The 135,762-nt window shown below is 59.1% G+C and overlaps 7 protein-coding genes across 41 annotated transcripts; 3 read left to right on the top strand and 4 right to left on the bottom strand.

Annotated features, from left to right (window-relative positions):
• The first annotated feature begins 20,132 nt into the window (after positions 1 to 20,132).
• On the top strand, positions 20,133 to 48,712 carry C1H1orf159 (chromosome 1 C1orf159 homolog). Of its 27 annotated transcripts, none has more exons than XM_059940579.1 (16): positions 38,875 to 38,965; positions 39,215 to 39,388; positions 39,534 to 39,737; positions 39,918 to 40,422; positions 40,524 to 40,599; positions 40,775 to 40,875; positions 41,812 to 41,876; positions 42,095 to 42,146; positions 42,230 to 42,547; positions 43,189 to 43,275; positions 43,625 to 43,690; positions 45,513 to 45,598; positions 46,214 to 46,239; positions 46,354 to 46,384; positions 46,603 to 46,791; positions 47,513 to 48,712. In XM_059940579.1, the coding sequence occupies exons 2-16, from the start codon at positions 39,292 to 39,294 to the stop codon at positions 47,608 to 47,610; spliced, it is 2,001 nt and encodes a 666-aa protein (XP_059796562.1). In that variant the 5' UTR covers positions 38,875 to 38,965; positions 39,215 to 39,291; the 3' UTR covers positions 47,611 to 48,712. The 27 variants fall into 27 exon arrangements, 26 of the variants coding, with proteins under 26 accessions (XP_059797841.1, XP_059798108.1, XP_059797972.1 ...); XM_059940739.1 differs by having other exon boundaries at positions 38,876 to 38,965; positions 39,181 to 39,388; positions 39,534 to 39,606; positions 39,940 to 40,422; XM_059940514.1 differs by having other exon boundaries at positions 38,876 to 38,965; positions 39,181 to 39,388.
• Positions 48,713 to 52,355: 3,643 nt separating this feature from the next.
• Positions 52,356 to 55,671, top strand: RNF223 (ring finger protein 223). Of its 2 annotated transcripts, XM_059940384.1 has the most exons (3): positions 52,885 to 52,973; positions 53,883 to 54,138; positions 54,443 to 55,671. In XM_059940384.1, exon 3 carries the CDS (start codon positions 54,452 to 54,454, stop codon positions 55,208 to 55,210), a length of 759 nt encoding a protein of 252 aa, XP_059796367.1. In that variant the 5' UTR covers positions 52,885 to 52,973; positions 53,883 to 54,138; positions 54,443 to 54,451; the 3' UTR covers positions 55,211 to 55,671. The 2 variants fall into 2 exon arrangements, with proteins under 2 accessions (XP_059796272.1, XP_059796367.1); XM_059940289.1 differs by lacking the exon at positions 53,883 to 54,138 and having other exon boundaries at positions 52,356 to 52,973.
• Positions 55,672 to 56,507: 836 nt separating this feature from the next.
• Positions 56,508 to 69,047, bottom strand: LOC132375090 (tyrosine-protein phosphatase non-receptor type 11-like). 4 transcript variants are annotated; one of them, XR_009505931.1, is made up of 15 exons: positions 69,004 to 69,047; positions 63,023 to 63,145; positions 61,837 to 62,034; positions 60,969 to 61,155; positions 60,773 to 60,892; positions 60,462 to 60,575; positions 60,209 to 60,305; positions 59,887 to 59,966; positions 59,384 to 59,539; positions 59,041 to 59,172; positions 58,155 to 58,309; positions 57,982 to 58,049; positions 57,681 to 57,792; positions 57,474 to 57,571; positions 56,508 to 57,331 (listed from the first exon to the last, which is right to left on the bottom strand). XR_009505931.1 is itself a non-coding variant. In XM_059939973.1 (15 exons), the coding sequence occupies exons 1-15, from the start codon at positions 69,015 to 69,017 to the stop codon at positions 57,277 to 57,279; spliced, it is 1,746 nt and encodes a 581-aa protein (XP_059795956.1). In that variant the 5' UTR covers positions 69,018 to 69,047; the 3' UTR covers positions 56,508 to 57,276. The 4 variants fall into 4 exon arrangements, 2 of the variants coding, with proteins under 2 accessions (XP_059795956.1, XP_059796054.1); XR_009505934.1 differs by having other exon boundaries at positions 57,705 to 57,792; XM_059939973.1 differs by having other exon boundaries at positions 57,644 to 57,792.
• Positions 69,048 to 70,740: 1,693 nt separating this feature from the next.
• On the bottom strand, positions 70,741 to 103,711 carry AGRN (agrin). 3 transcript variants are annotated; one of them, XM_059939434.1, is made up of 36 exons: positions 103,418 to 103,711; positions 100,964 to 101,225; positions 89,165 to 89,212; positions 85,496 to 85,711; positions 85,038 to 85,262; positions 84,725 to 84,949; positions 84,330 to 84,536; positions 83,027 to 83,245; positions 82,758 to 82,952; positions 82,466 to 82,666; positions 82,235 to 82,383; positions 82,042 to 82,147; positions 81,117 to 81,233; positions 80,870 to 81,034; positions 80,571 to 80,714; positions 80,349 to 80,473; positions 80,168 to 80,273; positions 79,743 to 80,075; positions 79,526 to 79,663; positions 78,947 to 79,074; positions 78,675 to 78,789; positions 78,476 to 78,595; positions 78,011 to 78,358; positions 77,593 to 77,785; positions 77,265 to 77,480; positions 76,566 to 76,795; positions 76,339 to 76,473; positions 76,144 to 76,240; positions 75,874 to 76,038; positions 75,647 to 75,758; positions 75,073 to 75,189; positions 74,751 to 74,943; positions 74,582 to 74,669; positions 73,104 to 73,328; positions 72,521 to 72,624; positions 70,741 to 72,164 (listed from the first exon to the last, which is right to left on the bottom strand). In XM_059939434.1, the coding sequence occupies exons 1-36, from the start codon at positions 103,622 to 103,624 to the stop codon at positions 72,007 to 72,009; spliced, it is 6,132 nt and encodes a 2,043-aa protein (XP_059795417.1). In that variant the 5' UTR covers positions 103,625 to 103,711; the 3' UTR covers positions 70,741 to 72,006. The 3 variants fall into 3 exon arrangements, with proteins under 3 accessions (XP_059795417.1, XP_059795504.1, XP_059795593.1); XM_059939521.1 differs by lacking the exon at positions 81,117 to 81,233; XM_059939610.1 differs by lacking the exons at positions 100,964 to 101,225; positions 103,418 to 103,711 and adding an exon at positions 89,827 to 90,066.
• LOC132375025 (basic proline-rich protein-like) lies at positions 90,203 to 95,773 on the bottom strand. 2 transcript variants are annotated; one of them, XM_059939750.1, is made up of 3 exons: positions 93,152 to 95,773; positions 92,828 to 92,953; positions 90,203 to 91,182 (listed from the first exon to the last, which is right to left on the bottom strand). In XM_059939750.1, exons 2-3 carry the CDS (start codon positions 92,854 to 92,856, stop codon positions 90,273 to 90,275), a joined length of 939 nt encoding a protein of 312 aa, XP_059795733.1. In that variant the 5' UTR covers positions 92,857 to 92,953; positions 93,152 to 95,773; the 3' UTR covers positions 90,203 to 90,272. The 2 variants fall into 2 exon arrangements, with proteins under 2 accessions (XP_059795733.1, XP_059795814.1); XM_059939831.1 differs by lacking the exon at positions 93,152 to 95,773 and having other exon boundaries at positions 92,828 to 92,969.
• A 1,915-nt stretch (positions 103,712 to 105,626) lies between the features above and the next one.
• Positions 105,627 to 106,974, bottom strand: ISG15 (ISG15 ubiquitin like modifier). The gene is made up of 2 exons (XM_059894156.1): positions 106,871 to 106,974; positions 105,627 to 106,387 (listed from the first exon to the last, which is right to left on the bottom strand). Exons 1-2 carry the CDS (start codon positions 106,871 to 106,873, stop codon positions 105,788 to 105,790), a joined length of 603 nt encoding a protein of 200 aa, XP_059750139.1. The 5' UTR covers positions 106,874 to 106,974; the 3' UTR covers positions 105,627 to 105,787.
• A 10,693-nt stretch (positions 106,975 to 117,667) lies between these two features.
• On the top strand, positions 117,668 to 122,227 carry HES4 (hes family bHLH transcription factor 4). 2 transcript variants are annotated; one of them, XM_059939316.1, is made up of 4 exons: positions 117,670 to 117,897; positions 117,985 to 118,080; positions 118,169 to 118,256; positions 118,345 to 122,227. In XM_059939316.1, exons 1-4 carry the CDS (start codon positions 117,790 to 117,792, stop codon positions 118,728 to 118,730), a joined length of 678 nt encoding a protein of 225 aa, XP_059795299.1. In that variant the 5' UTR covers positions 117,670 to 117,789; the 3' UTR covers positions 118,731 to 122,227. The 2 variants fall into 2 exon arrangements, with proteins under 2 accessions (XP_059795206.1, XP_059795299.1); XM_059939223.1 differs by having other exon boundaries at positions 117,668 to 118,080.
• The last annotated feature ends 13,535 nt before the right edge of the window (positions 122,228 to 135,762 follow it).

Here is a 135,762-nt window from a genome sequence, read left to right as displayed (position 1 = left end):
AGAAATAAACCCAGCTTCCCTGGGGTGAATTCAATAGACAATACCTAAATCTGAAACCCCAAGAAGTTGTCATTCAATCATGCTGTTGTATAGATGCTGGTAAAGAGTGCAGGAATTATCTGGGAGACAGAAACGGTGGCCCCTGTGGCCGGCGTGGCTGGGTGGCGGGGACTGCATTTGTCTGAATCTTGCAGAAATGCTTGACTCTTTTTTTTTTTTTAATTATTATTAATTAATTAATTTATTTATTTATGGCTGTGTTGGGTCTTCGTTTCTGTGCGAGGGCTCTCTCTAGTTGCGGCAAGCGGGGGCCACTCTTCATCGCGGTGCGCGGGCCTCTCACTATCGCGGCCTCTCTTGTTGCGGAGCACAGGCTCCAGACGCGCAGGCTCAGTAGTTGTGGCTCACGGGCCCAGCCGCTCCGTTGGCATGTGGGATCTTCCCAGACCAGGGCTCGAACCCGTGTGTCCTGCATTGGCAGGCAGATTCTCAACCACTGCGCCACCAGGGAAGCCCAGAAATGCTTGACTCTTAAACCAAGTATAACTTTGACAAAAATGAAATTAAAACTCATCTGGTGCCCTACCCCCGCTCTGCGGCCCGGGAACTGTTTCCATAATGCTGGAAGGACCTGTAATCAGACTTGGCTGTGGACCTGTTTGCTTTCACTGTGTTTTCTGGGTTGTGTCTCTAATCACCTTGCCCAATTCTTCTGCATCCCCGACCTTGCCATGTTCCCCGCCTCTTCTCTGACAGTTGATATTCTGCTGGGACAGAGCCCGTTTCTCTGGGTTTTCCCATCATGAGGCCACGTGGGGTCCAGCACCTCCACCCCGAGTCCACCTTCCCAGTCAGGTGTTGTTGCCTCCGCCGCATCCTGCCCACCTTGCCAGGAGACCCCCGGGGCGAGCGCTGTGGTGGAGCGGTCCCGGGTCTTAGGCCCACGTCTTATTTCTTTTGTGCCCTCTTGTTACCGCGACACCCGGGGTAGGACTGAATTTCAGCTTTGATGAAGGAAGCTGGTCCTGCTCTAGCCAATTCCGAATTCCACACCTCTGGGGTAATTCACAGACACACGCGTCTTGTTAAGTGGAATAAATTTGGTTCCCTTACAAGAGTCTTCTGGCCACTGTCATGTAAATTCAGGTGTCTGAGACCTGCCCCCTTCCTACTGGGCCCTGGATTCTGGGCTGTTCTCAGAGGTGGCTGGTCAAAGGCAGGCCCCATGAACAGTTTCAGGCCTTAACAGTCACCTTTGCCCACTGGAAGCTCAAAAACACCCACAAACGTCACCGAGGTCCCCAACTTCTCCTGGGGGAGCCCAGGGATCTCCTCAAGTGGGGCGGAACGTCCCCCGTCGCCCGCTGGGGAGCTCCAGCCTGCCCAGCTATTTCCACCTCCCCCAAATGTGTGCCGAGGGCACGATCCCCACCCCATTGCCCAACAAACAGCAGAGACAGACGGCTCTCTGGAAAACCCCTCCAGCCGAAAAAAGCTCTCCCAGAGACCCCCACTTTCCCCACAGGCGCCCCCGGCCCAGGGCATGGCCCCTGCGCTCACCGCTGGGACGTCCCCAGTGGCCCCACCGGGACGCCCCAGAGACCGAGGGCTGGACGGCCGCTCAGAAAGAAAAGCTTTAGAGTTGGGGGGAAGGGATGTTTCCAGCCAGCTGTGCTCAGAAGCCACGGGGGAAACGCAGACCCCACGAGACAAGCTCCCCCCAGCGCTTGCCTGGGAGCCGCAGTCCTACCTGGTCCCCATGAGGGCGGCGGGCGGTGTCGCCGAGGCGCGGCTCCCGGGCTGCCTTATCGCGGCCCGGCCGGGGGATGCGGTGGAAGCCTTTGCCTGGTACAACCGGCCCCTGCGGCACAGCCCAGGAATTCTGCCTTGAATAATTTTTAACTTCTGCCTGGGAGAAAACCAAGGTTGTGTGCAGTGTCTGTCTACACAGAATGCCAGGGGGCTTTCGCTCAGGAGCAAAGCCCTCAATAGTAACAGGGAAACCTGCCTTGGCTAAAAAAGAGAAAGGAGAAGAGAAGAAGTGGTTACAGGGCTCGGGGAGCCGGCTGGCCATCAGGCGAGCAGCAAGCCGGTCTCGTCTCGCTCTCTGGACGTGAAACCGCCTCGGCGACTGCTCTCCCACCCGCAGCACCCACCTCCCTGGCCTCTAACCCCACACCCGTTCTGCGATTTCTTCCAACAGCCTCATATTTCAAACTGCTGGAGCCGAGCCGGTGCCACCCCTGCACCCTGCACGCCCGCTTCCAGCCTGCGGTTAGCTCTGTGCGCGTCCAAGATTGGACCCGTGACCCTGCAGCAGCACGTGGCAGGGGCCGCTCGAGCTCCTGTGGGCCCTGTGGCCACGACGGGGGAGGGGCAGTCTGGCCGCCCCCCTGCCCCCCAGAATGGCCTTCACACAGTGAGCTGGGAAACCAGGGCTTTCCTTGAAAAAGACCTCGATTTTCTCCAGCTCTGGGACAGGAGTGACTGACGCTCAAGGTGGCCCAGGCAAGGCCCACTGACCCCGTGAGGGAGGGCACTGGACTCCCCAGGACACGGGATCACCACCACCAGAGGACGGGGGTCCAGGCGGCCCAGCTCTGTGCCGCCACGGGGGCGCTGGACTCAGAGCCCCAGGACCCGCCCGAGGGAGCCCTGCGCGTTGGAGGCTGAGCTGGCGCGGGGCTGGGGGTGGGGCTCCTGTGCAGCAGCCAGAGGTGAGGCTGAGCAGGGAGGCCAGACACGAGGGGCCTGGGCAGGTGGGGCAGGAGAGCGGCCCCGCCACCCCGCCCGACCGGGGTCCCCACGTTCCTGCGGTAGCGTGTGGCCCCTGCACACCCCAGGCTGTACTCAGGCACAGCGGGCGATCGGCGACCCCCGCACACCCCATGCTCTACTCAGGCACAGCGGGCGATCGGCGACCCCCGCACACCCCAGGCTCTACTCAGGCACAGCGGGCGATCAGGAGGGTGGATTGGGCAGCCACAGGCCCGTGCTGGGAATAAACCCCAGGGACACACATGCCGGGGAGGCCCTTCAGGGCCTGCCCGCTGGCATGGTGGTCACCCAAGGGGCAGTGAGGAAAGAGGGCACCTGGGCAAGGCTGCACGGCCAGGACCCCTGACCTCTGGTGCAGCCGGCCGGGTGCGCATGGCTGGGGCTTCTCGGACAAGAGGGCTTCGGTCCTTCTGACCTCCGAGGAGGGTTGCCGGTCCCGCCCCCCCCGCCCCATCCTGCTCCCTACAGGCTGCACTGGTTGTTTTCGGTGCCGGCACTGCTGACCCCACGTTCCTCCCATCCCCCCATTCACTCAGCATCGGATTTCAGGAGGCATCTGTGTAGCCCTGAGCTTCCAGGCCCTGTGAGTTGCCCTCCTCAGGCTGCCCACCCACACATGCCTGCCACCCCCATGCAGCTCTTTGGGGATGCCCTCACCCAGCTGGCCACGTCCCCAGCTGGGCTGCGCCATCCACACCTGCCCACCCTGTCTACACTCACCTACGGGTCCCATGCCCGCACACATTCCAATGCTCCATGTCAGACAGTCTGATGGTGGGACGGCCCCTCCTTGTGACTCACGTGTGTTTCTCTAACTGCTAACGGGCTTGAAGGTGTCCCCACACGAGGTCTTCTGAAACATGATCATTTTCTCACTTTTTTGGTAGGATTCCTCTCCTTTCCTGTTAAACTGCGGAGTTCCTTGTATGTCCTAGATAACAGTCCCTACGGATGGGCACATTCAGTCATCTTCTCCAGCTCTGCCTATCCATTGATCAGAAATCCTGATTTGTATAATCAAATGCATCCTTTGTTTGCCCGAGGGTTCGTGCGTTTGGGGCTGTGCCTAAGGCCTCCTTCCCCGTCTCTCCCAGGCCACCGGGTGTCACCGATGGGTTCTCCCTGGACCACCTGTCTTGCACGTGCTCTATACCGTGAGCCTGCGTCCCATCCCCATCCCGGTTACTCCATCTGGCCCTGTCATCGTACACTAAACACACATGACTGTCAGGTCTGTGCCTGCAAACCATCCCGTCCCTCTGCCTACATGTCGTTTCTGCCTGGTTTGTGTAACTGTCACCTTGCCATGCGCCCCAACATCTGGAAGAGCTAGCTCCCCTCTTCCCTCTTTTTTTAAATGTTTACCTCATTATTCATGACTTTTTCTCTCATAAATTTTAGAGTAAATTTGTCTAGTCCCTGTGAAACTCCAACTGTAATTTTGACTAGGATTGCATGGACCTTACAGATTAATTAGGAAGAGGCAATGTCTGTGTAACATTCTTTTTGTGCCCAAGAAGGCAGAAGACCTCTCCACTAACCCAGATCAGCACCCACAGCCTTTATCTCAGTTTACAGTTCTCTCCATTCAGGTTGTGTATATTCTTGCCTGAGTTGATTCCTAGATACTTTATTTTCTTCCTTGCTATTGTGAATTCTTTTTTTCCTAATGGGTTATTGCTGGTATAGAGCAATATTATTGATTTTTTCATTTAAAAAAATTGAGGTGCAATTTACATAACATAAAATTAACCATTTTAAAGTGTACGTTCCAGTGGCAGTTAGTACATTCACAATGTTGTGCAACTACACCCCCTCTATATGCAGTTGCTTAACATTGTCACCACCGCACGGGAACCCTGTACCCATTACACAGTGACTCCCTGCTCTCCTTGGCAACCACCAGTCTGCTTTCTGTTTCTATGGATTTGCCTATTTTGGATATTTCATAGAAATGAACTCACACAGTATGCGACTTTTGCGACTTGTCTGGCTTCATTCTTATACTATTGTTTTTTTATTTTGATAAAATACACCTGACATAAAATTTACTATTTAAACATTTTTAAGTGCACAGCTCAGGGATATTAAGCACATTCGCGTTGTTATGCAATCATCACCACCATCCACGTCCAGAACCTTTTCATCTTCCCAAATTGAAACTCTGTCCCCACTAAAAACTCACTTCCCACTCCCTCCCCCAGCCCTTGGTACCCACCCTCCTACTTCCAGTCTTCGAGTTTCACTCCTCCAGGGACCTCATATGAGTGGAATCATAATTGTTTGTCCTTTTGTGACTGGTTTATCTCACTCAGCCTAATGTTCTAATCAATACTATTGATTTTTGTAGATTGGTCGTTTATTCAGCAATCTTATTGGGCTCTTATTCTAAAGTTTTCCCATCTATTCTACTGGTTTTTCTAGATAGATGATTGTATCTTCTGCAAATAATATTGATTTTTTATCTCTTCTCTTATAATCATATGCCTCATTTATTTTTCTTTCCTTATCATGTTGGCCATGATCGCCAGTCCTATGTTACGCAGTAGCCATGATATGGGGGCACCCTTGACCTCATCCAGATCTTAAAGAGAATGCATTGGAAGTTTCTCCAGTTAGTGTAAAGTTTGCTACGAGGTTTTGATGTGTGAACTTTATTGTGTTAGTGAACTTCACTTTATTTATTCATTTATTTATTTTTAAATTTATTTGGCTCCGCCGGGTCTTAGTTGCAGCGCATGCAATCTATTTCCCTGACCAGGGATCAAACCCGGGCCTCCTGCATTGGGAGCATGGTGTCTTAACCACTGGACCACCAGGGAAGTCCTGAACTTCACTTTTTTTTTTTTTTTTTAATTTTTATTTATTTATTTATTTATTTTTGGCTGCGTTGGGTCTTCGTTTCTGTGCGAGGGCTTTCTCTAGTTGCGGCAAGCGGGGGCCACTCTTCATTGCGGTGCGCGGGCCTCTTCACTATTGCGGCCTCTCTTGTTGCGGAGCACAGGCTCCAGACGCGCAGGCTCAGTAGTTGTGGCTCACGGGCCTAGCTGCTCCGCGGCATGTGGGATCCTCCCAGACCAGGGCTCGAACCTGTGTCCCTTGCATTGGCAGGCAGATTCTCAACAACTGCGCCACCAGGGAAGCCCCTGAACTTCACTTTTAACGCAAGTTTTTTAAAAGGTATTTTAAAAGTCACAATTAGGTTTTGAAATTTATTTAAAGCTTTTTCTGAATCAAATAAGGTAACCACATTTTCTCCTTTAATCTATTGAATTCCTGTTACAAGCCCATTTGATCATGATGTACTATTTTTAATACACTGTTGCATTTCATTAGTTACAGAGAGGATCTTGATGTTAAGAGGCAAACCCTACATGCCCTTTCACTGCAAGTCCGCACAGCAGGGCACACCTTCCCACAGTGCTGCTTGACCTTCCTCAGCCCTGACCTCCCTTAGCCTTTGCTCATCTATGGGAAGGTGTGCAATGCACAGGAGTCAGGGGTGGCCCAAGACACAGCACACTGAGCACCAAGCTTCCAAACACGAGGAAGACTGCCTGCTGTCCACATTCTCTGTGCTGGGCGCTGGGGTCCAGCAGTGGACGCAGTGGGCAGGTCCCTTCCCTCACATCCGGCTGCATCATGAGGCCCCTTTGGAACTAGAGGGACCATTGGTGGAGTCCTCACAGGGACTCAGGTGTTAGCTCGTTGTAGGATGTGAATTCTACTGGCATTTAAGATGCTCATGCAGTTCTCAGACAGAGAATCCAGGCAAGGGGAGTAGAGACAGCATATCAGAAAACAAATCATCATATGCAGGGAACAAGGAACATGTCTCATCATTTCCAATGGAAAACATGACAGGAAAAGAGCTTACTGTCCCGACATATAAGATATTTGAGGGAATTCCCTGGCGGTCCAGCGTTTAGGGCTCCTTGCTCCCACTGCAGGGGGCATGGGTTCAATCCCTGGTCGGGGAACTAAGATCCCACAAGACACGTGGTTCGGCCAAAAAGAAAAAAAAAAAGAGATTTGAAGAACTGACACATTAGAATCCTCTGGCCTCAAGGTAACATCTTTTCACAAGGGAGTCACCTCCAGGAAGCTGTGCTTAGGCAAGTATCCAGCACCAAGAATCAGAGAAACATGAGAAAAAGCATCGAGAGGTGAATTTTGTTCAGACTCGTAACATTGCTGGGGGAGCCAGGGCACCACCAGGGAAACAGGTGAAGAGCACCAACCCAAGGGGTGCGGCTGCAGGATCTCGGGGTGTGTGCTGGCTCTTCTCACCCAGTTTGGGGGAGATTTACGTCCGGGGGAGCAGGAACCGGAGGGACCGTTGGTGGAGCGTGCGGGATCGGATCTGTGGAGAAACCACGCGTGTACGGGAGTTGGCGAAGGATGAGATGCCCTCGCCCGGGAAGGAGTGACAAGTAGGGGCAGCAGACAGAGACCAGGAGGGGCCCCGCTGCCCGGGGGCAGGTCTGAGGATGGGGATGACCAGCAGGTCCAGGCCAGGGAGGGTGGGAGGGAGGCCACAGTGCTGGAACCATGACCACGACCCCCAACAGCGGGGGTCAGTGGTGTCCCTGGAGCAAAGCACTGGGTCAGGGCAAGGGTCTGACCCCAGACAGGGGAGCCCGGGCCTGCCCTGCGCCAGGGCTGGTGTCAGAGCTGGCCCCCCATCAGCCTCCGCGTGGTGACAGCCTCCCCACGTCCAGCTTTCTGTCCTGTGCCTCTGGGGCAATCACCTCTGCTTGCAGGGACAGCTCAGATGCCCGGAGTAGAAAAGGGCAGCGCCGACCGTGAGGCTCTTTCAGCCCTTGGGGGCACCGGGAGACGGCTTCCCGTGTCCACCAGTGTGTGTGGTGGCAGGGCACTGACGGGCGGCTGGCAGGACCTCCTCGGAGCGTGTGCACGCGTGTGCGTGTGCCCGTGCCACCCCACTCACCACCGGGAAGTGACTGAGGACCAGGTCCAGCCCGCTGTGTGGCTGCTGAGGGCACAGCCTGGCCCTCGGCTGGGAAGGTGTGCCTGCAGAGGCGTGTCCAGGTCCAGGCTGTCAGAAGTTCAGGGGGGCTGGGGTCGGCCCAGGGTCAGAACCCTTAGAATCCAACGTCTGGGGAGCTCCCAGGCCCATGCCAGCCAGTGGGGCGCCCCTTCCCCCAGGCACCAGCCCGCCTCGAGCCCCGGGGTCCAGGCAGGGGCCTGCAAGGCCGGAGCAGCAGCCGAGGGCTGTGGTGATGGAGAAGCCGTTCCCACGAGGCCCCGTGAGCTGCGTTTCTGCAACTTCGCAAGGCCAACCGCCAGGCTTTCTCCCCGGGGTGAGAGGGCTGCAGTGATGTAGCATCAGCTCCGCAGAGCTTCCTCCTGGGGTGAAATGTGGACTCGAGAAGCCTGTGGGCTGGAACCTGCGACCACCCCCAGCTCCCTCTGAAGAACGGTGAGGCGCCGGGCCCTCCAGCCCGCGCAGGCGCTGGGCAGTGCAGCAGCCGGAGGCCAGGCCTTGGGACTGCAAGACAGAGTCGAGGCCGTGGGAGATGAGAAGAGAGCCATCCGTGTCCAGCACTTCGCTGCCGCCAGAAACACTCGACAAGTGCTGTTCTCCGTGGCTCCCGCTGCACGGCCCGCCCCAGGGTGGGGGGCTCGGTGGGCCCCTGGGTGGGAGGCACCAGCTCTTAAAAGTGGTCGGGGGGCTTCCCTGGTGGCGCAGTGGTTGAGACTCTGCCTGCCAGTGCAGGGGACACGGGTTCGAGCCCTGGTCTGGGAGGATCCCACATGCCGCGGAGCAGCTGGGCCCGTGAGCCACAACTACTGAGCCTGCGCGTCTGGAACCCATGCTCCGCAACAAGAGAGGCCGCGATAGTGAGAGGCCCGCGCACCGCGATGAAGAGTGGTCCCCACTTGCCGCAACTATAGAAAGCCCTCGCACAGAAACGAAGACCCAACTCAGCCAAAAATAAATAAATAAATAAAATAAATTCATTCAAAAAAAAAAAAAAAGTGGTTGGCAATTCCTGTGTTTAACCAAGGGACCCTTGGCAGTGAGCCGGGCAGCGGGAGGCAACTGTGGGGTACCCACGGGCACCACTCACGCAGAAAGCGCCGGGGAGCCGCGCCGCGGGCAGGAGATCGCTGGCACACGGCAGGGTTTTCCCTGGCCATGAAGCCAGTACTCACGGCGGAAGATGCGCTGGACTGTGGGAAGGAGCCACCAGCAGCGCCACCCCACACGGAAGGCGCTGGCATCTCCGTGCACTTCCTTACAAACGTTTTCCTGTGCACTGATGTAAGTAAATCTAAGTAAATAAATACTGCGTTAAAAACCCAATTACGCTCGTGCCATCCAAGGCCATGTTGTATCTTCTCACTTTGTTGTTATGACACCTCCCTGATGGGGCGTGGTAGCCGCACAACCTAATGCAGGCCCACTGCGGTGTTCATTGCATTTCACGGATACTGTGTGTTTCACAAATTGAAGGTGTGTGGCAACCCTGCATTGTCAGATGACAGCATTTTTTAGCAATAAAGTATTTTTAAATTAAGGTGTGCACGTTGGTTCTCTTAGACATAATGCTATTGCACACTTAATAAACTACAGTACAGTGTAAATATAGCTTATATGCTCTGGGAAAGCAAATGCGTGATTCACTTTATTGTGACATTCGCTGTGTTGGGTGGTCTGGAACGGAACCCGCAGAGGTCGGCCTGTATTATCTGTGCATAACAAGTTGGTTTCTGGGGCATTGGGTGAGCGCCCTGCTGCCTGTTTCTGATCAGAATTCCAGGGACGAGCTCAGAGAGCCAGTGGCCTGGTAGGTGACTGCCCCACTGGTGTCCCCGGCTCACGTCCACTCTACAGATGAGCCACAGGGAGGCCTCCTGGCTCCTCCCAGGTCCAGTCAGAAGTAGGCGGAGAGGGCTTCCCTGGTGGCGCAGTGGTTGAAAATCTGCCTGCTAATGTAGGGGACACGGGTTCGAGCCCTGGTCTGGGAAGATCCCACATGCCGCGGAGCAACTAGGCCCGTGAGCCACAACTACTGAGCCTGCGCGTCTGGAGCCTGTGCTCCGCAACAAGAGAGGCCGCGATAGTGAGAGGCCCGTGCACCGCGATGAAGAGTGGCCCCCCCTTGCCGCAACTAAAGCCCTCGCACAGAAACAAAGACCCAACACAGCCAAAAGTAAATATAAAAATAAATAAATAAATAAATAAAATATTTTAAAAAAAAAAAAAAAAAAAAAAAAAAGAAGTAGGCGGAGAACCGGCCCCCAGGCCCTGCAGGCTGGCCGCGTCCTAGGCCACACGGAAGGCCGGGCACCGTGGTCCCTTTGGTGCCGCTCCCTGGGGACACTGGGACCACCCCACAGGCCAACACTCCAGGGTGGCCGGAGAGGGGGGCTGCCCCCAGTCAGAACTGTGGGGCCTCCCCCGCCCCCCTGGCCTGTGCCCCCTCCTCCCCTCCCACCGCCCCCCTTGCTGTCCATCCTCACCAGCTGCACGTGTGTGCTCATGCCCCCGGGGGCTGAGGGGTCCTGCCAGGATCTGCGACGGCGATGCTTCACTTTTCTGCCTGGGACCCTGGGGCTCTCTTTCAGCTGGTGGCCAGCCCTTGACTGGGACGAGGCCCATCACTCCCTGGATGGCTCAGCTCTAAGTGGGTCGGGCTCTGTGGTGTGTGGCCCCTCCATGCACCTGACCGCAGGCCCAGCGCCCAGAGAGCAGAGGGGAACAGGGTCTGCCTGGGTGGCACCTGCCCCTGCCCAGGAGATTCCTGGGGGTCGGCGAGGGGACCGAGGCTAGACCGAGGACACAACCCCCACCCAGCTTCTCCTTCCAGGGCACCGTGAGGGCCTGGGCAGGAGGTGTCCTGGCTGGAATCCAGGCGGAAGCCAGCTCTGGGCCCATCCCTGCCCAGCCCTGCCCACACTGCCGCTGTGGTCAGGAGAGACAGGCCACAGCCCCCTTCCTGGCCTTTGAGCCTGCCCAGCTGAGGCCCCTGCAGGACATGCCATACACACCACGGCCCCTCCACGGTGAGCAAGGGCTAGGGGTGGTGCCGTCAGGAGCGGCCTGCAGCAGTCCCACTGCTGTACCCGAGCTCCGGGGCAAGGGCACCGTTCCGCCCCCAGGCTGGGAGCTCTGCCACCCTCGGGCGTGTCTCCAGGCCTCGGCCCCCGCAGGGTACCAGCGCTTCCGGTCCAGCTATCGGGGCATCAGTACGCTGCGGCCGGGCACTGGGACACATCCGGTGCGGGCTGCCCACGCCCCCTGCACTGGGGATGGATGTCCAAAGCCCCTCAAGCGTGGCCTCCTGCTGGGTGGGACGTTGTTGTGGAGCAGCCCGAAATCCCCAAGGTGCAGCCAGCTCCCCTCCCACGGCCCAGGGCCCCCACGCCGATGACCCCTCCCCACTCCCCGCCAGTCGGCCACTGCGGTTTACTCCTGTGCCTCTGCGGCTGTGAGAACCTTCCGTGGCCTTCGTCCTGGTGAGCCCTTAATTGCCAAATAAATATTTGCCCAGGGTGGGGCTTGGTGCTCAGGGTTAAGTATTACATGGGCTGAAAGTCGGAGGACCCCATGGCCGCCCTGGAGGGCCCGGGGGGCGTGGGGATGCTGGCCCGGCCGCGTCCCCAGCCACCCTGCCCAGATGGGAAGGCAGAGCTGACCCCGGCCCGGGGCAAAGGCCAGCCCAGGGACCGAGGAGGACAGAGGCAGGGGAAATCCTGGAAATGCGAGGTGCAAGGGAAGGCTCTGTCCACCCAGAGGTCAGCCAGGACGTGGCTGGTCCTGAGCAACGGGGGACGAGGCAGGAAAAGACACTTCCAGACCAACCCCGTGTCAGTCAGGTGCTGCTGCGTAACAGGTGGCCCCAGCACGGTGCCTGGAAACAGCAGTGTCTCTGTCTTTCTGTGGCTGGGAAGCCAGAGCGGCTGATGTGGCACAAGGCTCCGCGGGGAGGGTCCCGCAGCTGCCTGCGAGGGTGGCCACAGCCGCCTGATGACCAGCCCTGGATGTGCCGCCTCCCTCTTCCTCACACTGTGTCCACTGAGAAGTGAGTCGGGAGTCGGAGGGGAGGGCTGCTTGGGGCGGTGGGATCCCGGGGCACTGGTCAGGATCAGTGCATTTGGTTTGTGTCCTGGAAGCCACTCGTCCCTTGGTGGGCGTTTCTTTGTTTTTGCTGATGGACTGGCAGTTGGTCGGTTAAGACTATAAAGTGGGAGGAGTTTTGAAAAGATACACATTTGGAGTCAACCTAACTCCTAGGAACGCCAGGCCACGCGCAGCCGGCCCTGCGGCGGTTCCTGCTGTCTGGGGAATCGTGGGGACACGTGTCCTCCACCAGGCTTTCCAAGCATTCAATCTGTTTTTCACGGGCACATGTGTGCACTCATCCTATGCGTTTGTCACTCTTTGCAGCAGCTCTGACGCCGTCCCAAGTCCCCACAGCAAGCCAGGGTCTGGGCTGATTTTGTGTCAGCTTGGCTGGGCCACGGGGAGCCCAGGTATGTGGCCAGACCTCGTCCCAGGCATTTTTCCGTGAGATTAACACAAATCGGTGGTCAGAGGAAAGCAGATGTCCCTCCTGTGAGGGTGGGCCTCGTCCGATATGTCAAGGGCCTGAATGGAACAAGGAGGCCGGTCCTCCCCACTAAGGGGATGCCTCCAGCCTCTGGCCCAGAGCGACCCTGCGCTCTCGGGGCCTCCAGCTGGCCAACTGCACACCCAGGGGCTCTCGGCCTCCATGACTGCCAAGTCCTCATAATGAATCTCTGTCTGTCCATGTGCGTCCTGCTGGTCTCTTTCTGGAGACCCTGACTCGCGTGTCTGGGTGAATGGGTGGCTGTGGCCACGCGGGCCTCGGTGGGTGGGGGTGGCCTGGGCGTGGGTCAGGGAGGTGGGCCACTGGGGGTCCCAGCGACCAGGCCCAGGAACCGACCAGGACCCTCCCGTGACGAGGGTGAGGGGCTGTGTGATCGGATGGAAGGGGGGTCTGAGGTCTGAGATGAGGTACAGGAACACGACTGCAGGGGAAGGAACAGCCCCTCCGAGTCCCAGGGATGACACAGAAAATGAGGGCGGGGCCCTGTGTGCTGGGCAGGCCTGACAGCCCGAGTTTGCTGGGGCTGCTCCCAGTTTTGGGGACCCCAGGCAGCCATGGTGGGGGGTTTTCGGGTTCCTGGAACAGGGAGGCACTGGGTGTTGCTGGTCGAGGCGGGGTCCCCTTCTCCTCCCCCAGGGAAGGGGGCCTCAGTGCCAGCCCAGGAGCACCCACACACACATTTCTGCGCCTCCAGGAAAGGGTCCAGGCCCAGGCCTGCTCCCTCTGCAGTCCGAGGGCCTGGGGCAGCTGAGGCGCTGGCCGCCACCTGCTGCACGAGGGCGCCACCTGCGGGCTGGCTTGGGAACGCGCCATCCCCAGGGCCCCAGCCAGGGATGGTTGAGCCCCAGAGGCAGCCAGACCCAGGTCATCCCAGCCCAGCCCAGAGGTTTGCTAATGACAAGCAGGGGACTGGCCTCCCTGCTGGGCTGGGCCCCTGGAGCTCTGAGGAGTTTCCAGCAAAGGTTAAACGTGCTCTTGGTCTTTCAGCCGTGAGCGGGGTGCACGTGGGGCCCAGAGGTCCGCCTGGCAGGCACGGCGTCCCGGAGGTCGGCACTCCCAAGGCGCTGCCCCCACCCAGCCCTTCACCCGGTGACCGGTGACTACACAGTCCCCACGCGGTGAGGACCCTGAAACGTAAGCTCCGGGTGGAGTGTCTGGGCACCCGGCACGGCTTCCTGCTGGTCTTCAGATGACAGCCCCACCCATCGGTCTGCACGACATTTGCAGGCAGCCCACAGCCCAGGGAAACAGGCCAGGTTGGGAAGGGCCGGGTGGGGGTTAGGGTCGTAAAGAGCAATGAAGGCCGCCTTCTAATTGCGGGCAATGAATTAGCGGATGATCCGCCTCCCCCAGCGTAAGGCGCTGCTTGGGGAGAGCCAAGGACCTTCACCTGCTCCCCCCGGGCTGTGCAGATGCCCGGCGGGGGCGGGGAGTGGGGCACAGGCCCGAGGGGCTCCGTGGGGCTGGGGGTCCTGAGCCTGCCCATGCCCGCCCAGGTCACATCACCTTCTGAGTACCTGCACAGAACACTCTCTTACTGTGGGGGTCGGGGGAGGGTAGCCCCCAGGGAACCCAGTGCAGAGCGGATAACTGCCTGCCCCCCCCTTCCAGGAGCGGGAAGCAGTGGGAGGCAAGCCTGGGCACGCCTGCTCCCTGGGCGCCCAGGGTACCTCCTTCCTGGGTTGACGCAACAGAAATGCCCACAGGCGCTCTGGGAGCCCTGGGTTGGGGGTGCGGGCTGTTTGTGCCTCAGGCTCCTCTGGGTGACCCTGGCCCAGCCAGAGTGTCCCCCCTTTCTGCAGCAGCAGGATGTGGAGGGGCTGGGAACCCTTTGTCTGAGCAGCCATCTTACAGGAAAAGCTGAGCATGAGAAGGGCCACTGGGTTTCAGGAGACGGGACAGAAACAAAGACCCTGAGACGGTCAAGTCCAGATGGGGACAGAGAAGCTACCCCGTTTCCCCGACGGGAACATCTCCCCAAAACCGTGGCATTGCTCGCTGTGTGCTTAGTTGTCATCTGGTTCCACGTGTGATCCCGGGAACACCCCGCAGTCAGGTGCAGAGTGGCCCCCGCAAGGAGCCTTCCAGCTGCCCCCACCCACTGTCATCTGTTCTCCACCTCCATAACTCTGCCATTTCAGGAATAAGGGTGCTTTTGAGACTGGCTTTTTTTCACCCAGCCAATGCCCGCAGTCCCCCTGGTGCAGGTGCCCCACAGCTGGCTGACCTGCTCTGCCACCTGGGACACCTGGGTGGTTGCCAGGTTTGGGTTTTACAAACAAAGCCGCTGTGAACATCAGTTTTTTGTGTGGACACCAGTTTTCGTCTCTCTGGAATAAATGCCCAGGAGTGCCACTGCCAGCTTACGCGGTAGGTGATGCTCGGTTTATGAGAAACTGTCAGACAGCCTTCCGGGGCCTGTTCCCCTTTCACACCCACCAGCAATGCAGGAGCGATCCGGGTCCCCTGCAGCCTCGACAGCATTCGGTGCTGTCACTATTTTTAATTTTAGCCACTCTGATGGGTGAGTGGTGGTACGTCACGTGGTTTTAACTTGCGTTTCCCTGATGGCAAATGATGCTGAGCATCTTTACATCCGCTTATCTGCCACCTGTAGACCTTGTTCAATGAAATGTCCCTTCATGTCTCTTGCCCACCTTCTAATATTTTAAACTATTTACAAATGTAATACATTCTATTTCTTTTTCTTTTTCCTTTTTTTTTTGGCCTCGCCACTCGGCTTGTGGGATCTTAGTTCCCCGACCAGGTACTGAACCTGGGCCCCGGCAGTGAAAATGCTGAGTCCTAACCGCTGGACCGCTGGGGAATTCCCGACATTCTATTTCCTTTTAAACTTTATCTGAATTAACAAAATCCTCCCAATTAAATAACTGACAGATACCTATTTTAATTAAACTTATATGTAGGTTAGTCCAAAAATTCTCTTAAATTTTCAACACTTACTTACATAAGTTTAGTAGGATTTCATCCTAAAGCAACAACTGTAAATAAAGTCCTCCCTTGAACGATGATTTGGTGGCAAAGCTCACCATCTCAACAGGAGATGCACGACAAACACAAAACATGTACTGATTCCACTTCAACACAAACAAGTATCAGTGCCTGGCGTCTTGTTTCTCCTATTAGCCCTCCCCGCAGTGAACTGAAACCCCCGGTGGGGAGGCGCCCACTCACGGACAGTCTGCGCACAGGCCCGGGCGGAAACCTCGATCGCAGGGATTTCTGCGGGGTGCCGGCTAGATCCAGTCGCTGACCCTGGCGGGTTTTGCTGGCAGCCGGCCCGCATCCCACATTGCTCCCTGTGGCCTTCAGGGCGCCTCCCCCCACGTGACTGCTCTAAGGGATTTGGCATTTCTGTGGTCCTTAAGACAGTAAAAATATTTTCCATTTCAGCCTGGAAGTTATTCTTCAGCCGGCCGGGCTCCTAAGAGACGTCCTCATATTCCCCAGCAACCTGATGGAACTGGGACTGTGCAGCTCACGGGGACCCTCAGAAGGTCCCAGAACATCTCTCTCAGCCTCGTCTGGACCCTACGAGGCCACCGCCCAGCAGCCACTCACCTGGCACAGACTCTTCCTCACGTCCATGACGTGTCCCGCCCCCCACTGCTCCCCAGGCCTCGCCAGGCCTCTCCCTGCCCTTGGAGGGGGCCAGGTAACCCCCTGCCCGCCTTACAGAGCAGGGGCTGGCACTCAGGGAGCTGGCTGAGCCCTGACACTCCACACCCCTGAAGACATGGCCCTGGATGCCACTGCCCGGAGACAGGCCTGTGCGGGGGGCCGCTGGGGGCGAGTCCAGCACGGCGCTGCCCAGAGCAAGCGCCTGGCAGCTGACACTGGAAGCTGACCCGGAAAGCCAGCGTAACTTTCACGCGTATTGTTGGGGAGGCGGGAACCACAACACACACGCACAGACGTTTTCTCTGAGGAGCAGGAACTGGGAGTTTGGAAGGAAAGGGTGGAGCTGGAGATAAAAACAAAAACAGAAACAGACTTCTGCTCCTAGCGAGATGGCGTCACAGGGGTCAGTCGCCCCCTCCCCCAACCAGCTAAAGCCCAGGCAAGATCCAGGAGACGACCGCCCTCAAGGCACTGGACATCAGGTGACCAAGGACAGTGACCCCCAAGATGCGGGGCCCAGGGCCCCCCGAATCAGGAGACGGAGCTGATGGTCCAGAGGGCCCAGTGTGGCTGGAGTGCCCAGGATGGAGCCGCAGGCGGGCGGGCAGGGTGGGCAGGCAGAGGCGAGCACACGTGCACACTCGGAGCCGCGGGGGCTGGGAGGGCACTCAGATGGGCCGGCCTCAGGAGTGAGGAGCAGTGAGTGCGGCCCAGAGGCCCCTCACAAAGCTCGGAAGATCCAAAAGGGTCAAACTGTTTCCAAGTAACTTTTGTGCATCCTAGAACAAAGCTCAAATACTGATGGAATACAAAACTGTCCAACACCAAGGTCAATTCACATCTGGCAACCAACCAAAGATCGCCAAAGCTTGCTCAGACCTAAGTAGATAACTTCACTAAAGAAATTGAAATTATGGTTAAAAACCTTCTCACAAAGAGAATTCCAGGCCCAGATGGCTTCACTGGTAAAAAGTCTACCACACATTTAAGGAAGAGTCAAGACCAATTCTCTGCTACTTGGTCGGGAATATTGAAGAGGAGGCCAACCCCGACCCTTTTATGAGGCCGACACGACCCTGATGACAGACAAAGGCCTTACAGGAAAACCAGAGGCCGATGTCCCTCGCAACACAGATACAAAAACTCTTAGCAAATTAATTCTTAACTTGGAGAACCTTAGCAAGCTGACACAGCAATATATAGAAAGGGGAACACATCACGACCAGGTGGCCCGCAGGGCCGGCTGAACGTCAGAGAATCGATGTCATGCACCACATGAACAGACTTCTCATAGATTTTTTAAAAAGCTTTTAACAAAACCCAACATCCATTCCCGGTTAAAACCAAAACCAAAACCAAACAAACAGAAAAACCGAGCAGAAGTAGAAGAAACTTCCTCAGCTTAGTGAGATGGGGGCTCCCCGTGGGCCCACGGATGTGAAGGATGGAGGAGACTTCCAAGCAGAGGTGTCGAGGGGACAGCGGGTTACATGAGCCTTCAAGAAACTCCTACAAGGAGAGATAAAAGTTGCAGATAATTTTATTGTTCATCTCAGAAACTTCATGGGAAAACAAATGTAAACACGAGGTTCTCAATAGATCCCGCGAAAAGACTCCTCAGATCCCTTGCCTTGCTGCGTCCCCCGGCCTGGGGACCCTTACCCCATCTGAACCAAGCCTCCTCCCCACTGAACGCCCACCTTGACCCAGACTCCAGCCACCCGATGGGGACTCTGCAGAGAGTCAGTCGAGAATACACTTGCTTCGCCTGTCTGCAGGCTTCTTTGGCAGCATTTCCAGGAAACCCACATTTGACAGGACTGAGAATCGCTGGAGTGAGAAGATCACCCCTTGATATTAAATGATCTGTTATTAATGAATGGCCTGACCTTAGGGGCACGTGGGGTTGAAGCAGGCGGCGAAGAACACTGTTTCCCCTGCCTTCAGAAGACAACCAAGAAAGTGGAAGTGGACTAAGTCCAAAGGAGCAATGATTCTGCAACAGGCACGGCGGGCGGGTGCGGGGCCCCCAGGAGGCAGAGATGCTGCTCTGCTGCCCAAGGATGTTTCTCAAACATCCCAGTGCAGGAACCGTGCAGGTTCCTCCCGACTGCACGGGCCCACGAGAGCTGTCACATTCCCAGGCACAATTTCGCCCTTGAGAGACTTTACCATCGCCATCAAGAGTCACACCATTGGGCTTCCCTGGTGGCGCAGTGGTTAAGAATCCGCCTGCCAATGCATGGGACACGGGTTCGAGCCCTGGTCCAGGAAGATCCCACATGCCAGGGAGGAACTAAGCCGGTGCGCCACAACTACTGAGCCTGCGCTCTAGAGCCCGTGAGCCACAACTACTGAAGTCCGCACGCCTAGAGCCCGTGCTCCACAACAAGAAGCCACCGCGATGAGAAGCCCGCGCACCGCAACGAAGAGTAGCCCTCGCCTGCCACAACTAGAGAAACCCTGCGCGCAGCACCGAAGACCTAATGCAGCCAAAAATAAATAAATTAAAAAAAAGAAGAGTCACACCATCCTGAAAACCTGTCGTCAGTGACCCCCCCCCCCCCCATCGCCAACTAAGGAAACTCAGCTACCGCTGTCCTTGGGAAGAGAAGACACAAATGCGACTTGTCCTCTGCCCCAGTACTCTTACTTGGAGAGTAGCCTCACAGCGCAAGATGCTTTATTTCTGTTGAAAATTGTGGACATTCAAACTTGGGATGAACGTCCTGAGGCAGCTCCCAAGGGGAAGAGAACCCGTGGAATTCGGGCCGGATGGCCAGCTGGTGCAGAAGCCAACTGGGAGTCCAGGGGCCAGGCGTAGGCTGGTGCCAGCTGTCCTACAGCACTCCGTACACCTGTAGACCCTGACCCTAACCTGCACCCGACTCTCACTCCGATGCCCCCACCGACGCCGACAGGGTCCCGGCCCTTTTATCGCACACATGCGACCCCATGTGCTGAGAAGTGAGCAGCGTGCAGGACACAGAGCAGAGGGAGAGCCTGAGACCACAAGGCGGACATCCTCCGGTGTCATCCTGTCGGGACAAACCAGCCTGGGATGCCAACAGTCCCGTCACCTAGACCCCATGGTCTTTGGGACCGGCTGTGGGGAGCATTCCCAGCGCCTGGGAGGCACCACAAGGCCACGGGGTGGGAGCTTTCCTGGAAAGAACCACCAGTCCGACCAGCTTCACCAGTTCAAAGAAACCTGAGACCACGCGTCTTTCCCACCCACCCCTCTTCATACTGAATGAGGAAGTTCGGGAGAGACGCGAAAAGCCCGTGTTATAGGTGTCCATGCGGACCGCAGTCTTCGGCGTGGGCGCCCGTCCCGGTCCAGGCCTCTCTGCTCAGACCCACCGGCCCAGACACTGCTCTCCGAGTAGCCGCCCTTGAGGAAGGTCGGCCCCCGCCCAACGGCACAGAAAGCACGACAAGGGCGGTGGTCGGTCTTACTCTCTTTTCTCCAAGCTCCTCGTCACAGCCTTCCCCAGAGGCAGCCTTGGTGCGGACCAGACCCTGGGGATCCCACGTACCCCGACCCCACCCCGTGAGCAGGGCTCCGCCTGAGGTCCCGAAAGTGGCAGAGCTGGGCGAGGGGCAGCCCAGGAACAGCGTCCTTCCTGGGGAACCGCGCACAGAGGATGCAAACCCCACAGAGGCCTTTTCCCGGCCCCTCCGTCCACGGCGCCGGGAGCTGCCCCCAGGCCGATTCCAGAGGCGCAGCGGGAACCCTGTTCGCAGCGCGGCGCCGCCCTCCGGGACGCGGCTGTGTAACCCCGTGCTGTCTCCGGAATCGCTGCCCCGCCGGACACCGACGGGCAGCCTAGCCGAGCGTCCGCGAACAGCTGGCCTCCCGCGGTCTGGTCTGTGTGGCCAGCACAGACCTCCCGTCGCTTCCGCTGCCCTATTCAGGGCCCTAGACTACACTCCCAGGCCGCTCCGCGCGCGCTTGCAGATGTCGCGAGAACACTGACCTGGCACCTACATGGCGGGGGCGGGCTGTAGCGTGGACCGCCGGGAGGTGTAGTTTTGGGCTGGGAGCCACGCTCCCTGGCACCCAGGCTCGGGCTGCGGAGAGACTACAAGTCCCAGGGGGCGCAGCGCGACCGCCTGGAGGGCGGGGGGTACGAAAGAGGAACCCGAAGGGCGCGGGGGTGAGTGAGGGGCCGGAGGCGGGCGCGCGGGGGGAGGGCGGGGGTGGCCCTCAGGGTGCGGACCCCGGGCCGGGCGGTAGCGGCGGGGCGGGGCAGAGGGCGCGGGGTCCGGCCGCCCTGCTCCTCCGCGCCCCCCGCCGCCCCGGAGGGCCCGCGGGTGGATATATCGCCCCCACAGTGTCCAGTCTGGTCTAGCAGAGTCTGTGTGCGTCGTCACCAGGACGATTTAATTGACGCTTTAGTTTCGGTTTAATTGAGACCGGGGTTCGGACGCGCATATCACAGCGTTTCAAGGAGCAGCGTTGGAGCCAACGCAGCTCCTCGGTGCCCGAGCGCCAGGGTGGCCCTTTTGTCCTGTTCCCCGGGCCCCTGCGGGGCCGAGGGCAGAGCTGGGCCCCGTGCTTCTCTGCTCCTCCCCGCGCCCCCGCAGCAGCCTGTGTTAGCCAGAGTCTGAACGGCCACGGTGATCTCAGGAGCTCCTAGAAGGAAATCAAACCTGGGTTTTCCGGAAAGTTTCCCTTGCTGGCACACGCTCACCCCACCTGGCCCTGGGCGCTCCTCCCAAAGGCGGAGCAGCCGCGGCTCGAGGGCGCTCACCCCCCGCACCCCGGGGGCGCCGCCCGCCCCTCCCTGCATCGCCCTGTGCCGCGAGGTAAGCTGTGATTTGTCGCGTAATTCACTTGAAGAACGACCTCTGGTCACCACAGCACTGGGAATCCCGCGTCCCCAAGGCCAGGGACCCCCCAGGTGGGCTCTAAGGGTCCGCCCGGCAGCTCCGTCTCGGGGCTGCTGAGGCCCCCGAGCCGTAAGTGTCAGCAGCCGGGAGTGTGTCCTTTACGTCGGTCAGATCGTTCACTGCGCTGATGTTCCTTGAGCGTGGGGAGATTTTCAGAATGGGAAGCAGGAGAATGACGAGGTCCGCCGTTCTCATATTGCCCGTTGGCGCCCTTTGCTCGCTGAGAGGCTGACTGGAGGTACCCGCACGGAGGCGCTGGAGATGCAGCGGGCCCTCCTGCGTTGTGCTCGACGGTGGGAGAAGGAAAGGTCAGCACACGTGAACTGTGAAGTTGGTGACCACCTGCCCCTATCCCCTCTCCAGCCACAGCTGCCCACAGGGCTGGAAGATCGCATCCGCCCCCTGCCGTGGTCACCCGGGCAGGGCCTCCTGTTGGAGAGCTGTTATGTGGTTTTCTGGCCCAGCACCCGACAGCTACTGATGGACCAGAATAATTCCGCCCCCCCCCCCACCGTTAACTGACGTGTTACTTGTTCAGAATCACAGTGACTTCTTCCTTGAAACCAATGCTTCTAAGGAAAAATGAGAGTCATGAAAGAACACATGGTACAATTTAAATTCTCACCAAACTTTTCATTACCTTGTAGAAATTTTTGGACCCAATTCCTTAGATCTTTGGCTCCAATAAGATTTTCAAAATAGAAAATGAATTGCATTTATTCAGCTCGTGATTACACATAATCCACATAAGTGAAGTGCATAGGTTCGGTTTGCCCAGTTTTGACAGATGTATACAGCTGTGTAACTTGCACGCTGTCACGATAGAGCACATTTCTGTCATCCCTAAAGGCTCCCTCATGTTGTGTCCCCCGAATCCTTGTGTCGAAGCCCTGACCCCCAGCGTGATGTTGTCTGCAGGTGGGGCCTCGGGGAGGTGATCAGGGTGAGGGGAGCCCATGAGGGGATCGGTGCCCTGATAACAAGAGGAAGACAGAGACCCCCCTCCTTGCTCACACACCAAGGCAAGGCCAGGAGGACCACGAGAAGGTGGCCGTCTGCAGGTCGGGAAGGGCCCTCACCAGAGGCCGGATCTGCCGGCACCTGGACCTTGGGCCTCCCAGCCCCGGTTCTGTGAGTAACAATGTGTGTCTAAGTTGCCCTGGGCTGACTGAGACCTCATAAGCCTTCCCAGCCCTGCCCCCCAGAAGCTGGCATGGTTCTGATTTCTGCCACATTCCTTCATGGTGCTGTGTTAGACTCCATGGTCTGTGGAGTGCCCTGGCTGTCCACAGCGCAATGCCCGACCTGGGACGGCACTTGGGTGGGTTCCTGGCATTGTCTTGGGTGATGGGGTTATGCACATTCTTGCACTTGTGTTCTGTGGGCGTGAGACTGCCGTGTGGGGCCTGGTGGGCAGGGCGGTGTTCACTAGTGTCTTCCATCTGCGTCTCCTTGAGCAGTGATGCTGGGCATGCATCCGTCTGCGACACCCGCTCGAAGCATCTGATCAAGATTTTTGCCTTTTTAAATTTAAAAAATTTTTTTAATATTTTTTTTTAAATTTATTTTTGGCTGTGTCTCAGTTGCGGCACATGGGATCTTCCTTGCAGCATGCGGCATCCTCTGCTGCGGTGCGTGGGCTTCTCTCTAGCTGTGGCGCGCAGGCTCCACGGCACATGGGCTCTGTAGTTGCAGCACGCGGACTCTCTAGTTGCAGCACGCGGACTCTCTAGTTGTGGCCCATGTGCTCAGTAGTTGCCTCGCAGCATGTGGGATCTTAGTTTCCCGACCAGGGATCAAACCCTTGTCCCATGCATTGGAAGGTGGATTCTTAACCACTGGACCACCAGGAAAGTCCCCTGCCTTTTTAAAAAATTATCAAGTTGTAGAGACTTACCTGGTGGCACAGTGGTAAAGAACCCACCTGCCAATGCAGGGGACACAGGTTCGATCCCTGGTCTGGGAAGATCCCACATGCCGCGGAGCAACTAAGCCCATGTGCCACAACTACTGAGCCCGTGTGCTATAACTACTGAAGCCCACGAGCCTAGAGCCCGTGCTCCGCAAGAGAAGCCACCACAATGAGAAGCCTGCACACCGCAATGAAGAGTAGCCCCCGCTCGCCGCAGCTAGAGGAAGCCCTCGCACAGCAACGAAGACCCAATGCAGCCAAAAATAAATAAATAAAACAATTATAAAAATTATCAAGTTGTAATTTCCTCTAGGTCTTCTGGATACAAGCCATGTCAGATATATATATGTATATATAAAGAGAGTGTTACCTCCCATTGTTTGACTTGCCTATTTGCATTATTAATAGCGTCTTTTTAAAATTAAACTCTTTTGGAGTGGTTTTAGGATTACAGAAAGGTGCAGACCCAGGCGCATGTGTGGAAACTGAGGCGCGACGGCGCTCCGTTGCTGTTCCCCGCGCCCCAGGCTGCAGGTCACGCGCTGCCTCAGGGCCCTCTTTCTGCCCGGGATCCCATCCGGGAGCCGACTTTTTCGTGACCTTGACGGTTTTGAGGAGGACCGCTCAGGTGTTTTGTAGCATGTCCCTGACTTGGGGTTTGTCTGCTGTGTGTTCTCCTGGTTAGACAGGGGTTGTGGTTTTTGGAAAGAAGAGCCCAGAGGTGAGGTGGCGCTCGCGTCACATCACATCAGGGCACCTGACGTCCGCGCGACGTCACGGGGGCTGTCGGCCTGGTCACCTGGCTCGGGGGGTGTCTGCCGTGGGGAGTCGCTCCTCGTCCTGTCCTCCCGTCTCTTTGGCAGCCGCTCGGGGGCAGCCCACCCTCCCGGGGGTGGGAGCGAAGCTCAGGGGAGGACCCGCCTTGTGGCCTGGAGTCCCGTGAGGAGGGCGGCCTCGTGGGCGGCGTCTGCGCTGTGGCGGGGGCGCAGCTCGCGCTGCTGGTCTGGCCGCCCACCTCGTGCCAGCCTTGGCCGCCCGGACCTTGTCGCTGTTCTCCCCTCCCACGCCCCGCCCCTCGTGAGCGCTTCCTTGTTCCTTGCAATGCCAGCCGCTCCAGCTTCGCTTCATCTTGTTGTGTTGCTGCCTCAGCCCTAGAATCAGCCAGTTCTCCGGGGAGCGCTGGTTCGTTTCCCGGGAGAGTGGGGTTTAGACGCCGGGCCCCGGCAGCGGGTGTGGGCGTTGCTGCTGGGGCGTCACTGCCTGTAGTCCTCTTAGCAGATAGGTAGCTGTGTATCTGTTCAGCTGTGTGTCTGTAACAAAAGTGCTCATGTGTAACCTTCTCACTGCCATCGCCATCGTTTTCTTATTTGTCCCACCCCAGTGTACATAGAAAGCAGTTTCAGAATTGTTCACCCATGTACCTCCCCACTCTGAGAAACAAATTTATCACCTTGAGTACCATGTTTATATTTGGTTTCTTCTTATCGTTGGTCTTACAGTTCCCAGTCAAAACGCTGTCTTCCTGTCCCCTTCAGTGTGTTTGTGTCACACGTTGTGATACAGTTAGATTCAGTGGTCACAGTCTGCCTTCCATCCTGACATCCCTGACATTCTGGTGGGTGTTGTTGATTTTTTTGCGTGTATTAAAGTCTACTCTCTGTGATATATCATTCTATGGATTTTGGTAAATGCATAGAGTTTATATCCACCATAATGGTGTATTTTCATGAGCAGAAGTTTTTAATATTGATGAAGTTTAGTTTATCAATTGTTTTTCTTTTTTGGTTCATGCTTTCTGTGTCCTATTTAAAAGTCTTTGCCTAACCAAAAGCCACAAAGATAGTCTCCTGTAGTTTGTTGTTGAAGGTTTATAGATTCAGTTTTGTGTTTAGCTCCGTGAGCCATCTCTAATTAATTTTTCATGTGATGTGAGTCTAGTAGTTTCACTTTTTATTCCATGTAAGAAACCAGCTGTCCCAGCACCATTTCTTTTTTTTTTTTAAGTGAAAGCTATTTGCTTTTTTTTTTTAATAGTAGTCTTTTATTTATTTATTTATTTTTATATTTATTTTTGGCTGTGTTGGGTCTTCGTTTCTGTGCGAGGGTTTTCTCTAGTTGCGGCAAGCGGGGACCACTCTTCATCGTGGTGCGCAGGCCTCTCACTATCGCGGCCTCTCTTGTTGCGGAGCACAGGCTCCAGATGCGCAGACTCAGTAGTTGTGGCTCATGGGCCCAGTTGCTCCGCGGCATGTGGGATCTTCCCAGACCAGGGCTCGAACCCGTGTCCCCCGCATTAGCAGGCAGATTCTCAACCACTGCACCACCAGGGAAACCCCCAGCACCATTTCTTGAAAAAAACTTTCTTTTCTCCATTGAATTGCTTTGGCATCTTATCAAAAATCATTTGACTGTGTTTGTGAGGATCTATTTCTGGGTTCTCTATTCTGTTACATTGGTCTATCTGTTCATCAATCCACACTGTCTTGTGACTTTATAAAGTCTTCAGGTAAGTCAGTGTAAGTCCTCCATGCTTGTGCTTTTTTTTTTTTTTTAATTTTTATTTTTTTTACTTTTTGGCCGCACCCCGTGGCATGTGGGATCTTAGTGCCCCGACCAGGGATCGAACCTGCACCCCCTGCATTGGAAGCTTGGAGTCTTAACCACTGGACCACCAGGGAAGTCCCACTTGTTCTTCTTTTTAAAAATTGCTGTGGCTATTCTAGGTTCTTTTTATTTTCATATACATTTCAGAATCAGGTTGTCAATTCCTCAAAAAAAAAAAAAAAGGCTGCTGTAATTTTGATTGTGATTGTATTAAATGTTGGGTCAATTTGGGGAGAAATTAATCTTAGTAATATTGAGTCCTCTAATCCATTCACATGGATGAATGGAGATACACACATATACGTGTGTGTGTTCATGTTGATATATATACACCATTATCGTATGTCTTCCATTATTTGGATCTTGAACAGCGCTCAGCAGTTTTATCTTTTCCTGTGTACAGGTCTTACACATCCTTTATTAAGTTTATCCCCACAAACAGACTGTTTTGAATGCCGTTGTAAATGATATTTATTTAAGTTTCATTTTCTAATTACTTGTTGCTAGTATATAGAAATGACAGCTGGTTTTGCATATTGACTTTATATTCTTGCAACATTGCTGAATTCACCTACAAATTACAGTAGGTTTTTAAGATTTCCTAGGATTTTCCATGTGAGCAGCCATGCCGTGTGCACAGAGGCACGATCACTCCTCTTTCTAACCTTGTGGCTTTTGCTTTGTTTTCTGTCGTCACTGCACCGGCTTGAGCCACAGAGCGGTGTTGACTAGACCTGCGAAGGCTGGGTGGCCTTGGCCTCTTCACTGTTACTATGGCATCGGCTGTGGGGTTTTTGGAGATGCCCTGCCTCACGCTGAGGGGTCTCCTGTTTTCAGTTTGCAGAGAGTTATCATGAATGGGCCTGAAATTTTGTCAAATGCTTGTTTTGCATCTGCTGAAATGGTTACATGGTTTTTTTCCTCTTTAATCTATTAAAGTGGTTGATTGCATTGACTGGTTTTTGTATGTTAGGTCAATCTTTTTTTTTTCCCCGAAGTTACAAAGACTTTTTAAAAAATGTTTATTTATTTATTTTTAAATTTTATTTTTGGCTGCGTTGGGTCTTAGTTGCCCCGCGGCATGTGGGATCTTAGTTCCCCAACCAGGGATTGAATCCGTGTCCCCTGCGTTGGAAGGCAGATTCTTCACCACTGGACCACCAGGGAAGTCCTACGTTAAGTCAATCTTATGTTCCTGGAAGAAACTCATTTGGTCGTGTCCTGTCACCTTTCTGTGTTTTACTGAATGCAGTTTGCTAATGTTTTGTTAGGGTTTGGGGTCTGTATTCATGAGGGATGTTAGTCTGCATTTTTTCCCTCGTAATGTCCTTGTCTGGATTTCTGTCGGGGTTATGCTGGCCTATGTTTGAGTCTTGCTTGCTGGCCTTATAAACGAGCTAGGACAGGTTCCCTTCCCCTTTGTTTTCTGAAGGACTTTGTTTAGTATTGGTATTAGTTCTTCCTTAGTTTTTTGGTAGACTTCACTAGTGAAGCTGTCTGGGTTCACTGTTTTCTTTGTGGGAAGTTTTACAAATATTAATTCAATTTCTTTCCTTTCATCTTAATTCAGATTATTTCCTTTCATCTGCCTAATACGGTTGAATTCACTCTTGTTTTTCTGTCTTCTTAAGACGGAAGCACAGGTCAGTGATTTCACACTTGTCTTCATCTCTTATACAGCCATTAAAAACTATAAATTTCTTTCTAAGCGCTGCTTTAGTTTCCTACACAAAATCTGATAGGTCACACTTTATCTTTCTGTTAAAAATATTTTAAAATTTCCTATGTTTGTTCCATGAGTTATTTAGAAGTCTGTTGTTTAATTTACAAGTATTTGGTGATTTTCTAAATATCTTGTGTTACTGATTTCTAACATAATTCCATTTAGTCAGAGAATATACTCTGTATGATTTTCACCCTTTGAATTTGTTGATACTTGTTTTATGGTCAAACATACGGTCTGTTAGTGAATATTTTGTTTGCACTTAAGAAGAGTGTGTATTACACTTTTTTTGAGTGTCGTATTCTGTAATTGTCAGTTGAGTCAAATATTGCCCAAATCTTTTATATCCTTACTCTTTTTTTTTTTGTCTACTTGTTCAATCAATTATTGAAAGAGGGATATTAAAGTTTCCAATCACAGTTGTGGATTTGTCTTTTTCCTTTTAGTTCTCTCAACTTCATGTATTTGCAAGGTTTTATTCAGTGCATACAAATCAATACAAGACGATTGATTTATCTTCTTGATGAATTTACTCTGTTGTTGTTGTGAAAGATCGAAGTCTACTTTGTCTGATATCAGTATATCTGCATGAGTGTTTTTATACTCAGTAATTGCATAGACTATCTTTTCCATCCTGTGCTTTCAGTGTTCTGTGTCTTTATGTATAAAGTTTGTCTGTTATAAAGTGCATATCATTTGGTCTTGCTTTTTATCCAATCTGACAATCTCTACTTTTCAAAAAAATAACTATAATAACTAGCATTTATTGAGGCACTTTATATGCATTATGTAATTTCATTTTTTCCAGATTTTTTTTTTATTGTAGTAAAATATACATAACATGAAATTTACATTTTAACCATTTTAAAGTATATACCCTGTAGCATTAAGTGTATTTATGATGTTGTACAACACTTACCACCGTCCGCCTCTGGAACTTTCTCATCTTCCCAAACTGAAACTCTGTCCCCATTAAACACTAACTCCCATCCCCTTCCCCAGCCCTGGCACCCACCCTCCTACTTTTTGCCTCTATGGATTTGACGACCCTAGGGACCTCATATAAGTGGAATCATACATTATTTGTCCTCTTGTGACTGGCTTATTTCACTTAGTGTAATGTCACCCATGTTATAGCAGGTGTCAAAATTTCCTCCTTTTTAAGGCTGAATAACATTCCATTGTATGGATGGACCACATTTTGTTTATTCACTCGTTGGTCAATGGATATTTGGGTTGCTTCCACTTTTTTTTTTTCTTGGCTGTTGTGAATAATGCTGCTGTGGACACTGGTGTACAAATATCTCTTAAAGACCCTGTTTTTGGTTCTTTTGAGTATGTAATCAGAAGTGGAATTGCTGAATCATATGGTAATGCTGCACCGCTTTACATTTCCACCAGCAGCAGACAAGGGTTCAAATTTCTCCACATTCATTGTTTCTGTTTTTTTTTTTTTTAATATTTATTTATTTATTTGGCTGTGCCGGGTCTTAGTTGTGGCATGTGGGATCTAGTTCCCTGACCAGGGATCGAACCCAGTTCCCCTGCATTGGGAGCACGGAGTCTTAGCTCCTGGACCACTAGCGAAGTCCCAGTTGTTTCTGTTTTTTTGATAGTAGCCATCCTCATGGGTGTGGAGTAGTATATTTGCTGCATTTCCCTAATGATTAGTGATGTTAATCTCTACTTTTTGATGGAGTATTTAGTCTGTTTACATTTAGTGCGGTTATTAGAGTGTTTGGGTTTAAATCTACCATCTTGATGTTTGATTTCTATTTTTCCATCTGTTTCTCTGTTTCTCCTTTCCTCCCTTTTTTTTTTTTTTTTTTTTTGGTGAATCAAGTTTTTAAAATTCTGTTTTATGTCCTTTATTGACTTCTTAGTTCTGCCCTTTTGTGTTATTTTATAGTGGTTGCTATAGAGATTAAATATGTGTGTTTAATTTATCATGGTCTACCTTAAAAGTTAATCCTGTACTTCACAAGAAATACAGAGGGTCCCAGTGACCACCTTCTACTTCTAGTGCTCTTGGCCGCATATATTTTACTTCTTGTGCTAGAAAATTCTACAACACAGTTTTTATCTTTACTTCAGCTAATAGTATTTAAAAATAGTTAGAGGTGTATTACATTTAATTGTTAAAGTCTTGGATGCCTTTGTTTACTAAATTGAGAATTTCTGGGTCCAGTGGTTAGGACTCTGTGCTCTCACTGCCGAGGGCCCGGGTTCAATTCCTGGTCGGGGAACTAAAATCCCACAGGCCTCCCAGTGCAGCCAAAAAAAAAAAAAGAAAGACAGAATTTCTGTAGAACTGCACCGTACTTGGCTAGACATGCTAAATGTATTAGTTGAACGTTGTAAAACAAGCAGTACCCACCGGCTCCTGTAGAAAACCCTCAGACCCCAGGTCAGTGTGGGGGGTAAGTAGAGGCTCTGGAGCCAGGGGCCTGGCCAGTCCTCACCCTGCTGTGTACTCGCTGTGCCGTGTACTTGCTGTGTGATCTTGTGCAAGCCTGTTTTCTCCTCTTAAAAGGGGTCGAGGGACTTCCCTGGTGGTGCAGTGGTTAAGAAAAAATCCGCCTGCCAATGCAGGGGACACGGGTTCGAGCCCTGGTCCGGGAAGATCCCACATGCTGCGGAGCAACTGAGCCCATGCGCCACAACTACTGACCCTGCGCTCTAGAGCCTGTGAGCCACAACTACTGAGCCTGTGTGCCACAACTACTGAAGCCCGCATCCCTAGCCTGTGCTCCACAATAAGAGAAGCCACCGCAATGAGAAGCCCGCACACCGCAACAAAGAGTAACCTCTGCTCGCTGCAACTAGAGAAAGCCCACGCGCAGCAACGAAGACCCAACTCAGCCAAAAATAAATAATAAAATAAAATAAATTAATTAAAAAAAAGGGGGTCGATAATAGGCATTGTTGGGAGGGTAAAATGAGTTAATATGAGTGAATAACTCAGAGTGGTGCTTGGCACACAGCAAGTGCTATGTAATTGCTGTTCTTGCTGTTGTTACACAGTGAGCAGGTTCACATCCCTTGGAGATCCAGGATCTGCAGCAAAAAGAGACTTTTTCATCCTTCGCAAACCAACATGGGCGTGAAAGTCCAGCCATAGCTGTGTATGTGACAGACCTCTAAGGTGTGAAATTACTTTTCATAGGAGAATAAACCTCAGATTATTAATTTGATCATTCTTTGGGGAATGTTTTAGAGATGAACGGGGCTACTAAAATAATGTTAAGTGTAACTTATTATCTCAAATTTACCTTTTTGCAACTGGATTCACGTTAACCAAGAAGAGCGTTTTAGCATCCATCCCCGTTTGCTTCCCTGAGGCCGACTCCTGCCCAGTGGAGACGAGGCTCCGGTGGCACTGCAGTTCTCTCCGAGTGCCCTGTTGCTGACCTCTGTGCCTACCATTGGGTTTCTGAATAGAAAAGCCATGCAGTGGAGTCATTTCCAGCATAGAAGATTCAGCTCCAACAAATGACTCTCCCGTAGATGGCAATTATCAGCCCTGGACAAGATACAAAAAGCAGCTACCTGAGGACTCTGGAGAGGGGACAGCAGGCAGATCCTGAGGGCAGCTTAGACTTAGAGGAATGGCCGGCACACAGTGTGTCTCTTGTTTGCACGTCTTTCCTCTGAGGGCAGCACAGTCACTGCAGGGGTGGTGTGGTGGCTAAAACTCTGGTGGAAAGACCGCGCGCTTCCTCGTTAGACTAAGGGGAGGAGCTGGTATCCACAGCTGCTGGGGAGAAATCCTGGAACGAGGAATTCTGCAAATAAACTCTGCTCAGATTTCTGGCCAAGCCTTGAACCGTGCACACACACAGGGCAGGGGGAGAAGCCGCCTGGAGTGAGAGCGAGGCCACCGCTTACCACAAAATCGACAGCAGCACAGTTTGCAGTTTGACTCTAATGAGATTAATCGCCTGCTAAAGCAAAACCATAAACTCTCTTCAGGGGAATATAATGGAATTCAAAGTCTCTACAACATAACATTTGCAATATACATGTTACAATCTGAAATTACTCAACATACAAAGAGCCAGGGAGATGTGAACCATCCTCAGGGAAAAGACAGTCAACAGACACCAATCGTGTTATGACCCAGGTGTTGGATAATCAAACAAGCACTTCACAGCTGGCTTAGCAACTGTGTTCAGTGAGGTAAAGGAAAATACACTCATAATGAACAAAAACGTAGGAAATCTCGGTAGAGGAGTAGAAAATATTTTTCAAAACAAGCCAGTTGCTGGACTTCCCTGGTGGCACAGTGGTTAAGAATCCACCTGCCAATGCAGGGGACATGGGTTCAAGCCCTGGTCTGGGAAGGTCCCACATGCCACGGAGTAACTAAGCGTGTGCGCCACAACTACTGAGCCTGTGCTCTAGAGCCTGCGAGCCACAACTACTGAGCCCGCGTGCCACAACTACTGAAGCCCGTGTGCCTAGAGCCCGTGCTCCACAACAAGAGAATCCATGACAATGAGAAGTCCACTCACTGCAACGAAGAGTAGCCCCCACTCACTGCAACTAGAGAAAGCCTGCACGCAGCAACGAAGACCCAAACGCAGCCAAAAATAAATAAAATAAACAAATTAAAAAAAAAAAAGCCAGTTGGAAATTTTAGAACTGGAAAATATAACACCTGAAATAAAAAAATTCACTGAATGGGCATAATAGAATGGAAATGACAGGAAGTAGTCAGACTTCAAAGACAAATCAGTAGAAATCATCTGGTCTGAAGAAAAACTAGGGAAATGATTGGGGGAAAAGCATGAAGAGCCTTAGGGACTCATGGGGCAGTGTGAAGTGTCTCACGCAGGGTAACTATGGAGCCCAGAGGGGAGGCGAGAGACACGGTGGGGCAGGAGAAGTACTTGAAGAACAATGATCAGACTCTTTCCAAATATGGTGAAAAACGCAAATTTATAGATTTAAGAAGCTCAGTGAGTCCCAAACAGGATGAATATGACTAAAACCATACCTAGGCACATCATTTTCAAATTACTGAAAACTTTAAGATTAACTTTAAAAATCTTGACAGCAGCCAGAGAAAAACAAGACTACATACACACAGCATTGCAAAGACTAGGAACTTACCATCAGAAGGCAAGTGGAGCTGCATCTATAAAGTTCTGGAAGAAAGATAGTCAACCCTCCAGGAGTGTGTTAAATACAAATATTTTCAGAAGAGGGAAAACTGCTAGAATTTGTTGCCATCATCTGTGTACTGCCAGACATGCTAAAGAAAGTCTTTCCAGGCTGAAGGAAAATGACACCAGAGTGAAACTCAGGTCTTTATGAGTGAGTGATGAGCATTAAAAAAGGTAAATATCTGGGGGGGAATGTTTTCTTTAAAATACGTATTTAAAGAAAAAATCAGAACATGTCTTGGGTTTGTAATGCATGCAGATGAAATACGTATGATAACTGTAGCATAAGGAACAGTGAAGGGGATCTGTGGACCTGCAGGTTCTGCCTTTACATGAAGTGCTGCAGTATTAATTCTAAGTAGGCTGTGAAACAGTGGGGATGTGTGTTGCAGTCCTAGAGCAATAACCATAAAAATAATGCAGAGAATCATAACTAAAGAACCAAAAGATAAATTGAAAGGGGATTTTAAAAAATATTCAAATAATATAAAACAGGAAAGAGAGAAGAGAGAAATAAAACACCAGAGAGACAGCAGAAAACAAATAATAAAACGGTAGCCTTAATCCAACCATAGCGTCATTATACATTTGCCAATGCCCAACATCAAGAGTGATCCTAATGTAAATATGGACTTGAGGCAACAGTGATGTGTCAGTGTAGGTTCATCAGAGTACCTATCTGGGGCAGGATGTTGACAGTGGGGGAGGCTCTGCTTGTGTGGGGGCAGGGGGTGTATGGGAACTCTCTTACTTCCTACTCAGTTTAGCTGTGAACCCAAAACTGCTCTAAAAAAAATTAAGTCTTTTATGTATTAAAACCAAGGAACAAGTAGAAAAATAATAAAATGGTAGACCTAAGTCTAACCACAGTGATAATTACATTAAACGTTAATGGACTAAACTCTCCACTTAAAAGGTAGAGATGATCAGAATGGGTAAATAAGCAAGACCCTACTACATGCTGTCTATGGGAGATTCACTTTAAATATCAAAAACACAGGTTGAAAATAAGTGAATGCAAAATGTGTGTGTATACAAACAGCGTAAGAAGGCTGGAGTGGCTATATTAATACCAGATAAAGTAGATTCACAATATGGAGTATTACTAAAGAGAACGAGGAAATTCTAATGAGAAAGAGGTGGTTTCATCAGGAAAACATCAATTATGAATGCACCCAATAAAGGGAGTAATAAGCAATCATAGTAGGCAATTGTAGCATCTTTCTCTCACCAGTTATTAGAACAAAAGACCTAAAGAAATCAGTAAAGACATAGAGGATCTGAACAGTGCTCCCAGGCATCTTGACCTGATTGATATTTGTGGAAAGCCACACCCATCAGAAGCAGAACACAAATTCCTTCTAAGTGCATATTCTCTAACAAAGACCAACTGCTGTGCCCTAAAACAAGTTTCTAAGAAAAGTAAAGTACAGCTGTATTTATTTGCATAGGACATGATTATTTATATAGAAGACACTAAGAAATCTGTGAAAAACTGCTAGAACTATTAAGTGAATTTAGCAAAATCTCAGAACTCAAGGTTAATATGCAAATTTTACTTGTATTTTTGTATACTAACAGCAAACTGTTACGAAATGCAATTAGAGGCCACCGTAGCCCCTGGGAGCCTGGAAAAGGGGAACTGCGAGCTGCGAGCGAGTGAACGGCTCAGTCCCCGGGCGGCGGTGGCCGGTGGGGGTGGGGTGCTGCTGCTGCGAGGGGCTGGCGGTGGTCCGCACCAGCCACGCTGAATAAAAGCAGGAAGGAGAAGGGACCACCAGAAGCGGAACAAATGGACAAAGTTCAAGAGAAGGACAAGACATAGTAGAATCAGACTGCTGCTGTCTGAGAGCTGGGGCTACAGAGCTTGAAATTACCCCGGAAAACCTCTGAAATGTTGGGCCCTTCACCGCTTCCTCCTAAGGACTCCAGAGGCAACACACCACATTGAGCATGCCAGTTGGCAGATCACTGTGTATATTTTGCAGGAGCACAGACTGAGGTGCTTCTGTCCCTCTGGCCTCGAGTTAACCGTTGCTTTCCATCGTGGTCTCTTTCCCCTCAGTGTTCCTCTCCGTTCTTCACTTCTGTCCCACTGCCTTACCAAGTGTGATCGACTCACGCAGGTGAATTAGACCATTTTTTCGCACGCTCTTTTCCTCCCGTCTGCCAGTATTACTCTGAACTTGACTGTTTTAACCTGAACCGTTCACATGGGTTTGCAGTTCCCACGCTGCTTTTCAAACTTTCTGATGTCACGTCACCATGACAGTCAGCACTGGCTCAGGTTACCCTGTGGACATACCTCTGTTAGGACAGTTAGCACATCTGGGGCTGCCCAGCTCAAGAGGTGCAGAGCAGGTGCTCGTCCGGGGCAGAGAAGTAATTCCAACAGAGGAAACGTTAAAGAGCTTGGCCTGCGGTTGACTTAATACACCACTTCAAGCGTGGGGAAGGTCCTTATACAGAAGTCCTGGCTGGTGATAATCTGGCCTCAAGGAAAACAAAGGAGCAGGTGGCTTACATTGCAGACTGCTTCGTGGTTAGAACAGGGGGACATTTTTTGATGTCATGGGTTTTTAGCAAGGGGATGAAGTCCTGCAGTAAAGGATAGAGTGCTTCAGCCAGGGGCTAGTGAATAAAATGCTGACTCCTGATGGCCATAAACGATGGCACCTAACATCTGTGGCCCTGCTCCTCATCTCTAAAACGACTTGGTGAGTTTCAGATTTGGCCATTTTTAAGTTTATGGGATGGATTAGGCATGACCCCTCTTGAAAGTTTCCCTGCAAGATATATGGCAGGGTATGTCTTTCAGTGTAACAAAATACTATTGAAAGTTGTAACTGCTGCTGTGCAACTTTTGCCTTTTAGTAGAAACTTCTGTTCTTTGAACGAGGTGTACTGGTGCATCTTTCTTCGCTTTTTTTCTCTTTCAAATAGAATGTTTAATATTTGACTTGCTTATCCGTATGTCTCCTGGGAATCGGTTTCTGCCCGATACTTCCTGCTGGTTTATTTCATAGGACACTTTTAAGGAGTGAGGTTGCAAATGGGTTCACAGGTAACTTGACCTTGGAAAACTGTGGAGATTGACAGAGGGAACTCATCTTTGAGCACCTGTTCTCAGAGCAACATTCAAATCTGTAGAAACATACCTAGGCTCATTGGATGAACATTTAGAATTCTAGTAAATTGCTCAGAGATTCCTAAAGTCCAGTTTAGAGGATCACACCATGCGACTGTGTTATTATTTTAATTTGTGTAGTGTCCAAAGTTACTTTTTAAAAAAATTAATTTATTTTTGGCTGTGTTGGATCTTCATTGCTGCGCGTGGGCTTTCTCTAGTTGCGGCGAGCAGGGGCTACTCTTTGTTGTGATGCGTGGGCTTCTCATTGCGGTGGCTTCTCTTGTTGTGGAGCACGGGCTCTAGGCTTGTGGGCTTCAGTAGTTGCAGCACGCGGGCTCAGCAGTTGCGGCTCATGGGCTTAGTTGCTCCGCGGCGTGTGGGATCTTCCCAGACCAGGGCTCAAACCCGTGTCCCCTGCATTGGCAGGCGAATTCTTAACTACTGCACCACCAGGGAAGTCCCCAAAGTTATGTTTTAAAAAGTGTTCATGCTTTTTGTAAAGTGATTTGTTCTAAGCACATTAAAGGTCATTCAAGTGTTGTTCAAAAAAAAAGAAATTAGAGAGTTAATTATATTTACAATAATACCCAAAGACAAAATATTTAGTAATAAGTTTAACAAAAGATGTGTAAGAGCGCCTCTTCACTGAAAGCCACAGAACATTGCTGAGAGAAATTAAAGACAACTTGAAGGGGCTTCCCTGTTAGTCCAGTGGCTAAGACTCTGCGCTCCCAATGCAGGGGGCCCGGGTTCAATTCCTGGTCAGGGAACTAGTCCCACATGCCGCAACTAAAAAAAGATCCCGCGTGCCGCAACTAAGACCCGGTGCAGCCTAAATAAATAAATATTTTAAAAAATAAACAAAGACAACTTGAAGAAATGGAGAGAGAGCATGTTTGTAGATTAGAAGACTCAATATTGTTAAAATGTCAATTATCCCAGTCAAGATTCCAGAAGGCTTTTTGTAGTAATTGACAAGATGATTCTAAAACATGGAAATGCAGGTGACCTGGAATTGCCAAAGCAGTTACACAAAGCAGGGCTTCACTCTACCTGACTTCAGACTTTCTGTAAAGCTTCAGTAGTTGAGACTGTGTGGCACTGGTGACACACAGATGAATGGAACAGAATAGAAAGTCCAGAAGTAGACCCACACACAGACAACTGATTTTCAACAAAGATGTCAAGATAATTTAATATGAAAAGGAAAGTCTTTTTAACACATGGTGCTACAACAACTGGATATACATAGGGAAGAAAAATGAACTTGATCTTTACTTCACACCATGACACAAAAGTAACTCAAAGAAAACACAGGAAATCCTTATGACCCTGAGATCAAGGCAGAGATTTCTTAGGACGCAAAAAGCAAGAACCATAAAAGAAAAAATGGATGCATTCGACTTTATCAAAATGAAAACATTTGTTCTTCTAAAGATACCCATTAGAAAATGAAAACACAAGTCACAAAATGGGAGAAAATATTTACGGTACATATATCTGACAAAATACATGAAGAGTTAGCACATAATAATAGGCAGATGACCCAGCCGAACAATGTGGCCCCAAGATGTGAATAGACACGTCATGAGAGATGTAAGATGTGTGAATGGCTGACAAGCAGGACAGAGGTGCTGACTATCGCTGGTTACCAGGGAAACGCAGGTTGGAACAGCAGGAGAACCGCTGCCCGCCCACTGGTGCGAGGCCACTAGCTGGCAGGGCCAGAGCAGGTGAGCCGCCCAGGGCAGCTGGGGCTGCACACGGAGCCGCTGCCCGAGAACAGCAGGGCAGCTTCCCAGCGAGTTCCCTTGACCCGGTGCTTCCAAGTATTTACCCAAGAGGAAGGAAAGCAAGCGACCGTGCAGGAACGGGCCCACGACGTTCGTCCCCAGCAGCGTTAGCCACCAAAATGTGGAAGCAGCCACATGGCCATCAGCAGGCAGTGGGCAGGGGAGTGTCCTCGCAGTGGATGCCACTCAGCCCCGAGAGGGCAAAGTACGGAGGAATCTGAAGATCGCTGTGGCCGTGCTGAAGGGCAGGAGCCCGACCCAAGGTGCGCGGACAGTGTGGTCCGTTCTCCTGAAATTCCAGAAGACACAGTCCACGTGCAGCGGCAGGGCTTGGCCGGGCGGGCGGGGGCCGTGGAGGGGCCGCACGGTGTGGACACTACTCAGTCGTGTCCACTGAGTAGCAGACAGAGGTGTCCACTGAGACCTGATTCCTGAATCAAAGGTGTCAGTGCGGCTGTGACATGTGACACCAGTAGTTGCCAACTGAGGGGATTTCACCGTCTAGAAAGGGGATGGTGCCGCAGGGAAGAGCAGGTGTTTTTAATGGGGGGACGTGGCGTGGGGTGGGGAGGGGCGGCGTCCGCTCCATCAGCCTGGACTGAAGCCAGCACAGAGCGAATGGCAGGACAGACCCCAGCCCGGGACCCCCAGGCCCTGGGCCAGTGGGCAGAGGGGCTTCTCGTCCCCCAGCCCCAAGTGCGCCCTCTCTGGAACCTGAACCAGTCCCCCTGACGCGCAGCTCCACCTTGCAGCTGTTTCTGTTAAGAAAAAAGTCTTTTTAGAGGTGACTTTTATGTGTTTGGGACAGATTATAATTGTGGTTCCCACCTTTCAGAATAAAAACCCGACTAACAATTTACTTCCGGGGTTGTGCAGGCTGGTGTGTTTCCCCGGTTACGTTAGAAACGTGGCACCGTGAGCACTGAATCACGTGGGCTGTCGCGTTTCATGTGGTTTTAGCGTTAGGAAGTTTACTTGCAGTCTGTGGTCGTATTTTGTCTGTTTGCTCTCTGGATCCATCACCCCGCCAGAAGCATCTGTACCCAGTACTGCCTGTGTCACGGCTTTTATTGCCCCAGCTGGATGTTTTTCACACACCCTTCCATGATGACAACAGGGCAAACGGCACAAAACTGTAAGACCGAGGGCCCCTGACCAGCCTGGCCGCCCCAGAGGCACCCTTGCCATTCCGTCTGTGGATGAAAATACTGGAAATCGAATTCGGGTCTTATGAGGACAGGATGAGATGGCGGGTGGGAGGGCCGTCCGAGCTCTGGGGCAGGACTGGCTCACCCAGACCCCCTCTGCTCAGTCCTCCTTCCGGGAAGCAGCAGCGAACGGTGGAAAACTGGCGGAGGAGGGAGTGCGTCCGTCAGCTCCTGATCCGGGTGGGCTGAGCCGTGGGGGTTCCTGATGAAAAGTCCAGTTGGACCCCGAGCCCCAGGCGTGGTTTGGCTGCGCTTGACCAGCAGCACGGCCTCACCTGTCCACCTCGATTTGCAGGCCCCGGACCGAGGGTCTGCCGGGCTCCAGGAGGGCCAGGTAAGCATCCTACGCCCTGGCCCCGGCCCAGTGCCCTGCCCTGCCAGGCGTCGCCTGTGGCCACACAGCACCCCTCTCTCTCGCAGACCCTGAGCTCCGGGACATGGCGCTCCAGCGCGCCGTCCTCCTGGCCAGCCTCCTGGTGGAAGTTGCCAGTAGATCCTCAGGAAGTGCGGTGAGCACCCGTCACGTGGCTCGTGGGCTCTTCTCCCAGGGGCTCTCCCTTCCACCTTTAGGTGCCACCCTCGTCCCGGCCCCCGAGATGCTGACCGTGCCCACTGTCAGGGTCAGAGGGGCCTGTGCCTCTGGGCGGGCAGCAGACGCACAGCCCCACCCCCGGCACCGGCTCCACTCTGCCTGCTAGAACCTCCTTTCCCTCTGCCCAACTAGACCTCTTTCTGGAGCTGAAATAGGGTCTCCACAGAGCTGCCCCCACTGGCACTGGCCACAGCTAGTGGGGCGGACAGAGACGCCCACTTCAGGCTCAGACTCGGCCAGGTCATGGCTCTCCCAAGCCGGCGACACAGGTGTGCCAGGCTGTGGTTTCTGGAGGTGCCGGCCATGTCTGCACACACCCAGCTGCTCGTCCTGCAGGATGGTGAGCCGTCCAGCCGCTCGGCCCCTGCCGGGTTGGGTGGGGCGGGGCGCCCAGGCATCCCTCTCGGGCTTGGCCTCGGCCCGCTGGTGTCCGGGAGGCGCCCACCATTCCTCAGTCGCCCTGAGGTGCCCCTTGCAAATCACAGTGTGCCAGTCCTGGGAAGCCAGCTCGGCCGGGATGAACGCACGGAGCAGAGCTGCCCCGGACGCCGCCGTCTGGTGTGTGAATGCGGCGCCCACACCGCCCACTCCTGCACGTGGGCCTGGCCGGCGTGTTTGCCTCCTCCCCACCCTGCTGCTCTGGGCCAGACCTTTCCTCTGTGGGGGCCAAGCTGGAAACCCCGATGCAGGTGTCTGTAGAATTGCAGAAGCATCACAGGAGCGTCCAGGAATGTGGGCTGTTTGGTCGGGAGCACGGGCAGACACACTGTGAGGGCCGCACAGGCTCTCACTAGGGAGGCCAAGGGGGCCTGGATTTATCTTCCTGTTTCACCACTGCCCAGAAACACATGTGCTTCCTTTCTTAGCAGCTTCATCTTTTGATTTTCAAAGCCACCAGCTGCAAGTGGCGACTAATATAAATAACTTCACGGTTGAAATGCCTGCCCTGTGCCCACCTGTGGCCCACAAGGCGAAGATGGCAGCTCTTCCCGTGACCCAGGAGACCCCCGTGAGAAAAGAAAGGGCTGCAGGGAGGCCCCAAGGGGAGGGTGGGTGGGCAGTGGAGGAGAGGACCACCCCCTGCCCACCAGGCCGCTCTAGCCCACCCCCAACAGAATCTCTGGGTGGGCCCCGAGGGATCCCCCGAGCGGGTCTCCTTCCTGCCTTTGGGAGTCCAGGTGCCACGGAATGTGCCCTGGCAGGTGCCAGCCCAACACTTCGGTTGTTGGCTCAGTCACCAAACGCTCGCCGGACGCCAGGTGCTGTCCCGGGGAGCGTCCGTGCGGTGTGGCCGTGCGTCCTCACCTTGCTCTGGGTCAGCGGGGCACAGTCACCGGACGCTGACTACAAGAGGCCAGAGCCCCAGGTGTTGGGGTGAGCTTGCTGGGAGCCCCTCTGCAGATACCGCCCTGGGCCTGGCCCACACAAGCTGCCCGGCCGCAGGGTCTGGAAACTCACCACTATCTCCCCTCTAGGGCCAGCAGCCCAAGTGTTGTGTGGACGTGGTGGACACCAACGCCACCTGCCCAGGCACTAGCCTGTGTGGCCCAGGTGAGCTTTGGCATGAGCCAGCCTAGATGGCCTCGGGAAGGAGGGGCCAGAGGGGTGGGCAGAGGCAGCGAGGGTGATGGGGCCTCGTCCTGGAGGTGGGGGCAGGACCCCAGGAGGACACGGTGGCTCCAGGCCTGCGGGGTGGGGGCAGGTAGGACTGCCTCTTCCCTCGCAGGGAGTTTCAGCTGGCCTGAGACAAGCTGACACAAGACAGGAGCAGCAAAGTCCAGAAATGTGTACAAGTTTTACGGGACACGGGAGGAAATGGAGTCCCAAGTAAGTGGCAGAATCTCAGCGCTTACACATCAGGTTGAACAAGGAGGCGATTGTGGGCAAGTGGCTGAAACACTGGGGCAGCTGAAGGAGGCCGGGGATGATTGTAACATGGTCGCCCGACTCCCGTCTTCTCCTGGTTGGGGGGCGGGGGGCAGCTCCCATATGGGGTTTGTCTCCTCCTCACTTGAAACTTTACCTTCGGAAAGTTTCACATATTAAAAGCCAAGTTGGTAGCTGTGGAGAGATTTGGGTTAGAAGTTGTGGGATAGGAGGTCAGCAAAGGGGAGAGGAAATGGATGGAGCAAGCAGAAAAGAACCAGATAAGCAGCAGCTCCCGTGTCTCACTGGCCCTCAGTCCTGGGACAGGCCGCCCCGTCAGACTCAGTTCAGGAAGAGGATTGTGGGTGGGCCCCCACCAGTGAGGCCTCTGCGTGTGGGCAGTAGGTGGGGAGGGGACAGCGTGGAGACCCTCGACGCAGGAACTTTCCCAGTGGCCCGCCGTTGCCACGACCTGTCGAGGTGACGGCCTGAAGTTCACATCAGTTTGCAGGGCTTTGGGAAACGGCAGTTTTGGTTCTTGTGATTCGAAGTCAGAAGGGTGGGAGAGAAGCGGAAACGTTAGTGTGGAGAGTCAGAGCCCGACAGCGGGGGAGGCGGGGAGGTTTCAGTGTCCGGTCCGGTTCACAGGCGGCTGGGCCTCGAGGACGGTGGGCAGGACTGGAATCTGCTCCGACGGACGGATCGCAGTTTCCTACTGAACGGTCGCTTCTCTCCACCGCCGGCCCCTTTCTACCAGACAGAGTCACATTGACACTCGTTGTCTTAAGAATAAGTCCAGCCTCCCCAAACTTGGCCTGATTGTTTAAGGGAATTTAGCCACAACAGTGACTGACCACAGAGGCTCTTCTTAAGTCTGCTTTGCTGGCCTTTTCACAGGGCCTCTCGAGTCCAGGAAGCCAAGCCAAGGACTCAGCACCAGACTCTGCCTGCAGTACCTCTAGGTTTGGGTGAATTCCTCTTTTCTTGAGGTCCCCACATGCTGAGGTTCCTGGCCCTGCCAGGCGGTGACCTTCCTTACTCACTGGGTAAGGCAGGGAACCCAGTGAGCCAGGCCCTGGGCTGTTTTTCAAGGGGCTTTAAGGCTCAGCAAGGTCAACCTTCGCTCCTTAAATCTGGTCGCTGGTCCTGGCCCCCAGCTGTGCTTTGTCCCTGCACACAGCGCAGGGCCTCCTTGTGGCCAGCAGCCCTGGCAGCTTTACCAAGGAGCCCAGGTACCTTGGGGCTGGCGGAGGGAGCTCTCGGGAGAATCGTTGCCTTGGCGACAGGCCTGTTACCCAGGACCCCATGTTCCTAGGCCTCCTCGAGCAGCCCCCCAGAGGTCAGCCCCTCCCAAGAAATGCCGAGTGAAGGGAAGGAGCCCAGCTACTTCAGAAGAGAAGCCCTGTTCTTACAAGAAACGAAGGCCTGTTCCTGATACTGTACTATTCCACGTTGGGTCTGACGTGGCCTCCTGGCCCGGCGCTCAGCCCGTCTGCCCCCATCACTCTTCAGGCCCTGCCATCTGCTTGGCGTCACAGCAGGAAGGCCTTCCTCTGAGGGGCCCGTTTGTGTGTAGACTGCGTGCTGGTCAAGTCTGTGCTGGCCTCCAGCACCTGCAACCAGTATTTCTCCAGTGCGTTCTCTCAGCGCGTGCTACGTGCCGGGGTGTTAAGAAGAAGTAAAGGTGTAAGACACAATTTCTGCCCTTAAAGGGCGCAGTTGGCAAGGTGGGCTGTCCGCAGACCGCTGGCTGGCAAGAGCTGGACCACTCCCAGCTGCAGGGCGGGCCGCAGGCTGTGGGGAGGCCACTGGCCGCGGCGTTGGTCAGGGCAGGAATGCGGTTCGAATGTGCTTGGGCCGCCCGGGGGCGGGGGCGGGGGCGGGCAGCAGCACACTGGCGCAGACGGACCTCGTCCCTCGTGGCGGCCGAGCGGGAGTGCGCTGCAGCCCCTGGCGGACGTGGGAGGTGGGGCTCGCCTCTGGTCCCCTCCAGCGTGTATACTCGGCACCTGTCGATTTCGGGTCCCCATCCGGGCCTCTGAAACCCTTTCCGAGACATCTGGCAAGGGGCCGGTGGGAATCCCTGTGCGAGAGAGGGCTGGCTGCGGTTCCCGCGGCGGCGGTTCTTGTTCTGAAATCCATCCAAGCTTCCAGAGTGGGTGAACTAGCGTCCTGGAATAAATGTGGTTTTACAGACTCAAAGCATAGTGCTCCCCGAAGGCAGCCGGCTGGCGTGGGCTTGCTTTGAGCCGAGCCTCCTGTCTCCCGCCACAGGCTGCTACGGGCACCGGGCCGAGGACGGGACCGTCAGCTGCATCCGCTGCAGGAACGGAACTCACAACAGCTCCGAGTGCAGAGGCTGTACGTCCCCCCGCCCCTCCCCCTGCCTGCTTCTCACCAAGGGTCCACACCTGCAAGTCCTGGAGGAAAGGGTGGGAGTTCTCGTGGTTGTCCCCACACCTGGGCCACTGTCCCTCGGTGGACACCTCCCAGGAGCCCTCTCCCCGAGTCCTCTTGCCCCTCAGGACAGCTGTGGGGTGGGGGCTGCTCTGCCCCCACGGCCGCCTCCCTGTCTCATTTCCGGCCCCTTTGGGCTGCGTCTCTGGCTCCCCAGGGGCCCTCCGCGGGGCCCCCGTGCCTGGTCCAGGACCTCACGTGGGTCCGGGCGGCCTGTGGAGCCAGCCGCACTGACTGCTCTGCTCGCCCGCAGTCGCTGCCCGGGGCGCACACTTCCCCATGAACAGGAGCACAGGGACGCCCGGGCGGCCGAGCTTTGGTAAGTCTCTCGGCTCACCGGACCAGTCCTGGGGGGACACGGGGGCGCCATCGGAGCCATTCCCAGCGCACACCCAACCACCGATGCTGGCCACGGCAGGGCCACGTCCACAGTCAAGGGCAGGCTCCACCCCAGCCAAGAGCTCTGTCCCGGACCCAGCACTGGTCACGGAGCAGGACCCCGGACGGTATGGAAGCTCGGCCGGCTTTGAAGTCAGGGTCTGGGGTTGATTCAAAAGACTTGGCGTGGGCCCCCACGTGCCTCTGAACGGGCTGCACGTCTTAACCCTTTTTTTTTTTTTTTTTTTAATTAATTTAGTTAGTTAGTTAGTTTTGGCTGCGTTGGGTCTTTGTTGCTGCGTCCGGGCTTTCGTTTTTTCTGGTTGCGGCGAGCGGGGGCCAGTCTTCCTCGCAGTGCGCAGGCCTCTCATTGCAGTGGCTTCTCGTTGCAGAGCACAGGCTCTAGGCGTGTGGGCTTCAGTAGTTGTGGCACGTGGGCTCAGTAGTTGTGGCTCACGGACTCTAGAGCACAGGCTCAGTAGTTGTGGCGCATGGGCTTAGTTGCTCTGCAGCATGTGGGATCCTCCCGGACCAGGGCCTGAACCCGTGTCCCCTGTATTGGCAGGCGGATTCTTAACCACTGTGCCACCAGGGAAGCCCACGTCTTAACCCGTTGCCTTGCTTAGAGGCCCCCCGGCCCCTTGGTCCCTGGGAGCTCAGGACGTGCAGTTCTCCAAGGTGGGAGGGCATATGAGGTCCCCTTGCACCGTCCCTGGTGGCTCTTCTAGGACATCGGTCTTGGAGGGGACTGCAGACACTGCAGGCAGACAGACGTGCCCTCCACACCACCTGGTCCTCAGGTGCAGACACGGGAGACGCTCTGCTCCCCCGCCTGTTCCTGCTGGCAGGCATCCTGTCGTACCTGGGACGCTGGCCGAGCCACAGGGAGTGGCCAGGCTGTGGGGGTGTGGTGCCCAGGCCACCAGGGACCACTGCAGTCACGGAGCGGGGCCTGCCCCAGGGTGTAGCCACCTCTTCTGAGGTGACTGGGTTGTGATGGGGGTCCTGACCCCCCAGACCCTGGTCCTTCAGCAGAGGACACGTTGACCTGGACCAAGGGCTCAGGCCTTCCCTGCGAGTCTCAGGACCGGAAGCAAGTGGCCTTGTGCTGGCGTGGGCCGACCAGCAGTGTTTGGGGCAGGGTGGGCCCAGACAGCCCCAGCTTCTTGCGATGTGGGCCTGGGCCTTGCAGCAGAGGGTGGCAGGTGAGGCCCCTGCAGTCCAGTGTTGCGCCCGCTTCCAGTTGGCAAGTTTGGGGCGGTGTAGCTGGAACCCGTCCCTCCTGAGGCTCTAGCGTGGCCGGCCTTGTGCCTGTGTGTCAGGGTCAGAAAGGCGCCTCCCACGGGCACCTAAATGCAGAGCCTCCAGCTCGGCGTCCGCCCGCCGGCCCGCCTGAACCTGTGGAGGTGAAGACGGCAGGCATCTTGGTGCTGGGAGGGCCACCCCGGGTGACAGCTGACCAGCTCCAGAGAGGCGAGGTGGGGTGTATCCGCACATCAGGGCCATGGGGGCCCCAGAGTCTGCACTGAGTGTCAAGGGAGGAGATGGGGGTCTCGGGGGCCAGGATCACTGAACGTCTTGACAGCCCAGGCCCCCGAGAACCTGAGGCCTGGGCAGTTCGAGTGCAGGGGGGCCCCACACCCCTGTGTGTGGACCCCTCGGCCCCTGCGGGAGCCCAGGTGTGCACCCCTGGCAGCCCTCACCTCGCTTGCAGGGGGCCCCCAGGTGGCAGCCTCCCTCTTCCTGGGGACGTTTCTCATCAGCTCGGGCCTCATCCTCTCCGTGGCTGCATTCTTCTACCTCAAGCGTGCCAGTAAGCTGCCTGACGTCTTCTATGGAAGAAACAAAGGTACCCCTCCTGCCGGGGTGTGCCCGGGGGCACGGAGCGGGGCTGGGGCCGAGATGCAGGTGTCCGGTGCGAGGCCGCATCTGCGACACCCTGGAGGGGACTGGGTTGTCACGTGGCTCTCGGGTCTGAGGATAAGAGGGGTGGTCACGTCCTGGGAATGCTCTGGGTGGATGTCGTGGGGTCTCAGTGTGAAGGGTGACAGGGGCAGACACTCTGCAGGCCGGCTTGTCTGCTCTGGCGGGAAGCTGGGGATGGGGGCGGCTGGCCCCAGAGCGCTGGCGCGACACCACCCGAGTGCGGTGGGAGATGGGGCCGGGCAGGCTGAGGGCACCGCTGGGCACAGGAGTGAGGGACTGGAGTGAGCTTGTAGCCGGGGACCCTCTGCAGGCTTGTGGAACCCCCAGGATGATGGACCCTCACCTCAGGCTGATGGACCCTCACCTCAGGCCTGTGGACCCCTGCCCAAGCTGAGGGCCCAGCAGCGGAGGCTGAGGGTCCCTCCCAGACTGAGAGACCCCTGCGCTGAGGCTGAGGGACCCCCGCCCAGGCTGAGGGCCCCCCCCAGGCTGAGGCAGCTGTGTGGCCTCCAGGTGACACCTGTGCTCTCCCCTACAGCCCCCGGCCTGCAGCCTGGCGAAGCTGTAAGTACCCGATGGGCGGGCTGAGGCCCCGTGCGTGTGCGTCTGGGTGTCTGTGTGTCTGGGCTGGGGGCCATCCTGTCTGCAGTTCTCACTGTGCCTTTTCCCCTTTTCAAGGCCGCGATGATTCCCCCACCTCCGTCCTCAGGTGCGTCAGTGCTTCGTGTCCCTCGCCCTGTCGGGATGCCTCGTCTCTGGTGGGAATTTCAGAACGCCAGGCCCATGGCTGCTGCAGGGGTGCCGGCCAAGCCCCCCTTCATCAACCGCGGCTTTTGTGCCTTTTCCCTTTTATTCCTGAGATGCTAAGTCTGTCGGGGGGGCGGGGTGTTCCCAACACGGGTCGGGGGTCACCCCTGCTGCCCTCAGCCCTCCACCAGGTCCTAGCGCTGCCTGAGCAGGGAGCCAGTGGCCAGCACGGGGCCCTCCCGTGGTCCCTCCTGAGCAGTAGCTGTGTCACAGTTGACCCCGTGAGCACAGAGGTCACATCACACAGGCCACCCGCCTCTTCCCCAGACCGTGTTCCTGCCACTGTATGGAGGTCTGGAGTGGGGACAGGTGAGGATATCCTCCTCCTTGGGGACAGAGAAGTCCCTCGGTCAAGGCGAGATCTGCCCTGTCCAGTGAGACACTTGTCTGATCTCCCCAGAGCGGCGCCATGCCCAAACACAAGGTGCCTGCGTCAGTCTCCTGGGGCGGCCGTAACGAAGTATGCAGCCCGGGGGCTCGGGAGGACAGAAGTGTCTTCTCTCACGGTTCTGGAGGCCACCTGCTCCCTCCGGAGGCTCTGGGGCGGGTCCTTCCTGCCTCTCCCAGCCTCTGGGGCTCCAGGCGTCCCTGGGCTTGTGGCCGCGTCCCTCCGGCCGCTGCCGCATCTTCAGCTGGCTTCTCCCCTCTGTGTCTCCCTCCCTCTCACGAGGCCACTGGTCGCTGGATTTAGGGCCCATCAGATAATCACATGTGCAGAGACCATTTTTCCAAGTAAGGTTGCACCCGCAGGTTCTGGGCCTTAGGACGTGGACGCGCGTGTGTAGTGGGGGGGATACCATCCACCCTACAGCGCACCACATGACCTGCGCCTCTGTGTTTCGGGAGAGCCGGACCCTCTCCCGGGCCGAGGGGCGCCAGGTGTCCGGGAGCTGGAACCCGGTGGGCTTCCTCCCTCGTGGCTGCTCCGGCCCCACTCCCGTGAGCCCCAGGGAGGGAGGCCCACGACCTCAGGCCCTCCCTGCCGCCCCAGGCCCCGCTCTGATCCCGCCTGTCTCTGACCCCGTTTCAGTGCGGAAGCCGCGCTACGTCCGGCGCGAGCGGCCCTCGGACAGGGACGTGGGCCCCACTGCCGTCTCCTCCGTGGAGGCCCGGGTGAGCAACGTCTGATCCCGCGGCCCATCCACAGCCCCGCGTGCTGCCGAGGGGGGGCCCACACGAAGGCTGGGCGCTGCCCAGTGAGGCCTCAGGACGGGCCTGCACACGGCCCTGGCTCGTCCCTGTCCAGCCACAGATGTGGAGTGAGAGCCGCCTGCCTGCGGGCCTGCCTCACCGCACACAGCCGCTCAGCGTGACTGACCCGGGGCATCGCTCCGGCCTCTGTCCCTGAGCCGGGCTGGGAGCCAGGCCGCGTGGGGCCCAGGGTCCTCGGGAGAGACGGCCTGCAGGACCCGGGTGCTCCTCCGCCTTGGAGCCCATGGTGGGCAGATTCCCCTGTGCCCCCTCTGAGAGCAGTGAGGCCGAGGCCTTCGGGGGGTCCGGCCGCATCCACACACAGGCGGTTTGGGGCCTGCAAACCGGCCCCCCGGCTCAGGCGCCCGCAGGGCTCTCCTGCGCGGCCACAGCTGCCCGTTTCCAGGCGCTGCAGGAGTGAGTCGTCTGGTCTCCTGCTGACTCTCAACCTGTGTTTAAGCAGAAAGCATTTTGTATAGAAGTCCCAGAGGCACGCTGTCCTCATGTGCACCCCGCCTGGGCCCCAGGCACTGGGACGGACACTGGCCTGAAGCTGCTGGAGGTCAAGGCCCCCCAGGGACGTGTCAGCCCGGGGCCACGTTTACCTGTGACTGCCGCCTGGGCTGGCTGTCTCGCTGGACCTGCCGAGGGCCGCCCTGGCCGGCAGTCTCGTCCCGCTGCCTCCGCCCCAAGGCGGCAGCCCGTGTTCCCTGCCTCGGCCGGTTGCGGAGGGATGGCTCTGGGTTCCTGTGGAAATGGGGGAGCGTCGGGGCGCCCACTGAGCACGGGCAGGGTGCCGCCTGGCCTCCCCAGAGCCTCCGCGGGGACTGACGTTTTCTCCTCCGGCGTCTGGTCCATGTCCGCGGGGCCCACGGCAGGGCCTGTGGGGCCAGCCTCCTGCTTTCTGCACTGGGATTCTCGCTGGGGTGTTTGTGGTTTATGGACGCGAGCTCGGTCGCCAGGACGTGAACGATGACTGACCGGCAGCCGAGAGGGGCGGCCACCTGAAATCAGCGTCAATAAACCACTCAGGCCTTTCTCGCTGGCCCAAGGTTCACCTGCTCCTCAGCAGGGGTGAAGCCTTGCTGCCGAGCCCTGCCTCGCACTGGGGAGGGCGGGGAGCCCTCAGCAAGGACCAGGACCCCCACCCCCGCAGGCAGCCCTCAGCCCTCAGGACCTTAGCCTCGGGAGAAGGGGGCTTGTCCCAAGCTGCCTCACAGAGCGGGACTCCCTGGTGGCCCCCAGCCGTCAGGACTGAGATGGGAAAGAGTGTGGGTGCCCCCTAGGGGGGCTTTTCTGTAAAGTGACCGGGCCCATTGGGGGGTGTGAGATCACAGGTGACTGCAGGCCCCCGTGCAGCCAGGACACCCATGGGGCCTCGGGGAGGTCGCCGTGGTGCCCGTCTCACAGCCCCCAGGAGGAAGCCACACGTGGGTACAGAGTGCAGGCTGGCGGCACCTTGGGGAGGTGGGGTCCTGTGGGTGGGTGGCCCTTGGAGGGGCTGGCGAGCACAGGGACCTTTGCCGACCGGCAGCGGGCTTCATCCCGGGCGTCCCAGCCAGAGCCGCCAGGACAGAGCTGGGGCGGGGCAGAGAGCCTGGCCCGCCCCGTCTGAGGCTTGCAGCCGTCGGGGCACCCGGCGGGTGTCTGCTTGGCCCTGGGTGCCGCGTCAGCACAGCCAGGGATGTGGGGAGGCTCTGCCCTCTGTTCTGGGGGGCGGCTGCCCGGGAACCTCCTGCCTCCAGGCTGACAGCCTTGAGGGGCTGTGGGTCACCCACGGGGTTCCTGTGGGAGCAAGACGACCCTCGGCTTCCCCGGGGCCCCCCAGAGCCCCTCTTCTCTAACGTCCTGTCCCCTGCCCTGCCTGCAGCCCCCAGCCTCAGATCTGCCCCACCCCTGGCAGCAAAACTCAACTCTGAATTTGAACCTGCAGCCCTCTGGTCCCCACACTTGAGATGCTTCCCCTGACTTCCCAGGCCTGTGTGGCCTGGCCCCTTGGGCTCTCAGCTGCCGGAGACCCCTGGGCCTGGGTGCGACTGTCTCAGTCCCCCAGATAGTTGGGGGGGGGCATCACTGGACTCGTCAGCCCGTGACCCTGATGGGCATCCAGGCCAGAAAGCGGTGGGCAGGGTTGGGGGGCACCCGAGATGGGGGTGGGGCAGCTGGCAGGGGCAGGGCGTCTGGGCCGGGCACCATGCACAGCCGCCTCCCCAGTTTCTCTCCGTCACCCATTCCTCACCCGGACTCCAGGCCCTCACGTAAGAAGCCAAGATAAGGCCAATTTTTGGGGTAATCAGTTCAGGCCAAAGCAGGCAGGTGTCCCGTCCCAGCCCCACTGTGTCAACCACCACGGGGAACTCCACGCCCCGGGAGGTGAGCTCGGCCCGGGGGTCACGCTGCAGCTCGTTCATTCATCCGCTCGCTCAGCGCCGGAGAAGCACCCAGAGCCGTCAGAAGTCAGAGGTCAGCAAGAGGACGCACCCACTGCAGAGGTGGGAGGCGGGAGCACAGAGCAGGGCGAGCGGTGCCTGAGGGGGTGACCCGAGGGCAGAGGGCCTGGCGGGGGCCTGGGCACCGGGCCCCAGAAGGACCCGGCTTCCAAGGCCAGGCCGACTTTGGGGACCGAACTCACTACTGGGTGCTGGAGGGACAGGACCGGAAGAGTCGCCTTGTGGCCAGAGGGCCACACCAAGCCAGTCAGGAGCCCAGAGTGTGTGTGGGGACGGGCGGGCGGTGGGGGGGAGGCTGGACACAAGTGCACCCCCCAAGCCCCTGCTTCAGCCCAGCCTCTGACCTGTGGGGGACACCAGAATCTACGCCCGTGTGGGGACCTCTCCCCAAACTGGCCGCTTCGTGTGCCCCCGGCAGCCCTCAGGGATCTGAAGCCGGTCCTCACCCCAGTCCTGGGGCAGGGGGGCCGTGGCCAGCGGGGGCCTCGGGGGGCAGGCCTCTCTCCTGCTCTGGCCGAGGACAGCTTGTGTGTCCAGCCCAGGACTCCCAGGTGTCCTGAGGGCTCCGGGACCCAACATCTGAGAGCCGTGACTGGACGGGGGTGGTCACCGTGGGCCTCGTCCTCCGCCCGGTCCAGCAAGTGAGTCCCAGCCCCGGGGTCACGTGCCGGCCGCCGTGCTCCCCTCACGCGTGCACGCACCTGCACATGCAGACACGCGCGCTCGCACACCCAGCTGGGGTGAGTCGGTGAACAGCCCGCCCCCTCAGGCGAAGCCCATGCTCACACCCGGAGCAGCTGCTCCTGCCTCGTGAAGCTGGAGAGCGAGCAGGTGTGTGGGGACCAGGTGGGCCCCAAGTGTGCTGAGGTCCCGTGTGGTGAGACCTGGCCAGCACCCCAGATGGCACGTCCCTCAGGTATTCCTGTCCCCTCGCCTCTGGGCACTGACTGTCCACTGAGGAGCTCAGAGATTCCCAGGAGCCCTTGGGAAGGTGTTCTCAGAGGACCGAGGACACTTCCTGGAGGCAGCATGTGACCGACCCTGCGTCACGACGCTCGTGGGAACCAGAGCCCCGTCACGCACCGACGAGACTCCCCGTTCTCTGGGCCCCCGCCCCTTCTCCGAGTCCCCACCCTCCCCCTCTGAGCCCCACCCCCTCGTCAAGCCCCTGGCTGGGGCTCCTCCCCCTTCCTGGAGCACACGGGAGCCCCAGCCCCTTCCGAAGCCCAGGTCCCCTCTCGTCCCGCAGTCACCCCGCGCCTCGGCCTCCTTGCGGCTGCCGGCCTGGCTGCCCCCCCGTCTCGCTGGGGCTCCCCCGGGGTCTGGGCCCAGGCAGCCTGCTCTGTGCGGCCACCTCCTAACGCTGAGGGAGGGTCTTCCCCGTGCTGACCTCTGACTTCTGCTGGCCGTCGGTGCTTCTCCTCTGCTACTGGGGCTGGGCAGCCTCCGGGGGTCCTGGACTACCCGCTGAGGAGTCAGGGGGCCCCTGCCTGGTGGGTGGGGATGAGCTGGGCCGTCCCCCACCAGGGTGGGCCACCGCTCCCAGCCTCACCAAGCCCAGCATCCCCTCCCACAGGCTGGTGATTGGGGTCCCATCTCAGGTCCTGGGCCCCGGGTCTAGATCAGGTGCACTCTGAGGTGTGCTGCGTGCAGCTGGGGGTGGGGGCAGGGAAGCCACGGGGCGTGGGGGAGAGCCTGCTGTGACCCTGGGGCCAGGATCAGGTGTCAGATGGGGGAGCCCCTGGCTAGGACCCAGGCCCCTCCGGCGCAGCCCTCACCCCCTCCATCCTGGCCTCCAGCCAGGCCTCCGCACAGCCTGGCCCTGTGGTCTGCTGGGACCCCGTACCTACTGGCTGAAACTGCTCCCCGTCCCCCGGGAGACTTCCGGCTCCCCTGGCCGGGTGGGCGCTTCCTCGGAGTCCCTGCCCTGCGTGTGTAACTGAGGTGCCCCAGCAGACGCTCCCCGGAAACAAGTTCCTGTGGCCAGCCTGGCGCCTGGCCCGCCCTCACCCCTGGCTCACCCCTTGGGTGCTCCCAGCCCTGAGCCCTCACCCCACTCTCTGGGCCCAGAGCAGGGAGTTCCCTCCCGGCCCCCAAAGGCTGTAGGTGGGGAGGGATGGGCGGGGGTGGCAGAAGCCCGGGTGGGGGCGGTGCTGCTTGTGACCGGCAGCCACACGGGTGAGGTAGGAGTTGGGGCGAGGGGCAAGGGCAGGGGCTGCTTGGGGAGGGCGTCAGTGAGCCGATTGTGAGTGGGGGGCTCCTTGCAGGGACCCTCTGGGGGGCCCACCCAGGAGCTCAGGTGCCGCCACCTTGAACAGGGCTGGTGAGCAGACCTGTTTCCGGAGGGGCTGCTCTGGCATCTCAGGGGCCACGGGGCAGGGGAGAGGTTTTACCCAGGCGTCCAGCGACCCCCCACCAGACCTGCCCAGACTACAGAGCCCTACTGACCCCCAGCCCCACCCCAGGCTCCGACCTCTGACTCCTGACTCCCCGCCCTCGGCTGCCCAGCCTGCCAGGGAGAGGACAGGAGGCCAGCCAATCCCGGAAGCGGGCCACGCCCCTGGCCAGCATGATCCCGAGCGAGCGTATAAATACACCTGCCAGGAGCCCATGCCCAGAGAACTCACACCCGCCTCAGACAGCGCTCCACACCTGGGGGAGTACACACGCCCGCCCCCAGCCACCGGCCCCCCCGCGGCCCTGGAGAGGAAGAGCGGCCAGGGAGCGCCCAGGCCAGCCTGGCCCGGAGGGCAAGGAGCCAGCACTGCCGGGACGGGTGAGCTCGGGGCCTCAGCCTGGCCGTGCCAGCCAAGAGGGTCATGCCCGGGCTCCGCTGACCCCGGCTACCAGGTAAGGCCGGCTCAGCTGGCACTCACCTCTCACCTGTACAGGCTCAGGGTGGGGCACCTCCTCAGAGGGGTGGGGCCTCAGTGCCAAGGAACCGGTTATGTGGGGTGAACTGGCTGGGGGAGGACAGCCCGCAGTACCCCCAGACCCTGCTGAGGCTGCCGCCTGGCCTGCGGCAACTGCTGTCACCAAACATAATGACATCTCACGCTGCGATGCCGGGGCACTGGTGACATCACAGTGATGTCACCGTGACTCACAGTGGTCACCGTCAGGAGGCAGCAACACCTGAGCCTTCGTGGCACGTCACTGCGAAGTCATCCCACCATCCCTCCTGGACTGACCAGCAAGTCAGGGTCAGGTCACCCCTGGGGGGCCTCCTGGGCTCCATGGGGTCACGTGGCCAGCGTCTTCCCAAGGCCCTGGCCTCCTCTGTCCGTCGTGAAGGTGAAGGGCGAGTCAGCCCCTTACCCGCCCTCCTCCAAGCAGGAGCCATATGGCTGCCTGGGGAGGAGACCTGGGCCCTGTGAAGGGGCAGCAGGCAAGGGGGAGCATGTCCCACTACCTCCTGATGGCAGCTGTGGCTGGTGTGACCCTCCCAGGTGGCGGGCCGGCCTGGAGAGGATGGCTGGGGCTCGCCCGGCACCCCGCCCCCCCGCTCCCCTGGCACCGGCTGAGGAGCACTTCCAGGCCCTTAGGGCCAGCATCAGGCCCTCGTCACCAGCCAGATGAGCTGGTGCTGCAGGTCTGGGCCGCGGCTGGGAGACAAAGCTCCTCCTCGGGCCGCGGCCACCATCCTTGCTCAGGCCCTCCAGTCTCCCGCAGCGCATCCAGCTCGGGCCAGCTCCAGATCCAGAGTCCCACCCCTCACCCAGCCAGGCCTGGCACCCACCCTCACACAACTGCCCACAGATTGGGTGTGCGCCAACCAAATCGGCCACCCACACCGGGATCTGTGTTCAAGCCCACTTCACCTGACCCAGAGCCACACTCCTGTGAGAGCCCGGGTCCCGCTGGCTGTCACTCCAGCCTCCGAGCTGCCTCTTCTGCACCGTGGCTCTTCTGTACCACGTGCCCAGGGCCCACCCTGGCAGAGCCCCGATGTAAAGAGTAACTGTTGTGGGCCGCTGTCATCATCACCTTTATTTCTGCCCAGTGGCACGTCCAGGTAGGCCAGGGCTGGTGGGAGGCGTCTACAGAGCAGTGGTCCACAGGGCCCAGGCAGGCTGGGGCGCCCCCGGATGCTGAGCCCTGACTCAGCAGGTGAGGAGCTGGGGAGCGCAGGGTTACAACCTGAGCAGAAAGACCTTGAGCCCAGGGACAGGTGGACTTGGCGGAGGCGCCTGCAGACGGGCAGCGTCCTTCCCGGAGTCTCTGGGTGATGCAAGAGAGGGACGGGGAGACAGCGACAGACAGACCTTGCGGGAAAGGGGCAATCGAGGTCACTCACGGTGTCTCCGTTTGTCCCACAGCCCAGAACCATGTCATCAGGCCCACAGGTGTGGCACACGGCCATGCCGCCTGCTGGCAGGAGCAGCCCCACGGCCACAGTGCCCGGGTCCCCTGGCTCGGCCGGCAGCCCCAGGTCCCCGGGCACCCCTGGATCGGAGAAAGCGGCCTCCCCTCTGGAATGCTCCATCTGCTTCTCGGGCTACGACAACATCTTCAAGACACCCAAGGAGCTCTCCTGCACCCACGTCTTCTGCCTGGAGTGCCTCGCACGGATGGCAGCCACCCAGCCCGCAGGCCGGCCGGGTAGCGAGGCCGTGCCCTGCCCGTTCTGCCGGCGGCCCACGGCCGTGCCCGCTGCCGGGGCCCCCGCGCTGCACACCAGCCGCCAGCTGCAGGCGCGGATGCCAGCACACCTGCGGCGGGAGGAGCCCGTGTGGCTGGAGGGCACCAAGCTGTGCTGCCGCCCGCTGCCCTCTGCGCCTGGCCCTGCGGCGCCCGGCTTCGTGTATGTGGACGTGGGCCCGAGCAAGCCCGCCATGCCCGCAGCGCCCGTGCCCACCCCGGGCCCTGCCCGCCGTCAGGGCCGCCTGGCCCGCTGCCGGGCGCGCTGCCGGGACTGGAGGCGCGCGGCCCTCATCGTGGTGCTGCTGCTTGTGCTGTCCTGCGTGGTGCTCTGGCCCGTGCAGTGCGCGCTTAGGACCGGGAGCCTGCACTGCCTCCCCCGGCCGCCCTCCGCCGCCGCCACGGCCGCCACCACCTTCTCGCTTGGGTCCCTGGCTGACAACTAGGGTTACCACCCCCACCCCCGGGGTCCCAGAGGAGCCCCCTGGGATCTCTGAGGAACCCATACCTGGTTCGGCACACCTGCCTCCTGCTCTCTGGGGCTGTGTCCTGTGGGGTGGACAAAATGGTCCCCCGAGCTCCCAGGGATCACAGATTCCTATGGGCCCCAGAGGCCACCGCCCTAACTTCCATCTTGCAGATGGGGAGACTGAGGTCCAGGAGAGACAGCTTGGCGAGGCCCCCTCCCCATACACACTGTGAATCGCCCGCAAGACCAGCCCCTTGCTGAAAAGGGAGGGGGCTCGCCATCTTTCTTTTATTTTCACATTTCGCCCACGGCTCCTCCCTTCCCCAGGCAGGGCTGGCCCCTTCCCTTGGGTGGCCAGGGGGACAGAGGGCGGTGGCAGGGAGCCCAGCCCACCCTCCTAAATTGTACATTTTTAAATAAATTATTTTGTACTCGCAATTGGTAAGGGGTCCTTACCCTCTGTGTCCTCTTTCCTGCACCATTAAGCCCCTCCCTCCAGAAAAGCCCACAGTCTGCCCCTTCCGCCAAGACCCTCAATCCAGAGGACACCCCCACTGGACTGCACTCCCAGCAGCACCTAGGGTGGATGGCCGCAGGTCCTAGGGGGTCCGACTCCTGTCCCCTCCGGGCTGTGGATGGGCTGCAGCGCTTCTGGACTTGGCTGCCCCCGGGGCCGTGAGGCTCTCCCCGGGAGATGGGGAGGGCCTGGAGCACCCGGGGCAGGCGGGACTGGTGCGGGGCCTTGGCCTGGTCCAGAGCCCTCCTCCCCAGCCCCGACCATGGTCACACCAGGCTGCATCCCCCAGAAGTCACGGCCCCACAGTCCTGCTTGGAGCCCTGACTGGAGGGCCGCAGGACCCCGTGGCCCCTGGGAACCAAAGCCCAAGTGTGCACAGAAGCGGGGCTGGGGCTGGTGACAACCAGCGTGTCCTGAGGATCCACAGACCTCAGGTTCCTCCAGCAGACCCTCCCTGGGCCAGGCCTGGCTGGTGAAGCGAGTGTCGCGAGGGACGGGCAGGAGTCCTGCCAACCCCCACCCCTCCCCTACCCGGTTCTGCCCTTAGCCCCAGGAATCCTGCACCACCAGCTTGGCATGGCAAAGAGAGGCCAGGCCGGTCCTGGCTCGCACAGGTCTCAGCCGCCTCATCCCTCACCCCAAAGCCCAGGACTTCCTGCTCCTACCAGCTGGGCCTCTGGCTCAGGGAGACCCTGGGGAAGTTGGGCCCAGTCGCGGGGACCCACATGCTCCCTTTCTCCAGGCAAAGACGCAGAACTGAGAAGAAGGCATTTTACTGAGGAGACCACAAAGCCACAGGGACATCCGTGATGGGAGGGTGCAAGCGTGGACCACAGGCCAGTGACATCACACCATCACAGACCAGTCAGGCACACACGGAGCCTCGCCCTCATCCCCGTGGTCACACGAGCATGTCACATATTCTCTCATTCAACAAACATTTGTCCACACGCGACCGCAGTGTGACGGTCTGGGCTAGGCCTGGACACGGCAGGGACTGAGCCGCTGCCTGGGTCACATCCTAGACCACGGCTGTGGGCAGGGCTGAGAAGCAGCTCTGAAGGGGTGGGGGGCATGCAGGATGCAGGGGAGAGGGGCACAAACGCTGGTGACCACAGACTGGCACTCACTTGCTGGTCACTCGTGTCCCACATACAGGCTGACACTCAAACACGTGGCACACGCAAGGTCACACATAGTCACTGCGCCGTGCAGGTGGTCACTGGTGGCCTCCCACACTGAGACAAACCGCAGCCCTGCAGCCCCGCCTCCCCTCCTCCAAGAAAGGCAGGGACACCGGACCTCCTGACCTTCCCTCACCATTTCTGGACGTGCAGACCTGGTCAGGGAGGGTCTGAGGGGCAGACCCGGGACCCCCGCCCCCCAACCCCGCAACGCTCCGGGCTGGGCGCCGGTCTGCACAGTCCTAAACACAGTCCTTCGGAGGAACGCGAGGGCCGGCCTTGCTGGGCTCCCGCCTTCTCGCACGGCTCCAGCCCCACTCGGGGCGCGCGCACTCGGGGCCCTCACGGCCCGAGTGGCAGCAGGTTCTCGTACACGTGGCCGGAGGCCTCCGGGGTGCTGCGGGCGGAGACGGGCTTCGGCTGGGGGCCACCTGCGATCCCGCCCCCTCGCCCCGGGCCACGCCCCCACGCCCGGGCCACGCCCCCGAGGCCTCCCTGCCGGGACTCCGCCCCCGCCCGGTCCCCGACGCCCCACTCACGCCGCCGGCGCCCGGGACGGCGCGGTTCCGGGGCTACAGCCGGGGTCAGCGGGCGAGGCTCCCACCTTCAGGGAGTCGCGCTCCTCGGGCGGCTCGCGCTGAGGGGAGGGGCCGCTGGTCACCATGGTGATGCCCCCGCAGGTTCCGCCCCGGCCCGGCCCTGCCCCCACCTGCTCGCGCAGGCGTAGCTGCTCGCCCCGGATGTACCGCTGCAGCGCCAGGTACACGAACTTGTACTGCGCCTCGGTCTGCACCATCCCCGAGCGCTGCCGCCGCACATGCTGGATCGTCTTGGGGACGTCGATGTCGCAGTCCAGCCCTGGGGACGAGCGAGCTCAGGGCGGGGCGGTGAGGCAGGGAGGAGGTGGGAGGGCCAGATGAAATAGGCGGGGCCGGCAACTGCAGGAGGGCGGGGCTAGATGGAAGGGGAGGGGCCGGTGCCCGGGGCGGGGCTAGATGGGAGGGGCGGGGCTCGACTGCAGGGCGGGGCCTGCCTGGGGTGGCTCACCCTGCCTGCGAATGACGTCCACCAGGATGTCAAGCACAATGATTGTGCCAGTGCGTCCGATGCCGGCGCTGTGGGGACGGACCAGGAGGCCTGTGGCCGGTTGACGGGACAAAGCCGTGGCCCCTTCCCCGGTGGCACCTGTGCCGCTGGCCCCGCCCCGTCCCTGGTCGCACCTGCAGTGCACTACCATGGGTCCGGCCCCCGGCATGCTGCTCTGGGCCCGGTTCACCTCGTCCAGGAAGCCAAGGACGCCGGTGGGCGCGGCCGGCACCCCGTGGTCCGGCCAGCCGAAGTACTGGCAGTGCTTCACTGTGCGCGGTGACTCCTCCTGGGCAGGGCGGGCTGCTGAGCGCCAACCGGGGGGGTCTGGGCGAGTCCCAGGCGCCCCGCGCGGCGTCGGGGCTGACGCTGCTGTGACCCTCGGTGGGGAGGGGCCCAGGGACTGAACCGGGAGGAGGCAGGCTGTGGCTCGGTGGGGTTTGCCAGAAGGAGTGACCAGCGGGGCCCGGACAGAGCAAGAGGGAGTGGGAGGAGAAGATGGGATTCAGGGCTTGGGGGACCCCCAGATGGCCCCAGGAGGCTCAGGTGCCTGGGGAAAGGAAGAAAGACGGTCTGGGGGAGGGAGCAGCTTTCTGGGAAGTGAATTCTATTTGGGAAAGGCCAAATGCAGAGGCTTGCAGGACCCCCCAGGTGGTTAGGCAAAGGGAACTGGCCAGGAGGGATCTGTGCCTGGGACAGGAATGGGCACCACTAGCAAACAAAGGAGGCCGACGGCGCTGAGACGGCCCAGGGAAGGACTGGGGGGAGAGGTGCCTGTGGGTGCGAGACCACCCTGGAGCCAGGCAACCGTGGCTGCGAACGTGCCCGACTGGGAACACTGCCCAGCAGAGCCCAGGCCAAGACTGTGCCCACCGGATTGAGGGACGTGGAGGCCACCAGGGCCAGTGGGGTCGGGTGGAGGCAGGGCCAGCCCAGGGCCTCCTCGCCCCAGCGCAGACCTGGGGGCTTCCCGACCGCACTGACCCTGGCCCCACAGGTCTCGTTGCCCTCCAGGCTCACCTGGTCTGCCCGCCACACCTGCAGCTCCCTCACACAATAGCCCTGGGCCTGGTGCTCAGCAACGTTGCACACACGCAGGCGGCCATACTCTTGGCTGCCGTGCAGCTCTGGCCAGTATCGGAAACACTTGTTCTGGGAGGGTGGGGGCATGGCATCAGCCATACTGGAAGACCACCAGCACCCTTGCCCCTCTGCCCTGTGGGACATACACGGGGTCTCTTCAGTGCCCTCCCTGCTCCCCCAGCATCCCTAAGACTGAAGAAGCAAGGCTGGGCCAGCACCAGCACAGGTCCAGTGGGGCACACGGCAGGAGGAGGGGAGGAACGCGAGCCTGAGCTCCTACCCGGCCTCGCTCCACCTCCCTGGTGGTCATGACGATGACACGCGTGTTCTCCTGGTGCACCATGGCCCAGAAGGCAGCCACTGTAGTTGGCAGACAGCCCTGGGTGGCGATGTACACCTTGCCTGGTCCATGGCCTGGCTTCTCCTCTGGGTCGCTCTGAAAGGAGGTGGGGTCAACTGCCTGCTGTTTCCAGGAATTAAAGTGCCAGAGGACCAATGCAAGTTGATGCAAATGATATGCAAAGTAGCCCAGTGGCTCACACGCAGTCCACTGAGGGTGGGAGGGTCTTAGGACCAATATTTAGTCCAGCAGGCTCTGAGGACCCCTTCTGGACCGCCGCACCCTGAATATCTGAATATCCCCCTGAATATCTATTGTCTTGCCAAGGTCCACAGATCACTTCACGAGCTCCAGGCTCGTTATTATGGGGGATGGGGTGACTGGTGTTTGATCCACGCGGGGCCACGCGTGCAGCTGGCCACCCACACCTCATGCACACTCACCCTGATGTAGTTGGCGTTGATGTAGTCGGCTCCAGGCGCGCTGTCCTCCACATCACGCAGGATGACACGGGTGGTATCAACTGGGAAGGGAAGATGCCGCTCAGGTCTCCAGGGCAGAGGGGATGCTCGTGGACCCCACCTGCTTCCTGGCCCGCTGACCCGTGGTGAGCAGAGACAAAGGACGCAGGGGCAAGAGGGGGCATCACACCACTGGTGGGGAATGACCCCTGCCTTCACCCCGCAGGACCCCTCTGCCAGATGGGCCTCTGAAGGTGGTGAGTGGAGCCCTGGCCCCCCACGTGGCCCCAGGCCCCGGCCTCACAGGGAAGGATGTTCCTGTATCGGTTCTTGGGCTTGTTCTCCGGCCGCTGGCCCTCCTTCCGGGGATACAGGAGCCGGCACTCCTGCTGCTGCAGCATCTGGGGGAAGTGGGGCTTTAGCCCGTGGCCCCAACCCTTCCCCGGAGCCCTCAACCCCCGCCCACACCCCCTGGCCCACACCCCTCTGCTGGCCCTTGCCACAGCCCCAGAGGATGGGAGTCGGGGGGTGGGGGGCAGTGGGCAGCAGTCCGGCACCTCGAACTCCTCCCAGAAGCCCTGCTTGGCCTTCTCGCTGGCATCCATGGCCTCGTTGAGCTCCCGCACACGGCTCTCAATGCTTGTGGCGCTGATTCTCGTGGTCTTGAGGGGCTGGCGGGGAGAGGCCCGCGTCCAAGCTCAGCAGGGTCCAGCGGACCCCATAGTGCCCTGGCCCCCACACCCTTGCCCTCAGCCACCCTGCGCCAGCCTGGTGTCCTTTCTCCCGGGTGGGGCTGTGCCAGAATCCCTTGCCCCCCCAGGTGGAGAAGCCCACTCAGAGCCCAAGGTTCAGGTGCCCAGGGGCATACCTGCTGGAGGTGCACTACGGTCCCCGACCTCTCCACCAGAGGGTTCTTTCTGTAGCATGCCACCAGGTCTCCCAGGGTGTCAAACCGCTCGCCACCTCCCACATCGTACTTCCCATCTGGCTGTGGGGGCGGCAGTGAGCGGCCGGTGGTGCCCCCTCCCCTGGGTCACCCCCCCCCCCCCGCCACCGCCTCCTACCTGGAAGTGGATCATGACATGGGTGACGCGTGCCTGGCGGCCTGCCCTGTCCAGCTGCTGTGTGAGCGCTGACAGCACGAAGTCCCCAGGTTTGCTCTGACTCTCCCGAACCAGGAAGCTGCCCGGACGCCCCTTCTGCATCAGCAGCTTCTCGGCCTCCTTGCCAGACAGGTGCCCGTGGTACCACCTGGCCCAGGACGGCACAGGTGAGACCAGGGGCCCCGGCCTGGCCAGGTGAGGGGCACAGGCCCACATGTAGCCTAAGGCTCTGAGACACAGATACCGAGAGAGGCACAGACCCACCCAGACCTCGGGGGCCCAGGCAGCACCCGCACCCAGGCCAGCCTCCGTCAGCCCTGCCCACCTCTCCGACCCTCCTCCGACCCAGAAAGCAGCAGGAGGCAGGACAGACGGGCCCTGCAGTGCCCGAGGGTGACCACCAGGTGGCAGCCTCGTCCTCAGCAAGGAGGGGCAGGATGGTCTCCCCAGGCCAGCCCCACCCTGCTTCCTCGGCAGATGCAGCTGGCTCAGACCTCCGCAGTGCAGATGGGGAAACCGAGGCTGGGGGAACCTGCTCTCCCCAAGTCATCAGCCAGGAGGGCAGGGGGCAGGCTGGCTGCAGCTCTCCCACCCCGCACCCACCCCTGTGGCTGGTGCCTGGGACCTGGAAGAAACGAGTCCAGAACCCCAGGGGAGGGGGTGCAGTAGGCTCCCTCAGCTTTGCCACAGCTGTGCCCAAGCCTGACCCTGAGTCCTGGGGGCAGAGGACACCCAGAGGCCATGCCCAGCGGCCCCTGCCCCCTCGGTCACTCGCACACACACCTGTGCAGACACACACGCCTGGCTAGATGCAGACCCAGCTGCTTACCGTTCCGACGTGGGGTCCTGGCAGCTCAGCGGGTGCAAGAGGTCCACGGGGGCCCCGCCACGCTCTCGGAGCAGCCCCCCGCGCTGGCCTGTGTAGTGCTGCACCAGCTCGGCCAGCGTCGCGAACTTCTCCCCTCCATACAGATCGTAGTAGTCGCCTGTGTTCTGGATCTTGATGTGGGTCACCTCGTCGTGGCGCCTGGAAGGGCCGGTGCACCAGCCGCCGTTGGGGGCTGCTGCGCCCACCATCCACCCTCCTTCCCATCACCACCCTCAGCTTCCCGAACAGTCCCTGGGGTTTTCCGGCCCTGAGATCTCAGCCTCTGCTGTCCCCCTGCCACGAACAGCACAGCCAAGGCCAGGCCCCTCCCCTCTGCAGCTCCCCGGCCAGCCAGTGTCCGGGCCCCACCCTGGGTGGCGGGCACCCCACCCCCGCTGCCCCTGGGGCAGCCAAGATTGGGCTTGTCGACCACAGGCCTAACTCTCCCTTGGCCTGGAGGCCGAGGCTGGGGCAGCCTCTCCAGACAGACTCTGCCTCACTCCAGACCACCTGCCCAGGGGCTCCAGAGAATGGGGGACTGGGGCCCCGAGACTGCTTCCCCCAGGTGTCCCAGTGTGGCCTGGGAAGCCCCAGGGGAGAAAGTCTGTGTCTCCAAGGCGAGGGAAGTCCATCCTGAGGGCTAACCTCATCCCGCCTGCTGCCCAGGTTTAGTAGAAAACCCGGAAGGATCTGGAGCCCTTTGGGCAGACCCCTCCCCAGACCCCAGACTGACCCGCCTCACCCAGGGTGGACACGGATCCGGCTGTCCACTCTGCTGGTCGTGACCCCTCCTGCCCATCCTCCCCGCACACTGGCCCTTTCAGGTCTCCGGCGACACCCCCAGTGGGCGGCATCCCCAGGAGGTGGGGGCACGATCCCGGCCCTTGAGGCCCCTCAGAGGGTGGGAGGGAGGCCCTGCCGATGCCCACCTCACGGAGCCCTCCCTGAAGGCCTCTCCAAGGGGCCCCCTCCTGCCCAGAGGCCACCTGGCCAGGAATGCCAGACTCCCCCCCAAGATCTCGCCCCCAGCAGGGGTCCTCACTGCCCACCCCCTCTGCAAGGACTGGGGAGCCTGAGGGTGTTCCGACCCCTTGAAGTCTTGCGGGGCCTCGGGGCCTGTCCGCACCTGGCAGCACCACCCACCCACCTGACGGAAAGCGTGAAGCCGCCCGGGCGGCTCTTGCTGGGTCTTGCCAGGAAGCTCCCGTGCTGGCCCTTGGACCGGAGCAGCTGCTCCGCCTCGACCCCACCGAGGTTGGGATGAAACCACCTGGAATGAGGACAGCAAGTTGGCGACGAGAGAGCCAGGAACACGGGGCAGTCCTGACCACGCCCACAGTGCCTGCTGGAGCCGCCCTGCACTCACCACCGTCCTTGAGCCATGACCACAGGGTCTGGGGTCCGTGGGGAAGGAGGGGGCCGGGGACACAGATGGGCAGACCCCCTCCAGAGCCCCCACAAGGACGCCAGCAGGAACCTCAGCTCAAGCCCTCGGCCATCTCTCCCCCCCACCCACCACCCACCAGGCGTCCCAGCTCAGCCGAAGGCACTTGGGACCCCCCATGGCCACCCAGGGCTCCCTTCCTCCCCTTACAGCCCAGCAGCAGACCCTGGTGGCCCACCCCTCCCACCTTCACCGCCCCTCCCGGTCCTGGCCACCACCCTCTCCCGAGGGACCCCAGCATATCACGTCAGTCACTGGGTCAGCACCCCCGGAACAAGAGCACAGCCCACAGGCCCATCACCCCCGAGAGCGCCCCACACCCCGTTGCCGCCTGCCGGTCCCGGCCCCTCACCCCCACCAGGCCGTGCCCCTCGGGGCCTCTGCACCAACTGTTCTCCGCTCCCGGCCCACATCGAGTGACACAGCGACCCTCTCCCCTCACTCTTCGACACTTATTCTGCTTTATTTTTCTTCACAGTATTGGTCACCTTCTTGACATATGTTACACATTTATTGGCTTGTAGTCTATCTCCTTGATTTAAGCTCCACAAGGGCAGTGTGTACGGCAGGGTTGAAAACAGAGCCTGGGCATTAACAAACACACTTGAATTCAGAAGTGAATGACCTACGAGTGGGTGGTGGGTGCTGGGCGATCCCAGAGACTCACCATCTGTTCTACTGCGGGTCCAGGCTGAGAGGGACTCGACCCCATCCCCGCCGCTGCCACTGCCCTGGGACTGACCTTCACAGCCTCCCGCACGAGATGGGGGGACAGGGCAGGGGGACCTCATCAGGACTGCACATGAGCCCACGGCTGGATCATAACTGCTGTTAACTTTACCCCGGTGGCTTCTGTCTCCGTGCGTCTCCCCCATTAGGGCAGGAATTTCTGGGCCTGGGATTAAATCATACTCGTGCGGTGGCCCCAGAGCGTCTCAGAGCAGGGTCCCTGCACGATCCCCCAGAAGGACACTGTAACACAGTAACTGGCCTTCCATTGGCAACACTGTGTCTCCCAAAGGTCACTGCAGGAAGGGCTTGGGATCTCTGGTTCAGAGGTGTGTCCCTGGTTCACCGCACAGATGACACGGTGTTGGGGGTAGTCCTGCCCCATCCTGCATCCAGTGGGAAACCGGGGCCCCCGACTCCAACTCTGCTGCCTTGCGACCCCCCAGGCCCCTCCCAGTTGTTCGCAGTCATAACCCGGGCACAGATGGGGTGGGGCCGCTGTGCCCTGGGCAGACCCTGCCCCGCCCCACAGCTGACCCAATACCATCTCGCCCCACTGAGATCTTTCTGGAATGGGAATCAGATCACATCTCTTGCGTAAAAGCGGCCTGCACGCCTCCTCCGGCCCTCCTGCCGCTCCCTTGCCTCTCCTGGGCCCCCTTCGTCCCTGCCATCAGCTCCTTCCTGACCCCTCCAAGGAGCCACTGTGCTCAGTCTACATCGCACTGTCTGATGCACAGCCTATGGCAGGTGTGGCGTGTGCAGGTGAATGGATTAAAATTCAGCAGCATCATAATCCCAGTTCCTGGGTCACAGTGGCCACATTTCACTGCTGGAAGCCATGTGTGGCCACTGGAGGCTGTCGACTGCGGGTGGGAAAGAAATATTCCCACCATCACAGAAAGCTGTGGCCTGTGCTGGTCCACACTGCCCATCTTCGCCCGACTCTCCACAGACCTGTTTCCCTGGGCTCTCAGGGCCTCCCCCGGCCTCCCAGGGCCAGTGCTCAGGCCTTCCAGAAGCACGCACTCCACACGGGAGTTCTCCACACTCCCCGGGTTTCCCACCTCAGCCGGCCGGGGTCCCCTTCCTTCTTCTGACCCCGCGGTGCTGGAGCCCCACCACCTGTGCCCTACACGTGTCTCCATGTCCATGCACTGTCTACGCCTCCAGCCCCACCTGGGCTCTGAGTTTCAAGCTCATAGACACAACTCTTTCCAGTATCTCTGTCTGAAAGCTAACAGCATCTCTATCTTAACGTTTGCAAAATTCGAAACTCCTGACAGGGCCCCTGAAGCCCTGTTCTATGCGGTCCTCACTCAGTGAAGGGGGTCACCGCCCGCCCATCACTCAGGTTCCTGCCCTCAACTCCCCAGCACTCTCCCAACGCTGTGCCCTCTTGCCCTGACTTCCAAACGCCCCAGAACCAACCACTTCTCCCACCGCCCTGGAACCAGTGCCCACCGGCTCTTGCCTGGATGGCAGTATCGATTCCAGGCCTCCGGGCCTCATCCTTCACCCTCAGCAGAGCCATGGCAGACAGAGGGGTTCTCAGAAAATGCACATCAGAGCCGTTTAAACCTTGCCAGTGGCCCTGTGTGGCTCTCAGGACGCTCACACACACCTCAAGGACCCCCCACTAGAAAGCCCCTCTCCCCGTTGTCCATCTCTCTGTTCACTGACCTCACTCCTCACCTGGCCACCTCCAGCCGGCCCTACGGGGCACAGCTCACACTCCCTCCCTGACCATCCCGCTGCCCCTGCCATCAACACTGCAGCTGCATCACTGCCCCACCTTCCACGTGTGGCACCTGCAACAGCAGACGGGCACGTACAGGCTTCTGCGTTTACCTGTCTCCCCGTGTCTTCATCACCAGACGTGAGCCCTGGGGAGGACAGGCTCCGTTCTGACCTCCATGGCTCCCCAGGGTCCATGTATTGGTTCAGAGAGGCCCAGAAGCTCAGGTGAGCTGCCCAGGGCCACCCAGAGCTCCTATCCAGCTCTCCCTGGGGGAAGGAGGGATACCACCAGCCAGGCACTTCCTGGGCACTTTTTGGGCCTGGGGTCTCAAGCTCCCTCCCGTGCTGGCTCTAGAGGAGTGGGACCTGGGGGCGGTTTTGGTCGAGTGGTCCAGCAGATGAAGCTGCCAGGGAAGGCTTCCAGGGGGAGGAGCTCCACGTGATGACCTCCGGGCCAATCACAGGACAGCAGGCGAGGCCGCCAGGAAGAGGGCGAAGGCCTCATGCTGTCAGAGACACGGCAGTGTGTGTGCGGGGGCACTGGAACCCAAAGGAAGGCCTCCGACCCCCCCACCCTGGGGCCACCCACTCTGCTGAGCCACATCCTGTGCCCAGAGGCCGCCTCCCCCAGTCCCAGCAGCCTCAGACTCCAGTCCAAGATGGGCAATGCCCAGAGTGTGGGACCAGGGGTAGAGGGTGGAGGCCCAGCATCAAAGCCACAGAGCAAGGTGAAGGGCACGTTGTTTGTCCTTTCTGGGACTCTCGCTCATACTTTCCGTCCCTCTCTCCTCCCGAAAGCTGCCCCGGGTCTACTGGGTGGAAATCTCCAGGGGTGGGGTATCCTGAGAGGCAACAGCAGCTCACAGCGCAGCAGCTGCAACCCCAGGCTGAGGTAGGCCTCACTCCCCCGACCAGGCCTAGAGCTGGAGCTGGGTGTCCGCAGGCTGGCACAGCCGGCTGCCCCTGGCTGAGGGGTGGGAGGAGGTGGGGAGGCTACGGGTCCCGTCTCCAGTCTCCACACCTGGGTCACTTCTGTGCCAAAGGGCTCCCTGCTCTGTGGCAGGTCGGTGACTCAGCTCTGCCTTGGTCACATGGTCAGGCAGGCCTGGGAGAGGGGCAGGTGAGGTGGGCAGGGCACGCTGGTCTCCCCATGGGTCTAACAGCCTGGGCCTGTCAAGGCCAAGCTGAGTCTAGTCGGTGCTCCGGAGCCCAGGAACAGCCCAGCCTGAACCCACTGGCCACTGTCTGGTCCAGCGTTCTGTGTGGCCGTGGTGTCCCAGCTGTAGATGGCACAGCTCCAACCCTGGGACCCTGGGAGACCCATGAATGGCCTGTCGACATGCTTACACACACGGTACAGGGGCTGGACACACCTGCAGGGAAGACATTGTCACGACGGTGGGAGATACACAGGCAAGTGGGGAGGGTCCCAGGCTGGAACTCCAGGGCTGAGGACCCCAGAGCCCAGCCAGTGTTCTTCTCCATCTCCCTGCCCCCAGCCCCTGCTGGTCCCAGAGGAACCTCAACCAAGGCCCGTCCTGCCTGTGCAGAACCGAACTAACCAGAGGCACGCTTTCCTCTCCCATCTGGAACAGAGGGGGACTCGAGGGTGCTCAGCAGCTCCCCATGGGACCCGGCTCCTTCCCAAGCACCGATATCAACACATCAAACGACAGCACGAGGCAGGACTTGCGCCCAGCCCTGCCCGCAGCACCGGAGCCCGGGGGCGAGCGGTGCCGATGACGGTGCCCGTTGACCCACAAACCACAGGGCGATGGGAAGGCGCCACAGGGTGGGGGCAGGTGTAGGGGGATGGGCTTCGCTTGGGATTTGGTTGGGCCTGCCCAGGCCTGATAGGGGTGTGGGCAGCGACCCAGGGGCCAGAGGAGTGACAGTCCAGATGGTCATCACAGGGTGGGGCAGGGAGGGTTGGCGAGGGCGGGCAGAGCCGCACCCGGGGCTTTCCCAGGCTGGCCCAGGGTCACATGCACATGACACGGACATGACCTTTCCTGAGCACCAGGACTTGCCTGGGGGACAAGAAGGAGTGAGGCCGAGTGGAGCCCGAGGGCTGGTTCCAGGCAGACCCCAAAACATTCTCCTGCCTGAGCTCCAGCTGGTTGCTAAAGCTGGGAATCGCAGGGCTCTGGGGCTGACAGGTTCTTGGAGAGCCAACCCACTTCCACTATTCCTGAGCCTAAGAGGGCCCTTGACCCTGCCGGAGGCCACTGTGCCAGGCTCACCACACCCCTCGTAGGGATTCTGGAGCCCTCACCGCTGACGCACTGCCCTGGCCCCGCAGATCAGATCTTGTCCAGCCCCCTCACTGATCTAGGAAGTCACTCGGGGTCTTAGGGAGACCCTTCCTGTGACCTCCAGCCTCACCAAGCCCCAGAGGGGGGTGTTCCGGATGTGCCAGGAAGTGGTGCCAGGCGTCTCACAGCTGTGGCTCGCACTGACATCCACATCCAGCTGGAGTCTGAGCTCACAGGCGTCTGTGCACGCCCTGGGGTGGGGGGTGTCTGGTGGAAAGGGCAGGAAGGGCCCCTTCCCGTACAAGTCCCATCTTCCCTCTTCATGGAGGCCAGAAGCTGGCTTGACTTGAGCCCTGTCCCGGGTCTCACACACACCCCTGCCAGGGAGCTCACCCCTAAACCTGGTCCTTAGGAGGGTCGGTGGGGGGGGAATGAGCCTGTCAAGGGAGGGCTGGTCCTTGCAGGTCAAGGGGCCACGACTACTGGGGGAGACCAGAGCCTCCAGGATGGCCCCAGTTTCAGGACTGGGGAAAAGGGGGACCCCGCCAGGTGTAACACATCTCTGGTGGCCCAAAGGGAGCCTGGAACAAGGCAAGGAGTCCAGGGGAGTGAGAGAGAGAGGGTCTGTTACTGACCTGACACATGCTGCCCACTCTAGGCTCCAGCCTCTGCCACCCAAGAGCATCATCCATTCCCTAGGGTCAGGGTACCTCTGACCCCCCACCCAGACCCAGCCCCCGATCAGAAAGAGTTCTATCCATCCGCCGGGGTGAGGCTGGGCCTCGCTGGCCCGGGACGCGGGGAAGGGGGCGGGTGTCAGAAGGTCAGGCTTGAGCGCCACCGGTCGGGAGCAGGAGACGTCCCGGGGAGCATCTCGCCCGCACCCCCTGTCCGCGCCCCTCGGCCGGAACCGCACGTGGTGGGGGTCCCGGCTTCTGGCCACCGGGCGGCCGGACTCACCTGCGCGAGGTCATGTCTGCGGGGCTCAGGGTGCTCCGGCCGCACGGAGGAGGCCCCGCCTACCGAGAGGATCCGCCCACCGGAGCCCCGCCCACCGGGATACCGCCCCGCCCCCCAGAGGCCCCGCCCCTCCCGACCTCCCTTAAAAGGAGCCGCGCCCTCAGGTCTCGCTACGGTGCTGGGAGGTTGCAGCAGTTCCCGAAGGCGCCGGGCTTCAGGACGAGGGGCTCACGCGACATCACGGGCTCGGAGGGCGAAGGCGCCAGGCGGCCCTGGTCCGAGCGGCGCGGAAAGTGATTAATTATGTGTCCTGTTCGTCTGGGTGCTTTCCTTCCAAGAACCTTTCCAGCTCCGCCTCCGTCCTGGGGGAGGAGGGGCTGCACTCCCCGCACCCTGGGGGGAGGGGCTCGGAGCTAGAGAAACGGGTGGAACAGGTCCCACCCGCCCCGCGTCCCGGAGGGGGACCCCAGAGGGGCGGAGGTGGGAGCCCACGTGATAACCAGCTCTTCCCTCTTAGCCGTCCTAGCTTGGGCTGCCGGCTCCCCTTCTCCCCACCTCTGCCACCCGCCTAGTCGCCACACTTCCTAAGTGATGCTGACACCCCGTTGACCTCAGGGCCTTTGCTCCTGCTACAACTGCCCCCACCAGGCCGGCTTGTCCCTGGGGCCCGCTGGCCAATCGCCTGGGGGTTCCACCCTTCCTTGCCTGGGCTCCTAACCTTGGGATCCCGTTAGGACTGTCAGGGCCTGCCCAGCGGCCCCCCCCACACACACACCTTTTCAGGAGTGGTACACCACCAGCTTGGAACCTGCTGCTGCTTGCAACCCCTGATCCCAAATCACCACCACCTGCCGAGAGCAGGTTAGAGCGCTCCTTGCCCTCCTCGGCTTTTCCTCTTCCTCACCCTCCTGACAACCTTGAGGGTCCTGCACCCGCAGCACTGGTTGCCCCGAGAGCCCCTCCTTCTGGAAGCGTCAGCTCCCAGAGCACCCTCTCCTGGTCCTCCCACCATGGGGGTCTCTCCTCCCCTCACTCAGCCGAGCCCACCTCCTCCCTCATGTGCCAGGCCTCAGCCCAGCTTCCCCTCTGCTTGGTAACCCTCGGCCTCGACTCAGGTGGCCTCAGCTCCTCAAACCCAGCCGCTCCGGACGCAGCAGGGGGCCTGCGCAGGTGCTCCCGCGCCTCGGCCAGTGCCTCCTCCTCCCTGTGTCCAGCCCAGCACCGGCCCACCCCGCCCACACCCACCAGCGTTCCCTTCCCCCCAGGCCTCAGCTCCACCCCATCCTGGCTCCCCCAGAGGCCCTCCTTGCCCTTAGTACCGCCAGCCCACTCTCCTCACAGCCCCTCTTCCCATCCTGTGCTCACAGACACCCGGACGTAGGCTGACACATGCGCAGACACGTACACGCATGCACACGTGGCAGGGGCTGCGGCCTGCCTGCAAGGCCCGCCATCCCTAAGGAGGCTACCTGGGGTGCAGGCCTCATGGGCCCACCCGGCCAGCCCCTCGCACAATAGTGTGCACACTCACTGCACAGGGTCTCCTGGCCAAAAGCAGCCCCCACCGCAGCACAGGACCCCCTCCTCCATCCAGAGCCACCTAAGGGAGCTTGAAGCCTGCACGCCACCATGAAGCTCAGCGAGGAGCTCCCGGGACAGGAACCGGCCGGGTGGGCGAGCACAGGGCCAGGCGGGGCTGAGAGCAGTGGTGCTGGTGTGGACAGATGCAAGCGCCTCTTGAAAGTGTTCAGACTTTATTTCACGGTGATTGACACAAACACAGATCGGAGTTAGTAACAGGACTTCTGAGGCTCCTGCAGCCTCTGAGCCTGACAGCCCGGCCCGGCTGTGGGAGGGGCTGCGGGAGGGGCTGCCACCCCCACCAGGACAGGTGAGGGCGGCTGGGCGGACGGGACCAGATGAGACCTAACATTGCAGTTTAAGGCATTTCTGGCTTTGCAGCCGTCTCTGCCACCCCGCACCTGCCCTTTAGTGTTGCTTAGACACCCAGCCCGCTCCCGGTCACTCTTGCATAAGGACAACCACTCCTCACACCAGAACTGGACAGGTTTGCTGTGTGGTGTCCTCAGCTGCCCTCGGGCCGGGACAGGAAAGACAACAGCCCCGCCACCCCAGCTGTCAAATGAAATCAGTACATAAAGACTCTGGTTGGTGGCCAGGCCTGGACGTGCATCCTCAAGAGGGGATGCTGGCCCCCCCAGGCAAGCAGGCAGTGGACGTCCACCACGTCACAAGTGGCCCCACGCCCTCTCAGGGCTCCTCATGGGGCCTTGGGGGGAGGAGGGGGGACACAGCCATATCCAGGGTGGCTGGGCCGATGGGCAGGGCCAGCTGCGGGCCAGGGTGCCCTGAACAGGCCTGTGCCCGGCCTCTGCTCTCCAGTGCCCTGGGACAGGTGGACTCAGCCGGAGGGAGGGGGGCAGCATGGCCTCAACAGTGACATTGTTTCACAGGACTGGCAAGGGAGGCCTGGGCTCGGCGGGCCCTGGTGAGGCTGGTCCCGCCCAGCACAGGCAGGGAGGAGGGGCGGCTCAGATGGGAGCCCAGAGGGGCCCCGTGGGGCTCGCACAGAGGAAGGGCCCCCTAAACCCTACCTGCTCTGGGGACATAGGCCCCGCCAGGTGGAACATGGGCAATGTGTGTGTGCAGGGTCTGACGACAGGCCGGAGAACACGGGGGCCAGCACACGTGGATACTCGGGGGAGGAACAGCCTGAGAGGCCAGGACACGGTGTCCCAGGGCAGAGGGGCGCGTCCCAAGGCTGCTGAGTGAGCCAAGCCCTCCGTGTGCAGCATTCCTCCCCCAACCCCTTGGAGTCCCTTGGCACCATGTCTGTCTCTGCAGCGTGCCTGCCTGGACGGGAGGGAGGCCGGGCCAGCAGTCCCTCCGGCTGACACAGGCAAGAAAATCATATCAAAAAAGCAACAAGTTTACAAAAATAGAAAATAATTACAGCAGGGTGGGTCGTGGCTGCATTGTGGCTCACGGGGCAGGACAGGGCCGAAGCGCCGGCTTGGTGACGGCGTCCTCCAGCAGGTGCAGCGGGCGCCGACCCACCACCACGTCCCGCAGGCAGCCCACGAAGCCCGTGCCGTAGGCCTTGGGCAGGGCCTGGCCCACAGGCAGCTTCTCTAGGCCACCTGCAGGAAGACAGAGGAAAGGTCACTGGGCTCAGTGACAGGCAGGCCGGACACTGGCGGGCAGAGGGGCCCACTGCATCTGAATGACCAGGTGAGCTACCTGCAGCCTGCCAGTGCCCGGGGGTGACCAGGGGACCAGCAGACGAGCTCCAACCTCCTGGCCCCACACCACCCAGGGCACGGCAGGGGCTAAGACAGGAGGGGAGAGGGCCCCACCCCAGCCAGCCCATCTGCTGTCCTGGATAGCGCTGACACGGGTGCCCCTCTTCGTTGCCAGCTCCAGGGGATGGGGCCTGTCCCTCAGAGACCCTTCGCTGTCCCTCCCCTGGCCCCCCCCCCCCCCACCAATCACTCACCCAGCCACAGGGCTCCATCTGTGTCCAGTTGCGTGGCACCCAGTGGGGAGGAACCAGTCACAGGGGCCTCGTTGCCCACCTGAAGGGAGCCTTCCCTCTGTTCCCTGGGGGTGTGGTGGGGTGAGGCCATCAGGTGGCTCCACATCCTGAACCCTCCATCCCTTTCACCCCAACACCACACCCTGGGGACCGTCACCAAGTGTCACCCGTGGGGGCCAGGATGGAGTGGCACTGACCCCAGGAGAGCACCAGATGGCCAAGGGCAGGGGGACCTCCTGTGGGTCAAGCCTTGCTGGAGGGGACGGCCAAGGCTCAGACCAGAGGGCCATGTCCCCAGCCGGCGTCTGGGTAGAGCAGGGAAACCCCTTTCAGATCAGGGGTTCCCTGGCCATCACTGCTTCTCCTGTACCCTCTCATCCCTCCCCCCGCACTGGCAGTGACCTCAGGTCGGGCCACCAGCCCTACTCACCCTCCTCCCCCTACCAAACTCCTACCCTAGCCACGAGTGGCCAGGCATGCCCTGGCCGGGCAAGTCCAGGCAGCGCCCGCTGCTATTCTTGGTGGCCCCAGGCTCCCTGCTGACCTGTGTGCCCTGACCCGCAACCAGCGGTTGGTGCTGACTGGTACGGTGGAGCGCAGCACCATGGGCTGGGAGCCCAGGTCGTAAGCCAGCTGCAGGCGCCCGTCCACGATGGCCAGTGCGATGTAGTCGGCCCGCTCCGTGGCTCTGCCACTCCACAGCACCAGCCCCTGCGTGGCCTCGGTGCGCAGGCTCAGCTCAAAGTGGTTGCTCCGTAGCGCCTTCTCACTGGTGGGCAGAGGGCTGGTCAGGACCTCTGGGAGGGTGGTGGGGACGGGGTAGGGGTGGTAGGAAGGTGAGGGGCATGACTGCAGAGGCCATGAGGGCTAGTGATGCCCCGGGGGCAGCTGGACGGGCAGGTGGTGCACACCGCTAGTGGGACAGATGGGCCGAGAGGTGAATGGTGGGAGGTGGGGCCAGACGGGCAATCAGAGGAGCGAGGTGGACAGACACAGGGACAGCTCGGCAGAGAGATGCTCAGAGAGACGGGAAGGCAACAGGCAGACAGCAGGGGCCAGGGGCCGCTGCTCACCTGGGAAGGGCCCTGGAATCCGGAGTTTCAGGGCTTAGATGCAGGAAGAGAGGGAGGCAGGTGAGCGGGGGGACAGACGGGCTGTAGCGCAGGGTGGGGCGGGACCCAGCAGCAGCCCCGCCCCACACCCCCTCTTCACCAGGGGAAGGTGGGAGGAGCAAGCATCCATGGAAGACACACAGGACCCTGGGACATTGGCTCCACCCACCCGGGAGCCCTGGCAATGACACACGTGCAACACACACGGGCAGACACAGAGCTGGTGGGCACGGCCCAGGCCAGGTGCAGAGGGAAGAGCTGGGGCATGGGTGATATGGAAGGAAGACCGAGGGCCCCTGGTCGGGAGGGAGCCCTGGATGGCCCCCCCCACACGTGGATGTGCGCACACGCGGGAGCACGTGGGCTCACGTGCACACTGAGACACACGTGCTCGTGTGCGCACACAGACACGTGGGCATGAATGTGCGCGTTTACAAGTGTGCACACGCGTGCACGCCGTGCCGGTGCCCTGTGGTGAGGCGAGTAGCTGCAGGGGGTGGAGGGGTGGGCTGGCATTCAACACACATCTGGGAAAGGGGTGACTCCCCACTTCCAAGCTGGGAAACTGAGCCCCGGGCAGCACAGACAGCACCCCCAAACCCCCCATCCTCCTCCACTGGGGACGGAAGTTCTGCCCTCGCCCTTGGGATGTGCTGCCCGGTGGGTGAGGAGCAGAGGATGGTGACAGCGAGGGTGGAGGCGGAGCTACTTACGCTGGGATCTCATTGGTCAGTTCGCTTGGAATCAAAGAGACAGAGACAGTGAGAAGGAAGGAGGGTGGAGGAGGGGCGGAGGTGGGCACAGAGCCGGCGGCAGAAGTGGAGGGTCCCGCGTCTGGCCCTGTGCGGCTGCGCAGACAGGACCCGAGAGCGGAGGGCGGAGGGGCGCCTGGCTCCGGGGGGCACACTACCTCTCCGTCACGGCGTTGAGGTACTCGATGTAGGTCCGTCCGTCAAAGGCCAGTGTGTCCAGGTCCCCGGCCGACTTCTCAATCAGGCCTGAGAGACAGCGGGGTGAGCGCGGCCGCGGGCGGGCTCCCCCCGCCCCGTCCAGCCTCGGCCCTGTGCCCTGGCCCTCACCCTTCTCGCAGTGCAGCCCCGAGAAGCCCCCAGGACACAGGCACTCGTAGGAGGCCCCCCGAGGGAGACAGGAGGCCCCGTGGAGGCAAGGGTGACCCTCGGCCTGGGTACAAGGGTGGCCTGCAAAGGACGAGATGTCCACCGCCCGCACCACGTGCTCCCGGGTCAGCAGCTGGCGGCCGTTCAGGGAGACCTGCGGGATGGGCAGCAAGAGGCTCTGTCCAGCCTGCCCGGACAGCCCCCACCCCCGGAGGACAGAAGCCCCCTCTGGGATGGGCCCTCCCTCGAGACTGTACCAGGGCACCGCCCCCGCCCCACATACCAGCTGGATGGCGCCATCGAAGCCAGAGGACACGGCGGCTGCCCGGGCCAGCTTGCTGAAGTCAGGGGCGCCCCCCACATAGAGCGGCTCCTTCAGGTTGAGGACGGTGTGCGGCACCTGGGGGGAGGTGCGGCAGGGTGAGGGGCTGTGGAGCCCACCCACCGGGCAGGAACAGCTCGAGCCCCAGACCAGGGCCCGCCCGCCGGTGATGACCCGCCCCGCGCCCTCCAGCCTGGTGGAAGCAGAGTTAATCACAGACGTGGCCACGTGCGGGCTTAGTCAGGGGGAGCTACTCTAGGGGCGGAGGTGGCAGAAGAGGGTGCAGCAGGGTGAGAGGGGACGTACCTTGCGGGATTTCTGGCATCCGGAGAGCGGAGAGCGGAGGGCGAGCGGGGTGGGGTTGCAGAGCAAGGGCCAGGGAGCAGTGGGGGCAGAGAGGAGACACAGACAGAGGCCCGGGGCAGAGGAGAGAAAACAGTCCAGTGAGCGCGGGCTGCGGGGCGGGGGCCGCACGCCGCCCGGGAGGAGGAGGGCGGCGGGAGCAGGTGCGGCAGCCCGGGAAACACTCGCTCACCGGGGACTCCCCCAGCACACGGGGCCCATCGTCGACCCGCATGGCTCCTTTGCGTCCGTTTCGCTCCAGGGAGACCCTGGTCCAGGCGCCCAGGGCCACTGGCTCCTTGCTCCTGGAGAAGGGGGGGCGCCATGAGCAGACTGGGGCTCAGCCGGCCTGCCCAGCAGGGGCCTGAGGGACACTGTGCAGGCGCCCAGGCCGGCCCCCGGCACCCCCGTGCGGCCCACCTGATGACCGCTGCCCCCTTGCCCAAGTCGTAGCGGAACTCCAGGACACGGTCGTGCAGTGCCAGCGACACAAAGTCGCCCTTGCCATCTGTCTTCTGCCCATTGTAGAGGAGCAGGCCGCTGGGGCCCCGGGCCAGGAACACCACCTCCAGCGCCATCTTCTCCCTGGGGTCGCATGAGGGCAGGCGGGGGTGTCTCGATGCCCCCTCACCCCATGGCGGGATGGGGTTGCGGGCTGCTTCCCCTCACCCACCCCTCTGCCCAACTGACCCCAGGTCCCGCTCAAAGGCGTGCAGGCCTTTCAGCTCCAGGTAGGAGAAGCTGTTGAAGTCGGCCAGGAAAGGCTGGCTATCCTCCCGCTCTGAGACTGTGAGGACAGGAGAGGATCACACGGGGTGCCGGGCCCTGACCCCAGAGCCCCCTCACCCCCGCCGCCCTCCCTGCCCTGAGCACCGCTGTCCCCACCTGTCTGGCAGAGGCTGCCCTCCCGGCCCCGGGGGCACTCGCACTTGGCCTCGCCCTGGGGCAGCACGCGGCAGGGGGCTGCCCCATGGCAGGGGTTCGGCTGACAAGGGTCCTTCTCGTCAGCACAGGTCGGGCCTGGAGGGAGGCAGGTTGGGGTCCCAGGAGGCCTGAGTCCCAAGCACAGGCACACAAGTCCCCCCAGCACCCGGCCCAGGGCCCGCCCTCACCAAAGCGGCCGGGTAGGCACCGACAGAGGAACATGCCGGCCTGCAGGGCCTGGCACGGGGCCCCGCCGAGGCAGGGGTTAGGCACACAGGGGTGGTCCCCGCACTCGCCCACTCCGGAGCTTCGGGTCGCAGACCCCTGCCAGTCACTCAGCTCCAGCTGCTGGTTGTTGACGCCCAGCAAGCGGATACAGCCCCTAAGACCGACGCCGACAGAGGTCCGCTCGAGCACCCTGCCACCAAGATGAGAGGGTCAGGGGTCAGAGGCCGGAGACCAGAGCTCTCTGTCCTCTCTCACAACCAACTGTCACACTGGCGTCCCTCAATCAGCCGGGGTCGTGAGTCAGGGTTGCTCCCCATCCCCAACCCCTCTTTTGGTCCTCACAAGATGGACAGTCAACCCACAGAATCAGGAGGTGGGTTGGGTTGAGAGTCAAGGGTCGGGACTGAAGGTCAGGGCCAGCCCAGCCCCTCCTTGGTGATTACACGGCAGCTTGGTCCTCAGGATCAGGACAGAATCAGGATCCCAGTCAAGGGCTGGGGTTGAGGCCAGGGTCACAGCCGTGGTCCACACCCATCCTTCCAACCCCTTTGTTATCCACAGGGAGCTTGGACCTCCCGGATGCCACCCCCAAGAGTCAGGGATCAGGGCCAAGGTCGGGGGTCTGCGGTCGGGGCCACCCCACCCTCCTCCATGCTCACACGGAAGCCTGGTCCTCCGGGACGCCACCCACAAAAAGGTCCATGTCCAGGTTGAGGCCGTCAGTGCCACTGGGGCTCTGGCCCAGGACAGGGGTCTCACCGTCCACCGAGAGAGTGCCCTGGCGCCAGTGCCGAGACAGCTCCAGGTGATGCCAGCGGCCGGGCTGCACGGGCACTGAGCTGGTCAGCACCGCGGGCCCCGAACCTGTGTCGAACCTGGGGGGCGGGAACAGGCGCTCGGGACAGCCAAACGGAGCCAGGACCACGGGCTAGCCCTGCCCCCCAGCCCCCACCCTCATCCCTGACCCCCCAACCGCCCGCCACCCACCTGAGCTGCACGCGGCCCCCCAGCAGCGCCAGTGCCAGGAAGTCCTTGCCCCGGGCATTGCCGTTGTAGAGCAGCAGACCCTGGGGCTCCAGCGCCCGGAATTCAAGCGCCAGGCGCAGGGTGTGGTAGGCACGGAGGGTGGGGAAGGCCAGGAAGGAGTGGCCCCCGAAGGCCGGCACGGAGGGGCGCAGTGCTGCAGGAGACGGAGGGACAGTGGAGGGCACAGAGGACCCGGCTGCCCGGGCTCTGACTGCCGGTCTGAAACCCCCAGCCCTGTCCCCAGCGCTGGGCCAGGGAGTCCAACCCGCCCCTCGCCCCAGCCTGGCCCCCCTGCCCGGCCCCCGACTCCCAGCGGCCCGGCCCTCCCCAACCTGGCCCCCTCTGCCTCCCTGCCCCTCCCCCGCGTGGACGACCTTACCTTTCTCACAGACGGCGCCCCCCCTGCCCGCCGTGCAGCGGCAGGTGAAGTCTCCACCTGAGCCCTGGTCCTGGCAGGTCCCCCCGTGGAGGCAGGGCTGGGAGTCACAGGGCCGTGGGGGCTGCTGGGTGCCTGGGGGCGGGGGCCGGCGTGCAGGCGTGCGGCTGGGGGCAGGGGTGGGGGGCTGGCGCGCGGTGAGGGGCACTGTGGTCCTGCTGACGGGCCGGCTCGTGTGACTGGGATGGAGGGCCCGAGGGGTCACAGCCGAAGGTGGCAGGCGGGCCACAGTGGTGGCTCTGGCCGTGGCTGCAGCAGGGGTGGGTCCCGTGAAGAACGCAGGAAGCCAGTCTGGGGGTAGGGGAAACCGTCAGGATCCGCGAGGCGCAGGGATCCCGAGCGCAGTGCGCGGCGTGGGGGACGGAGGGTGGGGACAAGCTGCAGCTGGCGGCCGGACCAGGCTCTCACCGAAGTCCATGAACCGCACGTGTTCCTGCAGAGGCCGCCTCACGCCCAGGGACCGGCGCCTGGATGCCTGGATCTGCCGGACCAGGGCCTGGCACACATCGGGTGCCCTGAAGGCTGTGGCTGGGGAGGAGGGACCCTGAGCGTGGTGGAGACCAGGGCGGCCCCCCCACTGCCCGGGGGGACTGGGGTGGGGGCTCACTGGGGTCGAAGTGCACGTCCACAATGGCTCGGACGGAGTTGCCGGGCCCCAAGTCCCGCAGGCGGACACTTCGAAAGTCCTTCTTAACGTCCGAGTTCCGGAAGAGGTCATCCAGCTGCGGGTGGAGAGTGAGTTAGGGCTCCGGGAAGCCACCGAGGCTGGACCATTGGGCCCTCCCCCACCACCCACCCCAGCGCTTCTCTGGGCCTGTCCTGGGAAAAAGGCCAGTGGCTGGGTAGGGGCTGCCACCCTGGCCACGGCCCCACACTTACCGCACTCTCGATGCTCCTGGCGGTCTCCCCAAACAGCTCGGACTTGGGGTCAGCCATCTCCGGCGTGTAGAACAGCTCCTGCCCCTCGACCCCCTCGAGCTCCAGCACACCCTGGAACACCTTGGTGGCTGCGGGGGAGGGAGCAGTGAGGTCCTGCCTGGCACCTGCCTGGCCTCTGGGCCAGCCATGGGCACAGGCCCCAGCAGCAAGCCACGCGGGGTGCAGGGCAGGTGGCGGTTAGTCAGATGGTCATGAGGTTAGTGGGGACCCCGGGGCAGGGCTGGCATCGGTTACCAGACAGACTCCTTGGAGCAGTGCCCCAGGCCGGCTTGCAACAGGAAAAACAGGTTAGCCACGGGGTCCTGGGCACCCAACGCATGTGCGGGGGCCGAGAACACACGTTATGTCTGCACGTACTGAATTCCCAAGACCGCTTGCACATGTGTGCTAAGACCAGAAGATCACAAACCCTGGGAGCCCACCTGCTGGACAGGCCCGTGGCCGGGAGGAGAGACGGCATCCCTGGATGCGTCCAGGCCATTCCTCACGCTCCGCCCTGGCCCCCGGCCACCCACTCACCAGGACAGTTGGAGCCCTCTGCGTCCAGTGAGGGCGTCTTGCCATCTGAGCAGCAGCCCATAGGCGAGTTGTAGCACGAAGCCCTCTCCATGGGTGGCCCGGGGGTCCCAGCGCTGTCTCTCTCAGGGGGCTCGAGTCCTGGGGAGGTGCCGTCTGAGCCCAGCCCCAGATGCAGCCCTCCTGGGCCCTGCCCCCATGTCCCGGAGCCTGTGCTCACCTCCTGAGCCAGCCCCACTGGCCTCCAAGTCACCACTCAGCTCCTCGTCACCGCTCCCATCAGCGCTGCCAGATTCGCCAAAGGCAGATGTGGCGAGGCTGGCTGCCATGGAGGGGGCCGTGGGAGGCATGGTCAGCACGGGCCTTGCAGCGGTCCTGGGGATGCTGGCGGTGGTCCAAGGTGGTGATGCGGGTCGAGAGGTGGGCCGGCTGCGAGGGGTACTGCTGGGAGCCAGGGAGAGGGCGCTGGGTGGAGGCAGCAGTGCCTTGCTCAGGTCAAGCCCTGAGGTGGCCACAGATGCGGATGTCGGACGGGGGCCGGAAGTGACGTCTTCTGTAAGGAGAGGAGATTCCAGGTGGCGGGGCTGGTGGTCAGAGCAGGGTCAGGCCTTCCTGGTCAGTCTGGGGCAGTGGGTAAGGTCTTACCCTGGCAAGGGCCAAGGCTCTGGATAGAGATGTCCAAGCCCTGGCGGCAGGCAATGGTCCTCAGCTGGCACTCATTGCCATAGGTGACTCCATCTGACCCACAGACCTGGGGCACAGGGCACAGATGCTGGGGGGAGGCCCCTCCGCACCCCCGCTACCCTCCACACTACCCATCCCTCACCTTGGTAGCATTGGCCCCTGGACAGGCGGGTGTTGGGCACACGCAGTGGGCGGAGCCAGCCTCCTCCACGCAGGACGCCCCGAAATCACAAGGCATCTCAGCACAGGTCTTGGGTGCCGAAGAGTCTGGGGCAGACACGGGAGAGCCCACTGGCTCAGGAAAGCCTGTCCCTATGACGGCCTCATCCCCAGCACAGGGGGCAGTGCCAGGTCTGGCCCTCACCTGGTTCACAGCCAGCAGGGCCCAGGGCACGGCCGTCTGGACACTGCCCGCACTTGGGTCCTGCCACCCCAGGCTTACAGGAGCACAGCCCGGTCATCTGCTCACAGTCGTCCCGCACGGCACCCTGGGGGTCACAGCTGCAGGCTGGGAGGCAGGGGAGGAGGCTGAGATCTGTGCCTGGCTTCCCCACGGGCTCCAGAGCCTGGCCCAGCCCCTGCCAGGGGGGGTGAGGAGAACAGGGGCAGGGCAGACAGGCAGCAGCGCTCAGCTGGGGACCGGTCACGGGCCCTGCCACTCACGGGTACAGCCGCTCCGGCCATCGGTGACGATACCACGGAAGTTCCAGAAGCCGGGCTCACAGCGGTCACACCTGAGGCCCCCCACGCCCGGGCGGCAGGAGCACTGGCCTGTGGCCGGGTCACAGGTGCCACTGTAGGAGCCGTGTGGGTTGCACTGGCACAAGCCTGCAAGGCCAGGGCAAGACAGGGTCACTGCAGCTGCGTGGCTCTGCCTGGCTGCGGGTCAGGGCCAGGCTCGGGTACTCACTGGGGCAGCCAGCCAGGCCCACGCCCCGGGCAGCAGTGATGTTGTCCTGGCAGCAGCCGTAGGGGGTCTGAGCGCAGTGCAGGGGAACCGCAGGCAGCAGCGGGGCCAAGGTGGGGGCTGCGGGGAGGGGCAGGGGTTGAGATGCCAGGCAGGGCCAGACGCTCAACCTGGCCACGGCCACTCTGCCTCAACCGCCCCCGCCGTCACCACTCAGCCCTCCTGATGCCAGCTCCCACCAGGGCCTGTGGGTCTGCAGCTCGGGTCACAGGTGAGAACCCCATACCACATAAGAGAACAATAATGTGTCTGCACACCAGGTACCAGCAACATGTGAAACGCCCACAGATCGTGGACATGAAGCCCCGTGCACACACGTACAACCAGCCACAGATCGTGGACATGAAGCCCCGTGCACACACGTACAACCAGCCACAGATCGTGGACATGAAGCCCCGTGCACACACGTACAACCAGAGCCACACGCTCGGATTAGTGGGCCTCTGCAAGGTGGCAGGCACACACGTACGCCACATTCCCCCGCGCGCAGACACACAGGCGCACTTGTGCGTGCACAAAGATACAACAATTGCCGGTCACCATCAGTCTCCTCCCAGAAGGAAAAGTGCCCGGAGGGTGGGCCTCGCTGGTTCACTGATGCCCCCCTGCACACAGTAGGTGCTTAGCGCACACTTGTTGAGCGGCAGGCACACACGTCCACGCACCACAGCTGCACAAATACGGATATGCACTAACAGCACACACTGCACACACAATACACGTGTTCACACAGGCCCACCGGGGCATACACGCGACAGCTTCGAACAAGACACGGACCCCCACAAGCCTCACACCCGTGGGCACACATACCTTTGCACAGGCGCATGTGTACCCACACACAGCCGGACACGCCCGCACGCCCACTCACCACGGCAGGCTCCCCGGGCCACGACGTACAGCTCTGGCCGCGATTCACACCTGGCCTTCTCCAGCTCACACTCGGTGCGGTAGGTGACCCCGTCCGAGCCGCACACCTGGAGGAATGGCGTCAGGGCAGGTGTGGGCGGCCACGGCCCCCGCCTCCCTGCCCAGTGGGAGTCAGGGGAGGGTGGGGGCCTCACCGGGCTCCTCAGGACACTCTGGCAGCTGAAGTCGCAGACGCACGGCCCGTCCTCCGAGTCCTCGTCCCAGATGCCGCCTCGCTGCCGGCACAGCTCCTGCTCACACTCACCGTGCTCTCCAGAGCCCGAGCCGCCCGAGCCGCACTCGGCTGCGGGGAGGAGGCCAGGTCACCTCGGGGTCCCGGCCGAGGCTGGCGCCCAGCAGCCCGCACCAGCCGCCCCCGAGCCTACCCTGCTCACACGGCCCCGCCCGGGCCTCCTCTATCTGCATCTGCTGCTGGCAGGCCGCCTCGCGGAGCTCGCAAGAACTGCGGTAGGTCACGCCGTCGCTGCCACACACGGGGCCGGGCGGAGGGCGCTCACACCGGGGACACACGCACCGCCCCGCTGAGCACACGGCCCCGAAGGCGCACACTGTGTCTCCGCAGGTCTCTGCAGAAGGCGGGGCCGGGCGGGGGTCAGCTGACACTGGGTGGAGGAGGCACAGGACCACAGCCCGCCGGGTGCCCCCAGCCCCACTCACGGCAGGGTTCAGCCGAGGCCACGTGCAGGCTGATCTGGCGTGTGCAGGCGTGGACGTGCAATTCACACTCGCTGGCATACGTGCGCCCGTCAGAGCCGCACACGGGCTGGGCCGAGGCCACGCACTCGGAGGGGCACACGCAGCGCCCGGTCTCAGCCTCGCACAGGGCTCCAAAGCGGCACTGCCCACAGCGGCCTGGGGAGAAGGCTCCATCACCACGGTGACCAGGACGGCCACCCCCCAGCCAGACCCACTCATCCACCACTGACCACAGGGTCCTCGGCGAGCCACCCGGATCTCCCGCCCAAGGGCGCAGGCCGTAGCCTCCAGCTCGCACGTGCTGCCGTACGTGACGCCATCGCTGCCACACACGGGATCGTAGATGCCTGAACACGCTTGCTGACACGCACACTCGGCTTCCCCATTCTTCACAGCACACATCGCCCCAAATGGACACTGCACCCCGCGGCATGGGGACGGGGGCTGGTCTGGGGAGAATGTGGGCACTCAGCAGGGTCCCCACCTGCTCTCCTAGGCAACGCACAAAGCCCCCAGCCCCACGCAGCAGACCCTCTCCCAGGGTGGGGATGGTGTAGGAAGAGTGGACCAGGAGAAGGGCGGGATGCACAGGACACAGCAGAGAAAGGGACAGACGCAGGACAGACATGGACAGGCACACAGACTCTAACGGCCCCAGGTCCCTGCATGAGCGGGGGGCGGGGCTGCCCTCTAGACACAGCAGCCTCTGGACTGATCTCAGGGGCTGGTGGGAGGGCCAGGTTTACCAGCCCACCCAGGCCACTGACCCCTGACCACCAGCAGCCCTGGGACACCCATGCATGGGGGGGGGTGCTCTCTCTGTAGGGGGAGGAGTCTGCAACCCAGAGCCACACCCAGGGCCACACGGGGGGGGGGGGGAGGTGTCTGTCCACTTGCTCTGAGGACCACAAGGCCAGGCAGCAGCGAGCCACCCCCCCCCTGCCACGCGGGGGGCAGACCTCGGGCTGTGGGCTCCTGGCGGCAGGCGCGGTACCTCATCCTGCCAGCAGGTCAGGCTGGAAGACACAAGAGGTGGAGCCAAGAGGGAAGAGAGAGCAGAGGAGAGGAAACAGACGCAGAAAGAGAGACCGGAAAGATGGACAGACCGGCCGACGGGGACAGAGTTAGAGGTGGGCGGAGCCCCAGGCCACGCCACGCAGGACACGCCGTCTCTGCCCCTTCCTGGTCCCTCGAAGCCCGACTGAGACGCTGCCTCTAAGGGGGCTGTGTGTCCCAAGAGTGTGGGACCCGGAGGACTTGAGGGCTGTCGGGCAGGTACCAGGGGGCCTGCCCATGGACCCCTGCCTCTGCCCCACATCCCCCCGGGTGCTGCAGGCAGCTTCCTGACAGATCCCACCACCCCAGAGCCCGCTGACGGACAAGAGCCCTGCCAAGCCTCCCCAGAGTGACCGGCTGTCGCCCACAACCCCAGGAAGGAGAAGCATGACTCAGGATGGAGATGGCACGTGATGACAGGCAGCGGGGCTGCCGGACCAGCCTGCTCGCAGCACGGAGCCCGCCCACGGTGCTCACCACACGGGCCCCGGTGTTTGGCGGGCAGGCTGCGCTGCTGCTGACACTCGGCCTGCTGGCGCCAGCAGTCATTGTCGTATGTGTGCCCGTCGTGGGCACACACGGGTTTGTAGGCCCCATCACAGACGACACGGTCGCAGGAACAGCGGGGGTGGCCTCGGTGGGACAGACACACGGCACTGAACTGGCACGCTTCTGGGCACTGGTCTGGGGGGGCAAGGAGATCAGAAGAGCCAGAGTACCACGCCAGCCCCCACGCTGGGATGTGCAGGGGAACCACGGGCACACAAGGTGATGAGTGGGGACCCATGAGGCATGCAGGGGAGGGTGGGGACAGGCAGGGCCCTGGGTCATGCAGAGTGCCAGGACGGGGCCCTCCCCCAGGAGCCGCCCACCTTGAGGCTGGCACTGGCCAGAGCGCACTTTCTGGAGGAGGAGGCCTCGGATGGCCCCGGTTCGGCCCATGACACAGTCGTTACCGTAGGTAACCCCATCATCCCCACACACGGGCGCCTGCCTCGGAGGGCAGCTCTCTGGCCGCAGGAGCATCTTGGGGCGCCGCGTGCGTGGGTCCACACGGCAGATGCGGCTCAGGTCGTTGAGGGAGCCCTGGCAGGGGTCTGGGGGCGGGAAGGCGAAGGTCAGGGCACTGCCGCTGTGTGCACACACTGACTGAGGTCATGCTACACGCGCAGGGGTGGCGCTCACCGCAAGGGCCGTCGAACTTCTTGAACACGTTTTCCTGGTGGGCGCAGGCTTGCCGCAAGAGCTGGCACTCGCTGGGGTAGTCAGTGCCGTCGCTGCCACACACGGGGCCCTCGGGGGCCCCCAGGCACGTGGCAGGGCACAGGCACGTGGCTGTCAGTCCATCCGCGGAGCGTGCACAGGTGCTGCCAAAGCTGCAGGTTACATTGGAGCAGGGGTCCCTGGTCCCTGTGGACGGAGCAGGGTGGGGTCACACTGGCCGGCGGTCGGCCCTCCGCACACCCCCTCACTGCAGGCCCCGCGCCCCTCATCCCTCTTCGCTAAGGCCCGCTCCAGCCCCGCCCCCGCGCACCCCCCCAACTGCAGGCCCCACCCCCACCCACCCCCACCCCCCTCACCACAGTCCCCCCCCCCCCCCCGCATCCCCCTCACCAAGGCCCCGCCCCGCACTCCGCACTCACCGCAGGGCCCCCGGCGCAGCAGGCGGATGCGCCTCTGCTGGCTGCACTGCGCCCGCTGCAGCTCGCACTCGTTGCTGTAGGTGGAGGCATCCGAGCCGCACACGGGTGCCACCACGCTGGGGCAGGGGCTCTTCTTGCACACGCAGGAGGCTCGGCCCTGCTCCTCCGCGCTGGGCTCGCAGACGGCGCCGAAGCCACACAGCATTCCTCGGCACGCTGCGGGTGGGGCGGAAGACGCGACGGGGTGGGTAGGGGCCCGGCCCCTGCCGCCTCCAGGCCCCCGGTCATCATGCACAGTCCAACGTCCGCACACCTGCCAGGATCTTGCACGGACGGTCACACATGCACATGCGTGCCCACCCATGTTCGTGCTGGCGCTCGCAGGAACCCCGGGTGCGCCCATCACAGCCAGGGCCTCATGCCCTCCACCTCTCAACAACCCTCCCCCCCCCCCCCCCGCAGAGCCTTCTCTGCCCCCGCCCCCCTCAGCCCCGCAACTGTGGAAGGGGCATTGCATCTGCTCCTGACCCACTCCCCACACCGAGGACAGAGAGACAGCCCCCAGGCCGCCTCTATCACAGGGAATCAGCATCCCCACCTCAGAATCGAAGCCTCTCTTCCGACTGTGACCTACCCCTCAGAACCCCGGCCCGCCCCGCCCCCTCCCTGGGAGCTGCTCCAGTGTCCCCGTCCACACCTGGCCCCTGCCACCTCCCCAGGGACCAGCTCCTCTGCCTTTCATGGACCGGCCTGAGGTCACACAGCTGCAGGACAGGGGGTGGGGTTATCTGAGGTCAGGTCACATGCTCCACATGCTCGGCCCAGAACCCAGTGCCCCGCCGGCCCCCACCCCTCTCTTCTCACTTCTTCCCCTTCCTGCTTCTCTGGAGGCCTCCCCTCTCCTCAGGCCTGTCCCCACTTGGGCTCTTCTCTGCCCACTCCCCCACCTTCCACGTCCCCACAGCCAGCCTCCCCCGGGTCCGTGCTCTGCTGTGGCTCGTGGCCTGCCCTCCCTCCTAGGCCTCCCAGCTGCAGTCTCTCCCTAGGGCCCCTCGGGTATCCACACACCTCATCCTTCCTCACCTATCCTCCTGGGCCCCCACCTCAGGAAATGTCCCCACCCCCACCCCCTCCCCAGGTCCTGCTGCCCCACCTCACACCCAGCGTGACCTCCTCAGGGACCCCAGCACACCGAGCCCTGCGGACCCGACTGTTTTCTTCTTTAAACATTTTAGCTCTCAACTTTGCAGTGTCGCCAGCACACACCCGCTCACTGAGTCGCAGAGCCGTCAGGGCAGGCCCCCCCCCCGAGCACAGTGTCAGGGCAGCGGGCAGGCTGACTCCTCAGGACTCCCACCCAGGGTGACACCCCCATAGGCGGGGCAGGCCCATTACGGGCTGCGGCTGTCTGGATCCAATAAATGTTTAATTGGGTGCACTTATCATTAATAAGTTATGGGGGTGGGGGGTGCCCCCCCCATCACTTCCCAGCAGGCTCAGGCAGTGGGGCAGGAGGAAGCACCCTCAACTCCGAGGGGGGTGGAGCAGCGCGGGGAGCTGGAGCTGTCACCATAGCAACAGCCCACCCCAGGCTCCTTCGAGTCTGTCTGGGAATCCCTGCCCCCACCGCCCACAGGCTGAGTGAACTGGGGCTGGAGGCCAGGGTGGGGCCAGCACGGATACCCAGCCTGAACTCCCTGCAACCCCCCTGTCCTCCTCCCACCTCATCTGGGCACCCACGCAGATGCTTCATCAGATCCTGGGGCCAGGCTGCCCCACCGGCATTCACCCGCCAAGTGACTGTGGGCAAGTTATCGCCTCGCCATACCTCAGCACCTTCTCCAGTGAATGGGGACAATAGAACCTACCCTCCAGGGTTGTTGTGAGGCTAAAGGGGCCAATACCTGCAAAGGCTTGGAGAGGCCCAGCACGCCACTCTGTGCAGGGTGGGGGGTCAGCCGCTGCGATGGCTAGAGCAGTCAGAGCTGTCCACACATCGGCCACCCCTCTGTCCTGGCTCAACGCTTTGCCTGCTCATAGCCCCTCTCCTCGCTTTCCATCTCCCGCGCTCTCCTTCTCTCTCCCCTTAGCACTTCCTCTCACTTTCAGCCCTCACTTGCCCAAGGCCCTGGGGACCCCCAGGCCAAAGCCACAGGCACTTCCCCCGTCTGGCTGGCTGCTCTATCTGGCTTCAATTGGACCTGCTGATCAAGGTCTCTCCCAGGGTCCTGACCCCATGGCCGAGGACTTGGTCACCACACTGCCCCTCAGGCTCCCTGCCCAGCTAGCTGCTCTCTGTCTGTGCCCTGGGGCTCAAGCCTCTCTCTCCCTCTGGTCACCCTGGCCCAGCCGGACACCACCCAAGGTCCTAACCCCTGGGCCAAGGACACCTACTCCTGTATGACCAGTAGGTTCCTCGTCCTCCAAGACTTGCACCCTCATCATGCAGGCTGCCCCTCCTTAGCGCAGGTGGAGCGCCCAGAGACCTGCAAGCTTCATGGCCCTTAAGCGTCACCTCTGGGGCTCTGCCATGCTTGCCCTCCTGAAGGAGCCTCACTCCTTCCTTGCCCAAGGCTCCCTCACAATGTGCGACGCCGGAGGCGGTGGTGGCTTTTTAAAGCCTCTGCCGGTTGGAGTGGGTATATTTAACTCTCTCCCCAGACTTGGGCAGCTTGGAGGATGGAGCGCATGCCCTGAGCCCTGCCTGTGACCAAGAATGTGCTGTGTGCGCCTGGGAGGGATGACGATGGTCGTGTGGGGTAGCTGTCCCGAAAATGTGTGATGGGATCAGAGTGCAGGTGTGGGGCCCATGTGGAAGGCTGTGGGGCGAGCCAATGCACGTGTGAAGGAAAAGAGACACAGCAGGCCTTGGGGCTTGAGGAGAGAAGGCTGAGGATGCTGGGAGAGAGGAAGGTGTTTAAATCCAGCCAGCTCCAGGCCTCTTGTCCACCGCCTATGAGAGGCTCAGTCCTGGGCCCAAACCCCCAGCCCAGTGCAGACCTGCCCCCTCCCACGGCCCATCCCATGTGTGGACGGCCCTCTGTGTACTTCCAGGGACCCGGGCCGTGCCTGCCCAGCAGGGGGCCCAGGCACTGAAAGCAGACCTGGGAGCAGCCCCCTCTCCCAGGAGGACCCCAGGCCACCCCTTCCCCTGCCCTCCTGAGGCCCTGACAGCTTCTTCTCTTCCCCTCTCACATTAGCTTAATTACAGCAGCCCCCAGGGAGGCCGGGCCCCAGCCCACAAAGCAGGTCAAGAAGGCCAGGCCCAGTCTGCTCAGTCCAGGAACAGACCCGCCCATCCCTCCTCAGACAGCTGTTGTTGGTCCTGCCGAGGCCCTCTCCCTGAGCCCCTGGCCCCCCACGCCCTCTGTACACATCTTCTGACCCATCTCTCAACCTGTGGGCTCCAGGACTAAGTCAGTCCCAACTTTGAGGCCAAGATGGGGCCAGGCCCAGGGACTCCGGACCCCACGTTCCCTTTGCTGTCTGCCACTGTGGACTCCCCAGGAAGGACCCAGGTTCCCGCATCCAGCCTCCTCCTGCTCCAGACACAGCTAACATGTCTGATGCACACACCCCAAGAATGGCCCCCTGACCACCAAGAGTGCTACCGCCCCTCCAGGCACAGATTGCCAAGCTCAGTCTGTCACCAATAGAGCCCTCACTCACCATCCGGAGGCGTTGGGGGCACTGGCGTGAAGTGGGTCCCAGGTTTGTCTGGAAAAAAACAAATCTCCAAGTCAGCCCCCCGCCCCCCCACCCGAGCCAGTCCTTCCAAAGCCTGTCCCATTGTCCAGCCTGGAGGGGTCACCCCTGCCTGCACACATCCCTTCTCTGGCTCCACTCTGAGCCCTGAAGGGTGGACAAAGACAGAGGCTGAGGCCTGGCGGTGGACAAAGACAGAGGCCCTGGCTTTTCTCTGCCCCTCCAGCTGTACCATCATGGTCTGACACCTGTCGGGGAGGCCCAGTGGCAGGGATGTGGGCGGCCACCTATTCCCGAGATGAGCCCCAGGCCCTGCCAAAGCCCCCATTCCCAGCGTAGCCAGCTGCCCCCAACCCCCCAACGAAAGTTGTCTCTGCAGCTCAGGATGAGGGCCAGCCCCTGCCCCCACCCCCAGCCCACAGACAGCCTTCGGGGGGCCCAGGCATCCGGAGAACGACCCATGGTGTTCCCAGACGATGCAGTGGCCCATCTGAGCCACGTCACAGCTGGTGGCCTCTCTGTGACCCTGCCTGTCCCCTAATCTTTGGTGGCTGAGGCAGGGGACCTCAGCGAGCAGAGAGGCAGGGTCACCTGGGCCCAGGAGACTGCCACACCCACAGACGTACAGTTGTTCAGGAAGAGTAGCACCGCGAAGCCGAGCGTGGCGGTGGCCAGGAGGATCAGGCAGACGTTACAGGGGATCATGAAATATCGCACCAGCAGGGAGACCCCGCGCCGCTGCCGGGGGTCCCGCTCCAGCGGCAGTGGAGGCATGGCCCGGGCTCCTCAGCCCCCACTCTTGAGGCGTGGCGGTCCTCACGGGGTGCCCTTGGGCCTCTTCGGTGCCACTCGCCCCATTCCTGGACCCCTGGGGCAGTTGACAGCCGCTATATTCTCAAAGTTCAGCTCCAGTCACAGCTGGGGAGTGGGGGGCGCCAGGCCCCCTCCACAGCCCTTGAGGCTCATAATGGGAGGTGTGCAGAATTCTCCTGGAGTAGAAATCCCAAGTTTGGGCTCGGAGGGAGGCGGAGGAGGACCCGAGGGCCAGCACCACCCCTGCTGTCCACACCGGTCAGCGCCTGGGCCAGAGGCGCCGGCAGCTCTCCGCGGGGCTCCCGCTGGGCTCAGTCTTCCCGGAGCCAGCCTCGGGGGGTCCCGCAGCCCCGGATCCTGCCCGCCTGGCTGCCCAGGAGAAGCCGGTCCGAGTGGGAAGGGCGGCGAGCGGCCCCTCGCCCGGGACTCGGCGGGTCCCGGCTGCTCGGTCCCCGGCGGAGGCGGGAGCGGCGCCGGCTGCGAGCGGGAGGAGCGAGCGCGCCTCCGGAGGGAGAGAATAAAGAGCCGGCCGCGGAGGGCCGCGCCCGCTCCCCGCGCCCAGGCCGGGGCTGAGGCGGTGAGCGAGGGGCGAGGGGCGCCGCGGAGGGAGGGCGGGGAGCAGAGACAAAGGAAGACGCCTCCGGGGACCCCAGCGTCCGCGGGGAGTCGCGGCTCCCGCCGCAAGGAGGGTCGGGCGGATGAGGACGGGAGGGCGACGGCACAAAAGAGAACGCAGGGGCTGCGGGCGCTGGAGGACGGCTGGGGGGACCGGGGCTGGAAGGAAGCGGGGGCCGGGGAGGGCGCAGAGGTGGGGCGCTGGGGCTGGGGAGGGTGCAGGGTCGGGATGGGGGCCGGGGTCGGGGTAGGAGATGAGGGGGAGCGGAGGCTGGAGCTGGAGAGAAGGCAGGTGTGAGGGCGGGGTGGGGGGCTGGGGAGTGGGGGCGAGTAGGTGGGCGAGAGTAGGGCGGGACAGGGTCCCCTCCCGCTCCCACCCGGCTGGGCTGGGCTGGGCTGTGCGTGTGAGCGGCGGCGCGGCGGAGTGTCCGAGGGTCTGTCTGTGTCCCCGCAGGGGGGATCGGCCTGCACGAAGGACCCGGTTCTGGGCTGCGGTCTGCGTGTTACCGCGTGTGCGTGTCAATGTCTCTGCTCCTGCTGGCGCGACCCAGGCACTGTGGGGGGTAGGGTCTCCAGGTACATACACACAGGTGGGGAGTGGGCTGGGCTCAATTCAGAGGGTGCGCCACCCCTCCCTAGGAACTGACAGCAGCACCTCAAACCATCCGCGCACCCCCAACTCGCGTCCGTGAGGTGACAGGATCATGCAAATGAGTCCCATGTAAATGAGCGTTATGCAAATAGTCGCGGGGCTCCAGGCCCAGACCGCAAGCCTGGAGCGCCCCCTAGAGGCCTTCCGGGAACGTCGAGACCCTGACATCACAGCGGGCCAGGGCGCGCGGCCCACCCGGGACTCCCGTCCTCCCCATCACGTGTGCAGCTGCCTCACAAACATGTCCCTGGAGTCCTCCCACACACAGCTCGCTCACTCCCTCCTCGTCGGGTGGGCTCTCCCCCCCCTTCCTTGGCTGGGACAACCACCTGCCAGCCAGCACCCAGTTCTTCAGGTCCATCTCCTTGGACTCCTTTCAGTCCTGCACCCAGGCACACTAGTACCAAATCCCAGCGGGCTCAGCCCACCCTGTCCGGGTCCCCCATCACCCACAGCAGAGGTCTTCAGACCTCTTGGAGCCCTGGAACCTGAGGGTCTACTGAAACCTTGCAGGAAAAGTCAATACCCAAAGTGGTCCCCCCCCCACCCCGGGCCGCGATGGACCCAGAGCAGCAATCTGTCAGGCCACCTGGAGACCCTGCCCCTGGCTGGCCTCACTCTCTCCTCAGGGGAGCCTCCCACCCCCTCACCTCACCACACCACACCCTGGCACTGCCCACACAACACTGAGAGTGGCGATGCCCCGGACTTGGAGCACCCAGGGCAGGGTCTGACTTTTTATCTCCTCCGGGCAGAGCTTGGCCCAGAGCCCAGAGCTTGGTGTGGTGAGCCCAGGCAGTGACACATTTCCCATTTACTTCTCACTGCAGCCCCCAGGACTGCAGTTTGAATCCCTTGACTCAGGGAGGGGCCCACAGACAGTGCCAGGGTTTAAACCACAGACGTACGCACTGGGCACACGCCCGCACAGGAGCCCTGTCTGCTGCTGCCACTGCAGCTTGGGACATCATGGCTGGGCCCTGCTGGAGGAGGGGAGGCAAGGGGACCAGAGTGTGGGAGGGGCAAGCCCTGGGATCAGTGGGAGCCAGTGCTGGCAGGGCAGGCCTCCCCCAGGCAGAGACCCTGGACTCTGCCAGCAAATGGGCTGGCCTTAGGGCTCACGTGGTGGCGGCGGCGGCGGTGCTCAAGGCCTGTCAGGTCTGGCCTGGGGAAAGGGGACCCGCATGCAGCCCGGTCCCTCCCAGCCCCAGCCCGAGCCTGAGCCCCCACAGGGCTTGGATGCCTTCAGAGAGACAAAGGGCCATTGAGGCCTCAGAGCCAGCTGGGGGAGGGGAGCTCAGGCTACCCGGGCTATTTTGGGATCTTCAGACTCAAAATCATTCAGCCCTGACCAGGCCACGCAGGCTCAGACCCCAGCAACAGAGGGTGCTCCGAGCCAAGAATTGGCCCCCCTCTGGGCTTACACACAGCAACACGCTACTGCTCACATGTGTACACACACACTCGATGTCCCGGGCCTCACGTACGCAGATACATGTACACCCACTCACTCAAGTCTGCACAGGCACTGGGTGTCACACACTCACCTGCGTGCATACACACTGCACGCCTTCATGCAATGCAAAACTTGCCCCTCGGTCACACAACACACACTGGGGGTGCCCCCAAGTACACGGCGGTGTGGTTGCGCCCCTCCAGGTGCTTCCCTGGCCCTGAGAAGGAAGATGGGGAATGGAGTCTAGAGAGGATGGGAAGTCCTACCTACTGGCCCCCCGCCGACCCCTTTCTTACGCAGATGACCCCTCCCTCACTCCGGAAGGGCCGGGCCCAGCTGCCCCCGAAAGGAGGGGGTGGGGGTGGGGCGGCACCGCCCTCCCGGCGGCGAGCACACACCGCGCGTGCGCACACACCTTTAATGTCGGGTCTCGCGGCCGGCGGCGCTTCGGCTGGTCCCGCGGAGCGCGCGGTCCGCCTGTCCCCACCGCCGGGACCTCGAGGGTACCCCGCTTGTGTGGGAAGCGCATCGAACAGTCGAGCGCCGGCCGCCAGGCGGCCCGGAGTCACAGGTGTCTGGCCGTCCCGGTGGGGGAGGGGAAGAGGACGGGGCAGGGCGGCCCCTTCCCCCAGCCCCGGCCTCCTGGTGTCCGGTCTCAGGCTACGGCCGTCCCCTCCCCCTCGGCCTCAGCAGACAATGGGCGTTTCACGGCGGGACGTCGCTGCTGGACCCGGGCCCGCCGCTGGGAAGGAGGCGGCGTCCAGCCCGGGCCCCGATCGCCGCCTCAGGTGAGGCCGAGGCCGGGAGGCGCCCAGGTTTGAGTCCGCTGGCTGTGTGCCCACCCACCAGCCCCCGGGCAGGGCCCACACTCTGCCGGTTAGCCGGCGCCGCCGGCGCCGCCAGGCGGTATGATTAAGTGAGAGTTTGGGGAAGGGGCTCAGCAGGGCCAGTTCGTAGGGTGGCGGCCGCTGGCGGCTTGGACGGCAGCTGCGGCCGCTGACCCCTGGCTTCCCTCCTCCCTCATTACTCAGCCTTCCTCCTGCCCGGGGCCCAGCCGCCCTCAGCAGCCCGTCTGAGCTCCTCCGGGGGTAGGCTCAGTGCAGGCGGCGTGTCCCGAGTCGGGTCAGCTCTCTGCACCCTGGGAGGTTACCCTGTGACAGAGAGTGCACTAGATCGGAGGGGCGGGGTGGGGGGGCGGGGGGTTTATCTGTACAGAGACCCGAAGGATGGGGAGAGGGGTTTGCACCTCCAGACAGGGGCAACTACAGAGGCCCAGGTGACAACGGAAGGGCTCAGGAGGCTGCAGGAGACCAGGAGGAGCCAGCCTGGTGAGGCCTCAGGGCAACAGGGGCCATGGGCGTATCCTCCGGCCTGGGGAACGCTGGGAGGAGGGAGCCCGGTCCAGGGCCTGGACACCTGCCAAGACATAGGCTGAAGCCACCAGGGGGCGCCAGACGAACAGAGGAGGGGGCCGGTAGGCACCTGCAGAAGAGGGGGATGCGGTGGAGCTGATCCACACCTTCGGTCCCTCCCCTCCAGGACAGCCCCAAAGCCACCTCTTTCGGCCAGGCCCTGCCCATCTCCGGGAGGAAAGAGAAAGCTGGAAGAGCCAGGGTGGCACCCAAGTGTGGTCAGTGCCTGGTGAGTGGAGACCCTGTGTCCTGCTGAGGGCCACGCCAGGCAGTGAGGGATGCACAGTCCAGCACAACGGTCTGAGTTGGGGGACGGTGCTTCCTGGAGGTATTGACCGGCTGGATGTCAGGATGAAGAGGAGTGACAGACAGACACCTACTGGAACCAGAAAGGCAGGGGACAAAGGGGCAGAGAGACCGGCCAGACAGGAGAGAGCCGCAAAGACGGAAGACCAGACGCAGGACAGGAGATTGCAGAGGCAGGCAGCCAGGGTGCAGGCGGAGTTTCTCCCATGGGGGAGGGTGACCCGGACCAGCAGCAAAGGTGCAGCATCAGGTGGGAAGGCTCCTGCTCAGAGGGGAGGGTCCCCCTCTCCCAGCCAGCGGGCTGTAGCTCTGGAGTCCTGGTTTCCAGCTCTCTCGCCCGCACCACGCCCGCAGCTGCCTTCTCCCACCCCTCAGCCAAGCTGCAGGGACTACCGGCTGTTCCCTGCATCTCAAACCTTGCTGTGCTGTCTTTCCTGCCCGGAATACCCTTCCCCCTTGGCCTTCGCTCCTCAACACGCAGCTACACCTGGCCTCCTTGGAAAGCCCGTCCAGAACCTCGAAGGGCCCTGTGCAGGCGGCAGCGGCAGCCCGTCCAGCGGCCCTGTGAGGATCTACTGGGGGCCCGTGAGCGGACGGGGTGGCTCAGGAAGGAACCCACGGATGGATTCACAAATGGACCCTGGCGACCCTCACCGCCTCCCCTCCAGGGAGAGAAGTGGACGCACGTTGCTCCCCACTGGTGGGTCAGGGACAGGCCACAGTCTGGCCCAGATGCTGTGCTCTTATTTCGCCCTCGTGTACACGGGAAGCCCGCATCTGTGGCCAGAGGGACAGGCTGCCTGCTTCTGCCGGGGCCAGCGCGGGGCGGCCCAGAGGCAGCTGCCAATGGGAGGGGCAGGGAAGCTTCAGGCCCGCCTCAGGCCAGAGGCAGACCAGCCTCTCCTGACTTGCCATACCTAACCCCTAACAGTGCCAGCCTCAGGGTCCGGCAGGCATGAGATGGGACAGGGAATCCAAGTGGCCCCAGGGACTCTTCCTGTCCCTCCCACAGTCCTTCCATCCTGGCATTGAGAAACCCAGAGGCAGAGCCCACAGGAGGCGGGGCCTAGACCTCTGCCGGGTACAGGGGGTGGGAGGAGGGCATAGCCGGACACTGGGGCAGCAGGCAGGAGATGGGAGCCACATGAGGGCAGAGGGCTGGAGCCCTGTTCCCAGGCCCCTAGGACACAAGCCAAGGTTGCCTGCTACCAGCCTGCTGGCAGAGCACCTGCAGAATCCCCTCCCCAGGCTGATACAAGGGTGGCAGGAACCACAGCCCAGCTGGGGTTTCAATGAGAATCATGTGCCGGTTGGTACACCTGAGGCTGCAGGCACACGTGCACACGTGCAGGCCACACAGCTGGAAACAGCAGGCTGCCTGGGAGGACAGAGAGCTTGCCCCTCCCATGCCTCTATGCCCTGGTGGGGAGGGGAGTTGGGAGGGGCCATCTTCCCCTTCCCAGGTCCAGCTGGAAGCAGCCCCTGGCAGGGGGCCTTCCTCAGAGGAAGTTCTCAGGATCTGCTCTGGGGGGAGAGGCCCCTTCGAGGGGAGCTTCCCTCCCCACTGGAAACTGCACCAGAGGCCTCGGTCATCCCTGCCCGGCTCCCAGCCACAGCCTGGGACTGGAACGTGATCCCTCCTGAGCCCCAGTGTAGCCCATGGGGGCACAGTGCCCTCTCACGAGCTGCATCACTGTCATCAGGGTAATTGGCGCTGGGGCGCTGTCTCATTTCTGAGATCCCTTTTTCTCTTCAGTGAGAGGTGGGCACTCCCTGGGACTCTGGGGTGTCAAGGGTTACTGGGGCTATTTCAGTGATTGTGCCTGCAGCTGGGCCTTGGGGGCCTGCGTGGGGAGCCATGGTTCCCCTATCTCAATGGTGAGGGGGGGCTGGGGCCAGCAGAGCAAGACAGGAAAGGGAGCCCATTTTTCATCCCCCCCCCCCAGGCCTCTAGGCAAGGGTAGAACTTGGGGGGGGAGGGAGGGAAGTTGGCCTGGAGCCCTCAGGTGGAGGCAGAGGACGGGCGGGTGCAGGGGCAGGAGAGAGGCCTGTTTCTGCAGCTGTTTTCCACCTTCCTGTGGTGATGGGGGTGGGGGCAGGCTTTGCTTCTCAGGGGGCTGGGGGGAATTAACCCTTTAGGAAGGAAGCAAAGCAGGCTGGAGGAGGCTGTGCTGGCCTGACTGTAGCAGGGTGATGGTGAGAGTGACCTCTGGCTAGATCCACGGCCCTGAAGTCTGGGCCCACTCCCCTGCTAACCTTACCTGGCAGCCCCATGCCACCCTCTACACTCCCCCCACCTCAGCCTGTAGGATTGGCGGGGCAGGGGGCTGTAGCCCCACACCTGGGCCAGCTAGCCCTGACCAGATGAATCTAATTTCTCCTCTGTGCACGTGGGTCCCAGCACCCCCAGAGATGCTGTAAGGGCACAGGCAGGCCCCACCGGAATCCACTCTGTCCAGCACCCTGGGGGAGGCCAGTATAGACAGCGGGAGAGGGGAGGACAGTTTCAAAACAACTTTTTTTTGCATTTCCAATCTGCAGGGGAGAATGGAGACCAGGGCTGTTCTCTGGGTGTGGAGCAGGGGTATGGGGTGGGGTCTGGAAAAAGCCCAGAGCTGTTTCCACTAGCTCAGTCGGGCGCAGTGAAGGGACAGGATCCAAAGCCCTTTGGTTTCAGGAGCAGCCCCCCACCCAAGCCCCCGGGGCTGCCCCAGGGAGGACGCCAGCCAGCCCACCGTGGGCCCAGGGGAAGTCAAAGCCGGCACAGGTCCATTCTAGCGCTGACTATCTACCACGGACCCCCAGGTGGGGAGAGGACAGGCATGGGGGGGGGGGGGCGGGTCACGCCCCACCTGAGCTGATGCCCCACCTCTGGCTGCTGGAAGGAAGGAGAAAGCCTGGGCGGGCAGCCTCCAGCCTGGGCCTGCCTCCTCTCCGACGACCTGCCTGGGGGAGGGGCCGAGAGGGCGCTGGGCGGGTCCGGAGGGGTGGGGTGAGAACCTCCAGTCTGGAAGAGGGAAACGGACAGGAAAGAGCCACCTCCCACCTCAGGGAGGAATGTGGCGGGAGTAGGACAGGCTCAGAGGACTTGGGGGCACAGAAGCTAAGTGCCAGACAGCAGAGGGACCCGCCCAGGGAGCTCCCCCTGGACTCCTACCGGCCCCCGCTCCGCTTCAGGGAGAGCCAGTCCCTGCCTGGGGGTGCCTGCAGTCCACACCCAGCTCCGCGGCCACAGGGCCTGCACCAGTGCCGGGCTGGCGGCCCGGGACCCAGCACCTCTCCGGCCTGAGCTGTATAGCACTGCCTTCCCACAGGCCCTAGAAGGCTGGCCTGGCAGGGAGGGAGGGTGCTCGCTGGAATCAGGCTGGCCAGGCTAGGCCACGGCCGCCAGGACCCCAGGCTTCAGGGCCGGGCAGGGCTGAGCTGGGCCAGAGCCAGACTCACCGACACTGTCCCTGTGCCAGACCTGGAGAGGGCAGACAACACTTCCTTTCTCTCCTCCTGGCTCCTAGTGGCAGGGAAGGGCCCCAGGTGTGCACCCCTCCTAGGGGCTTCAGGGGGCCCCAGGACCGGTCTTCATGAGGTGGGGGAGGGGAGGGTGGTGGGAGTGTATGGGCGCTGCCCAGACCAGGGCAAAGTGGCTGAAGGTTGGAGGAGATGCCTGCTCGGCTGCCAGCCTGGGCAGGCTCACGGTGCGTGGGCGGCTGGCACTGGAAGAGGCCAGGCCACTTCCCTGACAAAGCAGGGGGCGAGGGGCTCCTTCCGGAAGAGGCTGCGCCGGAGCAGAGCAGCGGTCTCCCTCACCCACAGGTGGCGCAGAGGGAGGGACACATACCTGTCTCAGTTATGCTCGGAATGTGGCTCCCCGGGCGGAGGACTGGGGAGGAGCTTCCTGGGGGCTGGAGGCTGGGGCAGGGGCCCAGAGCCAGGAAGACCCTGCAGGCCCTGGGGGAGAAACTGAGGAAGGCAGTCCCGGTAGAGCTGGGGCCCAGGTGGAGACGAGCTGGGGGCATCCAGGGAGGTGGGCCTGGCAGGGTGTGCCCCTGACCTTGGCGGCTGTGGGCCTTTTGGGGGCCGGGGAGAGGTGTGATAGAGACAGGGGTCTTGGGTGGTCTCGGGGCGACCTCCACAAATCAGCGGCTGCCCAGCCTTCACTCTGGGCCCTGTGGGGCAGGGGCAGCTGTGGGCTCCCAGGAACAGAAGAGGGTCAGAATCAGACAGGGAGGGGTCATCTTAGTTCAAGCCGTGCCCACCCCTGACCCTGAGCCCTCACCAGGGTGAGGCCTTGGCTCCCTGAAGGGCCTGGAGTGGGGTCTGAGGTCCTTATATCTCCTGCAGAGCGGACGGCGGGCCCTCCTCCCAGCCTTCTGGGGAGGCGGGGACAGGCCTGTCTCTTCCCGAAGCCTGGCCCCGGCTCCAGGGGGCCTTTTTCCTCAGGCCTTCGGGAGGCTCAAGGGGGAGGCACCCCCATCTAACTGGGGTCCCTGGGATGCACCCACCCTGCCCGCAGCCCCTGCCCCTCAAGGTGCCCCGGTTTGCTTCCAAAGAAGGGATCCGTGTCATGGGCTCAGAACTTCCAGGGCTCCCTGGCTCCTTAGAGCAGACCCCAAGCTTCTCACTCTGGGCCCCTCCCCTCCCTGGGGGCTTCCCCTCCACCCTGGCTCTACAACAAGGCTCCAAGCTACAGTCAAGGCTACTTCCTTTCCTTTCCTCTCCATGAACATCCTTCCCCAAGACCCTCCTCCTGGCAGGCCCACCCCGGAAGAGTCTGGTGGCCTCGGCCCCTTCTGGGTGCTCACCCCATTGCTACACACTGGCCTGTGGGTCCCAGCACCACCCTCCCCCCACCGGCCCAACTGGAGCTGGGGGCCTAGCCTGGTCCCTATCCTGGGCAGCCAGCATACAGTAGGTGAAGTCTCGCTGGGAGCTCTCCCTGTGGGCCCTCCTCTCCAGGTGTCCCTCTGCCCAGCCTGATGTATCCGGAACCAGGGCCTGGCCTGGGTAGAGCAGGATCTGGCAAGATGGCAAATCTTGTTCTGCCCGGGGTGGCCCTCCTGCCACATGCCCTCTGACCCCACAGAAGGCCGGTTACTGAGTCGTGGACCCTCAGGCTGGACCCGCGCAGCTGCGGAGTTGGTGACGCGCCTTCTTGATCTTGCAGAAACGGGACTCTCTGTGCCCTGACCCCTCTCCTTAGCCCCCAACTCCTCTTTCAAAACTGGGCATCACACCCCACAGCCTGCCCCGTCCCCATGCCACCCTCCCATCTCTTCCCTAGACCACAAGCTTCCAGAGCAGGGCCAGGGTCTCCAGTCCTCACTTGGTGGGAGGGCCATGCTGGGACCTCCTCAGCTAAGCTGGTGCTGCAAGGGACCAGGGACACAGCCCCGCTGGCCTCTCTGTATGACGTTGCAGGCCGGGACCCTGGACACAGCCCCAGGAGCAACGCACTACAGGCTGAGCAGGGTGCTACAGGGCTCCCCACTTCAGGCCCTGCCCCTCCCCCTGCACAGTCCACCCCAGGCCGGATGAGTCCACCACCCAGGACCCCGCAAAAGCCAAGCCAGCATCACAGCAGTAAGTTGGGTAGAAGATGGAACTTCCCTGCTGGCCAACAGAGCAAATCAGAGGGACAGGGTCACCTTCCCAGGACAGGAAGTCAAGGACCCTTCCCACTGCCCTGGGAGGAAGCGTTCTCTCCTCTCTCCGCCCTCTCCCGTACATCCCTTCCCAGGCAGCCATGAGGGGACAGACAGGATGTGAGGGCGACGGGCAGTTCCTACGTTCTCCCTGCTACATTCCTCAGCCAAGGATCTCAGCCCCCAGCTGGGATTCTCCTGGGTTGAGGTGGGTGGGTGAGCCCTGGTCGTGAGTCCCGCTCACCTCTCAGAGGCTGGGCTGGGGGAGGGATGCTCTTGGGCCATTCAGAATGGACACGTGGGGAGAGGAGACAAGGAAAGGTTCTGTACCTCTGTGAGGGGATCCCACACCCACTCAAACTCCTGGAAGCAGCCCACTCCACGTAACTGCCCCTCCCAGAAATGACAGGCCTCTTGGAACACATGGCGGGGCAGCCCCACCTCCAGCACAACCCTTAAGCCCCACCCCAACGGGTTTGCTCAACATCTGGGCCCTGTCTAAACAGATGTTTGGGCTTCTGCAGAACACAAACAACGGATGTTCATTCACCTGGTCCCAGCCTCTCTCCTAGAACAGGGAACTCCAGGAAGGGGCATGCAGAACTACGGAGGGGGAGGGGAAGGAAGAAAAAGGAGGCCTGTCCCTTTGCAGGTCTGGGACTCGCTTGGCTCCAAGACAAAAAATGGTGGCATCCCCAGGGCCAGGGTGGGGAGCGCTGCTAATATCAGAGATTGGAGCTGAGATGGCTGGGAAGCCAGGGAGTGGGGACTCAGAAAAGGAGGTTGGACCGCAAGATGCCAAGTGCTCTAGCCTACAGCAAACTCTCTTCTGCCCCCCAAGGCACCTCCTGTGCTCTGCCCTTCACGCACCTTCCACGCAGTGCTCTACCTCCTCCAGGTTCCGCAGGGTGATGCGCATGAGGCTGGAGTTGAGCATGAGCTCATTCTTGTGGGCCGGCCACAGGTACGGCGGGGCGGGGTTCACAAAGAAGATCCTGGTGTCCCCAGTGGACACCTGGTTGTCACAGATGAGGGGGTCTCCGAAGCCGCCAATCACCACCTTGTTGCCTCCGTCCAGCAGGCTCTCCTGGGCCACCACATCTTTGCCCTTCAAGTACCGCCAGACCCGAACCTGGGGTGGACATGGGGGGTGCGCAGGTGTCAGTGATCCTCTTCCCACTGGGGAGGGGTGGCCGCAGAGGCCAGAGGCAAACACCAGACTGACGCCTGGGCTTTTTCCTCTCTTCCCACCTCACTTGCTCAGGCCAGATGTCCAGAGTAGATAGACCCAAACCCTGGGCAGATGTGTAGAGATCTTTGGGTCAGCCCCCCCGGGAGGAAGCTGCAGGGAAGCACACACACGATGGATGCCACTGCCCACCCATGTGTGTCACACACTAGGACACCTGGCCTGCAAACACACCCCTTTCCTCAAGAAGCAGCCCCCCGACCCCCAGGTCTAAGTGACCCCAGCCACCCCAATTCCAATAATGTCCATCTCGGCTCAGGCTGGATACGGGAAGGGGACCCAGCCGGCCTGGGGTGCCTGCCTTCCATGCCCCACTCTCCCTATCGACCCACCCACTGCTCGGCCCACCCCTGGGCAGAGCCAGGAGCAGCTGAGGTAGATGATGAAGTTTCAGGGTGATGAGCTCTGAGCTCAGGGCTCTGGGCCAGCTTGGCTCCGTGCAGCCCTGTGGGTGGGCGAAGACACCATGCCCCCCAGCAGGTGAAACGCCCTCCTCCTGCAAGGCTCCTACAGTGAGTGCGGTCAAGGCAGCCTGTGAACCTCAAAATCAAGCCTGGGCAGCACAGGGTAGCCCCGCCCTCCCCACTCTGCTCTTGGGGCCCTGAGGGTACCTGCTCTGACAAACCAGGCCCTGGGACGCGCACGGCCTGCTGGGGGTCGGGGGAGGAGGGTCGCAGGGGCTGCAGTCAGAACAGGCGGCCCTAAAGGAAAAGGTCCATGGGGACACGTGCCCATGCATGCTGCGCCTGGGAAGACACCCCTTTCCTCAGGAGCTCTGGGGGGCCACGACTTCCAGAATGGGGAATGAAAGACAATGGTGGCCCGGCCACCTGCCTGCCCCTGCTGGGAGCCTCGGGTCTGAGAAATCTGCAGGGACTCCCTCCACCCTCCAGTGGCCCAGGGGAGGTGGGGGAGCCTTGGCCAACTCTCCCCCCCCACCCCTAGACACACAGTAGGCTCTAGAAGGACGACAACTAGCAGGGGAGGGCTGGGTGGCTTTCATCGCCTCCCCCCACCCCAGCCACACCCAGGAGCAGCGGGGAGGAAGTCGGGAAAATCCTGCAGGGACTTGGCAAAGTGCCCTGGCGGTGGTGGAGGGGAGGGGGCCCGGCGGGGGATCCCAGCTGTAGCCCGCACAGGCCAGGCTGAAAGAAGCTGCCACCCCTCCCCATCTCCAAGGAAGAGGAATGATCCGATTTCTGGTCGGGGAGGTGGTTTTAGGGGCCAGAGCGGGGCAGGGCCCTGGGTCCCTTGAGCCCTCCCTAGGAACAGATTGTGGGAAAAACCCCACCAGACCTATCCCAGGGGGCTCCCAGATCCAACTGAAGGGGAGGCCAGGCAAGTCCCCCCCTCCCCGTGGCCGGGGGAGATCCAAGTCTCTCAGGAGCAGGATGGGGCACCTGCCCTGCACCCCGACACTTGAGGCTCAGCAACGGCCCCGCCCACTTCTCTGCTCCGGCCCCCACACCCATCACTGCAGCATGCCCCACCAGGAGCCCTGGGGTTGGGAGATAAGATGTGCACCCCTCCACTCTCTCCTGACCACCCCTTCTCGCCTCTGGGAGGAGGGGGGCGACAGCACTGACCACAGGCCAAAACCCCACCTCCACCCCAAGCAGAAAGCGTCACCTCCCCTCGTCCCTGTTCCTTTTCTTTGGCCGGTGGGTAGGGGGTGCGGTAGCCGAACATTCTCCCTGGGGGGAGGCGCACTTGTTTCCAGTAAGGGAGTGGGCTTGGGTTGAAGGGGCAGACACGATCAGGTCTCCGGGGCCTGGGCACCGCGAGGCGGGATGGCAGCGGCACCGCAAGAACTTTCCCTCCAGCGCTCGCGAGTTTTCCCAGACCCGGCGCCCCACGCGGGGGTCGGCGGTCGCCAAGGGAGCGGGAGCGGGCGCTGCGGAGCGTCTGGGGCTCGTTCCCACGGCCCGGGGCGGGGGTCTCAGCGGGGCGGCCGGCGTCGCGATGGGAGGACCTCCGGGCTAGGGGGCCGGGATCGCGGGGGAGAGGCCCCCAACCCAGGCTTCCAGGACGGTCCGAAGGGGGCTCAGGGTCCCGGGGGTCCCGCGGGGGCCCACCTTGCACGAGTACGTGTGCTGCACCGGGTCCACGTTGAGGATCTCCTCCACGGTGCCGGTGAGCACCACGTTCGCCTCCTCCTCCCGCCTCTCCAGCGCGCGTTCGGGGCACGTCCCGTCGGCGCCGGGCAGGGCGCGCGCGGCCACCACCAGGAGCAGCAGCAGTGGCTGCAGGGGAGCCCGGCCGGACGGCCGCAGGCTGGCCATGGCGCGGGCGGAGGACGGCGGAAGGCGGCCGGAGCAAGCTCACGGGCCGGGCCGCGCCAGGGACTGGACTGGACAGGACGGGACGCAGCTCCTGGGAGGCGGCGGGAGCGCGGGCGGCGCGGGGGCGGACCGGGGGCGGACCGGGGGCGGGACCCGGGGCAGCACCACCCCCTTCCCGCCCCCCCCGCCCCGGCCCGCCCGGCGCCCTGCGACCCGCGGCGACCGCGAACAAAGCGCCGGGACGGCGGCGCCGGGCGGAGGCCTGGCTGGGGGAGGGAGAGGGCCAGTCTGGGTCGGGCCCATGTGGGTGATGGGCCTGGCCCGGCCGAGGGGCGGGGGCGGGGCGGGATCGAGGGTGCTCTCCCTGCTGCGGCGCACCCCCACGGACGCCCCTCCCCCGCCTGCGCGGACGTTCCCCACCCCCGCCAGGAAATGCGGCTGAAATCGGGTTAATGCATAATCTGGAAGCGACGTGACGGGACTTCCAAGGGGCTCCAGGCTGCGCCGGGGCTGGGGTGGCGGGGGCTCCCCGGCCGCGGGGAGGGGCTGCCAGATCCGGGGCCCCGCCGCCCCTCGAGCCCTGCAGGGCTGCGCCCCACCCCCACCCCCGGCAGGAGGAACCTGACGGGGGACCCCAGCCCCTCGCTGGAACTGGGGACGGAAGCTCGGCCGGCCCGGGACCCCCGGCCTGCCGGGACCAATGCGGGCCGGGGGCTGCGGCGATTGGTCGCAACGGAGCGCAGACCCGCCCACCTCCCGGTCCCGGCTCAGCTCCGGCCCCTCTGCAGGGCTGCGGGCTCCCCCTGCTGTCCGAGGCGGCGATCGCGTCTGCGGCGGACGGCCAGCCACGCCCCCTCTCCAGCTCCCCCAAGGCGCTTCTCCAGACAGACCCGCAGGGTCCAGGGGGGTAAACCGAGATCCGGAGGGTCCAAATTAGACCCCGACCTAGCTGAAGATGGTGGGGGTGGGGAGGGAGAGGAGACCCCTCTGTCCCTCCAGGGCCGGGTCTGCCGCACATCCCCTCACCCAAGCCAGTCACAGGTCTCTGAGCCGGAGGCGATGAAGGGTGAACAACAGCAGAGGCCCCTCTGGAGGACCCTACCTCGCCTAGACCCTGGTGGGGGGATTCAAGAAAGGAGGGTGGCACCGAGGGGGTGTGCTTACACTTGTTAAGTTACAGTATGACAAAGAGGTGAGGTTGGGGACCCAGGAAATGAGGTTGGAGCCAGGAGCCCTCCCACACACACACCTGCGTGTCTACACATATCTGTCACAGGCAAGCCAGGTCTGGGGGGTCCCCCAGCTCAGATATGGACTCCCACAGACCAGAAAGGGGGCTTCTGGGTCTCCGGCCAAATGCCACTGAAGAGTCTGAAGGCTGAGGACTGAGTGTCCCCAGAGTCATGGACTTTGGCCCAGAGAGGTGTACGTTCTGTGCCCCCCCCCCCCCGCACCCGTGTCCAAGGCTGACTCAGCCTGGCTCCCGAGTGGCTCATGGGGAAAGCTGGCACAGAAAGATGCATCCAGTGTGGAAGTGGCTGTCGTTTTGCCAAATTAGGTGCCCCCTATCTGGGACAAACTCTTCCACAGGGATGGGAGGAACCCCCATCCCAGGTACCCCCTCACCTACTGGCTGTGGCCCCTCCCTGAAGTGAACCTTGAAGGAGGGTGTATTTGCTGATTCAGCAGCTCGCCCTGATGGTGATGTGTGTGCCCAAGGCCTTGTCACCACTTTTCCGCAGACCAATGCAGGCTGGACAGTGTAGGCTGATGGTTCCTGGAGGGCCAAGAGGCCCCCAGCCCCCAGCTGGTGTGGGGAAGCCTCCCTCACAACTGGCCCAGGCAGGCCCTACAGACTCACCGCTTCCAGGGACACTCGCCTTGTGGCCTTTGGGACCTCGCCAGGCCTTCCCCTCCCCGTGCTATCTGCTGATCCAGATGTGAGGGGTGGGGACCAGTTGTGCAGGCAGGGGCTGACCATGGCTCAATGTGAAGACAGGGATAGGCTCCAGCAGATATGCCTCTTTTTATTTCTCTAGAAGTTAATTTCCACATCTTCAGTTTCTCTGGGGGCGGGGGGAGGTCACCATTTTGATCCCACTAGGCTTGTCCCTTAACTTAGCCACCCTAGCCTGCGGATCCCCCCAGCGACCCTGGGTCCCCTCATACCACTCCCTCCTCCACCCCTCCCCCAATCTCTCCGGAAGGGTGCAGACTGGTGCTACAGAGGGTGCTACAACTGTATTCCTGGTGCTCAGTGGGGCGCCCTCCCCGCGGCCCTCCTGGCCCTGCCCCGCCCCCCCGCAGGCGCAGATTCATGAACACGGTGCACAGGGTTGTGAGGCCGTACTCCCCCAGCTGGCACTTGTCCTCCATGGGCTTCCCCTCGAAAGTCAGCCAGAACTGGTCGGCTTGCACGTGCTCCTTTTGGCACACTTGCTGCTTGAGCTCGGCCACCCTCTGCGTCAGCTGGACCACGTAGGTGCTGCTGCGACCCTTGTCATTCCTCACCAGGATGCTCAGGGGGTCTTTGCAGCTCTGCACCATCAGCAGGACGGTGCTGTCGGGGCCCAGGCCCTGGCAGACCAGGGGCACCCCGTCCTGCAGCACCTCGCGAGTGTCCTGGTGGGCCAGGTGCTGCTGGAAGGCGGGCACGCCGATCTGCTGGGCGATCTGCTGCTTCAGCTCGGATGCCAGCATGGAGTCCCTCAGGGGCACCAGGATCTCCTGGCCCCCTAGCATCTTCACCTTCAGGTTCCTACCCTGTGGGCATCACACAGGCTCAGAGACCCTGGCACCAGTTCTGGGACCACTGCACGCGTGACATTGGCAGTGGGGCACGCTGTTAGACCCCGGGGATGCTGCTCCCTCCTCTCCAGCCTCCCCACCCACCAGGAGGGGGACGCCAGGTGCTGGAGAGTGCATGCGGGCATTTCTAGAAGAATAGCCACCACCCACCCATTCTAGAAGAATAGCCACCACCCCCACATGTTGCCTCCCTTCACCTGCTAAGATGCCTCCCTGTGCTGATCCCAAGGGATCTCAGGGTTGGCCACTGGGCAGAACCCACCTCTGAGGACCCAGACCCTGCTGTCAGAAGGGGCCCTGTCCTTCCCCCCACGCTTAAGAACCTGGGGGTTCTGAGCAGCTCTGCCTGCCTTGCACATGTAGGTGTTCCGCCCCTGGGAGATGCCACCAGGGGAAGGGGTACGAGCCCACCTGCCCCACGTGTCAAACCCGCCTCACCATGGCTGTGGGCTCTGGCGCCAGGTCCTCCGCAAGCACTGGTTGGCTGCCTCTTGGCTCTCAGCTCTTCTCCAGCCCTGGCAGCTCAGCCCTTTTAAAGCCTGAGCAACCACGTCAGAGGGCGGTGTCGGGGAGCCAGCCGCACAGTAGCCGAATTCAGCTTCAGTTTCGGTTTCCTTTTCCCAAGGCGGGCCCTGGAGTGAATAGCAGAAACAAAACAGAATGACAATGACAAGAAAGTGAGGTAGGTGTGGGCTGGGGCTTTCCACCTGGCCGGCGGGGCCTGGGGACTGTGACAGCATCCCCACCTCCAGGGGTGTGTGTTCAGAAACCCCCTGCATGTCCAACACCTCGGGTCCTTTGCAAGACACACACACATCATAACATGAGCTAACAATTGGAAACTTTCACTTTCCATTTACCAATCTGCAAAATTAGTAAACTCGGAAATCATTGCCAGCGTTAATTCAGAAATAACATAAAATAGTGACAATCTAAACTGCCCAGAGATAACCACCATTTGTTTATGACAATATTTGTTCAGATTGCTTTTTAATTAATTAATCAATCAATCAATTAATTAATGGCTGCTTGGGTCTTCGTTGCTGTGCACGGGCTTTCTCTAGTTGCAGTGAGTGGGGGCTACTCTTTGTTGCGGTGCGTAGGCTTCTCATTGCAGTGGCTTCTCTTGTTGCGGACCACGGGCTCTAGGCGTGCGGGCTTCAGTAGTTCCGGCATGCGGGCTCAGTAGTTGTGGCACACGGGCTTAGTTGCTCCTCAGCACGTGGGATCTTCCTGGACCAGGGGTTGAACCCGCGTCCCCTGCATTGGCGGGTGGATTCTTAACCACTGTGCCACCACGGAAGTCTCTGTTCCGATTGTTTTAATGAAAGAGATGTATCTTATTTTCTACAAAAATGAACTCCTGGACACTATTGACAAAGTGAAAAAAACTATATACAAAATGGTAGAAAATATTTGCAAATCACATGTCCGATAAGGGTCTAGTATCCATAATATATAAGGAACTTTTACAACTCAACAACAAAAAGATAAACAACTCAACTAAAAGTTGGGCAAAAGACTTAAACAGACATTTTAAAATAGAATATATATATAAATGGCCAACAACCACATGAAAAGATGCTCAACATCATTGGTCACTAGAGAAATGCAAATCAAAACCACAGTGAGATACTATGTCACACCTGTTAGCACAACTATAATAATAATAATTAAAAAGGGAATAATAACAAGTGTTGGTGAAGATGTAGAAAAAATGGAACCCTCATACATTGCTGATGGGAATGTGAAATGGTGCAGTCACTGTGGAAAACAGTCTAGTTATTCCTCAAAAGGTTAAACAGAATTTTCACGTGACCCAGTAATTCCACTCCTAGGGATATGCCCGAGAGAACTGAAAACAGGTGTTCAGAGAAATGCTTGCACACAAATGTTAACAGTAGCTCTATTCACAGGAGATGAATGGTAGAAACTGGGGGAGCAACCAAACCCATCAGCAGGTGGATGCATAGACAAAGTGTGGTCCATCCTTGTAATGGAATATTACTCAGTCGTAAAAAGGAATGAAGCACTGACGCAGGCTACAATGTGAATGAACCTTGAAAACATGGTGCTCAGTGAAAGAAGCCAGACACAAAAGGTCACATATTGTGTGATTCTACTGATACGAAATGTCCACAAGGGACTTCCCTGGTGGTGCAGTGGTTAAGAATCCACCTGCCAATGCGGGGGACATGGGTTTGAGCCCTGTTCCGGGGAAGATCCCACATGCCAAGGGGCAGCTAAGCCCGTGCACCACAACTACTGAGCCTGCGTGCCACAACTACTGAGCCCACGTGCCTAGAGCCAGTACTCTGCAACAAGAGAAGCCACCACAATGAGGAGCCCACGCACTGCAACAAAGAGTAGCCCCCGCTCGCCGCAACTAGAGAAAAATCCTACGTGTAGCAACAACGACACAACGCAGCCAAAAAAAAGGTAAAGAAAAAAATAATTAAAAAAAAAAAAAAAAGAAATGTCCACAATAAGCAAGTCCATAGATACTGAAAATAGATTAGTGATTGCCAGGGGCTGGGGGGCAGGGGGCATGGGGAGTGACAGCTTCATGGAGACAAGGCCTCCTTTGGGAATGATAAAATGTTTTGGAACTAGATAGAGGTGATGGTTGTACTAAATATACTAAATGCCATTGAATTATGTACCTTAAAATGGTTAAGTTTATGTTACATGAACTTCACCTCAATAAAAAAGAAAACTGAAAAAAAAGAAACCCTCATGCTACTCTCACCATTTTGTAAACTGCTTTATTCACAAGTATATCACAAACATTTTTCCATATGAATAGATACTTTTATGCAAGTTGTTTTCATGGCTGCATATGTTGCCCATAGTTTCATGAGTCCATTATAGAATAGAGTGTAATTTAGTTAACCAATCCCATATTGTTGAATATGTAGGTTATTCCCACAAACAGCACATCACAGCCATATGTTAGCTAAAGTAAAAATAAATACTTAGGGAATTCCCTGGAGGTCCACTGGTTAGTACTTCAGGCTTCCACTGCAGGGGGAATGGATTCAACCCCTGGTCAGAGAATTAAGATCTCACATGCTGGGCTTCCCTGGTGGCGCAGTCGTTGAGAATCTGCCTGCCAATGCAGGGGACACGGGTTCGAGCCCTGGTCTGGGAAGATCCCACGTGCCGCGGAGCAGCTGGGCCCGTGAGCCACCATTACTGAGCCTGCGCGTCTGGAGCCTGTGCTCCGCAACAAGAGAGGCCGCGACAGTGAGAGGCCCGCGCACCGCGATGAAGAGTGGCCCCCGCTTGCCACAACTAGAGAAAGCCCTCGCACAGAAACGAAGACCCAACACAGCCATAAATAAATAAATAAACAAATACTTAAAAAAAAAAAAAAAAGATCTCACATGCTGCATGGCACAGCAAAAATAAATAAGTAAATAAATAAATAAAATAAAAATAAATACTTAAAAATAAATACTTTTAAATACATTAAAAATCAAATAAATAAATTTTTAAATAAATAAGTAAAAGAATGGAAAAAACAAATTGTTTTGCATATGAATTGATCATTCCACCTCCCCTCCCCCAAAATAATCTCATATGGCACCAAAGTTGTTAACATGCACAAAACAGTTTAAAAAATTGTTTCTTTATATTATTTTAAGTTTCTATCTTGACTCATTCCTTGCATAAATAATATTAGTATTATAAAAAGAAAACCAGAAACATAACAAAGAATACAGAATGTGAAAATCTCTCCATCTCCTTCAGATGACCATTATTTTGTTTTTGTTTCTGTTTTTGGCCATGCTGTGTAGCATGTGGGATCTTAGTTTCCTGACCAGGGATTGAACCCATGTCCCCTGCATTGGGAGCCAGGAGTCTTAACCACTGGACCGCCAGGGAAGTCCCCAGATGACCATTATTAAACATGGCACAAAGATACAACAATTTAAAATTTTTTAAAAAGAAATTAAAAATTAAAAAATTTTAAAAATTTAAAAAGAGAAAACAAAAACATGGCATATATGTCTCCTGATTTCTTAATACTGACATACAGTAATAGAATCTTTATTTTCTTTTAGTTACTTCATTGAATGTCACCTGCTTTTGACAAGAGGAACTAAACACAAAGGCTTTAGGCAGGCAAAGTGATAGCACCTGGAAGCACGTGTCTCCGTGTCTTGGTGGCTTTTAAATCACCACAAACTGGTGGCTTAAAACAACAGAAATTTATTCCCTCACAGTTCTACAGAGCAGAGGTCTGAAATCCAGGGTGACTAAATGACCAGGGTTGTCAGCCCTGTTAAAAATAATCTGGGGGGGGCTTCCCTGGTGGCGCAGTGGTTGAGAATCTGCCTGCCAATGCGGGGGACACGGGTTCGAGCCCTGGTCCGGGAGTGTCCCGCGTGCCGCGGAGCGGCTGGGCCCGTGGGCCACAACTGCTGAGCCTGGGCGTCTGGAGCCTGTGCTCCGCAACAAGAGAGGCCGCGATAGTGAGATGCCTGCGCACCGCGATGAAGAGTGGCCCCCGCTTGCCGCAACTGGAGAAAGCCCTCGCACAGAAACGAGGACCCAACACAGCCAAAAATAGATAAATAAATAAATTTATAAAAACAAAAAAACCCTTCTATTAAAAAAAAAAAATACACAGGGTAAAATTAAAAATAATAATAATAATAATAATAATAATAATCTGGGGGGCTTCCCTGGTGGCGCAGTGGTTGAGAATTTGCCTGCCAGTGCAGGAGACACGGGTTCGAGCCCTGGTCTGGGAAGATCCCACATGCCACGGAGCAACTAGGCCCGTGAGCCACCATTACTGAGCCTGCGCGTCTGGAGCCTGTGCTCCGCAACAAGAGAGGCCGCGATAGTGAGAGGCCCACGCACCGTGATGAAGAGTGGCCCCCGCTTGCCGCCACTAGAGAAAGCCCTCGCACAGAAACGAAGACCCAACACAGCCATAAATAAATAAATAAATAAATAAATAAATTAAAAAATTAAAAAAAAAAAAAATCTGATTTTATGTGGCTTACAGAAGACATGAATCATCTGAAATATAAGGATATGGGAAACTGAAAGTAAAAGGATGAAAATAAACCTACCAGGTAAATGTTAACTAAAAGGAAGCCCATGTGGCTACATTAACAATTTTATTAACAGATTAACAAAGAAATCTTATAGTCAAAGCATTATTAGATACAGAAGGTTGTATAGCAATAAAAGGTTGAGTTCATTGGTAAAAAAAAAGATTTTAACTTCGTATGCACCTAATAACATGACCACAAAATATATAAGTTCTAGTCACAAACCTGCCTGAATATCCTATTTATGAAATTACAACAGCCACTTATAAAGGGTTCTTTGGTTAATATTTGGTTTCATTTACAAACTAACTTAAACTTCCTTAAACCTTTAAGACAGTATCTATATCATGTTTAACACACTTGCTTTTATTTTTAAGCCCTTCAATGATCTAACAGCAGCAGTAACAACAAAAAACCCTCCCAAGAAGTTCGCAGTTCTCACCACGTACACCTGTGCACCCTGGTCCAGGGCACAATCACCTCTTGCCCAGGCTACTGCGGATACATCCCAGTGGTCGTGCTTCTATTCTGCCCCCCATAATTTGTTGTTGGCCCATTAGCCGAGTGACCTACACACAACCTTCTTTCCCGTGGCTTCCCATCACCCTCGGAGTGACCAGAGGAGCTTAGGCTTCGTCTGGCCACTCTGCTGGCCCTCTCATCTCCTCTCCTGCCTGCCTCCCCCCACCAAGTGCTTGGCTCCAACACTGGCCTCCTTGCCATGGCAAAGAGCTTCTGCAAAAATCCAGGCCGAAGGTGGTGGTGGCTTGCAGCCGGTGGTGAGAGAGCAAGAGGTCAGAAGTGGGTGTTTGGATACGTCAGGGAGACAGAGCTGCTGTAGGACCTGATGGGGCAGCATTGGGAGTGGACTCCAAGGGTCAAGGATGATGGCAGAATGTTGGTCTGAGAACTCTCAGAGGGTCAGATGCAGAGGAGGCTGGAGCCTCAGTCAGGCTCCCTCACCAGGCAGAGACCTCTCCAGCTGTCTGGACAGAAAAGTTAGTGTGAAGACTTGTTCCCCAAGTACCAGAAGACTGAAAGGCACGAGGACAAGCTGGGGCCCTGCTGAGTCACGGCGGGCGGGAGACAGGACCTGAGAGAAAGGGCTGGGGATGTGGAGGGAGGAGGCAGGACCGCAGGCGACGCTGTTAGAACAGCAGCCGAAGGGCGCTGGACCTTCCGCCTCAGGCTCCAGCCCCGACCTGGGCCCCCCTGTGGGCGGGGCTTCCGGTGGGTGGGGCCTCCAGGGTGGGTGGGAAACTGAGAGCTACAGTCAACAGCCAGCACCTGGGATCCGGAGCTTAGTTATTGACGTTACCCCAGGACACGCCATGGAGGCGAGGAAGTCCAGAAGGTTGGAGGATCATCCGTGTGGATATTGAAATCACCAAGAACTGTGACAGGAGTGTCTGGAGAAAGTGACAGGGAACCAGGAGTAAACCCTTCAGGAAGGGCGGGGTCAACCCCACGGTTGCGGTCGACTGCAGTCTGTGTGGTCTGTTAAGCAAGGGGTGGTCTGTTAATAAGGTGAGGTTTCAAAGCTGGGGCTTTTTTGGTGAAGAAGAAACCGGTCTGGACGCGCCAAGCAGGAAGGACAGGGAAGCCCACCTCTCCCCAGGAGCGGTGGCCCAAGGAAAGTGGAGAGAAAAGCAGCGCCCACGGGAGCCCACAGGGAGGCAGCGTGCCAGGCAGATAGGAGTTGGAAGGAGATTCTGTCACCACCCAGAAGCTGGGGGACATGGCTCCCCAAACGTGGAGAGGTGTCAACGCCCAATTCAGGAGAAAGATGTTGACAGTGCCCAGATCACGGGGAAGGTACCGTCACGCGTCAGGTGTTGGGAGGACGCTCCCACCACCTGGCATCAGGCGGCCGAGGGGAAGGTATGTCGGTCTCATGACCTGCAAGGGTGGAAGACGCCCCCTCCGTCGCAGGGGTGGGGACTGCCCTTGAACCTCAAGCCTCACTGTCGGCACCCTGGTGCTCCCGGCCTCTGCCTGGGTCCTGGGTATCTGCTTCCCTCATCTCTAGCCTGAAGGCTGCATTCCTCCAGCCCTGGCCTCCGCCACTTTATCACCCCAGCGACCAACTCCCATGCTGCGGGAGAGGACCTGCAACGGGTCTAGCCTGGTTACTTGGCAACTCTGGTCCTGCCTGCCTGAGTCCACAGGCCGCTGCCTCTTGGCAGAAGAGGAGGGAACAGGAGGGTAGGGGGTGCCGGAGGGAGGGGGTGGTCTATGATGTCTCTGATGTTCTGGGGCTCATATGCCTGTGGAATGCTGAGGGGCAGAGTGGGAATGCAGGTGCCATCCCCATGCTGGAGGTTGGGAGGGACGTGTTCACAGATCGCACGTGGCAGACCCCCAAGGGACACTGTCTGAATGATGTTGTGTGGAACGCTGTCATGGTAGCCAGAGGACCATCCCCACCCCCAACCCAAGGCTGGAGCCCAGTGTCTGGCCTGGAAAATACACCTGTCTTTCCACACAGACTCCCCCACTGACTTTCCTGCTTCAGCCCCCTGCTCCCCATACTCGGTGGCCAACAGTGGGCCCTGGAGATGTCTCTGGGACCACCAGCCAACTGGGGCTTGGCCCACTCAAGCCTGGATCTAGGAGGACAGATAGTTGGCCTTTGATGGCTTGCAAAAATCAACTCAAACTCGTCAGATGGACAGCCAGGGCTCCAAGCTCCTGTGCCTCTCTTCCTGCCAGAGAAAGGAAGGAACAAGATGGGGAGTGGGGTGGGGGTGGGGGAGTGGGGAGGGGGGAGGGCGAGATCCAGGGCTTGGGCCATCTTAGTTATTCCAGTTACTACTGTTGTGTAACAAATGACCCCCAAAGGTCACAGTAACAACTGTCGTATTCTGTGAATCAAGAATTGGAACAAAGCACCCAGGAGCAGCTGGGAAGGCGTGAGGCGGGGGCTCTGAAGTAGGCTGGGATCACCTGTCCAGCAGCTGAGATTTCTGGGCTCCTGGCTCAATACTTATACAAGGCCCCTCCATGGGGCCTCTCCTTGGGGCTTCTCCATGGGGCCAGTTTGGGCTTCCTCACAGAGGGGCAAACGGGTTCCAAGAGCGGGTTTCCCAAGACAGCAAGGTGAACGTGTGTGGCATTTTTAAGGTCCAGCCTCAGAATTCACATCTCACCCCTGCCCCTGTCTTTGCTGGTCGATGTCATCACAAAATCTCACCAAGGTGCACCATAAGGGTATTTGGAGTGGGAGATATTGTTGTAGCCATCTTTGGAAAATGCAATATTCCACATCAGTAGTCCTCAGCACTACTTCCCAACTGCAGCCCAGGACTCTCCCTCCCTGCTCAGAGCAAGGGAGCCCCTACGACCCCCAGGAGACCCGGCGGCCCTACCAGAGATCAAGCCCAGATGTAAAAGGCAGGGTAGGGGAACGGCCAGAGGTAGGAGGGCCCAGAGACACGACCACACAGACGGTGTGGGTGACAACCCCAGGGAAACTCACTTTGCTCTGGGCTAGTGAAGGCTCCTTGCCGGGGCTGGGGCTGGGAGGCCAAGACACAGGCCCCTGGAGACCCTGGGTGGGGAGGGGGCGTCTCAGAGGGCAGAGGGTGCAGAGGGGCACGTGGCCGAGCTGAGTCCAGGTGGCTCCTCCCTGCCTGCATCTGCTTCCTTCCCCCGGGCAGTACCAACTGAAGCTGACTTGTGCTGGGTGTTTTCCGAATAGGAGCTCATTTATCTTCCCAACAACCCAGGGATAAATGAAAAGATAGCCCATTTTACAGGTGAGGAAACAGGTACCGGAGCGTAAGCGAACCCGTCTAACCGCTAGCAGGTAAAGAATGGTCAAACATGGCTCCTCGAGCCTCTCCTTGCGGTCTGAACCCCCTGCCTGTGTGGTCTCCTGGGGGTGGGGGGCTGAGCCCACCCAGACCGCGTCCCAGCGCCCCGCCTGCCGGCCTGGGGTTCCGCCGACGCTTCCCAGCGGGGCACTCGGGGGCTTTCTCTCCTGCGTGCAGCCCGCCGGCGGGGGTGGGGGCGGGGTGGGGACTCCGCGACTCCCGCGGCCTCATCCACCGCAGGGCTGGTCCCAGCCACCCCGGCGGCGCCGGGGCAGTCAGCGCTCCCAGGGCTTTCTGCGCTGGATGGGTCCCCACCGCCTGCTCCTGCCCGATGCCCGCGGCTTCCCAACGCTCCCAGCCCCGCACGCTCCTCTGGGGCTGCGCCTCTGGGGCCGGGGAGGGGAGAGGGCGGCCTGGCCTCGGGGGTGACAGCCCACAGACACACCCAGTGTAGCCGCCTCCCGCCCCACCCCGGGCGCCCCCGCAGACGGTTGAGAGGTCGGTTTCGCGCCGGGGGTGGGATGGGGGGGTTCCAGAGGGCGAGGCTAGGGCCAGACTAGGTTGGCCTCAGAAAGGAGAAAAGGCGTCTACACCGGGACCCTGGGCTGGGACCCCGGGAACTGGTGTTGGGTAAGGGGCCAGCCGGCGACCCCACCCACTGGGTAGGCCTAGCACCGAGGTGACCCTTCGGAGCTGCCAGTCGGCCCACTCCGCTGCTCGAAAAGCCCAGCACGACTCTCCCGGGCCCCGCGCCCACCTGCCCCTGCCCCTCCTCCCTCGGGCCCTGTGGTCCCTTTCCACCCTGGGTATGCCACTTCCTCCCCGGGCCTTGCAGATCTGCCTTCTTTCCTGGAACCCACCGCAAAGAAGCCGTCCAGACCACCCAGTCGAAAGAGGGGTTTCCTCTCCCCCAGCAACCTACCCATTTCTTTCTGTCTCTGGCAACTGCGACATAATTTTGCTTGTTTGCCGTCGCCCCCCGCGTCGGATTAGAGCCCGGGAGACGCTTCCTCAGCCCCAAGGGCAGGCCGGGTCTACCGTGGGCCTCAGGAGACATCTGTGGGATGCCGACAAGACGGCCGCCAGGCCACAGTGGCCTGGAACCCTCAGTGCTCAAAACACCAGACTGCCGGCGCAAGGGAATTCAGAACGAAAACATCAAACGCGAAAATAAGCTTAGCCCTCTTTTTTCCCCATAATGCCTCTTTGAAATAACAAACAAAATTTTAACAGGTGTCCCTCATTTTTTTAAAAATAAATTTATTTATTTATTTATTTTTGGCTGTGTTGGGCCTTCGTTGTTGCACACGGGCTTTCTCTAGTTGCGGTGAGCAGGGCCCACCCCTCTTCGTGGTGCACGGGTTGCTCACTGCGGTGGCTCCCCTTTTTGCGGAGCACGGGCTCCAGAGCACAGGCTCAGTAGTTGTGGCGCACGGGCTTCGCTGCTCCGTGGCATGTGGGATCCTCCCGGACCAGGGCTCGAACCCATATCCCCTGCATTGGCAGGCGGATTCCCAACCACTGTGCCACCAGGGAAGCCCGTCCCTCATTTTTTGTGAGCTCTACTTTGCTAGTGCTTGGCTCACTGTTGGGTAATCTGGAAGAGAGTGACATCACCAGCGACCATGACATCACCCCATTTGGCTTGTGTCATCATCTACCTTAACCCTGAGACATCACCAGCCTGCCCAGTGACGGCTTGACATTCTGTTCCATGACGTCATCCTGCCTGACTGATGACGTCACTCCGCCCGCCTTGTGGCATCACCTTCACTGGTCCCGTGATGCCACTCTGCCTGTCTACGACCTTGGCCAGCCAGCCTCTCTCCTGCCCAGCGGCTGGTGTTCCACGTCCACCGTGTCAGGGGCCTCGTGCAGGTGCTGCAGCCGGCGGGGGTCAGATTCGCAGGCCGCGCGGAGGCCCAGGGCCCGGCTGGGTCCGCGGAGAGCAGAGGCGCGCGGGCCGAGGCTCGCCGGCTCCTCGGGGGCGCCTCACCCGGTCCCCCTCGCGAATTTTCCTTTCAGATTTCCCGCGGCCCCCGCTCGCCCTGAAGGTGAGCCTCGCGCCTCCGCCCTCCCGGAGAGGTCCCCTCCCGGCGCACCGCTCGGAACGGGGGAGCGGGCGCGGCGACTTTCCCGCCTCGGCCCGGCGTGGCCAGAGGCGGGCGCGGGCGGGGTGCCCCAGTTCGCCTTTGTCACCCGCGGGGTCGGTGGGCCGGGAGCGGACGCGTGACTGACAGCCGGCGGGGGCTGCGGCCGGGGGCGGGCTGCCCGGCGCCGGCGGCTCATTGGCTGGCGCGAGTGTGGGAAAGAACGCGGAGCCGGATTCACACGCCCCGCGGCGGCGCTTCCTTAAATAGCCAGGCGGCGGACTACGCGCGCTCGGTCCCGGAGCCTGGAACCCGCGGGAGAAGGGCTCCGGAAGCCGTGCGTCCGGCCCGCCCTCGGCCCCGGGCGGCGCGGGGGGCGCACCATGCCTGTCGACACCCCGGGGAAGCTGAGGGCCTCGCCGCGGGCGGGAGCGCCGGCCGGTGCCCGCCGGACCCCGGACCAGCCCCGGAGCGCGGCCGAGCACCGGAAGGTGGGGACCCGGCCGGACGCGGTTGGCAGGAGCGGGGGGGAGAGGGGAGCTGACGCCCGCGGGACTCAGCCGCTGCCGGCCCCGCAGTCCTCCAAGCCCGTCATGGAGAAGCGGCGCCGCGCGCGCATCAACGAGAGCCTCGCCCAGCTCCGGAGCCTCCTCCTGGACGCCCTCAGGAAAGAGGTGAGTCGGGGGTGGGAGGGCGAGATCGGGGAGCCTGGAATCCGGGCGCTCCCGGGCTGCCAGCCGCCCACACCGGCCCCGCCCCCAGAGCTCCCGCCGCTCGAAGCTGGAGAAGGCGGACATCCTGGAGCTGACCGTGAAGCACCTGCAGAGCCTGCGGCGCGTGCAGGTGACAGGTGAGCGCGGGAGGCGGCGGCGAGGGGCCTGGGGCCGGAGCCGCCGCCACCGCGGGCCCCGACCGCCTGTCCCCTGCCACCCCCGCAGCCGCCCTCCGCGCCGACCCGGCAGTCCTGGGCAAGTACCGCGCCGGCTTCCACGAGTGTCTGGCCGAGGTGAATCGCTTCCTGGCCGGCTGCGAGGGCGTCCCGGCCGACGTGCGGTCCCGCCTGCTCGGCCATCTGGCGACCTGCCTGGCCCGGCTGGGGCCCTCGCGCCGCCCGCTTCCACCGGCCCCCGCCGCCGAAGTTCTGGCGCCCGCGGTCTACGCGGGCCGCCCGCCACCGCCGGCCTTCGACGGCCCCTGCCCCTTGCCGCGCTCCGGGGCGGTCTTGGCGCCGCCCTTCCTGCCGGGCCGGACGGGGGCGCCCCTCGCCGCCCCCGGGGCCGCGGCTCAGGGCCGGGGCGCACCCTGGAGGCCGTGGCTGCGGTGAGGTCGCGGCCTCAGAACCCGCTGAGACTGTGCCAGAAAATATTTATTTCCAGAGACCGCGTCGGGAGTTTTGTTTTGCCGTCTTCGTGAAGGGTCCAGTCCGGCAGAGGCCCAGCAGCGGGGTCGGCTGACGTCTTCGCGCGAGCGGGCAGGGCGGGCCGCGGGGGTTCTGCTCCCACCTGGGCCCGCAGGTGCCCGGCGCGCAGGTTCGGCCGGCCTTGCGTTTGCCTGTATCTCACTGCGCTGGAGCCGCGACCCGCCTTGAAGTGGGGAGGAGGGTGTGTGTGAGAGGTCCCTCGGGAGGCTCAGGCAGGACGGTGGCAGTCATCACGTTTTCCAGAACGTCTCCCAGTGCTGGGAAGCAGTCGTGCAGCGTCACTGGGCATGTTCTTCCCCCACTCTCACTCTCGAGGACCCTGGAAGGTGGACACATGTATTTTCACACTGTTGTCTTGGTGCTGAGCTGTGGTGAGGGCTGACTGTCCCTGAAGCTTCGGTTCTGGCCTGTTCCACCTCCTGCCTTCTTGTGGCTCAGCACCAAGCTGCCTGTGCCCGCCCGTGCGTCGAGCCTGCCCCAGGCCAGTGTCTGCCCAGGAGAGGGGTGCCAGCAGGAGAGGGCATCTGAGTCCCAGGGGCAGGGAACGGGGGCCAGCCCGACAAAGGGCACTTAGTGCTGGGGCTCTTCTCCTGCCAGAGTGCAGCCCTGCTGTGTGCCCCATCCTGCCCTGAGAGGGGAGGTCCCCCTACAGTACGAAGGAACTGGCGTTGGTCCGGCCTATGCATCCGTCGTGAGCACCGGCTGTGTGTTCACCCTACAATACAGCGATCCTAGGTGGCGTTGGGCGTCGCCCCCCGTCCCCACTCCGGGAGTCGCTGTCTTGTGGTCCCAGGCCTCCCCCGGCTGCTGCTGGGGCTGTGCTCCAGGTGCGGTGAGGGGGTGGTCCAAGGCACGCAGCTGGGACTGCGGTGTCTCATCCTGAGCCCTCCTGAGGCTGAGGCAAGATCTGTGTCCCAACCACAGCCAAGTTCATCTGATGGTTGCCGGCCGCCTGCCTGGCCAGGGACCATCACGGAGGAGGAGAGTGAATCACTGCCGGGGCTGGCCTGCCCCTCCCCCAGTGGCCCATCAGCTCCCGTGTCCGTGTCGTGTGCAAGGTTCACCTGCCCTCCTGGACTCAGCCGTGCACACCGGCAGGGCCTGCCACGTCCCACCAAGCCAGTTCCTCCCCGACCTCTAGCTGCCTGGTCCATCTCCCTGAGTGTCCAGGGCCCAGGCCAGTGGTCCTGGACAGTTGCAGCCATGCAGGGCAGGTGCCGCACCCTCTGCACACAGGCCCTGGGGAGGCTGGGAGAGCTGGGTCACCAGCAGGACTGTGGGGGAGTTGCTGCTGACCAGCCTGGGAGGCCCTCCCAGCAGGAGAATTGTAGAGGGTCCATTTCAGAAACCAAAGTTCAGCTTGGTTGGGGGAGGGGAACTGCTCAGGGAGGGCCTCAGTGCAGGAGGGGAGGGCCGGCGGCTTTGGGATATGAAGCTGGGTGGGTGGGTCCGTGGGTAGGGGGAGCGCCCCACCTGGTGGCCAGAGAGAGAAGGGCTGCCCGGGAAGGTCACCTGGAACTTGGGTCATCACACTCTCCCTTCTCCAGGGAGAGGGTGGTGACAGCGCCAGACCAGACCGCCCCCCACCTCCGTCCCTGGGCCTTGCCCCCTCCCTTACTTCCTTACTTCCTGTTCCTGGTCATCTGTTCTCAAGACGCTATTGCCAAAGGGATCTTTGCGCCGAGCGCCCTGTTAGCCCTCCAGGGACCTCAGGCTCTGAGGGAACCACACTGACCCTCAGACAGGCAAGCTCCTCCCGTCTCTATCCCTTTGTACTCACCCCCCCGCCCCGTTCTCTCCCCACTTTCTCACCTGAGGCAGCCACCCCAGACCCCGAGGGCTCTGGAGGCCAGGGCCGTGTCTGTGTCACTCGCTCCTGTCCCCAGCACCTGCTTGGAACAGGAAGACGCTCAGGTCGGGCTCAGGCCATACAGACCTCGTTAATTAGCTTGGATGAAAGAGGAGCCCGGAGGTTGGCAGAGGGTGTCGCCCTTGATTAGATTAGGGGCGTGTGAGGAAGCACAGCCGGGCCGAGGCTGGCTTCCCTCCCCAGGCTGCCCCTCAGCAGTATCCTTGTCTGTGGGAGGAGCCCACACCCCTCTCCCCGCTCAGCCTGGACACCTGCCCCAGCCCCGGAGAGCTGGGCTGGGGTCTCCCCCTCAAAGCAGGGGCTCTTCCTCCTCCCACCCTCCCCTCTCTTCCGCCCATTTCCTGCCCCCTCCCATGCCTCAGAGGGGCTCTGGGTAATTCCTCTGTGTCCCTCCACCCCTTTGGCTTGGCTTTTGTCTTGCAGACCTTCCCGGGACAATAATAGAGGAAGCATCTTCTCCGGTGGCTGTGTCTTGCGGGTGGGGGGAGGGTGTGTGTGTGTGGGAGGGATCAGAACTTCCTCCTCCTGCGGGGAGGGTGCGGCCAACTGATCATTTCTCCTCCACTGGCGGGTGGGGCCTCATTCATCTGTGGCCTCCTTCCAGCCCAGTTCCTGGCAGGGACCAAGGGTCAATAAATGTTTGCTGAGTTCATGTGCAAGGTCAGGTGATCTGCCTGCCTCTGTGGGTGTCTCAGCCCTGTGGAGCCCTGTGATGCTGGGCCCCTCTGTCTTGCCTGTGGGGTCAGGGCTTGGGGACCAGACAATGACAGCAAGTCATAGGTGTTTGAAATCTGGAGAAAGAATTAGTCCTCATGGTGACAGAAGTCGGCCTGGCCAGGCCCATGAAACCAGTCACTTGGGAATTTGGGGTGGGGCAGGGCCTGGGGCTGCTTGGAGCCCTGGCTTGTGAGAGGTGAGGGCTTAGCTCCCCCACCAGAACTCCTGTGGTTGCCCGAGTATCTCTAGGCCCCAGCAGCCTCTTCCCCTCCCCTGGCACGCACTGGCATGCCCTGGCTCCAGGACCTGCTCCCTTTTCCCGAGGAAGAAGCTGAGCCCAGAGGGTTCTGCAGCTGGGCCTGGCTACTCTCTGCTCCATGGAGCCCTGGGGACCATACCCATCCTAGGATGCACCCTTGGGCAAGGAAAGAGGCCCTGGGGCTGATGGCCTCCCAGGAGGCCCCCAAGAGCCCCCACCTGGTATTCAGCCTTGTAAACGTCCCGAGGTTGACCTGCGTGACCAGTGAGGTCCTGTAGAAGATGAGGTTGCAGGGGCACCCTGGCCTACCTCTTTGTCTCTCACATTCTCCACTCTGAGGGAGGCCAGCTGTTCTTTGCTGTGGAGAGGCCAACAGAGTGTGGTGTTTAGAAGCAGATCCTCCAGCCCTGTCGAGCCTTCAGATGAGACCCCAGCCACTGCTGACATCTCAAGGGCAACCTTGAGAGTCTGAGAGCCAGAACCACCCAGCTGAGCGGCTCCTCGACTCCTATCCCTCAGAAACTGTGCGAGATAATAAATGTCTGTTGTTTTAAACTGCTGAATTGTAGGTTAATTTGTCATGCAGCTATAAATAATAATGTTTTATGTAAAATTAAAATAAATATAAAAATAACAATAAACAACTAATGTGCCCACCGCCACCCAGGGCCACCACCATGTGCCCACTTGATGGGGCTGTGGAAGAGGTCAGGTGGGGTGTGACCCAGAAACAGCCGTTGAAGCTGTGGTGAGGAGCGGAGTGGGTTGGCCTGATGTCTGCCTGGAGGTCGCGTCCCTGTGAGCTCCAGCTGGGGTGCAGGGAAGCCAAGGCCCATCCCTGTGGCTTCTGGGCAGGGCAGGGGGCCATTTCTGTTCTGATAACTGACAGGGCATGGCGTTGGGGATTCATGGGCCCCAGACTTCAAACAAGGAGAGGTGTGGGAGATTCTCTGTGCTGAGACCCACAGAACCCAACCTGCCCCAGGGCCACGCTGACCTGCCCTCAATGGGCATGTCAGCCCTTTTTGCAGCCTGGTATCTATGATGACCAAGAAGCAACTGGCTGCTGCTGCTTCAAAGGTGTCTCTTCCTGGTGGACTGCCTGACCCTGACACCCAGCTGGTGGCTTTGGGCTCCCACTTCAGAGAAGGAATCCCCATGTCTGTGTGGGGAGGTGGGTGGGGGCCCACTTCCTGCCTTCCCATCCTTTACCCACGAGTGGGCCAGAGGCTGGTGGGGAGGAGGGCTTCCCCAGCTGCACCCTTCCCCTCACCCATGGTCCCCCCAGCACCCCTTGCCTTGTCTAGCACAGTGGGGTAGGGCTCAGCAGCTCTGGGTGTGGGGAGGCAACTCTGTCCTCTCCTGGCCCCTACGCCCACCCCCCAACATATGAGCTGACCACGGCCTGGGCCATAAACGCACATCCAGGGGCCGGGGGCTGGCCGGGCTCCAGCCGGAGCACCCCCAGCTCCTGGCCCTCCCTTTTCATGGCCTCTCAAGGCCCCAGGCCTGTGGGGCCCTGGGCTTGGGCTTTCCCTGCCAACCTAAGGTCAGAAAAGTGTTAGGCAGGACCTGGCCAAGCTTCTTCCTCTACTTGGATCAGGAGGCTGGCTCTGGACGAAATGCCAGGTGGGACAGGGCATCATCTGGCTGTGTGTACATGGGACTTTCTTCTCTCCGTGTCCCTAGGAGTTTGCTTTGTTGAATTAAGAGGTGAGGGTAACATCCCAGGACTGAGCTGACCGGTCTGCCCACTTGGAGTCTGCAATCTTTGGTCGGACTTTTCCAGAGCAGAGACCAGGTCCAATGGACTAAATGTGTCCACAACCCTCACCGCCCCCCGCCTTCCCTGCTAATTCATATGTTGAAACCTACCCCCCAAGGTGGTGGCCTTAAGAGGGGCCTCTGGGAGGGGATGGGGTCATGGAATGGGATTAGTGCCCTTACAGAGGGACAAGACGGGAGAGCTTTCGCCTACCCTATCGGCCATGTGAAGACACAGCCGGAAGGCAGGCTTTGCGCCTGGAAGAGGTCCTCATGGGAACCCGCCCGTGCTGGTACCAGCCTCTGGGTCCATGATGAATACATTTCTTTCTTTTTTAAAAAATAAATTTATTTATTTATTTGTTTTTATTTTGGGCTGCGTTGGGTCTTCGTTGCTGCGTGTGTGGGCTTTCTCTAGTTGCCGCGAGCGGGGGCTACTCTTCGTTGCGGTGCGTGGGCTTCTCATTGTCGTGGCTTCTCTCGTTGCAGAGCACGGGCTCTAGGCATGTGGGCTTCAGTAGTTGTGGCTCACGGGCTCTAGACCGCAGGCTCAGTAGTTGTGGCTTGCGGATTCTAGAGCTCAGGCTCAGTAGTTGTGGTGCACTTACTCAGTAGTTTTGGCTCGCAGGCTCTAGAGTGCAGGCTCAGTAGTTGTGGCGCACGGGCTTCGTTGCTCCGCGGCATGTGGGAGCTTCCCGGACCAGGGCTCGAACCCGTGTCCTCTGCACTGGCAGGCGTATTCTCAACCACTGCGCCACCAGGGAAGACTGATGAATACATTCCTGTTATTGATTTGTCCTGTTGCAGCAGCCGGGCTGACCAGGACACCTGGGCTTGATGTTACCGAGCAGACTGGAGGCTGGAGGTAGCGGCTGACTTTCCAGAACTCGCTGGGACAAACGCCTGCCCCCTCGTGGGGACAGAAACTAAGGTTTCGGGTGCCTGGGCTGATGCTCCTTGTTCACGGGGCCCCTCCCTGCCGCACAGATTTGACTTGTGTGGTAAAGGCAGCTTCTTCCTGGGTGGGGAAGAGTCCCAGCCTGAGCCCAGAATCCTGGGGAAGGTCTGGGCCACCCCAGCGTGGAGCTCGGGAGTGTGTGTAGAGTAAATGGAATGATGCCTGTAACGTGTCAACGAAAATTCAATTAACTATCAAGGTAAGAAGGAAAAAAGGGAATTTTATTGGAGCCAAACTGAGGACTCTAACCTGGGAAGCAGATTCTCAGAAAACCCCGAGAACTGTTGCGCCTGTTACAAGTAGAACGCATAGTCATACACTGCTTTTTTTTTTTTGGCCATGCTGCACAGCTTGTGGGGTCTCAATTCCCTGATCAGGGATTGAACCCGGGCCATGGCAGTGAAAGCTTGGAATCCTAACCACTAGGTCACCAAGGAACTCCCCTCATATACGTTGTGTGTTTTTTTTTTTTTATTAATTAATTAATTTATTTTTATGTTTGGCTGTGTTGGGTCTTCGTTTCCGCGTGAGGGCTTTCTCTAGTGGCGGCAAGCGGGGGCCACTCTTCATCACGGTGCGCGGGCCTCTCACTATCGCGGCCTCTCTTGTTGCAGAGCACAGGCTCCAAACGCGCAGGCTCAGTAGTTGTGGCTCACGGGCCTAAGTTGCTCCGCGGCATGTGGGATCTTCCCAGACCAGGGCTCGAACCCGTGTCCCCTGCATTGGCAGGCAGATGCTCAACCACTGCGCCACCAGGGAAGCCCCATATATGTTTTTGAGACAAAGGCTCTCACATCAAAATGACCTACTGATATTTTACATAAAGGTCACTAAGGATACATAGTCCAGGTAAACACCCACAAAGGAGCAGCAAGTCACCATGACCCCCTCCAGAATTGGGAAAGAACTCTATTCTTTTTTTTTTTAGATGATCTTTTTTTTTAATTTTAATTAATTGATTTTATTTTTATTTTTGGCTGTGTTGGGTCTTCATTGCTGTGCGCGGGCTTTCTCTAGTTGCGGCGAGTGGGGGCTACTCTTCATTGCGGTGCACAGGCTTCATTGTGGTGGCTTCTTTTGTTGCAGAGCATGGGCTCTAGGCGTGCGGACTTCAGTAGCCGTGGCACACAGGCTCAGTAGTTGTGGCTCACAGGCTCTAGAGCGCAGGCTCGGTAGTTGTGGCTCACGGGCTTAGTTGCTCCGCGGCATGTGGGATCTTCCCGGACCAGGGCTCGAACCCGTGTCCCCTGCATTGTCAGGCGGATTCTTAAGCACTGCACCACCAGGGAAGCCCTAGATGATTTTTTTTAAGATTTATTTTTGGCTGCATTGGGTCTTCGTTGCTGTGCGCGGGCTTTCTCTAGTTGCGGCGAGCAGGGGCTACTATTCTTCGTTGCGGTGTGCGGGCTTCTCATTGCGGTGGCTTCTCTTGTTGTGGAGCACAGACTCTAGGCACGCGGGCTTCAGTAGTTGTGGCACATGGGCTCAGTAGTTGTGGCGCACGGGCTCAGTTGCTCCACGGCATGTGGGATCTTCCCAGACCAGGGCTCGAACCCGTGTCCCGTGCATTGGCAGGCAGGTTCTTAACCACTGAGCCACCAGGGAAGCCCAGGGACTCTATTCTTTAAGAAGTTACATTGCTGGCATCAGAAGAAAAAAATGGATCTTTCCGGTGGAGCAGGCGCCCCACCTTGGCGGAGCTCCGGCTCGCGTGTGATGCAGATGCACGTGGCGGGTCAGGGAGGGAGGAGGCGCCAACAAACACACGGAGAGAATCTTATGTTTAATTTTCTCTTGTCCTGCCTTAAAATATAAGTTGTTTTTTTTTGGGCCGTGCTGCAGGGCTTGCAGGATCTTAGTTCCCCGACCAGGGATCGAACCCGGGCCCCAGCAGTGAGAGTGCTGAGTCTCACCACTGGACTGCCAGGGAATTCCCAAAATATAAATTTTATTTCATCAAGTGTCCCAGCCCCAAAGGGTGCCTAGAGCTCGGTGGCTGTGCTGACAGGGCCCGCAGCTGTGACCGGTGCAGCTGTGACGCTGCTGCAGGTTTCTCAGCTGCGTCACTGGAGCAGTGATGTGGCCTTGAGGGAAGTCAGGAGGAGGGAAGGGGAAAGGGAGACAGTTACCACTTGTTCCTGGAGCACACCTGCCTCTGGGCTCTCAGTAACCAGCCCACTAGAACTAGTCTCCACCTCGGCAGGTAACTGAGGAGAACAAACGCACAGAGCCAGAGACCCACCACCTCATGGTCAGGACACACAGTCAATAAATCGAGTCGGACACAGAGGCCTCTCAGAGCCGGCCAGGGCCCTCCCCACAGAGACTCAGGCCTCCTCATTCTGCTCTGTGTTTGGAGTACCTGCAGGTCCACGCCCTGCCCCCACATTCCACGCGGGGTGCCTGTGCAGGACAGCCTCGAGCTCCCCACCAGTGGTTCAGGGATGCGCCTGACACAGCCCGGGACTGAACCCTACCTCTGTTGTCACTGTGACCTTGCATGTTGTCACTGTGTGTCACAAAATCTCAGATGTAAGACGGGATTAGTAATAGTACCTGCCTGTGGAGCTAGGTGGTTGAGAGGATTAAATAAAATAAATAATCTGCATTATGACTGCTTCCAGCCAAGACTGAGTAGCAGGGACCAGATTTACCCTTCTGCCTAAAACAATTAAAAAACTGGTTAAAATATATGAAACTGCAGACCATGAAAAAGAGTGCTCCCTGGGCTTCCCTGGTGGCGCAGTGGTTGAGAATTCGCCTGCCAATGCAGGGGACACGGGTTCGAGCCCTGGTCTGGGAAGATCCCACATGCTGCGGAGCAACTAAGCCCGTGCGCCACAACTACTGAGCCTGCGCTCTAGAACCCGCGTGCCACAACTGCTGAACCCGCGTGCCACAACTACTGAAGCCTGCGTGCCTAGAGCCCATGCTCCGCAACAAGAGAAGCCACTGCAATGAGAAGCCTGCGCACCTCAACGAAGAGTAGCCCCCGCTCGCCGCAACTGGAGAAAGCCCGCGCGCAGAAACAAAGACCAAACACAGCCAAAAATAAATTAAAAAAAAAAGCCCAGCTCTTTAAAAAAAAAAAAAAAGCGGTCCCTGAGAAGTGGAAAAGAAATGAAGTGAGCCCTACACTGCCCCAGCTGACTGCTTGGAGACAGTTTCCAGGCCACGGTGCAGGGCAGGAAGCCAGGCAGACTCCCTGAGTTAAGGAGGAGGAGCTGACAGTCCTGGGGGACCAATGTAGCTGGAGTTCATAGGACAGGGTGTCAGAAGGAAGAGAGGTTGTGCCAGAGACAGAACTCCAGAGAGCTGCAGGGGTTCCCCCTCAAACCTCATTAGAACGTCCTTGTGCGGAAACTCCTCCAGGCCAGGGAAAGGACCACCCAAAGAATTAGATGGCAACCCCTGAGTTCACACAGGGCCAGACACAGTTCCAGTCTCCACTAGCCAGAATGGAAACCCCATAACTACAGGGCAGGTGGCAGAGTGCCCAGCAGGGTCTTGTCCATAGGTTAGACACTGTTCTAGGCCTGCCCAACAAAGTTTACAAACAAGACCTGAAAGGATCAAACTGCTTCCAAATAACAGCCGCACCCAGAACAGAGCTCAAGAATGTTTATAGTAGTATAAAAATATCCAGCACCCAACACATTAAAATTCACAATGTCTGGCATCCAGTAAAAATTTACCAGGCATGCAGAGAAGCAGGAAAATCTGACCCATAATGAGAAAGTTCAATCAATTGAAAGCACCCTAGAAATGTCACAGATGATAGACAAGGACATTAAAACAGTTGTTATAGCTGCACTTCACATGACTGAGAAGCTAGAGGAAAGACTGAATGTCTTGGAGACATTGAAGGTACAAAAACCTCAATTGAGCTTTTGGAAAATTATGATGTCTGATGTAAGAAATACATTGGGTGGGAGTAATGCAGACTAGAGATTAGACGTTGAAGAGAAAACTATTAGTAAACTGCAAACATAAAAATAAAAACTATTGAAAATAAAACAGAGATTTAAAAAGTGGGGGCTGGGGGAAGAAAAGAGCATTAGTGAGCTGTGGTCAACGTCAAGGGCCTGACATACATGTAATTAGCATCTCAGAGGAGGGGGGAAGGTGAGAAACATTTGAAGAAATAATGACTGGAAGTTTTACAATCTTGACATAAATGATAAACCCACAGATCCAAGAAGCTCAAGGGAACTCAAGCACAAGAAGTTTGTTTATTTATTTATTTATTTATATTTATTTATTTGGTTGCCCCGGCTCTTAGTTGCAGCAGGTGGGCTCCTTAGTTGCGGCTTGTGAGCTCCTTAGTTGCAGCTCGCTGGCTCCTTAGTTGTGGCATGCGAACTCTTAGTTGCGGCATGCGTGTGGGATCTAGTTCCCAGGGATCGAACCCAGGCACCCTGCATTGGGAGCGCAGAGTCTCAACCACTGCACCACCAGGGAAGTCCCAAGCACAAGAAGTCTGAAGAAAATTGCATCAAGGAACATCATAATCAAATTGCTAAAACACAGCAATAAAACAATGATTTCTGCTCTCACAACTTCTAGTTAGAGGTGTGGGCATAATGAAGATGAAGATTCGCCAAACAAGCTCTATACATTGGTTACCTGTGTACCTGTCACCACTTTCAAAAATCTACAGGCAGTTAATGTGGATGAGAACTATCTGCTGATTGTCCAGTAAAATTATAGAACTGCCAAAACAAAACCAAAACCAAAACAAACAAAAAACAAAAGGTGTGGGAAGTTCTAGCCAGGCCAACTAGGCAAGAAAATGAAATAAAATACATCCATATTGGAAAAAAGAAGTAAAACTATCTATGTTCAAATGACATGATCTTATATGTAGAAAATTCCATGGAATGCACTAAGAAAAACTGTTAGAACTAATGAATGAATTAAGCAAGGTTGCAGGGTACAAGATCAATATTTTAAAATCAGTTATATTTCTATACGTTTTCAACAAACAATCTGAAAATGAAATAAGAAATCGATTCAATTTATAATAACATCAAAAAGACTAAAACATTTATGAATAAATTTAATAAAAGAAGTGCAAAACTTATACTTTGAAAACTGTACAATATTGTTGAAAGAAATTAAAGAAGACCTAAATAAATGGAAAGATATTCCACATTCATGGATTGGAAGATTTAACATTGTTAAGGTGACAGTACTTCCCAAATTGATCTATAGATTCAACACAATCTCTTCAAAGTTCCAGTTAACATGTTTGCAGAAATTGACAAGCTGCTCCTAAAATTCATATGGAAATCCAAGGGACCCAGAATATCCAAAACAATCTTGAAAAAGAACAAAGTTGGAGGACTCAAACTTCCTGATTCCAAAAGTTACTACAAAGCTACAATAATCAAGACAGTGTGGTACCAGCATGAGGTTGAACACATTGATTGATGGAATAGAATTCAGAGTTCAGAAATAAGCCTTCACTTTTAGTCACTTGGTTTTCAACAAGGATGCGAAGACAATCCAGTAGAAGAAAGAACAGTTTCTTCAACAAATTGTGCTGGGACATCTGAATATCCATATGCAAAAGAATATAGTTGAACCCCTTCCTCACACCATACAGAAAAATTAACTAAAAATAGATGATATACATAAATGTAAGAGCTAAAACTATAAAACACTTAGAAGAAAATACAGGAGTAATTCTTCATGACCTTGGGTCAGGAAGGACCTGAAGTCAGGTCCAGAAGACAAAGCCTTCTTGGATATGTTTCCAAAAGCAAAAGTGACTAAAGATAAAAAAAAAAAAAAAAAAAAAAAAGATAAATTGGACTTCATAAAAATTAAAAACTTTTGGCTTCAAAGGAGATTATCGAAAAAGTGAGGGACTTCCCTGGTGGCGCAGTGGTTAAGAATCCACCTGCCAATGCAGGGGACGAAGGTTCGAGCACTGGTCCGGGAAGATCCCACATGCTGTGGAGCAGCTAAGCCCGTGAGCCACAACTGCTGAGCAACCCCCGCTTGCCATAACTAGAGAAAGCCCGCACACAGCAACGAAGACCCAATGCAGCCAAAAATAAATAAATTTAAATAAATTAAAAAAAAAAAACTGGATTGTTTAAAAAAAAAAAAGAAAAAGTGAAAGACACATAGAATGGGAGAAAATATTTGCAAAACATACTGACAAGAGGTTTGTATTTAAAATATATAAATAACTCTCTCAACTCAATAATAAGACAACCCAACTAAAAAATTGGAGAAAAATCTTAATAGACATTTCTCCAAAGATATATAAATGGCCAATAAACACACAAAAAGATGCCTGACATCATCAACCACCAGGGAAATTTAAATCAAACCACAATGAGATACCACTTCATACCCACTAGGGTAGCTATAATTAAAAAGACAGATGGTAACAAGTATTGGTGAGCTTGTGGAGAAATTGGAACACTTATACATTGTTCATAGGAATGCAAAATGGTGCAGCCACTTTAGAAAACTGTTTGGAAGTTCCTCAAAAGGTTAAATGTAGAATTACCATATGACCCAGCAATTCCACTCCTGGGTACATACTCAAGAGAAATGAAAACATGTCTACACAAAAATGTGTGCATAAATGTTCACAGCAGCATTATTCATAATAGCCAAGAAGTGGAACTAACCCAAATGTCCATCAACTGATGAATGGATACATTTAAAAATGTGCTGGGGAACTTCCGTGGCAGTTCAGTGGATAAGACACCATGATTTCACTGCAGGGGATGTGGGTTCAAACCCTGGTTGGAGAACTAAAATCCCACATGCTGCTCGGCATGGCCAAAAAGATAAATAAATAAATAATAATAATACATACATACATACAATTTATTTACATATCTTACATATCTTATTATTTACATATCTTACATACCTACACACACATAAAATGTGCTATATCCATACAATGGAACATTCTTTGGCAACAGAAAGGAATGAAGTACTGATACATGCTACGACATGGATGAACCTTGAAAAGATTATGCCGGGTGAAAGAAGCCAGACACAAACGGCCACATACTGTGTGAGTCCATTTACATGAAATGTCCACGATAGGCAAATTGGTATAAAGTAGATTAGTGGTTGCCCACAGCTGGGGTGGAGGTCCAGGGAAATGGGGAATGACTACATATGGGGGTATGGGGTATCCTTGTGGGGTGATGAAAATGTTCTAAATTTGTTTATATTGATGGTTGCACAACTCTGACTATACTAAAAACTATTTAATTTAAACGGGTGAATTGCATGGGGTGTAAATTATATATCAATAAAACTGTTAATCCCTTCCCTGTAAAAACAGCAGTAAAGAGAAGGTTTTAAGAGCCTCTATGGAAAAAAAGACATGATATATACGGAGGAACAAGGGTAAATGATGGCTGATTTCTTGTTGGAAACAATGCATGTGAGGAGACAGTGGAACTACATCTTTACTGAAAGTAAAAACTATCAACCTAGAATCCTAGAAACAGAGCCACCCATACCTATATGGTCAGCTGACTTTCAACAGAGGTGCTAAGACAATTCAGTGGAGAGTCTTTTCAACAAATGGTATAGGTACTATTGGATATCCATACACAAATAAAATAATCTGGAGCCATATCTTTACACCATATACACAAATTAACTCAAAATGGATCATAGACCTAAATGCAAAACCTAAAACTAAAAAAAACTTCTTGGAGAAAATTTAGAAAATCTTTGTGATCTTTGGTTAGCCGAAGATTTCTTAGATACAACCAAAAGAACAATCCATGAGAGAAAAATGGATAAAAAATGGATAAATTGGAATTCATCAAAATTAAGAACTTCTGCTCTTCAGAAGATATTGTTCAGAAAATGAAAAGATGAGCCACAGACTAGAAGGAAATAATTTCATATCACGTAACTGATGAAGAACTTATGTAAAGAATATATAAAGAACTCTTAAGACTCAACAATAAGAAAACAAACAACCCAATGAAGAAAATGGGCAGAAGATTTGATCAGTCATTTCATGGAAGAAGATATATGGATGCATTTATTTATTTATTTATTTTAAAAATGTTTTTGCCACGCAGCTTGTGGGATCTCAGTTCCCCAACCAGGGATCAAACCCAGGCCCTCGGCAGTGAAAGCGCCAAGTCCTAACCACTAGACCACCAGGGAATTTCTTGGATGCATTTAAACACAGGAAAAGATGCTCAGCTTTAGTCATTAAGGAAATGCAAATTAAAACCACAATGAGGGACTTCCCTGGTGACGCAGAGGTTAAAAACTCCACACTCCCAATGCAGGGGACCCGGGTTCGATCCCTGGTCAGGGAACTAGATCCCATATGCATGCTGCAACTAAGAGTTTGCATGCCACAACTAATGAGCCCACGTGCCACAACTAGGGAGCTGGTGAGCCGCAACTAAGGAGCCCGCCTACCACAACTAAGACCTGGCACAACCAAATAAATAAATAAAATTTAAAAATAAAATAAAATACCCTCTTTAATAATCGTTTAAAAAAAAGCAAGCAAACAAACAAAAACAAAAAACAAGAAAACCCCACAATGAGGCAGTACTAACCATCTACTAGAATGGTAAAGTTAAAAAGTCTGACCAGACCTAGTGCTGGTGCGGATATGGAGCAACGGGAACTCTCAGGAACTCCTGGTCGGGATGAAAAAATGGTAACCACGCTGGAAAACAGTTTACCCAAGAGAAATGCAAGCACATGTTCACACAAAGACTTAAACACAAATGTTTGTAGCATAGCCCCAAATGTCCATCAACAGGTGAAGGGATAAACAAATCTTGGCATGTCCAACAATGGGACACTACTTATTAATTATAAAAAGAACTATTGGCATACACAGTGGCATAGATGACTCTCAAAATAATTATGCTCAGTGACAGAAGCCAGTCATACTGCACTCTTTTGTACTGCACCAACGAGTGCCTACTGTATGATCCCGTTTACATGAAGTTCTGGACGGTGCCACCCAACTGCGGTGACAGAAGGGAAAGAAGGCCCACGTGGCTGCCTGGGCAGAGGGGGGCGTCAGAAAGGGCACAGGAACCCTTGGGGTGGCGGGCGTTTCACTCTCAGGAGTGTGGTGATGGCTTCCTGGGTGAATACACATGTCAAAAGTTAGCTAACTTTACACTTTAAAGTGTAAAGTTTATGTGGAGTTTATCATATTAAATTATACATCAGTAAACTATTAAAAGATGAAAAGTCAAAAACCCATAATCTGTGTAAAGCATTTAAGACTTCCAGGCGTGTAATAGCTGCTCGTTGAAAGTCGGCTCTTATTTTTGAGGGCTTATGTCTCAAGGTCAAGGGCTCAAAGGGGGCTAAGTGGCTTCGGGAAGGGGCCCTGGCGCCCCCAAACGCACCGCCCTCTCAGAGCCAGGCGCCGACGGCTCTGCTCTGCCGACTTCCGGTGGAGCCCGCTCGCCCTCTGGTGGCGTCCGGCGGTACCGCAGGCCGCGTGCCCGGCGACACCACTCCCCGGCGGCTCCTCCAGCCCGTCCGTCTACACCCGCTCGCGGGCCTCCACAGAGACTTAAGGCCCCCAGCGCGGAGCTGGGTCAGAAGCGCGCAGATGCCCGTGTGCTCCAGAGCCCTTCCCACGAGGAGGCCCATGATTGGGGGGCGAGGAGACGGAGGGGACGCCTCGGGTAACTCCAGCCACAGCTGGTCTTCAGAAGGAACCAGCTCCACCGCGCCCTCCCCACAGCCTCCCCTCGGGTCCTGTACTGGCTTCTTCCAGGGCAGCCATGGCAACTGTAGAAAAGCCCCTGCCCCAAACCCTCCCAGCTTCCTCTGTCTGGGGAGTCCATGGGGGGCTCTGCTGCTGTGGCCCTGTAGACAGACAGACACACACGTGTGCGCCACGGAGTCGTGATGTGGCGCTGGGCCAACTGGTGTCCACGTGGAAACAAAAGGTGTGACAGGACCCCCATCACCCACCATCCACGAAAATCAGTACCATGCGGTTTGTAGTCGCGGTGGGTGAGAAAGGTAAAACGGTGGAGCTCTAAAAACGTGGAAGGGTGTGGCGAAACCATCGTGACTTTTGGGGGGCAGGCAAAGAGCTCTGTAAAAAGACAGAAACAGGGCTTCCCTGGCGGCACAGTGGTTAAGAATCCACCTGCCGATGCAGGGCACACGGGTTCGAGCCCTGGTCCCGGAAGATCCCACACGCCGCGGAGCAACTGGGCCCACGAGCCACAACTACTGAGCCCGCGCTCTAGAGCCCGTGAGCCACAACTACTGAGCCTGTGCACCTAGAGCCCGTGCTCCGCAACAAGAGAAGCCACCGCAAGGGGAAGCCCGCGCACCGCAACGAAGAGTAGCCCCCGCTCGCCACAACTAGAGAAAAGCCCGCGCGCAGCAACAAAGACCCAACGCAGCCGAGAATAAATAAATAATTAATTAATAAAAAAAGACAGAAACAGTGATAAGCATAAAGAAAATTGTTGATAATTTGGACTATGTTAAAATTTAAAACTTCTGTTCATCAAAAGGCACTGTTAAGAGGTTGAAAAGTTGAGATGGGGGGGAGATATTCATAGTACAAATATTCAAAACAGAATCCTTACCCAGAATGGGTAACAAACTCCTACAGATCAATAAGAAAAAGGCATAGAAAAGAGGCAGAAGCACTGAAGACACATCTTCACAAAGGAAGATGCCAGTGGGGACTTCCTTGGTGGTCCAGCGGTTAAGACTCTGTGCTCCCAATGCAGGGGTCCAGGGGTTCGATCCCTGGTCAGGGAACTAGATCCCACACGCTGCAACGAAGATCCTGACTGCCGCAACTAAAGACCCGGTGCAGCCAAATAAATAAATAAATATTAAAAAAGAAAATGACAACGGCCAGTAACTTCATTCTTAAGGGAAGTGCTGCACCAGGCGGTGACAGGCCGTAGGCAGTGTGGGCGCAGACACACTGGAGCGAGGGCACAGCCACCCCGCAAGACTGTTGGGCAGTGTCCTCTAGAGCTGGACAAACACCTCGGACCCCACGACCCTCCAAGCCCGCCAAAAGGAATGTTCCAGAATGTTCATAGCATGACTCGGAAGAGCTGCAAACTGGAAATGACCCGAGTCTCCATCCACAGGAAGGCGATGCACGAGCCACACACGGACCACCCTCAGCGGCGAAGCTGACCAACACAGCCTTAGCCACCGAGTTCAGAGCCTGATGAGCAGGGAAGAGGACTGTGGGGTGATTAGAAGACAGGGGTACTGGTCTCCGCCCCGTTCCAGCACAGAGTGCCTGAAAACCTGGGGATTTCCTGCTGAGAGCCCAGGAGCATCTTTTGTTCTAATGAGGCTCCTGTGGGGGCTGGTCACCAGAAAGACCAAG

The sequence above is a fragment of the Balaenoptera ricei genome, chromosome 1, assembly GCF_028023285.1.
Source record: "Balaenoptera ricei isolate mBalRic1 chromosome 1, mBalRic1.hap2, whole genome shotgun sequence".
Taxonomy (NCBI): domain Eukaryota; kingdom Metazoa; phylum Chordata; class Mammalia; order Artiodactyla; family Balaenopteridae; genus Balaenoptera; species Balaenoptera ricei.
This window is presented reverse-complemented; position numbering and strand designations above follow the sequence as displayed.

Excerpts from the sequence above, each read along its gene's own strand:
- C1H1orf159 (XM_059940579.1), top strand. The coding sequence starts at position 39,292 with ATGGCTCTCCCAAGCCGGCGACACAGGTGTGCCAGGCTGTGGTTTCTG. Across the intron at positions 41,877-42,094 it reads TCTGCCTGCAGTACCTCTAG|CGCAGGGCCTCCTTGTGGCC; the intron begins GTTTGGGTGAAT and ends CCCTGCACACAG. Across the intron at positions 45,599-46,213 it reads CTTCTATGGAAGAAACAAAG|CCCCCGGCCTGCAGCCTGGC; the intron begins GTACCCCTCCTG and ends TCTCCCCTACAG.
- RNF223 (XM_059940289.1), top strand. The coding sequence starts at position 52,734 with ATGCCCAGAGAACTCACACCCGCCTCAGACAGCGCTCCACACCTGGGG. Across the intron at positions 52,974-54,442 it reads CCGCTGACCCCGGCTACCAG|CCCAGAACCATGTCATCAGG; the intron begins GTAAGGCCGGCT and ends TTTGTCCCACAG.
- HES4 (XM_059939223.1), top strand. The coding sequence starts at position 117,790 with ATGCCTGTCGACACCCCGGGGAAGCTGAGGGCCTCGCCGCGGGCGGGA. Across the intron at positions 118,081-118,168 it reads TGGACGCCCTCAGGAAAGAG|AGCTCCCGCCGCTCGAAGCT; the intron begins GTGAGTCGGGGG and ends CCCCGCCCCCAG. Across the intron at positions 118,257-118,344 it reads GCGGCGCGTGCAGGTGACAG|CCGCCCTCCGCGCCGACCCG; the intron begins GTGAGCGCGGGA and ends CCACCCCCGCAG.
- AGRN (XM_059939434.1), bottom strand. The coding sequence starts at position 103,624 with ATGGCCAGCCTGCGGCCGTCCGGCCGGGCTCCCCTGCAGCCACTGCTG. Across the intron at positions 82,384-82,465 it reads GGCGGGGCCGTGTGAGCAGG|CCGAGTGCGGCTCGGGCGGC; the intron begins GTAGGCTCGGGG and ends TCCTCCCCGCAG. Across the intron at positions 79,075-79,525 it reads AGAGGGCTCCAACTGTCCTG|CCACCAAGGTGTTCCAGGGT; the intron begins GTGAGTGGGTGG and ends CCTCCCCCGCAG.
- LOC132375025 (XM_059939750.1), bottom strand. The coding sequence starts at position 92,856 with ATGAAGGCGTGCAGTGTGTATGCACGCAG. Across the intron at positions 91,183-92,827 it reads TGCAGTGTGTATGCACGCAG|TGCCTGGGTCGCGCCAGCAG; the intron begins GTGAGTGTGTGA and ends TACCCCCCACAG.
- LOC132375090 (XM_059939973.1), bottom strand. Across the intron at positions 60,306-60,461 it reads GCTTCTGGGAGGAGTTCGAG|ATGCTGCAGCAGCAGGAGTG; the intron begins GTGCCGGACTGC and ends CACTTCCCCCAG. Across the intron at positions 59,173-59,383 it reads GGGAGGTGGAGCGAGGCCGG|AACAAGTGTTTCCGATACTG; the intron begins GTAGGAGCTCAG and ends CCACCCTCCCAG.